The sequence below is a fragment of the Anopheles moucheti genome, chromosome X (genome assembly GCF_943734755.1).
Source record: "Anopheles moucheti chromosome X, idAnoMoucSN_F20_07, whole genome shotgun sequence".
NCBI lineage: Eukaryota > Metazoa > Arthropoda > Insecta > Diptera > Culicidae > Anopheles > Anopheles moucheti.
Genome location: NC_069142.1, coordinates 8,700,229 through 8,828,294, shown reverse-complemented (window position 1 = coordinate 8,828,294; position 128,066 = coordinate 8,700,229). Strand labels below are relative to the sequence as shown.

Here is a 128,066-nt window from a genome sequence, read left to right as displayed (position 1 = left end):
TAAAGAACGCCTAAAAATATGCAAATTTGCATAAAAGAACTTATTTAGGGTACTTGCATAACATAAGCGTTAAGTTATTTTAGTTAGTTTGGTTAAATAGTCGAATAATTTGTTTTCTTCCCATGTTTCACTCTTTTTCCAACTGTATTGATTTAAAATAGTTAAATTAAATTATATTAACATCACTTTCATAATACCAACGCAAAACAGGGCAGAGGAAAATTTAGCTCCAAAAACACTCTTTGCCAAACGATCATCCTTTCACAGGGGTGTCAAACACTCTCGCGTTAGGTTTGGGGCCCGCGTGCGCTAACTGTATGGCTCTAAAAAAAGTGTTAAATTTAAATTATAACAAAGAAAAAGAAAACACAAAACACGCACACACTAACATTAACAAGCTACCGAATCAAACACTACTAAACTCTAACCTAAAACCAGTTGATAAATCAGTTTCAATTATGTAGTTAAACTTCTAACACACGTTAGCGAATTGTTCGTGCATAAAACAAAATCAAATGCAAAATAAAGAAATAAAGCGAGAGAGAGAGAGAGAAAAAAAGGGGGGAAAAACACGACAAAAACTGGCTCACCTCCAGTCGGTAACGTATACACATACGCACCGAATGTTTCGAATGTTTGCATACTAATACTTCTTATCTTAAGGTGGACACGGTAGGGAGAGTTAGAATGGGGCGGTTAGTAACCGTGCGATAGTTAAAGGACGAAAGGCGAATGCTGAATCTTGTAAAAAAAAACATCCAGCCAATCCAGCCTATTGGAAACGTTTCACCCTGGCACTCCTGGTGCGAGTGAGCAAAAGCACACTACGGTGCCAATGGTGGTGGCTTTTCGACGTTACTACAAATCTACGGTGCGCCACTGGCAACCGGTGTGGCGACTGAGGCAAAAATCGGATCGGGTGCGCACTAAGAGCGAAACGGGAATGGGGACGAACACTTAAAAAAATGCGCACGTTTAAGCATAAAACACTATAATCCGAAAAGGTAACTTAAGGTGAAGCAAGCCAAACACATACATACACATTTTATAAAAGAAAAATTAAAACAAAAAAACAGAAAACAAGTAGCCGTTAAACTAAAAAACGAATACACCTTTCACGTGTACCGACAAAAAAAACACACGGGGGTGGCACCGCAGCTCGCCCGCAGTAGGGCGGAAATATCTTTCTAATTGCTCCCCGGTTATGAAACGAAACGCGAACGTAATATTAGAAAGAAGGGTCCGCCAGGATAAAGGGAGGACGGTAACGAATGGGAGGGGGCTGGTGGACAAACTTTTCATAGATTGCATAGTGAGAGAGCATAAATCAATCATTGCATTTTTTGAAAACGTTCAATAATGGTTGTAAGCGAGATTTGTTAGCAAAAAAATAAACAAAAAGAGAAAAAGGCACACACCCACACAAAACAAATACACAGAAACATAAATATAACACAAACACAGCAACAAAAACCTACGGCGTGAAAAGAAATGCAAAAAAGGCGAAAAAGAAAGAAAGAAAAAAGACAGAGCAAGATAAAAGGGCAAAAAAGGAAAAACAGATAAAGAAGACAAGTAAAGTAAAACGACAAAATGGAATGGCAAAGAGCCAAACAACACAAAAGCACTAAAATAAAGATAAAAACACAACGCACAAAACAAAAAAGGTTCAAAAAGAAACAAAAATAACATACTAAACAAGTACAGCAAACAAAACACAGCAAAAACACTAGACAACTTACACGTACATACAAATACTTTCACACACACACAAACTCACACGCCGGATAAAGTAAATTCAAAGTAAATGAATAAACTAATAAACCAAAACAAAAAAGGCAAAAGAAAAAAAACCGAACAACAGAACGGTTTGAATTATGTTCGAAATAAATTATTCAAATAATTTCCAAAGCACTCCCGGTACCTTTTGGCAGCGGTCAACATCCGAAACGAAGCGATATTCTTTACTGCAAAGAAAAACCCTTTGAAAATTTTTAGTGTTTACAGAAGCAAAAAAAAGGTAAACAAGGTAAAAATATAAAATAGGGTAAACTATTATGAGATGCATCTTTGGTACCAAAACTGGAAAATCTTTTCTGCTCGAAAAGGGTTTGCCAACACTGCTCCGTATGCTCCAATATATTAAGCAATAGATCCAAAACATGTTAAAGCTTATGCAACGCGGTTTATATCGCGTACACAATCCTTTAACGATGTTTTAATACAAAACGATTTTAACTTAAAGAATTGCAAACGCATTTGTGTGTGTGTTTTTTTTCTCTTTTGATTTTTAGTTACATTTTTATTGTATCATATATACTTTTCAAATGTATTTTAATATTACAATATTCCTTTGCTTACGTTGTTGTATGCTGTTACGGGTTTTTCTTTCGTTTCTTTTGTTTGTTCTTTTTTGCCTTTGTTTAATCCCCTTTTTTATATCTGTGTTTGCCTTATTTACCTGTCTCCTTTGTTTATTACTGCCATCCCCATTCGCTCTCATATCATTCTTATCTTTGCTGCAAGTGGGGTTTAATGGAAATATGCGCATTTTCTTGTTTGTTCCGCTGCGTTTTATGTGTAAATCATTCCTTTCGCTGTTTGCGTTACTATGTTGTAGAAATGCGTATTTGTTTCCCATTCCTTCCCACATACCGTTTTCATCACTTTAGTTTTGCGAAATTCCCACATTTGCATTTATTCTTTGTAGCTATTTTTATTGTTTTGCTCTTGTTTCCTTGTTTAATATTATCTGCCCAACTGCCGTTGCTATTTGCTGCTTTCTATCAAATAAGCTTCCCGGTGTGTGTGTGTTTTTGTTTTACTTCCCATCACTACTAAAAACCGAAGTGGAAAGAACAGAAATTACATAATATTGTAAATATACGCTTTACTATGGAATGAAATAAAATACTTTTGCAGAAAAAATGCGACTGAACCCTTCCGCCCTCCCTAAAATCGAATATAAAATACGCCTTGTCGTGAAAGCAACCCAATCCTACTGAACTGTGCGCAGAACAGAAAGTAAATAGTTCTGTCTACAAAGAAAAAGCAAGACGTGCTTTTGAAGTCCGTCCCTAACATGAAATCGCTTTCCTCAGTTGCTGTGGAACGTGTGTGAAATTGAAGCAATTATTCTACCGGAAAAGAAAAACAATAAACCCTCCATCTGGATGAAAATAAATATTACAACCTGTTCATTCCCGAAGCCGTTTAATAGCACGTGAACTTGGTGTACTTGTATAAAGGAAAACAAATGATCTTGAACGCATTTGTTCTATATTCCCTGTACAGTAATATTGTATAATTTCCTCTTTTTCTCTCATTTTCGCATCATATTTTTCTCCTGTCCTTAACTTTCCACCTATAGTGGGAAGGTTTCCCCTTCCCTTTTGGAGTGTCGCTTGTTGCTCTATGGAGTAATGTATATGCGAGTGGAATGATATAAAAAAATCGACGGAATATTTGTGTGCTTTTGCTTCTGGGTTTGCTTGTCCTGTGTTTGCTATTTTGTTTTTGTCTGTGTTTTTTTTTTGCAAAGTGAATGCCACCTGTCACCATGTACTTGCATTAATGCTATTCCCTTCTTAACTTTCCGTTCATATTTCAAAAACGAAAGCGCAAAGTCTTCGCATCTGAGGGCAGTTATATTTGTATATTTTCCTAAGGTTTCATCGGTCACTTAATACGTGTAATATCCTCTAAAACTTCTACTAATAATGTTCACCCTCCGCTCCCTCCCTTTTCCTCCTTTCGTTTCCTTTTTCAACCCCGTTCATTTTTCGACATAAGTTTTGCGAACTGTGCGCCAGGCTGACTGTATGTTTTGTTTTGTTTGTTTGTTTGCTTCACTTTCTGCCCGGAAGAATTATTATTGTTTGTTTACGTTTTATCGGTATTTGTTTTACATTCTAAATAGGTTTTGTTTCGCTTGTTTCTGTTTTAATTGTTTCCTTTACTTTTTCTCTTGCTCATTCGGAACATGAAAGGCTTCTTTGTTTTGCTATTACCACCTACGTTGCGGTACATTGTATTGTTGTTTGCTTTTCTTTTTCGCTTGTTTAAATATTATAGTCCATTTTTATCCCATTTTAAATCGACGAGATCCTGGAATTTGGTGTGTACACAACAGTACATATACGACACGCACAATTGTGGTGGATTGTTGCATACAGCAACGAAAAAAAAAAGAGCAACTCATACCTGACTGCCTTGACGCGATTGTTATTTCTAATCCTTTATTTTACCTACCTGTGTTGTTTATAGGAATGGTTATCGTTAACGGCAGCGCTGTCCCTGGCTTACTATCATTATTGTTATCATTTATCGACGAGCAGAAGGTGGCGAGGAAAGAGAGGATTGGATGGATGATTACAACTACAGGGTTTCTTCTTTTTGTTTGCAAAGAAGTAAACATGATAATTTAATTTTGCTTGTTCTTCTCTCACGGTTTGTTTTTGTGTTATTTTTTTTTCTCGTTAAATATTAACTTCCGGCTGCCAGCCATATTGGTTTAATCGGTAGCGCAAGGCGCGCAACGAACATAAATCTGGTCGAGTGAATAAAAGATCACAAACTGGATCGTCCCCCGGGGTGCTTACAAGGGGCTAATTGTAGAAGTTACAAATAATATTCAAGCTTCTCCTCACAACGATTCCCCTTGGCTGGCTAAAGACACCGACGCCGGTCCCTTATGGAAGAATTTTTATCCTCCATCTATCACCGCAGTGGAAAATCGTTGCATGTAAATTGTACTAAACTAATATTTAAAAGAAAACTTCTTTAAGGTGGCAAAACGGAACATCGGGTTTGGAACATTAAAAACGAATACAAATTAAACCTACACATCTGATTTAAGTTTGGGTTTGTAAAAAAAAGCGCTGTGCTTCTTCCTGTGTTTTTTTTCTCTCTCTCCCTCTATCTCGTATATACGTGTATTGATTCGGTTTGGGTCGGCGCTTCACCACCAGCTATACTTTATAGCCAGGAATAATGCTAAAGCAACATTCCTGATGGTGATGAGCGGTGGCACGACCCGGGCCGCGTTTTGCAACCAATAACCCATTGTGTGGGGATACGCGCAAGGGCATTTCCTTTTATCAAATCGAGATTAGTATGCGCCTACAAACTCTAACTGGTTTTTGATTCGCTTTTTTGTCTTCTCCATTGTTTGCCCCTCCATTTGAAGAATACAATTATGAACCGCTACTACTACAACTACTTATACATCATCCCGAGCGACCGAATACCAGGAAGAAAAATCGTATAAAATTAACGACAAAATCAAAACGGAATTATTCTCTGGCGAGTTTTCCTCCCGCAATTTTTGGGTGCTCTGCCATATCATATCACGCCGATCGTGCCGGCATCCCAGTGCGTGCAGAGATAAATAGAGAGAGAGAGAAGGGACGAAGATTAGGCAAGAACGGGATTACATCATTTGTCGTTCAACATGTCTTCCTATCGCACACAATATGTTCTAAAAAGGGTATATAAGGTATGTATGTATGTGAGGGCAAGGGCGCGCAATGAGACTAACAATTCGAGATGCCACATTTTGTTTGCTTTCCTATTTTGTTTATATGCCACCTGCGTGCGCTAAGCAACCATATATATGAACCTCACGCTGTGCCATTTTCTCTTTTTAATCTCGGGTTTTTTAAGATTTTGTTTTCGCTTGCTTTTTCGGCTGCGTCGCCCTGGATTGTACGCTACCGTAACACGTCTTTATCATAGTACGCAACGAAATCGGAGCTGATAATCAAACACATATGACCGAGCTGGGTACGAACATCAATGAACAACATTAACAGTGCTAGCCAGGGGAAAGGAAAACGTTTATATATGTAAAGTTCATCCACTTTTCTGGCTATGTGCGCACGCATCCTTAAAAACTAAAACAGTAAATAACTGAATGTTACGACGACCCGTCATCTGTCTTTGCCGATAAGTTTTCGTGCTCTTTTTTATCAGCCAGCTCTCCTTGTTTAGTCTCTCTCTCTCTTGCTTTCCTTCCTTATTTTCCTATCCACTATACCACATAAACCGCACCGCTCGTCTTTCGTCCGTAGTAGTGAAATCAAATTCATATTGCTGCCATTTTGCTATTGCTGCCTATCAATTTCATCCTTCACAGTATTATGTTCGCACGCATGCTGCTCCACTATGACTTTCGCAATAATAAAGATACATTTTCCTTCTCACGTGGGGATGGTGTGCGTGGCTCATCACTAAAAGAAAAAGAAGAAACTCGCATTTTTGGATGTTTTGGTTATCCGTAACTAATCCTCTTGCAGGCAGCTGTGTTATGTGCCTGCAAATGGAAGAAGAAATGATTATTATAACTGCACTGTTGGGAATGCTGTTTGTTTTACCGGCCAGATCGGTATCTGGCAAAATACTAGTATACTATTCATCTCGCTTGCCGTACCGGGCACATCCGTCCCTTAGTGTTGTGTCGTTGTAAAACACCCACACACACAACCATGAGGGGTGTTTGAGGAAAAAAACAATACACACAATAATAATATTTCTAAAGCCAAACACTAGCTAGCTTACATGCATTCACGATGCAATATACTCGTTCGTGTAAAACCCTGCAAATGTCTGATTGTAGTCATTAGCGCGCCTAGACACGAAGCGAACCTCAATCCTCTGTATATTGGTAGTAAATATTGGTGATGAAACTAATATTTTAAAACAATATTCAAACGTGTACACGCAGAAAACGGCGTTACACAGCAAACGACAAAGAAAGGCGAAGCGAATCTGTGTGAAAACTTCATCTACATCTGTAACTGTTTCGCGTGTACGTATGCGTCTTCTAGCACACGCAGTGTGTGTGCCCTTTTTTTCCATTCCCAAAAATTCCATTCCAATAGAAGGGACAAATAATGATGCGCTGCTGCTTCTCGCTTTTGTAAATGAAGCCAGAGATTAGCAGGGCACTAATTCCCCCAAAGAAAAAAAAAACAAAGATATCAACCCCCTATGGCCGGGGGGTGGGTCCCCCCCAGTAATATGAGCCACTTATAAACCTGCCTATCACACGTACCGGACGCTTTATCACACATACACACACACACACACACATACATCGATATAAAGAATAAAGAAAAAAGTAAAAGTGTCCTCCAGCTGGACATCCCTTCATACGCACGCTCGGCTCCCTACTCATTATCACTGATGCCGGCACACTTTTCCTCCTCCAGCATGGCGTCGAGCTCATCCGTGAGGTTCGCTAGCATGTTGCCGATATCGTTCAGCACATTGGTACCGTAGATGTCCTGCGAGGAAGTTACTGCTGCTGCTGCTGCTGCTGTGGATGCGTCTTCGTTTGCCGCGCTCGGTACAGCGGCCGGCTGTACGGCCGCAGTAGCGGTCGATGATGAGGTTGGTGCAGCCGACGGCCCAGTAGACGCCGCACAGGGCGTTGGTGTTGGATTGCTGCTACCGCAACCGGCCGTTGCTGCAACCGGTACCGGCTGGGTGGTCGATGGTGATGAGAGCTGCTGCTGTATGCAGCCCGTCGCCAGCGTGGTCGTGATCGAACCGGTCAGCGACGACGAGGACGAGGAAGAGGACGACGAAAGGTTGTGCAGTAGCAGTGGATGCTGCTGTGCCGGGACGCCCGCCTGGTAGTGATGCTCCATCCGGTTTAGCGACGAACGCTGCTTTATCGTGCCGGCATTCTCATTCGCGAACGGTATCTGATCGATCGATTCGAGGCTCGAGTTGGATTTGTTGTCGTGCTGACCGCACACCTTGTGCACCTCGACGGTCGTTTGCAGCGTTTGGCCGGCATACCCCCCGTACGCGTGGGGAAGATGCGGCCCCCCAACACCGACCACCCCGCCCGGCCTAAGCGTCGGTGGCGACGGGGTCGACTGGGTGGACGAGGAGGTGGACGCGTGATGGTGGAGTAGCTGCTGCTGGGAGTGCGATTGTAACAGCATGGATGGGTGGTTGTGGTAGATGGGTGGCGGCTGTTGCTGTGCGCCGACCGCAGAGACGGCAGGGCTGCCTGCAACGGGCGTACCGGTGTCCTTCGCCACCAGCGTCAGCGTGTGGTGATGCAGGTGATGATGCTGGACGGCATAAGGCGAGCTGGTGTAGTTGGCAAAGTGCATCGCGTCCAGGGCCGCCGTGGCCATCTCGACGTTTTCGATCTGTCCGAGCAGCGGTGGCATCGGCATCGGGACGGGATAAGCAGCCTGTTCCGCACCGTCCCCCCCATCCATCGCACCACCACCACCACCGGTCGTACCACTGTCCAGTGCCGGCGACGGAAGCTTCAGGTTGTTGGCCACAATCTTGGCGATCGGCCGGTTTACAGTGAGACCGCGCCCACCACCCACGGTCGTTGCGGTGGGTTGTGGTCCGCCGAGCAGCGCCAACCGGACGCCATAGTTGTTACGCTGGTGCTGCCGTGGCAGTGTGCCGCCACCCTGGAAGTACTGCTGCTGCTGCTGCTGCTGCTGATGCTGCACCATCTGCTGATGCTGCTGGACGAACTGCTGCTGGTGCATCCAGCTCGGCTGCTGCTGTCCACCCTGCGACCCAACGAAACGGTGATGATGATGGTCTTCCGCCAGCGCCAACAGCGCGGATGACGACTTTTCGTTCGTCGGCGTGATGTCGCTATCATCGTACGAGCTGCGCCGATAGATCGCCTGCGTACCGTCAAAGTGTACGTGCGGGTACGTTATCATCTGGTGGTGCGATGGCATCGTGGTGATGTGGCCGAAATGGTGCGCCGGATCACCGTTGGTACCGGCCGTCGCCAGCGCCGCTGACGGTGGCGGTGGAACCGACTGCTGCCGCAGAAAGGTACTGTACGAGCCCGCCACCGCTAGATGGTGCTGGTGTTGCTGCTTGGACGAATCCGACCGGAGCCCGATGCTCATATCGTCGTAATGTGCGCGTACGTGCCCAACCCCCCCTGCCGGCGAACGGGCAATCGTCGGCGACAGGCCGTAAGCGGCCAAACCAGCGGAACCACCCATCATCTTCCCGCTAATGATGTCCTTGACGCGCTTGATCGCGAGCAGTATCTTCTTCTGATGGCCCAGCTTCACGATGCCGATGTCTTCGAGATCTTCCCAGGTGAGCTGCGTCACGTCGTGGACGGTCTGGTAGCCCTGGGCTAGCAGCGGCTGAACATACTCCTCGAGACGCAGCAACCGCAACCACTCATCGATCGAACCGGGCACGTAACCCGGCAGCGCATCCGGCAGCTTCAGCGCGTCAATGTGCCGCTTCAAACGTTCGCGATGGTTCGGCTTCCGGATGCCGATCGCCGTCAAATCTTCCGGTGTCATCCGCGCGATCGTTGGCAGATCGTACCCGGCCTCGAGAAACAGGTACGTGTACTCGTGGAAGTGGATCTCCATCAGCCACTCCGAGATGACATCGTGATCGGTCCGGCTGCCGCTGGACGAATGGTTGCTCAGGCGGTGGCTACACCCACCGGCCCCGCCGGTAGGGCCACCACCGCTACCCGAGCCGATCGAGCACGAGCTGACGGAGCAGCGTGGCGACGACAGTACGCCGTAGCTTCCGACACCGCTCACGCTGCGATTGGACGAGTTGGAAGCACCGGTGAGATAGGAAGAGGCACGCCCCGAATCCAAGCTGGCCGTTGAATGGCGCGAGCCGGAACCGGCCGACCCGGACAGCGAAACCGGACTGTCTCGGCCGGGCGATTGCGTCAGGTCGATGCCCTGATCGTCCAAACCGTAATCGACGATACCGTCCGGGCCGCAGCGCAACATCAGGCTGGACGGGGCGGCTGTCGTTACACTGCCGGCACCTACACCACCAACCGTACCACCTGCCGGGCCGGCCCCGGCGGTTGAACCACCACCACCGGCGGCAGTAGTTAGCGGGCCCGTTCCATTGCCACCAGTTCCGCCCGGCTCCATCGTCAGTTGCGGCTGGTGGTGATGATGGTGATGCTCCAGTATGACCGTACCGGCCACCACCGCCGTCCCACCGTTCCGACCCGCACCGTCACCCGTGTCGTAGATCACTGCCGTCGGTGGACCGCCGCCTCCGTTACCATTGCTCAGCCCAATCTTGCCGTACATGTCGGGGACGGCCGGTGGCATCACCTTCTTCGCCTGCGGTACACTTTTCGATTGTCTTGACATACCTGCGCCCGTGCTGAGGCTTAGCTTTCGCATCGTAGCAACGACAGCGACGTACCGGCCGACGACTTCTCCGTGCAAAGCGAACGATTCTCCTGCTGCTGCTGCTGCTGCTGCTGCCGGGCCGTGTATTGCTGCTGCATGTGCACTGCCGTTTATTCGATGCTGTGTCCTTTTCGCTAGCCCCTTTCCGTGTACCGTTGAGAATGTTCACACACCGCACTAAAAACCGTTGGCAAGACCGCCTCAAACACAAATTCCAAACACCTACACTGCTCGCTGCTGGGGAGTTTTGGCAGAACCGAACGATCCCGGTGCGCGCTACGGCACCCACAGAACGACTGATGCTTGCCCGTGGAGTGGCTTTCGCGATATACTCCCGAGCGCCCGTTCACATTCGAAGTTTTACTGCTTTCGCGACCGTACGCCCTCGCTCTCTCGCTTATGCGGTCCCGTGTCCGCGCATTAACCTTTGTGCTGCACTTTAGCGTGTAGCCGCCGCTTCGGCCGCGTCGGTGTGTTTCGTTGCAATGGTGCGCCGCTGTAGTTTGCGCCGTTTTCTTTCTTCTTCCGCTTGCTGTTAGTGCGAAATACCTTCACCGGCTCTTTTGCTGTGTTTTTAATTGTTTTCCTATCGGCTCTCGCTGTGTGTTGCACCGCGGCTATTTTGCGTGGCGTGGTTCCTAAAACAAAAACACAACAAACAGTACATTATGTTATTAGAATCGTAATTGCAACATCAATGGAATTGCATCGAATGTTATAATACCGCATGATGCGAATACGAAGCAGCACCTCGATAGTAGATCGATTCGGTTGATAAAAACTTGGAAGGTTGTTGAAAGCAAACAAATTATTGTAAACAACAATATCTGCTAATTAACAGCAAATAAGTGCCGCGTTGCAATCGTAAAACAGGCGATAAACGCAAAAAGGTAGGGCAACAATTAATACGCTTTTACTATGCTATGATGTTTGTGGTTATATTGTTCTTTGAAAATGAAAAATTTAAACACTTTCATTTTGTATTGACTTACAGGGTTTTCAAATGCTATTTGCGCATTTTAAACAATCGATGAAATAGTGTTGTATTCCTTGAGTAGTAATTTTAACTAAAAAAAGAAGAATTTACCCGTTAACAACTGATGAACTCTTTTAACGGCAAGGATATGGTTTATAAAGTAATGCGGTGTCGCTGAAGAAGTAGATACGGTTATTTTTTATTTAATTTTAACATCTATTTCCCTATCTATTTTTGATATTTAATTCGAGATATGCGGAATTTTAAGTTAAACGGAACGGCACCGAACTCCATTGAAATGATAGTGTGTTATACTTATTTGTTTATTAAGCTAAGATCCCAGGGACAAAGATCGTGTAATCTCTACAAAAGACCATTTTTGGTCTGTATTTCAACTCATGTTTGAAATTTGCTTCTGCTCAGTGAAGCTAGGGAATACATCTTCATATTTCTTCTATAAATACTCCAGTTTACTAATAATATTAAATACAGATTTGCACAGCAAACGCTCAACTACTGCAATTTGTTATAGAACCGTCAACTAATGACCATTTGTTCTGAATGTTTGAGATCATTTGTCATACCCTTTGAACAGTATTTAAATAAAGTTTAATATTTCTCCTTTTTCCACTTCCAATAAGCTGATAAGGGAAATATCGTAATGATATTCACATGCAAGTCAAAAATGATGCTGCACAGTTTCAATGCATGCCAGCGCCACTATCGATGGCTCGACACCTGAAGCAGTTAATATTAAACATTAATATGATCAACCCTGTATCAACCCGGACAGTGTGCCGTGCAATAAAGGTATCATTCAATTGCATAAAAAACATCCTCATCTCGTTCACCATTCGCGCCCCATCCGTCCACCATAAAAGACGAGCACGGGGAAAAATAAAATCGCCATAAAAACTCATTCGCTCAGCCAGCGGAGACCATAAACAATCACCCTGAACTACGATCACGGCGGAATTTTTTATTTTATATTTTTGCATTTGTCTTCCTTGAGGTTCGCCGTGGAGTAGCGTCTTGTAAAAGCGTTTCGCCGGGACGTTCGTCCATGATGCATTCGCTATTACACCCCCACCGAATGGGGCCGACGCCTTCGATAACAGAAATATTATAAGCGTAATTTAGCTTGACTGGCACTGCGAAAGGGAAATAAACTTCTGCCCGCATTTGATGCGTCCGAGATGCAAATGTCGAACTGCAGCGGTTACCCGCCTTTGCTCGCATTAGTTCCACCCGGCACACGGGCGCAAAAATAGGAAGATAAAATTCAATCATCTAAAATACCCTCTGACACCGTGCCAATTCGGGATTTTTCCACCACTGCAGTGTGTCGATGCAATTTTCCATCCATATATTTTATTTTACTTTTGGCTTCCCGTTTTGTTATTGTTGTTGCCTCGCTTCGTTCCCTTGCAAGTGCAATACAACCGGGTGAATAACTCCGGCACGGGAAATGCGAAAGCATAACGAAATGGCACTCGCGAACGATTTAATGCAGTTGCGCATCTTAAAATAAATAAAAAGAAAAGAAATGCATTAACGGGTTCCAGTCGCCCAAGCCCGGCTATATCCAACGTTGCTGTTACGAAACTGAAGTGTAAAAGTGTTGTAGAATCTTTACTGGCGATGCATGCTTGCTGCACGTGGCCGCACAGATTTCACACACGTGAATGTCGTTAAAAACGGGCGCGCACGGTAACATCGTACGATGGAGATGTCCGTCAGTGAAACGATCGGAAAAAAAACAACACAACTTTAGCGCCCCGGCTGCACGGTGCTGCACTGCAACGGGCAGTAAAAATGGGAACCATAAAAATAAAACAACATGCACACACAACGTTAAACCTTCCACCACCATCACCACCCCAAAAAAAAACGATTAAAATAATCTTTCAGGAGAAGACGTTTCTTCGATTTTGTCTGCGTGTGCTGGTGATGTTCTGGATGGATGCAGCTGCTATTGCTGGCGCAGGTTGTAATTCGCTTCAGTTGCAATAAAACACCGCTCGGGGCGTCGCTCTAAATCCATCCACCTATCGACGGATCGATCGTAATCGATCGTAGAATTATTAACGGCCAAACATCGGGCGCTTCGGTTTTATCGTACCGTGGTGGAATTAAGTTCTCATTTCACGCGGAAAACATAAACAAAATGAAAAAAAAGACTTGCTTCCAAAGCAAATGCCATAAATATGATGACGGGGGTAGTTAGAACACTCTGCAGCTTAAAGCATATTTTCAATTTGATGTTTCTTAATATAAACGTTAAGAGTAGGAAGGGGAAACTATCGATTCTCTTCTCGCTATTACGGTGCTTCGATCAAACTTGGATTGATGAAGTAGTGCGAGTCAGAATGTCGCAATGATTGCTAAGAAAAAGATCTGTTACATACAAAGAGTTCTAATCTCTTCTTGATTTTTCCCACTATATCTGCTTCTCTATCTCGTATAGCCAAAAGCCCTAAGTGTCTAACTAAATATTAAGATGATCTGAAGTAATAGATGAATAGACGAAGAGTTGGTAGACCAGAAATGGTAGGTCTTGAGGTTTTTGTGCCGATAAAGAAGAAAAATTCCACAAGAGACTAGAGAGACACAAAAGAACTTGAGAAAAAGATCGTGGTTTTTTCATTCCGACCACTGGGGAGATCAAAATTCAACTGTTTTACACATTTATAACAAAAAAGAAAAAAAAAACAATTAAATACAGGAAGTCCTCAGAGAAACCCTTCGTGATTTTCGTGACTATTTTGTGTTTAGAATAACTGTTAGGGACCCCAATTTTCAAGAGCATTTGTCGCCGGTTCCGCACGACGCGAAACGATAAAAAAATCACGTCCGGGTCCATGCTATGGTGCCAGAAATGATGGACCTCTTAAGCGGGATATGCCACTAAAGCAAATGCAGTGCTAAGCAGTAAATACAGATTGTACAGCAGAACTAATGAAACTCTCCGTGATGAGCTATAGCCAGCTGAGCAACAGTTGTTAAGGTAACACGTGAGTGAAAGAGTGATAATGTTATTGAAAACCGAATGGCTAATTTGTGTTTTAGCACCTACGATTATACTCGCCATTATTGATTGGTTTTTAACAGGCTAAAGTTTTATGAGGACTATTGTCGATTATGGCACCCATTACCGTACGTAGCGTATTAAACTTATTGGTGGTGCAGTAAATTTACCACAATTATCGGTTACTCTTCTATTAGTGGAACAATCTGGTATTAGCCTTGTAGTTATTTACTGCGTCTACGGTCTATCTAATAATATATCAATGATTTTAACGACATATTGGGTCAGGGATCAAATCTCGACTAGTCGTGCCCTTCAGATGCACGTTTTATTCAACTACGACTTATTCAAGTCACATAAAGCAACAGCACATTAGACATGCACAACCATATAAATGAGGATTGTGAGAGGTTGAACGATGGTGTCTTGGACGTCTTTTACAGTGAATGTGTTTGAATGCCTTCGCCACTCAGCGGGCGCCGGTTCCACGCAACCGAAACGACAAAAGATCATGTCCGAACCCGGATCTCTCGTACACAGTGCTGACTATTCCAGCTAGAGGTAAATATCGTTAAAGAAAGCCAGAAATGGCAAAGCTCTTGAGGAGAACAGGAAGACGGACTGTTGCTAAGATTCTATCCGGATTGTTCACGGAAAAGCAAGGACTGACTATTAGGCTACGTGGTAATAATAAGTCTATTATAAGTAAGCCATCTATCGCAGACCTAGCGCACATTCATAATTTTTCTTCTTCTAGCTTTGTGGACGGTCTAAAAGAACCATCCGGAAGTATGTCTGATGTCTCATCTGAATCCTCTTAAAGTGTGCTCGTGGTACGCAGTTGGTTGTGAGTTGATAGTTGACACAGTTGCCATGGTTGAATTGGAATCAAATGAATGCACAGCAGATTCCTGTGTGATCAGAATTTCCAACCTGCTCAATGATCTTAATTGACATTGTCGGAAACAGCGGCAAAGTTCTCTACCGTCGTGCAAAATACAACATTGCCTGACGGGGCTTTATCTTACCGTGGCTTCTGCGTTACGCCGTTTTATCAGTTGCTTCTGCACAAAACAAATGGGAAACGACGCATTGCAAGCAGAACGAAGCGGTAACGAGTCATTCTCGCCCGTTTCCTACCTCAGCGAGATAGATAGTTGATAGATGTTATAATGCCATCCGTTGAATGATATTGGATACAGGTGTGCGGCACATTCGCGATCGCAAAATTCCGTCGCTTTTGTATCGCGATGGAGTGCTTCCGTCCTCTGAAGCGAAACCGACGCAGAAACCTGAGTTATCCGGTATCCGTTGTAGCGCAAAGCAAAATACACTACAGCCGCTAAATACCTTTCCGCCGTGTGCGGCCGTTAGAGCATCCGGCTGTGGTGCAGGGTTCCCACCCAATGTGCGATTTTGCTGTTTGCTATATGTTTTGGCAGCCGAATTGTACCGGGCTCTGTTATGTGACGGACACGAAACAATCGTTATCAGCGGTGAATGAAGCGGCTCAGATGGTGATGAAATGCAGTATTGTTATTCTGTTTTTCTTTAGGATTTTTTGTTTTGTTGGGCAAGTCGCTACCATCCTAATGTGTCTTGCGGCCACAGCGCACGATGATAACGCCACCGAGGCGACCTTTCTTTATCAAAATCGCTACAAAAGAGTGTAAAGGACGTTTAGTGTGCTCGCACTTACCTTCGCAAAAATGTGGACGTTCAACGTGCCAGGTGCATTACGTCTGTTGTGATGGCGGTGTTTTGTCAGGTCATCGTGTCTGCTGATGGGGATTGATGGACTGCCATTTCTTGCAGAAACTGTCCTGTTGGGATCGATTGATCTGTGGTGTCCGGTTTTTTTTTTTTTTTAGTGTACCAGTCTAGCCGCACTACAATGGGGCACCTTCTGTCCGGCCTCACGCAGGGCCCCAGTTCTTGCAGGGCAGCTTTCCACACTGCGCAACACACACATACGCACACTACGATACACCGACAAACGCGCGCGCGTGCACTTTAATACAAAAAAAAAATCTCCCCGAGAAAAATCGTCGCACTTTCTTCGGCCGCTAGTTGGAAAAATCTTCCCTATATAAGGCGCATCACCGTGCGGAATCGGGCCGCAGTTGAAATTATTATTGATAAACGTTTGATTGGTGATAATGGTGGTCGCGCTGCAACACACTCCGCCACTGCCTGTTTTTTTCCGTTTCTTTACTTTTCTGCCTTTCGCCGGAACACGGGAACTGCTTACCACACGCGCTGCGCGCACCGTACGTATTGATGGGAACAACTGGCCGTGCTCGTGTTTGCGCTCGATGCGTCCTCTCGCGTACGGCCGATACGGTGATGCGTGTATAGTCGGTTGATGGCCGTGCGAGCGAGCAAGCGACAAATGCTCTCCCTTCCAAGCAGCGCACACTCTTTCCCACTTTCTCCGAGCAACGCAGTGGGTCGCTCTCTCTTTCTCTCTCTTGCGCGCGCGTTCGTGAAAAGTGCTTCAAGCTTAACCTGCACTCTGCTGGAAAGAGACACACTGCAGCCGAACTTCTCATACAAACACACACATCAACGTGCGGGCGCCTGCTTTAAACACTGTATTGGCAGCCGGGAGTGTGCGTGTGCGCAAGTAGCACGGCAATAGGAAGTTAAGGGAGACAAAAAAAAGAGAGAAAGAGAAAAGGAGATCGAGAAGATGAAAGAGAAGAAACAAGAAACACAAAAACAGTTAGTTTAAGCTGCTAAACAACACACTACTTTTCCACACATACGCACTCATAAATATATATCCCAAGAAAACTCTTCCCTCTAATCACACACACACTACGAATGTGCATGGATTGCGTCCTGTTTTTTGTTTGTTAAAAGCTCTTCAAGAAACGAAATGTTCGTAAAGTGGGAAAAGAGAGAAAGATCGTTCTTGCTCTTTCCCACACTCTTACTGTATTTCCCTTCTCGTGAGATTTGGACGCTGCGTCAGCAATAGGTATTATTGATATGAATCTTCTTCTGTGTGAGTGTGTGTTGGTTTCGTTAAGTGTTTGAACAAAAGCAAATAGTGCACCCGTCGCATACATCTTGCAGGGTGTTCAATATTCCAGCGTAAATGAGTGAAACAAAAACCACTCGCGCACACATACACCAACCCATTATGAATGTAGTGCAACTACAACACTTTTTTATGAGTGTTTTCTTCACCTGCTATACACAACAAAAAAGCGATTAGAACAATCGCGTCTTTGTGTGTGAATAAAACGTTTTTTTTGTTCACCACCATCACACATTATACAGCAAACAATTCACAAAGAGAGAGAACAAAAAAAATCGTTGCACTAGAACAGGTCGCTCACCCGCACGGTGCGTGAGCGGTCGTTGTTTTCTTTTTCCACAAACCCTCCACCCCTTAACCCTTACACAACGGACTGGACCAGTGCAGTCTCTGATGATCAGGTACAGCACCGACCGTTCCGACCGTAACCATCTGCAGCCAAGATGAGGTTAAAAATCGGTCAAACTGAATGGGAATGGCCGCTTCTTCGGCATCTTCCGTTGTACTTACGTCGAAATAAGGAAACGGTGCACAAATCGAGAACTCCTGGCCACTGATAAGGAGATAAGACGGCCAATTTCTGCCATACGCCTAACGGGGTGCGTATTACTGCCGTGGCCCACACGGTATCTCACAATACGCTGACAAGCGGAGCTTGTTTATTGAGTGTACGCTATGTCCATCCCCGTTTGACGTTTGCTATGGGGCCGTGGACCGTGTGCGAGAGCGAGAAAGAGAGACAGAGAGCAGTTTGCTGTCATTGCCGCTAGCGTCCTCTAGTGTGTAAAATGGGTGCAGCATGTCATATTCATGATTAATGTATAACTACAAGTGACAGAGGTTGAAGGTCCTATTATCTATTATTCGTCGAGTCCCGTTGAGCACGGATAGTCGGCGTTCAACTGTACTAATTTCGGATTTTTCCAATTATTGGGAGTCATAAAATATTAAGGAATCATAATTCTTTGAGAGGTAATGAATCTTTGAAGAATCAAGAATCTTTGAGGAGTCATGAATCTTCACAATATACATTCAGAGTCATTCATTCAACCCAAAGATGCATTCAGTGGGCCTACAACGTCTCCTCTGTCCATGTGGGTAACATAAAAGGGCTATACGAGCTGGGTCGTCCGGCAACAATCTAATGAGCTACCAGACCCTTTTTTCAGCGTCTTATTCACTTATACAATAATGACTCCATCGTACACCTCTTAAAGTATGTCATTATAGCGGAACTTCCATTGTCCTTCCTCTCATATGGAACATAAACTCCTTCTGCACATATTCCTCTCGAATACAAGTAAGCGAGTTTCGTTAGTTTTGAACAAAGTCCAAGTCTCGCAAAGGTATGATATCGCAGAGGTATAAAATTTCTATACAAGGATCTATAAAGGTCTAATGAATCAGTGTATTTTTTTTTATGTGGAGTAAGGGGAATTGGGTTTCTTCAAACAAGCAAACGTAAAATTACATTAATGTTTTTGTGAAGTAAAATAAATAGGAAAAAATGCATCTTAGTCGTGCCGTGAAGACACACCTTCATTGTATGCACATCGCTGCAGCTGTCATTCGTTTGTTGTTGTTTTGAGTTGGGATTGGCATTTGACACTTGCTGCAGTAGAAATTTTCCCCGTCTGTGATGGGAGCTGTGGACCAGTGAGTAATAATACCAAAGGTGAGAAAGCAACACAGTAAATAAAATCGCTCACTGTTGCCTGAAATTCACTGCATGTGTGTATCTGATTTTCCTCCTGTGCGGTGCTCTCAATGTGCTGCATCTAATTGAATCTCTTTTGCACTATTCGCTTCACCCTCCGTAGATTCCCTTGTCACAGCTCTACCCGGAAGGCAAAATGTCCCAGAAAGAGTCGCACCCGGTGGAGATGGGACCGATCGAACCGCACCAGCGGCTACAGAAGCTGGTTGCGGACAGTCAACGCGTGTCGATCGATCCGACCATGCCGATCAATCGGTACTACCGGTCCGGGAATCAGATCGTCGAGACGGCGGACCGTTCACTGCGGGATGGTAACCTGGAGAAAGCGTTCACCTTTTATCTTCGGTTTGTGACGATCTTTGTTGAGCTGATACTGGACCATCCGGGGTATAAGTCGGTACCGCCGACGGATAAGCAGCAAACGAAAGAAAAGATCAAGAAGATAATGCCACGGGCGGAAGAGATACGGAAGAAGCTACTGGAAAAATACACGACGGAGTACAGCCTGTACCTAGCGCAGTTGAAGCTCCAGGCAGAACAAGAAGCAAAGGAGCACGAAGCACGGAACAAGGCGGCGGCTGCAGCTGCTGCAGCAGCAGCTGCAGCGGCAGCATCGAAGGCAGCTGATCAGCAACCCACCAAATCCACCGGTCCATACGCACCAAGCGCCCCGAGCCACGTAGCAGTTATCTCCGACAGTGACGCGAAGTTGATCGATCAGGTGCTTTATCCGAGCGAATTTCTCACCGATCGCAGTCAGGCAACTGGACTACCCGGGACGGGACTCCTACTGGCCGGTGACGAAAAGCAAAAGTTCGATCGCTCGCTCAAACCAGTACTGCCGGTCACACCAACACCAACGGCCGGCTTCCGTTCGATTATCGTACCGACAGATACGATGCAAAAGTTTCTCGTACTGGCCGCCGGCAACACTGGCTCTAATCTGGAAACTTGCGCAATACTCGCCGGCAGCTTGACGCAGACCGGGTTCACCATAACCCATTTGATATTTCCAAAGCAGACCGGTACCTCGGATAGCTGCAATACGATGAACGAGGAGGAGATTGCGGTCGTGCAGGATCGGCACAACCTCATCACGCTGGGGTGGATACATGTAAGAACGCTGCGTCTCATTTCGATTGTTTCCGTGTTTCTGTTTTATTAACTTTCCCTTTCGCCCACCTTCAGACACACCCCTCACAGACGGCATTTCTTTCGTCGGTAGATTTACACACACACTGCTCTTATCAGCTAATGCTGGAAGAAGCGATTGCGATCGTCTGCTCACCAAAGTATCGAGAGTAAGTCCAGTTTTCAATCAGATTTCTCTTCAATCAATAAGCGACGAACTTTTCTTCCTTAGAACTGGCTTTTTCAATCTCACACCGTACGGGATGGATTCAATATCGCAATGTCGACAGACGGGATTCCATCCACATCCTACCGGTCAACCTTTATTTACCGTACGCATCGAAAAAGGGCGGAATCACCCTTTCGCCTTGGCACCTCGTCGACTAACTGGCTCTTTTATTTACTTTTAGGAAGCGCAACATATAATACTGAGCGACGCTGTTGCGGCACGTGTCATTGATCTGCGATAAATAAGTGTACTTATGCTTTACCTCCACAAGCAAAGGAAGGACGTGAGTGCTGATTCGCCTAAAACGTAGGAATCACCTGCTGCTGTATGTGCGAGTGCATGTGTGTGTGTGTGTTACGCTTATATTTGTATAATTGTTAAAAATCGCCTGTTGCCGCCTCTATCACACGCACAAACTTCACGATGTGTGACGAACCCCGAAACGTAAAGAACATGCGCTCATCTAAATTAACATGCCGATCTTGCACGTTTCGACTACATTATTTTGTGATTAAAAGAGAAGAGACAAAAACATTTAAGAAATGCGTCACACTGAACAGTAATAATGTAAATTGCATCAGCTTTAAGTCGCTAAATTATTAACACAAACAGCAACTCAATACGAATCAATAATAAGAGCGATTACGATTGTGTAGGAGACGCTTTATTAAAGCGAAGCAAGCGTGAGAGCACGGCCAGTTGTTTAGGGTTTAGGTTCATCCTTTTTTCCGTACGCGCTGTAAAGCATAAAGGCACACCAAGCCACACTAACCATCATCGGCACGTGAGCAAATCGTGCCCAGCAAAGTATTTATTTCGCAAATATGATAAGAGTAAAAAGTAAAAAGGCGCGCGTTTAGGTAAATTTGCGTTTAAAAGAAATATATATATATATATGTGTATACATGGTATACTCACACGTCTTGCTTGTTAACAATCAGCTCCCGTACACGAGCGAAACGAACGAATGAAACGGCTTTATCAGTTATGACCCCTTCTGATAGTGCGTTTAGTCGTACGGTGAATGAGCTGTCCGTCGCAGCCTTATGAAGCAACACGTCAACATCTGAACGATTCCTGGTAAGGCATCAGTCGGGAATCCTAATCATGTGTACCAGCCATATTCTTCCGACCCTGGCCACCGCCAGGATGTCTGCTAAGGCAAACAATTCACCCAGCTTGTGGTTCATTCTCCTCTCATCTATCTGTTTTCCTCAAGACTGATATAGCCATAGACGATTTGTTGTCCGAAGATACGATCGTATTAAGGTAGCACAACTCCTCTACTACATCGAGATCATAGCCTCCTATGGGTCTTATCGCAGACAGAACCTCCGAGAAATAAGTAATTCATCTTCGTCGCGTTGATGTATGTTCGATGAGATCGAATTGGATAGCAATTCGGTGAGACAGGAAAGTTCGTTGAGATTATCAGCGAATCTCAACAACTACATGGGGTTGAAGTGAACAGATGACGGATTGGGATTTGATGTGCTGGACTTTTTTTTGGGGATCTGCTTTAGATTGAAGATTTGATCGGTGATGGATTTCCCTCCAACAATGTCCAACTTGATAGCTTCTGCTGTGCAATCTGTGGCTGCCAATGCATGACGGGCGCCAAGTATCTCTGCCACGTGCAGAACTGCTGACTTGGTATAATTTAGTTGTTTAATAGTTCCTGATGACTTCGTCCAAGAAAGGCGCGAGCACTGCGCCTTGTCCGGTATCTGCAGCATTCGCTCCGTAAATTTACCCATCACCAGCAATCGAGCAAACAATTAATCATTTACATAATTTACAAAAACCAAGAAGCAAGAAAAATCAATGATCCTTTTGCATAAAAAACGAAACAAACAAATAAAACAAGGATTTTGACAGTCGACAGTTTTCTCGCTTCTCCAGTTTGACAGTTGTCACCAAAGGGCAAACATGCCCTACGAAAAAGTGGGGGGAAAAACAATAGGAAAAGTCTATCGATGTGCAGTGTGTGTGTGTGTGCGGGGGAGGGTGTAGAAGTACGGTAGGAAGTTGCCACCCCTCACCCCCTTAGCCTTACACCAACACACAACACACCGCACACAGAATACAACAAACAAATAGTAAGCTAAAGCGAGAGGGGTTTGTTTTAATCAGTTTTGCACACCGTTGTTCGCAATTGACACAAGCGGAGTTTGCATGGCAGTTGGACTCGAGCAAGCGATTAGTGCGGCCACCGGAGAACGGTTTGCTCAAGTTTTGAATCGGTACAAAACGACAGTGGCATAAGCAGATCTATTGATACACAGACTAGGGCAAGATTAGAGGTTAGAATCAGAAAAAAAAAATAGAAGAGAAGAGACAGGCTGGTATATTTGTTTTCTTGTTTTTGCTCCAGCAGTGAGATTTTCACGGCTCCTTGGCTGTGTGTGATTATCATTATTGCCAGCGCCATCACACGTGCGTGTGTGTTGGTGCACCGTCCGTGTGCAATACGGCCCCGCACGGGGTGCCAGTTAACAACGATCAAAGAAAAACAACACAAAACAACAGAAACGTCGACAAAACGGCCCTGTTTCCCACCCTCCAGACGTACACACCCGGTGCGCGCACCCACTACCATCCATCGGACGGACGGTGCAGGTCCGGCCCGTCAGATTCGTCGTCGAGGTCGTACTGATTACGCTCTCCTGGCGGGTGTAATACAGCAAACGGAACCGTAACCGGACGGTTGTTACAAGCAATCTTTGCGCGACGCGGGGTTCGGTGTGTGCGTGTCTACGCGGAACGAGCGAGAACCACGGCGGTAATCCGACGAATATCCGAACGACCGGAACATCCATCATGAAGCTGGAATCACGACCAATCACGGAGGTAATTTTTTGGCAGGAAAAGGGACGACCAAGGGTAAGAGTGCGGGGCAGGAGAAGCCCATTTACATGTGTTCGGTTCGTGTATTGATCCTTCCCGAAAACAACAACAACAACAACAACCAAAATCCCAACAACCGCTTTGACCTTCCTATAGCTGCTGGTGAAGGAAAAGGAACATGTTGCCGCAGTCACGGCAAAGATAGCAAGGATGGAATCCCCTTTCTTGGTGCCGTTTTTACCAATGGCACCTGCCGGAGAAGCCGGACACGATGAATCACATCCATTATGTGCAAGATCCCTAATCAGCTCCCGGGCCCTAATGGGACAGCTTTGACAATCGACCCGTCGAAGCCGACTGATCGATTGGAAACGTTGAAAAGGCACAACCGAAACTCGCGCGGGTTTTGATGAGACCGATTCTGTCCCCCCGAGACCCCCCAACCCCCGGTGGGGCACATCTCGCAAAAGGTGTCTCGCAGTTTGCGGTGCAGAGAAGCATATCGCCCATATTTGCCTGCATAAAAGGGGCTCCGGTGCCTCCCTTTGCTTACTCGCGTGATGAGTGTTTTGTTGTTTTTTTTTATTTATTGTGCCTGCTGCTTGCTGCCGTTAGCCTCCCTATCTCCGCTACGGTTACTTTAAGGTCAGATATGACGTTGGTGGCGGTTGTTTTTCACTCCTTTAAGAGTGCCGGGGTTTGGTTTTCTTTTTACTTTGTTTTGTTTCATGTTTGTTCCACCGCAAGGCTGGAACTGGATCACGAAATGAGTTTTAAGTTTTCCTAATCGCTCCATCATTTGTTTTCTTCTTTTAGTGTACCATGATTAAGCTCTTACTGAGCAAAGAAATTAAAAAAAAAACAAGTGGCAGAGACAGAGTAGGAGGGTTTTGGGGGCATGGAAGTCCCTGGATCTGTCTGTTTGGTCTGTCCTAAACAGGATTAGCTGTACGGTTTGATGAACTCCGGCGAAATGAAGTGGAAGATAAAGCCGAATCCTGAGAGGAGTTACACCATTGATAGTAGCTCGTGTTTGATCTGCAGCTGATTATCTGCACTGCCCTTTGCCCTTTTTGGCAGGGTGTTTGATTGTGTGCTTGATCCAATCTTCCAAAGCATGACATCGAGAATCCTATTACCTAACGCCACCTTTTTCTTTCTTTGCTGATATCACGAAAGCGGCTTATCATCCAGCAGCCTTTGGTATCGCCTTTATCTGCTACCAACAGCACTATTGCTAGCGACGTAGAGATAGGTCAGGTCACCTTGTGCGCCCCCTATTTTCTAGTTGGGCCTAACTCACCTAACTCACCAATAATGCACGGTTTGTTTCGTTTATGTGCCATCCGTTCGGAATTCTACTGACTTGTCATCTTCATCTCCACAGGTTTCTGTGGACATCCAACCTCGCACACACGCACACACGCACACATGATGGCAACTTTGGGGAGATAAGCGGCAAATCTGAGCATCGCTTGCGCAACTGTGCCTGTGGCGAACAATTTGCACACACTATTGCCCCGATAGACCGAGACCCAAAGATAGACCAGACCTCACGCGACTAGCGATCCAGCGCACGCGGGCGGTGGTGGTTCACGCACCGCATACGTGCGATGTTGTCGCAGGGGCGCAGGCGCAAGTGGCACTAGTTGTTGCATTTGCGAACACAACGCATGTCGGTGTCGGACATTCGCAAGGTGTCTCGGTGGTGGTTGTTGGGACGATGCAAAGAACAAAACACAAAAAAAACACAACCACAGGACAGAAAAACAGGGACAGGAGAATGAAAACAAAAAACAAAAAAAAAAGCCAGGGAGGAAAATTGTACGGCCACCCGCTTGATTTGTTAGGACCGCGCGCACTGACTCATCCCCCCACTTGCCATGCTAGTGGTAAAACACTTGCGCTTCAAGCGCACGTACTGTAAACGGGGTGTTTTCCACCCAGTGCTGAGCAGCTCAGTATGCGACTGTTTCCCGCCCGGTACAAATCGCGCACGGTATCGTCCTAACGCATAATTTTTCTTTCCACCATTTCGAGCAATTTTTTGGCAAGTGAAAGTGAGCGGCAAAAGCCGATTCTGATGCGCAGATTCGTTTGCGTTCTTAACGTTGTTTGCCTAACCTGTTTGCTAACGCCAAAAGATCAAAAGAGACTTCAGACGCAGAGTGTTTCTAGCAACTTGTACCATTTCTTCCTATTCGTGTGTATGTGTGTGCTGGAATTTGTGCGAGTAGTTGTGTCCAAGTAGTTGAGTCGCATCCACAACCAATTCTGTAGCGGACGATCAGATTCCGCGAAGGGATCTTCATTTGATCCTCAAGTGTTTTAGTCCGGCATTGGTTTTACCACCACACCTGTGCGTTTGTGTGTCCTGTGTGGCTGTGTGTCCGTCCTTGTGTACAACGAAACAAATCACCCACCAACCACTATGACTAATCCGGCAGGCAAAGAAAAGGCACCCGAGGAAAAGGATGTGAAAGTGTGTAACACCTTTATGTTTGTGGGGGAGGGAGGGCGTAGATGTGACCCTCGGCAACCTTTACTTACATAACCAAAACGTACCAAATTGCGTAATGTAGTAGCATCAAAATAAAACAATAATTTATTGTTTCCCTTCTGCCCCACTCGTTTTCCCCCCCTTCCCCTTTTATCCCGTTCATGTCTAAGCCACACTCAAGATGGGGAGGGAAAACACAGTAAACTTCACACCTATCGGCTAATAGCGGCCAGCTAATGAACTGTTGCCTGCCGTACACTGGGTGCACTGGTTTCTCACCCTGTTTTCACACCTCGCTTTTTTCCGTTACAGAACCCGATGCATATAAAGCGTGCGTCCACGGAGAAGCTGCGTGAAATCTTTGGCAAATATGCAACGCAGCAAGTGAATGGCGAACCGTATATGACCAGCGAAGACTTCGTGCGGAGCTTTCTCGGACAATCGTACAATGAGGTGACTGGGTCGTACCGTCGTGTCAAACGCATCGAAAGCCTTTGCATTTTGGCGCTATCAAACGGGCTGGCAAACTGCTGCGACAACAATCAAAATGCACGCGTCGCACAGTAGTTGCCGGGCAGCATCACGCGCGTCGCGTGTGCCTTGGTGTATCACACCCGTGTACCAGCAATCGTTTCCATCTCGTTCTCATCTCTGTCCCTTTCTCTCTCTCTCTCTCACCGTCCATTTGTAGGAATCGATCAAACTAATCGCCGGTATTGCCGACACCAGCAAGGATGGGCTCATCTCGTTCGCCGAGTTTCAGGCGTTCGAGGGTCTGCTCTGCACACCGGACGCCCTGTACAAAACCGCGTTCCAGCTGTTCGACCGTAACGGTAACGGCTCGGTCACGTACAGTGAGTTTGTCGATGTTTTCAAAAAGACAGATCTGCACGCTAAAATACCGTTCAAACTGGACGGCCCTTTCATACAGCTTTACTTCGGCAAGGACCGGCAGCGTGTGATCAATTACGTCGAGTTTAGCCAGTTTTTGCACGACTTCCACGAGGAGTGTGCGATGGAGGCGTTCCGCTTGAAGGACACCTCCGGTTCCGGGTTTATCTCGGCCCTCGACTTTCAGGACATAATGGTAAACGTGAAGAAGCATCTGCTCACTAACGAGGTGCGCGATAACTTGATTGCGGTAAGTTTCCTTTTTTCTTGTTGTTGCGTGAACGACACAGAATAACGGTAGCAATATTACAGGTAACCGAAGGGCACCGGGTGAGCTTTCCCTACTTTATGGCATTTAATTCGCTGCTCAACAATATGGAGCTGATCAAGCGCATTTACCTGAACGCGACCAGTGGCAACCGGGCGGAACCGATCACCAAGGATGAGCTGTTGCATTCCGCGCAAACGATGAGCCAGATAACGCCACTGGAGATAGACATACTGTTTCAGCTGACCGGCGTCATACATCAGAGTGGGTACGTGTACTGTACGCAAACAAAGCCTCCATATATCCCATCCGGTGGTATTAATGTACCGCCTGTCCCAACAACAAAAATCTACATAACCTTTCCCATCATTATAATGTGTTCCACGTATTTAACCTTTTTACGTTATTTTGCTTTCCTTAACAACTGTTTCTGTGAACGTTATCCAATACGTTGTCGTATGATCACTGTCAACTGTGCTTTTCAATATCGGTTTCCTTCCTGTTTTTTTTTTTGTTATTTATTTCCGTCCTTGATGGTATCATTTGGTGGTGGCCTAATAACACGCTCTATTAGGGCGTTATGTGAGGCTGTTTTATTATTTAATTCGTCGATCGTTTAAACGGGTTTTGTCTGCTCAGTCTAATGGCAGTTAAACGGTGATTAAAATTAGCAATCGTAAATGTGAGCTAGTGTTGGATGTTAGGCCCTTCGTTCAGTCAGAATTAAGAGTCGTTTGTTATCGATTGAACAGGGTAGTAAAATGAAACTTTAGCAATTTCCATAATGAACACTTTTATTACAGGGTTTTCCGGTTGATATCATCACTGTTTGCTGTCTATTTCGCCATATGGTTATTTGTGTGTATGTAGCTCTCTTACATACGTATTCTTTTTCTTGAATTCTTCACTTTACTGTTTCTCTCTCTTTCTTTGGTATATAATAGTATATAAGTCTTTAAATTAGACGAATTGACGACTTTGAGTGTATCTAATGAAGACTTATGATTTATTTTAAAGATATATAACTATTTAAAGATGTATATACCTCCAGACAATCAAAACTCGTTGAAGATTCATAATTATCCAAATGTTCCTAATACTCTGAAGCTACATAAATTAACAAAAATCTAATTTTCCTTTTTAGCAACAGTTTTTTTTTAATATGCTTATGAAAAGAGGAGAGTTTGTATTTTCCAAGTGTATGTGATTGTTTCACTACAAATGTAAAAGTTTACAGCAATTCAGTTGAATTCAATCGCAAAATCCCTGTACTTCCTTGGAGGCTATTGTTAATTCAAAATTAATTTGATTTTAATTTCGCGGCTCGACTCACCAAAGAAAGTGTTACTGGGTGTATTTAATATATATTTGCCGAGTCGAACTTTGCCGACAACTTAAGCTTATAGTTCGCCATCCTTCAACCTCAACCGTTAACCATCATTTTCTTTTGTTGATTGCATTCTGTTTTCTCCCGTGTCCATCTCTCTTGCTCTCCTTTCTGTTTACTACACATCATAATATATTTATTCACCCGTTCGCATCGTCGTCGTCACCGTCGCCTTCGTCAACGTGCTCGTCGTTCGTCCTCATTCATCATCTTTCATTGATTGTACACGCACGAAATTTTGCAATGTATTATAAAAGTATTATCAACGACAAACATACAAACAAAAAAAACAGGCGACAAAAAAATAACCCTCCCCCAATAGTAATGTGTTGCCTGGCGCTGTTGTTTATGTTATGATGTTGCGGACAAGCGGATTATGTGCATTTGCAAGTGTGCAATACCGTTCTTTGTTGCCGAGGCTTAACGCTCGCGCAGAACAGCATAATGCAGACATACACACTCGTACTCACCGTTCGATCATTATGGTAACACTGTTCAGATAGCAAGGTATATAACATCATTTTTACACATCCTCTGTAATACTACTACTACTACTACTACTACTACTACTACTACTCTGCTCTGCGAATTTTTGATTGTGATTTTATGTTAAAGTTTTTTGTTTCCTTTAAAGCGTTCTCTGTGTGTTCGTTATTTCGATTTGTGTTGAAAGTTTTCAGTTTCTTTCGCAATAACTCATGTTTAAACCAAACGAAGAAAACAAACAAAAAAAAACAAACAGTTTCTTTTCCAGTTGTGTTACAACAACAGCAAACCGTACCTTTACACCATGTCGAAGAACAGAACCAAACCGCACAAAAGCAAAATCCAAAACAAAGAAGGCAAAGAAAGGCAAACTTCATGTACAAAGCAGAATGTTAAATTGGATGTAGTGGCAAGATAGTAAAAAATCTCCTCCTTATGCGTTCTTTTGCCTACGGTGAAATTACCATACTTTTCTCTTTCTTTTTTTCTTTTCTCTCTCTTTCTCTCTCTCCCTTTTCTTCTACCTTTTTCACGCACAACCTGCCTCGCGAAACGAAACTTGTTCGATTATTCCAAACTTATTAAAACGGCCCACCATTCACGAAACACACACATGTACACATACATACACACAAACACTCACACAAAAACAACCAAAAAAAAAACAATCACCAACAATGTCAACTAATCAACCGTTTTTTAAAATCAACTACTAACCCGATATACTAACCGATCACATGCAACAACTGTGTTGTGTAGTACATCCATTTGGTGGCGGCATAGCAAAACGATAGACAAAAATAGGCAAGTGCAAAATATTCCCAAATTCCCTCCAGAATTAAAAACAAAACAAAAAAATCAACATAACAAAACAAAAAATAATAATTAATTCACGCAACGAAAAATTCCTCTTGTATTTATTATAGCATTGTTAAAACACAAAAAAAAACAATCGAAAAATTTATCACGTTTTGCCAAGTGAAATTCCTTTCTGTTTTGTTTACTACACCATTGCTAATTTATAAAAAGAAAATCGAGAAAATTTAAATGTAAAAAAAATAATAATTAAGTATATATTATTTCCATTGGTTTGCTTTTGTACCGTGCCGTAATATGTGGGCTGCGTAAGGTTTGAATGGTTTTTAGTGACGCTTGTTTCCCTTGTTCTGCATTGTGTGTTTATTGTTTTGCTTACAATCATTATTAACAATTTATTCAAACTCACATCTTGCCGCTCCCTTTTTGTTTGCGTTACGATGTTTAATATAGATGTGTGTGTTTTTATGTTTGATTTTATTTAAAAAAATAGTTTTACATAAATGTTTGGTGTGTTTTATATCTCTTTGGATATATAATTCAATTTAATTTTAATTAAACTAACTTCTCCAATCATAAAATGTATTCATATTTTATTTAAAAAGATTCATTACTGCTTTTTTTAATTCGTAGCAGCTTTACTTAGTATCGTAGTATTGTTTTTTTTTCTCTGTTGTTATTGCAAATCGCAATAGGATATTTTTATCAGCCGAAACCAAAACGTGTCTCGGAACCTTTATTGCGCCCGTGGTTTATATTAATCGTATTTTTTTCTCTCTCCTTTCCTCTTACATCCCACTGACAGACGGATCGTGTACAATGATCTTAGCAACATTGCGCCGGAACATTACATTAAGAACATCACGCATCGGTTAGCAGAAATCAAAGCCGTCGAATCGCCCGCCGATCGGTCGTTCTTGATCCAGATAATGGAGAGCACGTACCGGTTTACGCTAGGTTCGGTTGCTGGCGGTAAGCTGTTTTTAACGGTACGATCGCAGAGCAACAATCGCTAAACACTATCATTTCCTTTCTGTTTATTTGTAGCTGTCGGTGCCACGGCGGTCTATCCGATCGATCTGGTGAAGACACGCATGCAAAACCAGCGTACCGGTTCGTTTATCGGTGAGGTGGCGTACCGGAATTCGTGGGATTGCTGCAAGAAGGTGAGCTCACCGGGCCGGTGGAAGATGTTTGACGAACTAAAAACAAACTGTTGCCTTTTGTTTCCGTGCGTAGGTCATCCGGCACGAGGGCTTCCTTGGGCTGTACCGTGGTTTGGTACCGCAGCTGATGGGTGTCGCACCGGAGAAAGCGATCAAGCTGACGGTGAACGACTTTATGCGGGATAAGCTGACGGACAAGCAGGGCAACATTCCGCGATGGGGCGAAGTGCTTGCTGGCGCTTGCGTAAGTAAACTCTGGCGATAGAATCTCGACGCACCGCTACAGGTTTAAATGATTTCCCGACATCTGCTCCTGTTCGGTGCCTTTAATAATCATCTCAGACCTTTTAGTCTCATCTATATCATATCATCTATCATCATTCCCAACCATTCCTTTAGCTTGACCTTAGTTTGTAAGCAATATTTGTGAAGCTAAGAATTCGACACAATTTTAATCACACAATGAAACCATTACAGGCCGGTGGTTCGCAAGTGATTTTCACCAACCCGCTGGAAATAGTGAAAATTCGGCTACAGGTGGCCGGCGAGATTGCGGGTGGTGCCAAGGTCCGGGCGCTCAGCGTGGTCCGGGAGCTCGGTCTGTTCGGGCTGTACAAGGGTGCGCGTGCCTGTCTGCTCCGGGACGTACCGTTCTCGGCGATCTATTTCCCGATGTACGCCCACACGAAGGCAGCGTTCGCGGACGACGAGGGCTACAACCATCCGCTGACACTGCTGGCGGCCGGTGCCATCGCTGGCATACCGGCGGCCTCGCTCGTCACACCGGCGGACGTGATCAAGACCCGGTTGCAGGTGGTGGCCCGTACCGGCCAAACGACCTACAGTGGGGTGATGGATGCGGCCAGAAAGATTATGGCTGAGGAGGGTCCGCGTGCCTTTTGGAAGGGAACAGTCGGTACGTACGTCTGGGGGTGTCTTTTCATGATCAGTCTTTTTTGTTATTTATTTACGGAATAATTCTCTTTTTACCGCAGCTCGCGTGTTCCGATCGTCACCACAGTTTGGTGTGACCCTCGTGACGTACGAGCTGTTGCAGCGCATGCTGTACGTAGACTTTGGCGGATCGCGCCCGGCCGGTTCTGACGTGGCGAAGGCAAAGGTTGATCTAGCCCGCGTTAATCCGGATCACATCGGTGGCTACCAGGCGGCCCTGCCCATGCTGAACGGCATCGAGACCAAGTTCGGGCTCAGCCTGCCCCGCTTCGGCAGTCCGGCACTGAAACGCCAAGCGTCCTGATAAGGTCCGTGCCATCGTGGATGGCCGGATGGACGGACTGTCGAGGATTTGTTATGCCGCTACTCTAGTTACGATATTGAACTTCCTAAGGAACAACAAAAAAATCACACACACATACAGGCGCAAACACACAGGCACTTATACATATACACAGAACAGCAGATATACATATTATATATATTGTGCGATTATTATACGCTACTACTACTACTACCACTTGCTGCTGCTACCAGAGCTACCGTTACTATGCACTGCTGCGACAACTGCAACACATTTTCGTGGTAACACGACGCAAAACGAATTTATCTCACCTCAACGCAATGCGCTCACCTTAATCTCACCATGAAAGCAACTTTTTCGGAATTGAACCTAGTAGCCTAGTACGTCCACGAACAGAGCGCCCGTTAGCGCCAGCCATCCAACCAGCAGGCAACCTGCTGTCCCCTCAACACGTCACGCGTTTCTACAGCGAATCGGATGTTGGTTGGGTTTTTGTTTTACTTTTTTATTGTTCTTCACCATCATTCGAATTCATTTTTGAGTTACTTTTTGTATTTTTTGTTTTGAAAAGTTGTTTTAAATATTATTGTTACTATACTTCCGGTCTCGGCAGTGATTTTTTATGGTACGGAACAGTAGAAAGGGAAGTAGGAAGGGTTTGTTATCAACACATATAACACATTCGCCTAGCATTTCGCCTAATTACGGGCACATTCTGGTTCTGCATTTGCACGTGCCATCACATACATACACACACATGGAACTGGCACCAGTTAGGACACAATTGAAAACAAAAGACTCCCAAAAAACAAAATGATGAACGCGTACACATACACACACACACCGTATTGCAAAGGATGCAGCGTGACTATTGAGTGGAATTGCTATCCGTCGTGTGTTTGTGTGTGCGCTCTCATAATGCAATAGTGAGCGAAAAAAACAAAAGGATTGGAAGAAAGGGAGCACAGGGATGGGGGGGGGGGGCGTGAAAGTGGGACAACAAACAAAATCAACAACAACAAAAAGAAACAAAACTACAAACGGGAAATGAAACAGAATCACCTCATCGCTAAAATAGTCCGATAAGTAGACAAATAAAATTATTATAACTAATAAGTGGAAACAGCTTTAATCATTGTTTCACATATTTGGGTGCCGATTCTGTATTCTTCTTCTTTTTTATGTAGTAGTAGTGTGTATGCTTTTATATTACCTTGCTCTTGGTGCCCCGTTTGATTGATGGTTGATAGAGTGATGGGAAACGATTGAATATTTGATTGTCTTTACGCACAATTTCGCCGGATGTCTTATCAAGCTCACGACGGTTAATGCTTTGGAGCAGTAACGCGCCTCAGATGCGGTCTTATTTATAACATACTCGGTGCGCTTTGTGGCACTGCTGGCGATGATCGACTACGGTGACCATTAGTGGTGGAAATCAACCCTAAAGCTTCTTAACCCTTACCGGAGCAATAGGGTTTAAACAAAAACAAAATGTGCAACTCGTCGAAAATGGAGAACAAGTGCTTTAACTTTCGGTCTAAGTCACACCAAATGGCTATGAAATACTTCAGTAAAGTGAATATATACATTTAGAAATTTGAAAAAAAATAAAACATATATTATTGAAAGGAAATGTTATACAGATATTGGATAAAGACTATTTTCATGAGATCCTCGTTGGAGCAACTGAATATATTATATAACCCTGTCTTTGAACAATATAAAAACTAGACTTTGAAATACCCAATAGGATTTCGTATAAATTCACCAATCACCAACAAAGAAGATTAAAATATATTGTGGAAGGTGTGTTAGATTTAAAAAAATGCAATTCTTTCGAAATTGGTGAGCGTTTTAATTTTGTAAGAAAGATGTTTTAACCCCAAAAACTTGTCATTATTTTGGTTATTAAATAAAAACGAAATCAGTTTTTTGTTAAAACTCACGTCAAGGACTGAAGAAATTGACAAGCTAATAAGTTTTGCACATCTTCAGTAATTTTGCATTCAAGAAATTCAATTACCTCAAGTTACTTTTGCAAATGAACTAAAAGGGAAATCCGCTTTTGTTGAAACTCTCCTCAATTATTGAAGAAATTGTTCAAGTTTTCTAAAATTTCAAGAAGTTCTTGAATTCTAAACGGCTTTTTCCAATATTTGAGAGTAATGTTGATTTATTTCCTTGTTGGAGCTTTAATTTCGACATTTATAGCTATATTGATTTGAAATGCTACCAGCTATTCCTGCGCCAGAGAGACTTGAGCAAATCTTGAAGACACCGAGGATCTCCCAATATATCTCCCAATCGTAAAATTATGTCCAACTAGAACCTTTTACTATTCATTCTTTATTGCAACGATAACACGTTTCAGATGTGGATGCAAGCGTCATGTGAGGGTGCTCACTAAAGGGTTAAAGATGCCACCAGTCGATGTCCACAGAATGGGGTTTTGCAACTGGTCATATGCTGTTAGTTGACCCACCAATGCATCCCGATTCACTCACCGCTCCGAAGAACGCAAGGTACCAATTATTGAGTCTGGAACGCTAATAAACCCACCGAACCGTAACTATCGCTCCGGAAACGGTGCGCTGCACATCGATCGAGTGCCAATTCTTTGGTGGAGCGTGGTTTTGTCCACCCTCATTGTTTGTTTGCCATATATAAAAAGCGATCGGTTCTTACGCCGACGGTGGCATTCACCTGACAGACTTGGCCGGTGGTGTTTGTTCGTTTGCAATTTTCCACGTTCGACGATGCCACCATCAACCAGAGGGTCGTGTGTGTGGGTGTTTCTCGCCGTTTGTCTGGTGAGCGTGTCCGGATCGTTGATGCACGAGCTGACCGTGGAGGCGGGCGAGCTGGTGAGAAGTTGTCTGCGCCGGGCCGCCGTGTCCCGGTGGGACTGTGTGAAGAACGAAAGTCTTAGCGCCGTCCATCAGCTCTCGGATGCGCCCAGAATTGTGCTGCTGGACGGTGTGCAGCTTGTGCAGGTGCCGGGCAGCAATAGCGAGTAATGTTGGCAGGGTGTCGCAAGTGGTGTTGTTGCAAATAAGGATACAAACCGAGGTGTTCAATTCGATTTTCAGGGTCTATGGGACGGTGCCGAAAGATGGCGCTGGTGAGCAAGATGGCGGCGGTGCCGAGGTGAGCACGTGGAGCAACTCCGTACTGAGTGCACTGAGACGCCTGCTGGACACGCACGTGTTGGAGGTTGATTTGGCGCACCAAGATAACGCGGAAAGGCCAGCGGAAGGTGAGAATACCCGTACGGTGCTGGCTGTACGCTTTGGAGAGCAACGGAAACAATCATCACCAGCGACAGGTGCAACCGAGAGTGAAGGTGCGTGTGACGGGATGGCAGTGTTGCCAGTTCGCTCTAACCAATTCTTTCGCATTGCGCTTTAGGACGGCATCGGCGCCACCAGCAGATGATACCGATGATGATATTCGGTGTGACGGTGTTCGGCATGTTTATCGTCCCGATCGCCTTCCAGTTCCTGACCGCGCTCAGCGGCAAAGCGTTCCTGATGGCGAAGTTGGCCCTGCTGCTCGCCTCCATGAACGGCCTCAAACGGGTAAGCTAGCGCTGTAAGTAGTATGGCGGTCGATGCGACCCCCGAAAACCCCCCGCAGAACAAATTCACTGCTCTGCCCTATTGCTTATGCTCTCCGTTTGTCTTTTGTATGCCATTAATCAACTTTCCAACTTTCGGTAACGCCTTTGCATCGCCAACCCGGGGACCGACGGGTGATGGCGCAGGTCGCATCAGCCGGTGTGCACTATGGGCTGTACCATGCGGTTGACCACTATCCCGGCCCGGCACACCACCCGCCACCCCCGTTCCACCAGCTTCCGCATGCCGGCCCGATGCTGTACGATCGTGCCGAAGGGCTGTACGCGGAAGGACCGCGCCGTAGCGGCAGTACGATGGCGCCATTTCTCAACCGACTAGCGAACAGTTTGCCCTTCTAGCAGAGCATCCGCCCCATAGGCGTGCTCCAGAGTGCTTTTATAGTTTTATTTATTGAGTTACGCTTCCGCTTTTTAATAAGCGCACGCTTGTCATTAGTGTCATTTTGTTTTTTCGGCTGAGCCGCCCATGGAGGGCGAAAAGGGTGTGGGGGTTTGGCCAAAATCGCAAATATAGAACCTGTTAGCTCTGGAGTTAGGAATGGTGTTTGTTTTATTCGACCGTTATCCGCCCTTGAGTTCCTACCCACCCTAGGAGTGGGCAATAAAAGCCGAAAATATCGCTTTCCTTCTTCTCACCACCGAACCGGAACCAGCTACGTCATCACATGTACAACCATCACCGATTTCAGGAGGAGAGGGCGGTTCGATTGTGGGAAATCACACTTTTCCATCGAGTTTGTGTGTTTATTTCGTTTCGTTTATTTTTTTTTTTGTATGGTTCGCAAAGTTTTTCCCTTTGACGTGGGCGACGTCCACTCAAGCGGATGCAGCGGAGTCTATCGGGGCGTTGCGGGATGTGGATGGTGTGGACAGTTGAGTAGTTGCAATTCGATCACGGAACAAATTGGCCCAATGTCTTGTACATCTCGTACTACCTTCCCTTCGCCTTCCATGCAAACCTTTCTGCCTTCTCGGAGCAAACATCATTTGTCCTTTAACGGGCTCAACAAGTAGCGGATCCATTAAAAGCGCTTCAATCTACTTTCATTCCCTGCAAGGATAAATCATTTTTATCTATCATTTATCCTATACTGTTTTGTTTTCCTCAAGTTCTATAAACAATTTTGCAAAAAGTAATTTTGAACTACGGATTGCATACATTCAGGCGTAATAGAGAATATTTATAATAAAAAGCGCCCAAATTTATGCAACTAATATATAAAAGTGAATGTAAAAATATTAATGTTTTTTTTGTTAAACACTTTTCCACATATTACGTGTCAGTTTTCCATTCTTTATACCCATCCGGAAAACGAGTACTACTAACAATTCCACAGGAAAGTAATTTTGTGCTGCGCATTGCATACATTACGGCGTTTAAAAATAAAATGTACAAGTAATTTCGCCTAACGCTTATGCAGCTATTATAACAAAATTAGTTTAAAAAATTCACTGCTTTTTTGTACACTTTTCCACTCATTGTGTTAAGTTATACACACGCTTTCTCTCTGCGGAATAATACATCCTTGCAGGATCGCTTTTCTCGCTGCTTGCTGCTCTTTAGCGCAAACAAGTAGCTGATCCATTAGAAACGCTTAGCAACCTAATTCATTCCCTTGCTAACCCACATACACCCTCTCCTTTCCTTCACGCCTTAGTTGTCCTTATCTCCCCCTCCCTCCCCTCTTCAGCCGCCATCTTTCGAATAGCGTTTAATTGCAAATTCCTTCTCAAACATTAATCATTAGATCGGGCAAAGTGTTGTAATATTATCGTTGTTCTGCTTCTGCTTTGTTGGCTGCTGTGCACGAAAAGACTGTGATCCTATCGCTCCCGGTGAAACCCTCACCTTTTATTCACGCCCCGTGCGAAACAAAAACGAAAACCATCGTGAAGTGGTGATGCGACCATTGCGAGTGAAAGTTTCGCAAAGTTTCGTCCCCTGGTACACTCCGCGTCGGCGGGCACACGGATATGCGTGCAAGATCCTGCCAAAGGACACCGCAAGAAAAAGTGCAACATGTCCCATGGATCCTTAGCGGGTTTTACGCTTACGGAAAAAGCCCCTGCGAATGCGAGGTGAATAGATAGATGCGCTTGTCCATCCTGTCGTTTTTTTTTTCAAATTCAATTCCAGTTCGCTTCCGGTACCGTATGGCACGGGATCACGTTTTCGCCGTTGTTTGCGACTGCGGTGTGAGTACCGTCTCCGCAAAGGAAAGGCTGAATGCTGACTGTGATGAAGCGAATGGGAGAGTTAAAAAAAATATGTATACCTTATCTGGACGAATGCGAATATTCGGTGCAATGTTCGGATTCGGCGTTCGCGTTGATCAGAAATGGAGGTTGTTGCGTTGCCATTGTCGTTTCTGAAGAGTTACTTAACACTCAGCATTGTTGGTCTATCCACTTGCCATAACATTCCCATATGGGTTTGGTTATTGCAGGGTTCGTCCTACAGAATAGCGTACTTATATAAATATATAAAAAAAAGGGAAGTGAGTAATAAAAATTATAAATAATACTATCGCCTCAAAATATCACTAACACGTTGATGCTTAACTCACCTTAAATGTAGAAAATCTCAACAACATCCCAGCTTTTTTTAAGTAACAAACCTACTTTACTTTCGCTCTACAAGGACCTCCTAAACCCCTGTAAGCAAATGTAAGAAAAACCCACCGACACAATTCGAAAAGAATCGTAAAATCAGGAGCATGCTTTTTGCTGGAGAACTCGCTCGTTGGAAGGACGGATGGTGAGAAAAAGAGAAGGCTAACGTTAAAGTTCCGGCACGCACTTCGGGCCGGGGCCCACAACAGCGCGGGAGTGAAGGAAAGCGCAGAGCGAGAAGGCAAACAAACGCGAACAAACACATTCGCAACGCGAGATGCTGCAGCCGATGGAGGCGCCTGGTGTTTCTTTGTGTGCGCAAGAGACAGGCACAGCGTGCGGGCAGGGCTTGGTGGAGGGGGGAGGGGGAAAGGGGCGCAGAAGGGTTTGGATGGAGCAAATCTCGTACGCTTTAAAACGGGACCAACCGCCGCCGTTGGGTCGCATTCGCAGAAACTGTCCGACCGGATGCTGCCGGTTGAGTTTGCCAGCGGTCCCGTGCAGTGAAGCCAGTCGCCTGTTCGTCACCCAGTGGAACGGTACCCGTCAGCAATCAACGTCGATCAAACACTGAACGTACAAGCGTACGCTTCACAAAAATTTGCCCCATCGTGACCGTGCTAATCGTGTAGTGTCGATTTCCACACCGGAAGTGGGTGTGCGGGTGTGTGTTGTGTTGTGTTCTATTTAAGATCAGATTCCTGCAGTTTCGATCGTTCCCGTGATCGAGTGAGCGATGGTTCCGAAAGGGCCACCATTTTAAAACGGACCACATTTTTGGTTAGGTTCAGCGAGGAAGAGGCAGGAAGGTGGTGAAATAACGGTGTTATTCCGGTTTGAAAAGCACATTTCAATTAACCGAGCAAATTTGATCAACAATCAGTGTGAGTTATTGTGTGATTATTGTAGTAAAATCACAAATATTTTGTTTGAAACAGTTAGAATCAATTTTAATGTTTCCATCTAACTTTTAGAATGTTTTGCAATTTTTACAATAAAGAGCAGTTCTGTTATATGTTAGTAACGTAATGTTGCAACACAGATTGCATAAATTTAGCCGTACGTATTTTAATATTTTAATTTTTTTGTTATATTTTCAAGTGAAGGCGAGTTTTGTTAGCACCTATTTAGTAAAGCAATATTTCAAAATAAGTTACAGAAATTTAGCCGTGTATTATTTATTTAGAAATAAAACATTTTGTTATCTGGTCAAATTAAGACAAGCTCTGTAAACAATATTTCAAAAAAGGTAATTTTGTTAGAGCAATTGCATAAATTTAGGCGTGTATTACTTAGTAGATTTTTCAAAATTTTTGCAATCTGTTACACCCAAGTCGAGTTCTGCTAGTAATAGTATACTATTTTTTTCTGTAAGACAAACTGCATAAATGTAGGCGTTTTTAAGCGTTTGTGAAACTAATCGAAAATTAAGTGAAAAAACTAGCAAAACACGCCTAAAGTTATGCATACAAACATAAAAAAAAGAGTTAATATTAAGTTTACCAACCGTACAGCTTTTGCAGCACGCCTTAAAGGAAATTATCAAACTAAAATGTTGCTTAGCAAGTGGAAAAACTGTATTGTTTTTTTTTATTTGACGCTATTAAACCGTTTGAAAACTGTTTCCTAACTTTGCCTTTTCACCATGACAGAAACCAGGACCGCCCCTGCGTGAGACCGAGGAAGGCCGAGACGCAAAAAGGAAGGATGGCGATGCGGGGTGTTATGATGTTGTTTTTTCAGGTGCTGATCCTCTGCTTCCAGGCGAAGGTAGGATAATGTACACTTTGTTTTATTTTTTTCCTTCCCCTTGGTTTTTTGTTTTGCCTGGTGTTATTAAGGTGTTATTTTACAGCATCAGTTGCATCTGCAACAATCCGGCCAATTGTTCGGTTCGCAGTACACCTGTTGCATACACCGCCACACCATCGGCCGCAAATCTGTCCTAGCCCTATTGTGTACGTGCATGTGTAACTTACACCATTTTTGCTACCTTTACCCGTGCTCCTCCTCCCCTCCTCCCTTCCCCCCGCCCTTTTGCACCCATTGTTCCGATCTCCAGTTCCACTCTTGTTTTTTACAAGAAGAAACCACTTAACCTTCCAAGCGTCTTACTGCATATTTCATGAGAGCATACATATGTGACGAGCGAATCAACGACCATAGGAAGTGTGTGTTGTATGTGTGCGTGCATGTACGTGGGTTTTGCCTTTGCTGCCTTTAGCCACTTGTTGGCCTTTGCGTTGGGCGTTACTTGTTTTTTCTTTGTTTGTTTAAATGATGGAAAGAGGCTTTTGCATTTGCATCCCAGTGGAGGGAAAGGTGGACGAACCGCGATGGGAAAATGGTACCTCATTTGCATTTCGTTACGGTTACCGGTTACCGGTACGGTACTCGAGCCGAGTGGCATTTGCCAAGATTGAACACCAGGTACAATGAGTGATGCTTTCTGAAAAATGGGTCTCTTAACATAATTGAATTTTTGGTGGTAACCCCGGGTAACATTATTGCCGATCCGGTCAAATCATGCGTGTGAACTTGACGGTGAACGATTTGATTTATTTATAAGCTATTTTTGGTATGGGCTTTTTATTCTATTTTCCCCGGGAGTGAAATGCTTGGTTAGCAATGAAATAATAGCGATGTAAATTAGGCTTCATGTCCTTGCATAGTTTAAGCGGAGATGAAGCTGAAATATTATTATCATTATTTTATTCATCTTGCGATGCGAAAATAATGCTTTAAATCATTAAACAGCCGTAACGAGACTGCAATTCAAAAATGTGCAAAAATGTCACTAACGCCACCTGGCGGATTCTACCAGTACAACCGTTAGTGAATTGCTAGTAACGCACAACGGTCGCCCATCGGGACATTTGTTTTGATTAATAATTTTAGCTATTTCAAGTGATAGCCAAGTGATAGTGATAGCTTTGTTAAAACTAAAACTTATACAATATTTACTATTATTTCACATATCGTACCATTGTTTCCACATTCTATAATTTTTAAATTATTTAGTCGCTTTAATAAAATTTCGTGCCATGTTTTATTTATTCCCTTATTTAAATGGACTATATCCAACATTCAATGTTGGCTCACAGTGCCTCATAACGCATTTCCCGCTAAAGCTTCACTTGAAGCGTAATTTGCAAAAGCGAGAATGATTCAAACTACGCCTGGAACGCGCCCCCAGGGAAGCTTTTAACGTAATTACTGCCCTTTTGCAGTGTGTTGGAAAATAATACCGCAATCTGAAGCACACTTACAGATGTAAAATGATAACACTCTGTTCGCTGATAGCAGCACTACTGCAGCAAAACACCATCAACTTTAACGTAGGAAAATTGCAATAAAACAACCTTCAAAGTTGGTCCTTTCCACTTGCAGGTTACACATTAAATTAGCTCAAAGTGCGGCATGGCGTTTCTTGTCCTCTTTTCTCCCGCACACACATACATAAAATGATACACCGCGGAACAGAACACCTGGACGTACCGCAATGAGCGTGAAAAGCGTCCGCACGGTTCCTCGCCTTAACTTCTAGCTCTTTTTGCGCTGCGGCGAACGGGCAACACGAATGCAAAACTGGGAGGGAAATTGAATATTTGTGCACAATTTAATTATGTGTTATATTTGCGTTTCATTTCGCGGTGGTCGCGCTTCCCCTATCCTCTAGGCGCCACTAGGTGTAAAGTTTTTCCCGCTTCACCGTTAAACACCTTTCCCATTCGTTGTTGTTCTCGAAATTCTTCGGTGGAGGAAAAAAAATGGCTGAACTGGTGCCCTTTTGCCATGATGCTTGCAATTAATTTTTACCTACGCTTTAATGCATCTGGGATCGGCAGGAATAGAGAGCGGGAAGGTTAAAGCAAAAAAAAAACGGACACAAAATTGTACGCAAATTAATTACAACATAAAAACGGGTGCTTCCGATGGTGGTTCGCGTTCGCCACATTGCTTTGTCTCCACACCGTTGATGGTCGGTTGCTCCAGCAATTGGTTTTAATGCCTTTTTTCACCTCTTCTCGTCCACGTTCCTAATAACACCGGCTGAGTGGGAACCTTTCGCAAACGTAAACGAAACAAAAGTGGCCATTCGCAAGGGAACAAAACGATGGAAAAACTAATTTAAAAGTAACATTTCTTTCCGGTTCGGGGAGGGGTTTTCTTTTTTTCTTTCGCCCCCGCCATCAATATTGTCATCTCGTTTTGTTACTTTCGGAGGTGATGAGCAGGGAAAAGGGTTCTGAGGAAGGGATGATTCATTCTTTAATGGTTCAATTCTTTCTAGCCATCGGCAGAGCAAAAGTGAACTTTAGCCTGGCGTTGCCTTTCGATAGCAATTTATTAGCCCCGCTTATTTTCGCATTGTTGTGTGTCTATGCATTATCTACGCTACTTTTACAGTTGTCAACTTTTAATTGGAACCCTTTTTAGAACCTTCGTGAAGAGCAATTTTCAGTCATTCATTCTGATTCCATTTTCTATTTCTGGAAGAAACCGCTTTGAAATTTATTGAATTGTTTAATTATGAAGCCTTTTTGTTAGCATTTTGGCGGGTTTTTGAAAGGAAGAAGTCAAACATAAAAGCTTTAGACTCACAACCTCTCAATGGTTCCAATTGGGATACTCTCAGAATTATTCGTGTGATAATGGGAGTGAGTGATCTGGGAGTTTTCAAAGACAGAAGTCTGACACGTTTACCTTTGAGGCCATTGTAAGGAATCTCAGAATTCTAGGATCTCTCGAACCGAAATGAGAATAACATTATGACAACTATGTTTTGTGGCATCATTCGCTAATAGATGTACTTAGTCTTAGACTCAGCTAGATGAAGATCCTGCATCGATAGAAATTCAATATAATGAAGACTGCTGCTGTTTAATACTACTACTCCACGACAAATTAATAGTCGTTTAGAAGAACGACAAGATGTCCTGGAAAATGACATATCTAACGGTATTCGATAACGATTCGCTTTAGATCTCAAATTGATAACATCATCAAGAAAATGACGCAGTTCTGGTTCGCAGGAATGATCTCGTTGTGAAATAATTGATCAACTTCTGTTACACACAATTATTCCTGATCTCTGGAACTCCTAGGTCACCTGAACATGATAGCAATTAGAGAGCAATTGGAAATCCTAGCATCTAAGAACAAGAAATTCGGTGTAACAAAAAATTGAAAAGAACCTCTACTTCAACAAAATTCTTCAAAAACTTTTGACAGCTACTTGGACGAGAAGGTGTTCAAGGATATTAAGGTTCATGAGGAGAGCCATTCTTGAAACTCAAATCCCCAAGATAGATCTCCATATAAATATTGCATCTTGAAGCAAAAATAGACACTTAACAAAATAGCTGATTTATTTTAATATCCCGGAGATAAATCCTCCGTTCCACGTAAGCTGTTGCCACAGTAAGAGGTGGAGCTTATCGTCATTATTTGTACTTCCAGGCTTGGCACGCAGTTAGACGATCGTTTGAGCTCGAGGAAACAGTACCGCAGGAAAAGATACATCTCATCACGGGTAAGTAGCAATCTTAGCCGTAGGGAGTGTTTGTGATGGTGGGGCGCCATGGGCATGGGAGTTGTAGGAATAATTGTTGCGAAAGCACTTGTCTCGATTGCACTTCAATTCCAAGCGAAATTCCGCTTCAAAATCGAATCGCATTGTGGGAAGCAAGCGGAACGTGACGAAGGTAGGCGGGCAGGGAGTGCGCGTCACATGCCGATCCGTTACGCCAGCTTCCCGGGCCAGATGAAGATGAAGTTTGAAGTGCTCGTAACGTGACACGTCGCCACGCGGGATTTACGAGGGGGGTGGGGAAGGAACAATTCCAAGACTTGAGCGTCTTCGCGTGCAGCTGACAGCTGACTTGGTAGCGACTTCTTGTGGGCCGTGTGGCTTCACGCTGCCAGCGACAAATATGCCGTGTTCGCTACATTTGTGTGTTTGTCCCTTTCGCCCGGTATGGTACAGACTGCATGCACGTTACGTCGGAGGAGGGCGAATTTTCGTACGTCAAGCTGCCACCGGTCCGATCGACGTCAAAGCACGGCGCCCACTGGATGGCAACGGCCGGGGAGGTGGAACTGGCGTCCGCGGAAGGTGGCGCTGCCAGTCAGCATGCCGACCAGGACATCGAACCGGGCGAACCGGCTGTCTGTGGCGTATACTTCGTTGCCGATCCGGACCAAACCATCGAGATCACGATGAAGCAAGTGAACGTGGAGTGCCGTACCGGTGGTTTGATGGCGTTCGTCGACGGCTGGGAGCTGAACGGGCAATATTTCCCCGGTGAACGCGACCATGACAAACCGCTCGAACTGCGCGTCCAGGAGTTCTGTGCCGAGCAGACCGGCGGACCGTGGCCCGTCAAGGGTGGTTCGGTCGCCTCGCGTGCGTGGGTGTTCCGTTCGAGCCAGAACGCGGCTCTGGTGCAGTATCGCATACCGGAGCGTGGCTCATTCGTACTGACGGCTCGATTCCATTACAACCCAAAACGTGAGTCGCATCGCAGCGCCATCTACCGGGAAAATTGAAGAAAAAACACACAGACGTATCCTTTCGTATCTTTCAGCCTGCAACATTATGGCGGAAGGTTTGGCACCGTACTATATGTTGCGCAACTACGGACAGCGAAGAAATTGTACACTGACTGCACTGTTTCCAGCCGTCGTTTCCGTCATCGCCCTGGAAGTAGGAGAATCCAATGAGAGTGTCCGTTACGTGAGTATCGTTTGTTCGACAATCTTGTTATAACATCAAATCAATCCGATTGTTGTCTTCTTTCTACTGCTCGCTGTGCATGTCTACATAATTGCTGAGATGTTACGAAACAGTTGTGCCTTTTGTGAGATGAGCTCTCAGTGCTCACACAGGTTATAATGATGACATAACACTGCTCTTGCTCTTTTTTGCTTACCTACTTTTGCTTTGCTTAGAGACCTACTAGGACTACAACCCCTAGTAGGTTGTTTGGTGGGTTATTAGGTGTATCATTACACATTTAACCGATTAATGCTACCGGGGTCAGTCCAGATTAGGCATGAATAATTCAGGTCTAAAGAGTTTTCTAAGTGATTCCTCGAAGATTCCTCGAACTCTGTACTGGAAACATGATCATTTTGCTAAGTACATCAATAAACTGCAGTTGAATGAGATGAAAACAGATGGGGACGAGATATGGAAGTCGTAGACCATATAGCAGTAGGAATTCCCTAGTCCCGGGTGTTTTAGTAAATGATCACAAATACTGTTGGAACCGTTCTAATCCTTCCAAGATCATAGACTAGTGTTATCAAGGTTGATAAATATTCAATAGATCTGGCAGGCATTTTTGTTGCGGTGTGATCACTACTAAGTCATAGATCTACCGCGTCTTTTAAATTTGGTTGTCTACCAAGATGTCGTACCAGCTTGACTATGATAGGACCTAATTCAATAACTCAGAAGTTGACGCCAAAGAGCTATATTGGAAGATGCATTGTTCTAGCTCCACAAATGCCTTCGATACAGAAGACTTCATCAAACTGCAGCACTTATTGCACATTGATGTATCCGATGATGCTTGATGGACACGACTCTTGGACTGCGATGAAGGAAATCTTCTATGATCTCACCGATATTTGTAGCAGGGTTGTGTGGATAATAAGAGTCAACTACAGACTAGCGAAGCTCTTTAGCGGAGCAGATATCTTGTTAGTAGGGCCGCGTGGATCTCAGCGAGCTCATTAGATCTTTAGGTAAAGTACCTGTTAGATGTCGGATGCAACACCGGGTGTTGAGAAGTGCAGCTGTGAGCTAAATTTCCTGGAAACATGTTGATGACCTGTCGGTAACCTGTTCTAGTCCTGGTAACCTAAAATCTATTCCATCGCCTATAACTGCGGTCGAAAAGAGCTACCTTTAGCCATTCGTTTGAGTCTTCAAGATTGAACGGTGGACACTTTGGAGTGCTTCACGATGTCTAGTTATTTCAAACTTTCCATTTCCCTTTGATTTAGTGTGAACGCGTCCGGGCGGAGGATAAGCTCGAGATCGGTGGTTCGGTTGGTCTCGACCCTACCCGTCAGCTGGCACGTGCGAGCACAATCTGTGGCCGTAGCCGTGGCCGGATGGACCTGGACCAGACGATCCTGTGCGGTACCACCTCGGTCCGGTTGATCTCGAGCGGACGGTACAACAACCAGGCAATGGTGACGATGCGCATGGCCGACGAATCAGACCTCCGGCTGGCGGCGGTAATCTGCGAGATGTAAAACGGGACACACTAGCGACGAACGGCATACACCACCACCACCATCAAACACACAAACGCACAACACACAGGACACAGACATAAATACATCCCCTCACACCAACACCAACAGGCCCAAATTCAATCTGCGACGGAGTTTAATGGCACACGGGTATGGAACATTGGAATATCGCCGCTACGGATCGTTGGAGCACAGATTGGCGCACAATTTTAAAATCCCTTTGTGAAATGCATATAAATACAGAGATGTTGAAAACTTCCGATACAAACTATAACCACAACAAATGCGAGCAGGAAAAATAGAAAGAAAACACTTATCACAAAAACAAGCCATCGTTCCGGCTCAAGTCTAATTAAACGATGCAATTCTTTCAGGTTCCCTTCCGTTGTATAGCTTGAACCGTTCCCAAACACCTTCGGATACGTTACAGAATGCGGTGTAGAATGCGAACTAACCAACCCTAAAAGTTATGCTTTAATCAGATTCGGTACGGTTAAATGGTGAAACTATTTTATCTAAAAGACGACGGAATAAAATACCAAAATCATTCTGTGTACTTTATTGATCCAGTGCAGATCTCGGCCGACATTTCCATCGTACTCTATTTTCCTCACTTGACAAAAAAAAAGGATAATAAAAATGGGTAAAAAAAAACTCAAAAAAGAGGAGCGGGCCGAAAACTGACAACACGAAGCAAAACATTGGTTTTGTTACACTTTAATGCTTCTCTTATAGACTTTCGCTCTTTAGTTTCACAATATTCCTATCCTGTAGTACGGGATTTAGTGATGGGAAAAACGACTCCGGCACCGGAAAATGTCGGAGCCGACTCCGTACCCAAGGCTCCGAACCCACTGCTCTCCACGAGGAGGGAGGGATTTACGAGGGCTCGGAGTCATGGATGCGGAGCCGGTCCCGGAGCCGTTGGTGCGCTCCGGAGCGCACATCACTAACGGGATTTATTTTTTTTTTTGCTAATATTTTGTATTTGTTTTCATAGACCGTTGCCTCAGGCAAGATCCTTACCTTCTATAACGCTACACTATATTGACTACACTATCATATTCATGAGCTTTAATTTTGCGTTTGTGTTCATGTGTGTTCGTGTGTGTGTGTATGTTTGTGTGTGTATAAGAAACTTAGTTGGAGGTAAATTCTGATTTGTGGGAGGGTTAGGAGAATGGTAAATACAAACTAAAGTTATTGCGTAATTCAAAAAGCAAAACCCACACACACAAGAAAACAAAACATATCTAAAAAAAAGCATTAAGAAAATGGAAGTTTTGCTGTTGTGGTTTGCAGTTGGTCCCTGTTGTCGCGCCTGTATATTGTTTTTTTCTCTCTCTCTCTCTTCTCACTGTTGCAACACAGCGTGAAGCTTGTTCTTTATGTTGTGTAAATGCGTAACGGCAAAGACACCAGGTAGGGTAAGCAAAAGAACAGAAAAGCACACTATGGTATTGGGAACGGGTGTTGCGTGTAGGTGTTTGTGTCTGAGTGTACCGCCTCTAGTCCTCGAGCGTGACGTTCTTGAACAGGTAGGACATCGATTCCTTGTTGTGTATGCGCCTGATCGCTTCCGCCAGCAGAATACTGATATCGATCGTTTTAATCTTGTGGCACTGCATCTTCTGTATCTCGTGCGGTATCGTGTTGGTTACGACCACAACATCGATCGCGGAATCCTCGATCAGCCGGGGCGCATCCTGGCTGAGCAGACCGTGCGTCGCGAGCACGTAGATCTTGTACGCTCCCCTATCCTTCAGCACCTCAGCCGCCGCCACAAACGACTGCACGTCGTCGATCATATCGTCCACCATGATTGCGATCCGGCCCCCGACATCACCGACCACATTGATCGGTGGTTTTTCCTTCGCCGGATGGATCGGCACACCGCCCGACACATCCATCGTCCGCGACTTCGGCAGCGTCGGGGGCGAATTCCTGCCGTCCACCTCGTCCGCTTCCGACTCCTTCTGCTCGCCGTGTATGACCGCGATGCCGAGACGCAACCGTTCCGCGTACGAGGTGGCCTTTTTCGCCGAGCCCGGATTCCGTGCCACAATCACCGAGTTCCGGTAGTCCGGGATGCTTTCCTGGATGTACTGCAGCAGAAACGGGGAGGCGCGCAGATTATCCACCGGACAGTCGAAGAAGCCCTGGATTTCCTTCTGGTGCAGATCCATCGTGATGATGTGCGACAGCCCGGACGTGCACATCATCTTCGCCAGCAGCTTCGACACGATGCAGCCCCTTTTGCGCATTTTGCACTGCTTCGAGTACGGCAGATACGGGATCACGCCGACGATCGACTTTGCCGACGAGGTTTTGCACGCGTACGCCATGATCAGCAGCTCCATGATGTTGTTGTTCACGTCTCTGGAGTGGGAAAAGTGTTGTTAGCCGAGGGAATTTTGTGTACGGAGAATGTTTCGTTGGTGGAAAATGGTAAGATGTTCAGATCTTCCCTACTTCTAATAAGATAAGTGCTGGAATACAGCAACAGCGATGTGTGGAGGTGTTTTTGAAGTACGACGATCGACACTGAGCATTCGTCTAATACGAGTCTTTCATTCCCAGAGCCATAATGTTTGTCGGCGTATCAGGAAACAACATCTAATGCTTCCAATACCTTTAGAATGTCTTTTGGAGATTGAGGATTCAGGTTTCTTGCGACTCCATAACTGAGTTGCAAGCCTTCCATAATAGCTTGAAGTATTCTATCTTATGATCATTAATACCATAGTAATCTAGTTAAAAAATCATGAATTCTAACACTAAAGGACTAGTTATCAGTGGATTGAGACGTGTATGAGTCTAATATTTAAGGATATTTGGTTTGCGTCTGACACAGCCGTATTAAGCTGTATGAGGACTATGTCTCTGTTGTAGAATTGACTCCTTTTCTTCTTTATCGGCATAACAACGTTAAGTGGTATAGGACTGCCATTTCTAGACCTTAGTGTATCACCCTCAGTAATACTGGGTCGCAATTGACTCTAGCAATAACATAAGATTAAAACCGAATTAATGGTGTATTCAGCAAAACGTTTGGAGATCGTTAACTCCCGACGATTGCAGAGATCCATTTCCATCTTTTACACGCGTTCCCCAGATGTAATGCTTCGAAAATGTTCCATTTCCACAAACGCAAACATTCTGCCGCTGGACGGTGACGTATCTAAAACCAATTACAGCAGAAACTCACTTTGTACCGGTCTGTATGATATAGATATCTTTACCACGCACGGAATCGCCAATCTCCACCATTGTTTCGCGGTTGGTTTTGTGATAAACCGCACAACCACCGTTTGCCACACCGAGCCGGCTACCAGAGTGCGTGCAAAGAAGGGCATGAAACGAGAGCAAAAATGAAAGAACATAAGTATTATTGCTGTTTTCTAGGCGTGTGTAAAGTAAGCGATGGCTGCGCCCGGGGAAGGTCACCGGTTACGGTGGTTCCGTTTGATCGATATTGAGCCGAATTTGCGGCGGGAGGGTTGGAAGTTAGCCGGTAATTATTGGAACCGTCGGTTGCTTACTTCGCAATCAGGTTCGCCAGATCCGGATGAGAGTTCCCATTGATGATGACGATGTCGGACGTGGCCGGTGCGTCCATGCTGTCGAGCTTTAGGTGCTTCGCCGGGCGTATGCTGCCGAGTCTGTTAACGAAGGATGCAAACTTGTAGACAGGTTGGTACGTAGCGTTCGCCGCTTTTTTTTTTTTTTGCTTTTGTGGGATTAGAGGACGGACCAGAGATTGGGCGGACACGGATGGGGGAAGGGGGTTGTTCTATAAAATTCGGGGCAGCTGTTAGGGCATAAGGTTAGTTTTCTTTATTCGTTTTTTTGTTGTTGTTGGCGAAAAGGATGTCTTGACGGTAAACAAATGAATCGACAAAGGACAAATTAAACGACAAGCTAACATGGCACATTTCTATTTATCCGTTGTTAGGGCATAAAAGGTTCTATTGGGTGGGTGGATGGGGTGGTTAGTGCTACTTGTTTGATCGTTAAAGACGAACGATTAGTTTTGTTGCCTATTTGTTAGGGGATATGGTTATGGACAAGGATGAATCGGGACCAGCATGCAGCATGTGTGTGTGTATTTATATATTTATGTTAGTATGTGTTACAAGTAGCATTACAAATAAAATGTGTTAATATCTACTGCTAGTGGCCAAGTAAACAAACAAGGATGCTTTTTGTCTTGAGTGATGCAAGAGAGAAAAAGAACGGAATGGTTGCATTTTTTTTTAAAATATATATATGTGTAAAGGAAAATGGGAACGAAGAAAACAGGGGAGGGAAGTAATTAAAAAAAAAATAACGAAAAGTAAAATCAACAATTACTTATTTCTGCTGAGAAGCATCTTGTTTAAACTTTCTTTTCTTTTTTTTTGCTTTGTTTTTTTTTTCTTGCTACTATTTCGTCTTTATGTTTACTTCAAACAACACTTGTGCAGCGTGCAACGGGGCACCGACCGGCCAAAAAAAAAAAATTACGCTTTCGACGCTGAACGTTTCTGACGCGGTTTTGCTTTGCTTTTGGCTTTAAATTTTACAAACTAGAGACGAACAAAACGAAACGAAACATCGATCAAGTGGTACGTTATACAAAACAAAAATCACACACACACACACACAAAACTGTTTCTTTTTCGTGTTTTTGTTTTGGTGTTGTTTTCAATCTGTTCTTGTTCTTCGGGTGTTGAAGCAGCTTCTCATTTGAACTCTGTAAAAGATGTAAAATGGGAAATAGTTTGTTTGTTTTTGTTTTTCTTTATGGTGAGCGTGACAAATAATGAAAATAATGACGAATTTCAAAGGTTTTTGGGGCATTGCGCAACATATGTTGCTGGCAACATCCAGAATTTGTCGTTAAATTCAGCCAAAGTCAACCAATTGGGTTGTTTTTCATCATACCGGTGCGTTTGTAAGCGAAGAAATGAAGAAGTATCTTCATAAACTTCTTCTTCTACACAAGAGAATCCTTTGGTACGACTAGACATTCCAGCCTTCCTGAGTCTTCCTCCAGTACGACCAGGGAAGTCCAGCATCCTGGACCTTCCTTACTTACACCGCAGGTTGAAACAGCAAGTGTTTAACCACAGCTGGTGGACCATATGTTCCAGCCAACATTGTTGCACGCAACAACAATAGTTTGCATTGCAGAGAAATGCTCACTGTTCGCGTCATAAACACCACGCGTCGAACGGTTTTGCGATGCGTGTGATCAAGACCGAAGGGGTGAAGGGTTGGTGGTGGTTAAAGGTGGTGGGTGATGGTAAAGGATGTATGTTTCTGCTTCGCATAACCATCGAGCATGCCTACAGTACAACATAATGTGGCAAAAATGAGGAATGAATGTAAAACGAAACTTGCTATTGTTTGTTGTTCTTCAAACTAATGCATCGATATATGTATGTGTGTGTGTGTAGATGGGAGTGCGTGTATGTGTGTGCGCGTAAAAAAAACAATTCAAATTAATGAGGACCATGTGACAAGAGGCGGTATAATTTCCCCCCCATTCGATTACAGGGTGTTCAGCAAGTTCGAATACATGTTGGAATTAAGATTAAAAAAAAACTTGGCAATTTTTTTTCTTTAAGTTTAGTTTTTGTTATTGGAAGTAGTGTTTAAAAGGAACAAATACACAATAATTTGTTTTGAACAATCCAGCTCTTTTGTACTTCTTTATGAGATTTATACATGTCTCGATCGCAATGCAAAGGGGCAATTACGAACTGCATGCGAAATACGTCCAAGGTTTTGATGAATACTGTCTTACAGTGGTGCAATGTTATGACCTTGAGAGTAAAGAATTAAAATCCGAGAAACTGGAAGTCGCCAAAGCTTTATCCAGGAAGTCGGTGAAATCGTGCCGACACCAGCTTTGGACCAAATTGCAGCTTATCGTAGTGTAATGCTCATCTCCGTAGAGGGTTTTTGGAGACTGGTAGCAACATCATTCTCCAGAATCCAACTATTCTAACTAACAAATGCTGACCCGGGTTGTTGACATGATCGTGACAAGAAAAAGACATCCAAGATCCGTCTAACCTTCTGGCCAAAAATGGACCTTCTAAGAGAACCTTTGATGTCAATACTTTGTACATTGTTTAGCCTAATTGTTTAGTTGAACCTGACATTCAACATCAGTACAGTATGATGAGAATACGTATACGAACTTACTGAACACCCTGTAAACGCTCTCTAGCGAACAAAGAAATGGATGGAACACAATTCTAATATTATGACCGGCAGTGTGCTTTGGTGGGCACACTGCACACACACATTCTAGCACAGATAATATGAACAAAAAGAATATGCAAAATGTCTGGATTTTACTATTAAACACAGGTGGTACACCGAGTACGCAATAGTCCTAAGATAAAGACAAGAGCGAAAGAGGGGTGAAACGCAATGAAACAGAACAGGGAAAAGTGTGACAAAAAGAGAGAGAGAGACAGAGAGAGAGAGAAAGAGATGAGAGAGCTTGATAGGGGGTTGTAATGGTTTGGTTCGGTTGGTTGTATTCTTGGTTGTTTGTTGAAACTGTATTGAAACGGGCTTCATTCGCACGTTCCCATCCGTTTTGGAAATTGGTTACATTGGTTTTGATTAGCGAAGACACAACACTGGAGCACAACGAACACGAACACACACACATACACAAACAAACACAGTTACACCCGGTCCACACTGCGCTACCCCCCGGGAACACTTCCGCATCCCGTGGAGTTAGGGCAAAAGACGGCTCCCCTACAAGAAGGAATTGGCCTTGTCTGATGCGCTTGGAAAGACCATCACTTGCAACACCGAAACCAAGGAACAGAGGCGTAAAGATACAGAATACAGAGGTGTAACTAAGGGTAAGTAAAGGAGAATCAAATGGAAAACTATCGACCCCGGGGTGGGTTGAGAGAGAGAGAGAAAGAGAAAAAAAGAAAAAAGGGGTGTCGAGTACTTGAACGATCGGGTTTTGATAAGGCGGGAAGGGTGCGCGTGCTAATTGTGAATGAAAAGGTGTGTGAAGACGGTTGTTCTTCTTCCCGGACGTTCTGTGTTTCTGTAAGACATCCGACCCGCGAATGTGCTTGTACGTATTATATTTAAATCCAAAATAAGAGTAACAGCAAAAAAACCACAGGTGGAGGTTGAGAGAGCGTGTGTTTGAGAGAAAATGGGGGAAACACTGAAAACCTTGCTGGAAAATCGCGTCGCACACTTGTCCACCGCACACAGGCACACCGCTGATTTCCTGTATTTCGCGTAATGTAATGTAATGGGGGATTCGCAAAGTAAGAAAAAAAATAAACGCCGAAAACGCAACACCCCGATACGGAACACCACAAGAAAGTGTGGATGGATAACACACCAGCAAGCGATGTGCCGTTCACGCAGCCGACAGATACGGTATCATACGGTCGCTTGTTGTGACAGTTTGGGCCCCCTTTGCCAGCTGTCAAAGCGTTCCGGTGGAGTTTTTGGCCCAAAAGTCATCCGCGAAGGATGTGGTCTCGGCAACTTATCCTAGTTGAGATAAATTTATCGAAAAGTTATTTTGAGTTTTTTTTATTTATTTCTATGAAAACATACTTCTAAACTTGTTATTGAAATTAATTATCAAAAAAAAGGATCCAAGAAAAATTAGTATGTTTGCTTACAACACATCACAACATAACACAACAACAGCTTAATGTTGTTTAAATTCGTTGGGCAAAATCACTATTTTTCAGAAAACATTAAGAATTTCTAGAGTATTTGAATTGCTAGTTAACAAAAATAAAAAGAAAAGTTGTAACTGTTTGTTTGAATTTCAAATAAAGTTGTTTTCCATTGATTCGTGAGACCACTACCTTTATTTTATTCTTATTATTGTTCTTCGTTTTGATACAGTAATTTATGAACAAAATTCCACTCAATAATCGATATTCTTTGTTGGCCGAAACCTATGAGAACTCGATTAAATAGGTTTGATATTTAAATGAACTTTGGCATAATTATTTTTGTAGAGAAATGTGTTTATGCTCGATGTATGATACGGTTAACGATATAAATTTATTTAATTGTTTTAAAAGTTTTATTTGTTTGTGAAAGTTTGTTTCTACGCTACTGTATTTGCTGTTCGGGATGACAGCAAGGACATCCGCTAGACGTTTGGGACAATATGGAACTCGAGCAAAATTGGGCAGGATATTTGCTCGACTTTGTTTTATTCGAGCAGTTTCCGGAGTTTCCTTGAATTGACAGTTGAACTTGAGCTGTGTGCTCCAACAGATGTTATTGATTATTTTTTCGAAGACACAAGTGCTCTACAATGGTTCGTGGTGGGAGAAACAAATTAAACAGAATGCGATTACACTTGAATACGTTTCTGTTTAATTTGTGATGAAAATAGTTTCAACGTTATTTTCAAAATTTCCTTTGTGTATAAATAATTTCTTAAAATCTATGATTTTGTAGATAAATCTCTTGTTTTTATATCTTAATTTGAAACACAAGTGTTGCAAATAAATACTTCCTATTTGAATCATAAAATGATTATCCACCACTGTAATGAGAATTTTAACCTCTTTAAACCTGAAACTAAAATTTTGTGTTTTATATACATGTGAGTGTACGTCATTACAATCTTTAGATATAAAGCACTTTTTTCCACAGCTTTACGATTTCAGATTGCCCGAAAAGAAAAACTCCTCTTTCCGTTAAAGACACATTCCTACTAACGACACATCATCTCACCAGTCGGCATCAACATCAAACGTAATATTAACGCCTGTTTATCCGCTATCCGCAGCACATTGCATTGCTAACGGCCAACGCACCGAAACCTTACCGACAGCATGCACGTGAAGGGTCTTTTTTTGGGTGTTGCAAAAGTATCTAAAACCTGTCCCGGTGAAGCCTAAAGATGGCTTTTTGTTAGCATCCTTTCGCTCGCATCCAAACATCAAAGCGCCCTTCCGCCTGAAAGTAGATCGTACGTACAGCATTATCGCACGTTTTACCGAAATTGGCGCGCAGTGTCTCGACTAGCGCTTGGTTTTACCACACATTTATCAGTTGTACCGTGTAAGTAGTGGTTTTTTTTTGTTTTTTTCCGATTTAAAAAAGGGTTTTTATATCAAAATTCAGCTCAACCGGCACAGTGGCGATTGGTAGGGTAGAATCCTCACAAAACCACGTGACCTTTTGACAAGAGCATAATTCAATATGTGCCTTTACATCCTTTCCCGTACAGTAGACACAAGGAATCAACAACAAAAAAAACAACCAGATACATCTCCAACGAAAAAAGGATATGTGTCACGCTAAGAGGAGTAACACCCACCGCACTTGCAGCCTGCAAAAGTGTCACACAGCGTCCGTTTTCTTTTCCTGTTCTCAGTAGCACAAAGAAGTTGAACAAAAAAAGAAAAGAAAAGACAAGAAGAGAGATTGTTTGATACGAGTGTACCGGCAGCTGGCAGATACTAAAACCCTTTGTTGTGACTGGGACTGGCAACAAAGGCAGGAATGGCTGATTTTGATGTGTTTTTTTCGGTTCTTTTTCCATTTTGTTGTTGTTAGGATATTGTTTGGAGCAAACGTAGGAAGAGTTAAAAACAACAACAGAGAGAAGGAGCGAGAGTACGAGATAAAGTTTTTACCTTCACTTCAATTACAGAGACATGCATCATTTCAACCCATCCGTCGCATTATCCGAACAGCAGCAGTAGTACAGCAGTACTCCATCAGCGTAAATTAAACCACTTCTGTGGCTTTCTCCGCTCAGCCTGTCTGGCACACATCAAGCGGAAATGGGCTTGCGACAAATAACAAAAAAAAAATAAAAGTTTAAAACCAACTGCTCCGACTTGCCGGAACACCTACTTTAGCCACTCGAGTGTCTCGATCTCGGCTATTAGCGAGACACGAAAGAGGCGTTTTTGGGGTGAACACGTTACCTATAGCGAAGGGAAGGATTGAGGAATTCTGAAGATCCGGGCAAGCAAACGGGTGCCTAGTGAAGTTGTGCCCGTGACACGCTAACCACCGTTGATTGATGGAACCAGCCTGAAGGATGTGGAACGCTTAAGAAAATGTCAACGGCGGAACCGTACGCGAACTCCGTGACGCCCGGGTACGTGAGTAGGCAAACGTTAAAGCATTCTCCAATTGCTTTCAATTGAGCTGGAACGCAAGAAAAATGGCAAGTTAAATGATTGTACAGAATTGGAAATCAGTTTAATAAAGGCTATTTGTTGGAACATCGATCATTGACGAAGGCGAAGCACGAGGCGGGTGAATTTTCATTGGAAAAGTTCCGTCACGGCTTTCTTATACATGCATTAATCAAGCTGGCGCCAGGCGACGTCTTGCACCGGGACGCCACGTCGCTGTGAGCAGGTGTTGTGCGAACATCTTCGACCTTGCAAACCTTCCGAAAGGGTGTTTGCGCTCTCCAAGCGCCAGTGGAGTGGGAGATTTACACATACCGGACGGAAAAGAGCAAACCTTTGCAGAATTCAAATCACTGCCTGCAATACGTAAGATCATATTTGAAAACGGTAATTCTATAGTGGTGAAGGAAGTTTGCGATTAGAACCGAAGGGTAGCGATGCTAGTGGCGAATTCGGGTGAAGGTATTCCCAACTTCCGACTGATAAAGCAACCAAATTATGCAATGTTCCAATTTATCAAGCCACCGTCTAAAGCCACTTCCAGGACGAGGGGCCACACAGCGGTACGTCATGTACAGTGGGACATCGTACCGTGTACCGGACGGATACCATTACCAGCGGGCTGGAAGTTTCGTGCGGATGATGGATTTGTCGATGTCAGCAGAAAATGGGAACTCGTCATACAAGGAGCACCACATGGGTCGGATTTAGCCGAACGTGAGCGTTGGTGAAGGTGAAGCATATTGGATCCGCCACACCTGTACCAAGCACCCCGGACATCTCGAGCGCCTGTTCCTGTCTGTTAGAAACCGGGATTGCGCTGCAATAAAAGGCGTTAACGAGGTTTCTGCCACATTGGCGGAAGGCGAAATTTTATGCCAAACGAGCAACATCATCATTAGCATTTCAACTCTGGGAAGGCGCTGCACATGCGGCAATAAGCGTTTAAATCAACCTTGGCGAGTGGATGACATATTGCGCCGGTGACGGGATCTCCACTGGAGGAGGATGCATTTTATCCTCTTGCTTACTTTTTTTTCCGGGAAGAGTAAACCCCTATCATCTTCTTAGGAATTAGCAAGAGACGCAGACAGATTGCACGTGTCGACGACACTGTTTTGGAGGGACGAAATGAAAATTGTAACCCCGGTACGACATTAACCTCAGGAATTGGTCATTTGTTTTTTCCTAGATCTCGCGTCCCAAACGAATGGATGCTTTGAATTGGAATTGATTCTGTCCCCCCCGCAAAAAAAGCCCACGTCCAGCAGTATCACAGTTTTAAATGCCATGCTGTAGTGCGGAAAGTTCCAATAGGTTCCACAACACAAACAAAAAGGACCCCCCCCCCCCCCCCAACAAACGATGGTACAAATGAAAGCGAATTGGTTGATTTGAAGGGAAAAGTTTTCCAAAGTGCCTACGGTTGTCCAATGCCGTTCCGGGACTATTAGTCCCGGACCAGTGGCGGTTCCGAGGGTGGGCCGGGTGCAAATAAATGGATGGATGGAATTTTGCGCAGGTGCTCCATATTGCTAATGCCGAGTGTAAACAGAAATTGAAAATAATCTCACGAAAAATAATCTTTCGCCGCTACGGACATTCGATGGGGACGGTCGGTGTGGGCGAGATACAGGTGCGAAGAGGGTGAAGGTGAAGATATGAAGGTGGTGGAGGTTTCGGAGAGGAGAATTAAACAGACTGGGGCCATGAACCTACCAAACCCAGCACACACAGCCGGCACACGCTAGCAAGGACGGCTGCAGGGACTTGAGAGATAGAGCGGCGGATCAGGTGGGAGCTGCGCCCCAAAGAGGAACATCATGGCGAGGAAGGACGACCTCCGGTCGACGGGACGTACCTTCTGGTATGGGAAAGCAATCGAAATTGCTTAAATCCTTCGCTACACCATTATCGGTGTACTGACAGCTGACAGAAATTCTGCCCCGGACGGAACGCCATTTGTTTCTGTTCTTCTGCCGACTGTGTGCTGACATGCGGGGAATGAACGTGGGAGAGATTTTGAGCTTTAACTTTGTCCGGATTTTTTTTTTAGTCCGAAAACGATTAATAAACTAATACTTCCAAGCGCTACAGTCTAGAATTTGAGATCACGATTGTTAAAGTAGCTCAAACCCCCATCAATTCGCGCCCAGCTGAGATTGCGTTTTGCGTTAGATGTTCATTCGTCTGGTGCACTAAACTAGCCCGTACTACGCTGTCAGTGTGTCAGGAAATCAGAATCAGAATTGTTGATGTTTCTTCCTTTGCCACATCCTACCAAACATTGAAAAGCAATGCATTTAAATAATTCCATTGCCTTCTCCGTCATCTGTCGCCAGCAGTGGCGGGAAGCGTTCAAGATTATTCCCCCCAGGAGATGGTTTTGGTAGTTGTCAGGATGCTGTTTTTTTGGGTTGTGTTTAAAAAAAAAAGTTGGACCAGAACTCGCTACCAACTTCCGCTGACCTACTGCACGGTTGGCTGCGACCGTCAGATGTCCCTTTTGTTTCGTTCTCCCGGGGGCAGGGCCGTGTAGTAAAGCGTGAAACTCGATCAAAAACGTCAAATCGATTACTGTTTTTAAGCGTCTACTTGTCACACACACACACACACGGGCAACCAAACTCAAACACTGCGCGAAGAAAGTGAAAGAATACATTAAAATGGCGGTTGTGAGGGGGAAGCTAAAGAAAGCAAGCGGCAGAGCACACGCAAACACAACGACAACACTTGTGTATCGGAAATCGATCCGGGTCTTCGATTGCCGGTCAGGCGTTAAACCGGACCACGGAGGAGTGCACGGTGCTCTCGACGCCATTTCGTTAAAGTCATTAAAGCTGTAGTCGTGCCGGCATGCTTTTGGCGGAGATGAATCGTCCGGCTCTCCCGGTCCCCATTCGGCCTTGATTGTGGTGAAAGGCAAACAGAGTGCTCAACAGGAAATTAAAAAAAACATACAGGCAATTTGCGAGATACGCGTTATAAGCGTTATAACCCGAGAAAAAGCCACGTATGTCGAATCTTGGTGCAACTTCGTTTATACTTCAAAGTCACAGAGTCGACTTACTTCTCTGCCCTTAATTTATATAGCGACTTTTAGAAAGAATACATCAAAATAAGTTAAAAACAACTGTTTTACATGAGAAAGAACAGTATTTTCGACCAATTTTTCACCTTTCTGCTTACATTATGTGCTTTAAACTAACACTATGCTGTCAAAATTTGTTAAAAAACGGCGTATCTCGGATACTGCCTGTATCTCCCCGCGATGAATCCAGTTACTCAAACGAGACGTCAAGCGTGTGACGCTAAAATGCGTATCTAGGTAGTGTTCGTTTCGGTTTTTTTACTCTCTTTTCTCTCTCTCTCTCTCTCTCTCTCTCTCTCGTACTCCCACACCTACAAAAGTCAAACGGCGCGCAAAAGGATGCCCCCGGGTTTGGTGTGTGTGTGTGCGTTGTGCGGGGCATAGTATGCCACGTCATCTGCGATAAGTAGTGGTAGCCGATAATTTATAAACACATTAGCTACCTTCGGCAAATGTGCGTTACGGCGTGTTTGCGTACGGTGCGGCGTTGTGTGCGTCGTACAGCCGTACCGTTCGGCGCCATCCTGTCGCGTCCAAAGCACTTTTTGGGGACGGCCCAAACGATGAGATGGGAAAGTGATGCCGATGCAAGGGACGAATCGATAAAGGAGGCTGCTGTGCGTGAGATGAAGGATGCGAAACGGTGCAAATAGCAAAACCTTTTGTTGTTTGAATATGAACATAAAAAAAGGAAGAGCGACAACACGGTACACGGAAGAAAATGTACGTTCGAACCTGGGTAGCTAAGCAAAACCGTCAAACTGCCCTTAAGATGGAGGGAAAACGAAGTCATGATGGTGAAGTAAGTCATCTTGCTTGGTGGGACGGATGCGTTCGGAAGCGGGTGTCAAAGAAGGGCGAGTTGGGAAGCGTTAACGTAAAGTAAAAGGCAAAAAAGCAGGCGAGCATTAAATAAAGATTCACTATTCATCGACTATTAGCGGTGGAGACCGTTGGAGGTTCGGTAGGCGTCTGGTGTGGACTTGCATGACGGGGCGAGAAAATAAATCGAAATTAATGACGGACGTAACGATCTCGATAGCGAGGACACGCGAGCGTGACAGCGGGTACTTGCACTACCTAGTCGCCGTAGTATACACACCATCTTACTGCGCAAACTGCCAAACGCGGAGCGTTCACAGGTTGTCCTGAAAAAGATACCCATCTTTATCAGTGTCATTATCGTTGCCGGGAGTTCTGGTCCCGGGGTATGCGGGAGGTCTGTTTTAACTGACGTGCTCACGACACCCGTCAGTAAGTGAGACATCTTCAGGCCACGATGCGTCACTGATGGGTATAGGAGTGCTGCACGATTGAAATTAAGCGATTGAGCATCACCTCCGACAACCTCGGCAAACACTGCCAAACTCCCGCATGCATAAAACACCGCAACGACTCTATACGGCGGCGGTGGAAGTTATTCAAAAACCTAACGCCCTATCATCATCGCGCTCGTAACGGCATTTTATGTGGTTTTTAAAAAGCCCTCACGCCCACACCACCGGCGTGGAGTACCCGACTACTGCTCCGGCGGGATATTATCAGAGCATCAGGTATCAAGTCATTGGCTCCGACAGTGTAATACGCGTGTGAAACGGTGTCTATGGCCCCTTTTTAAGGGTTTTCGCGGGCAACGGGAATGCGTGCTGGTGGTGGAAGGTAATCGCCCACAAACACATACACCCACATACACAATAACACATATAGCAGTGAACCGCAAATGTAAAGTGGCGTTCCATACCGCAAACGTTCCAGCGGAACGGGAGAGACACCGTTTTTCCCACCACGGATTCACGGTCGAGCGGCGCACAGAATCTAATTAAAATTTTAACCTGCTTTGTGTCACTGTGCCGAAGCCATGTGCCGGAGTTCCAGGAGTACCTTACGGACGAAAACTACCTGCCTACGGCCGTCGCCGTACGTGCCGCCATTAATTAATGCCACCGTTGCGGGTTTGGCAACGAGTGCGAGTACTCGCTGGCTGGTGGATTAATTCAATTAAGGTAAAACACCGCAGGCAAACCTGACGTACACAACCATCGTCGGTTAATCACACTTAACCGAATTAACGAATTAGTTTACTTTCGGTCCCGGACGCCGGCCGTACGCCGGTGGAATGTGATTATGCTAAATTACGGATGCTGGGGCGTGAGATACTTTCACCAAAAAAAGAGGTCGAGCTCTGCGTTTTGTGGGTAGATAAAACAGATGCTGGAGTTTTGTTTTTGTGTTTTGCTCCTTGCAATAGACGAGATGTTAGAATTGTTGGAAAGTGTTGGTTGGTAAATCTTTAAGGGAGTAGTATACTGTACATGGTTTAAATTAAATATTTTGTTAGGCCAAAATGTCTTGGAAAAGTCCGAGTTGTTTACCAAAAGTTCAAGAGTTGTAAAGCTGTTGTGTTGCAGTTCAAATGTTGAATAAATCTGATTAAGATTCATGAATCTGAATGAATTTTTCAACTGATTGAATGAATCTGAATCTCTATTCTACAGTTCCTTAAATCCTCGAAGATCTCAGATCAAGGAGATCGTCAATTCGCTCAGGACCTCAAAAAGGCTTGACATCCACCAGTGCTCTGAGGATACATTATTATTTTGAGAGTCAATTCCTGATTTGAATGACTCCTAGCTGAATATTCATATGGATAACTTGTCTAAAGATAAACATTACAGTTCTTCAGGTATTGTAGGTGCTCGCGGTCTTCCGAAGTCGCTTAGTTTGCCTAATGGATGATCATATCTCCGCTTGAGGTTGTTGTTTCAGAAGAAGTCACCGGTCGATTGACTTCAGCATCTCCAGCGAATCGACTTTCTACCTACTACTCCAATAAATTGATTATCTCCACTCCAAAATGCATACTTACGGCAAGTCAATTAAAGTATTCTTCCCATAGATGAGAGTTCTAAACAACTACGGTAAGATGCCGATTTCGATAGTTGTTGCATCCCTGGAGTTTGTTACGGGTCTTGATCTATTGTATCTTTAAAGTTAGCTGACATAATAACTAAAAGACAGTTAGTATGATTAAGAGATTTGAGATAAATGCATCTGAATATCTGAGTTTGTTTGCAATACGTTGGACAGTATGGGCAGTAACTTTTAAAATGTCCGTCGATCAGGAAGTTGTCTAGTTGCAATTGATGTAACGCTTGAAGGAGTAGTGGACCCAAGAACATAATGTTTGTCAACAGAATACATCTATTAATCGGGCTATTTCAGGTCTTCAAAGTGCACCACCCCCTTAAGAATTGAATATGAAAAACCTCCTAATAGCGAGACACTGTTTGAGCCGTCTGTAAGGACGTACGCATCACGTGTCTATGGCGCGGAAGTGATCAAATTATTTCATCCTACTGGCACACACGTTTACAGCCCTTGTCGAACGAGCATAATAAAGCCGGAATGGGTAGAAAGACAACGATTTCTTGAGGATATACTACCGTCTGAATAGGAGCATGGCAGGCAAGATGCAAAGGGCGCCCGGAAAGTGAAAAAGTTCGCTCGCTAAACTTTAAATAAGCCGGAAATTATTCTTCCCTACGCTGTGTGCATGTGTCCTGCACACGGACAGGAATGTAAGAAAAAAAAATACCCCACCCAGGACGTCATCACTGCCACTGACACATACCGCCGCACACTCACGCATACAGACAGCACCGCCCGGAGCCTGGAGTACCTTTTACCGAGATCCTTGAGAAATGATGGCCCGTTGATGGTGACAAGTGAAGTGACTTCGGCAAAGCGCGCATGATAGAGTGAGAGGCGAAAATGGCGAGAAATAATATTCGGTTAATTTTGTACGATGTCTTGTAATTACTTACGCAACGTTGTCAGCCTCAGGACGTGCCGACGGGCGTCTTTGCTGCCATTGTTCCGTGACGGTCTCTCACACCGGCATGCTCGGGATAGGTTTTTTCTCTCTGGCCGTCGTTGCAGTTTTTTTTTCAAATGTTTTTCTCATGTCTTTATGCTGGTTTTCGTATTATTTTTGCATTTTAATTCGGTCGTCGGTGTAGGCGGCGTTTTGACATTTTTGTGAAGCGCACCGCACCAAAAAAAAAAACACTGTTTGTCACCTCGAGCAATTTACGCACCTCTGCCGTGGTCTGCTTTGTTTACTTCCCGGTGTGCCGACATTTGATCAATTACATACACAGACATCAACCCGCAAGGAATGCGAAACAGCCGAGTACACACAGGGAAGGAACGGAACCGGGATGGTACGTCGATCCGAGACAGCTGTCAGCAACCATCGGTAAACGGGGCGGTGGTTGAGATTGTTGCTTCGTGCCGCGTACGCGAGACACGGTGGGGTACTTTTAATCAATCAAACGTGTAATTTACTCCCGCCCGATGAGAGGTTCTGATCCTGCCATTGTTTTCGGGCGTCTCGGTGTGTGTGTACGGATTTACCTTAATTTGACTTCATTCATCCTGACTTCCGTTACCGCAAGGAAACGTTCAGGATGGCTAGGCAACGGAAGATAAAACTCGGCAGATAAAAAAAACAACCAAACCATACAAATGGTTAAGGTACGTTTGGCTGTTTTGTTGTTGACAGGTCCTGTAAGAATGACATAACCGAGGTAAATAAAGTAGAGAAAAGGAGCAATATTACCGGATTTAGTTAGCGGGGCATCAGATTTTTAAAATAAATTTTTACTCAAATCAAAGTTTAGCCATAAATATTACGGAAATATACAACGAGCAGTAAAAAATACTCAAAAATTGTAAATATGTCACGCATGTTGCATATCTTTAGGCGTACGGTTTTACAAACGCCTTGGAGCTATGCAATCCGCTTGGCAGCTCTCTTAAATGTTTATTTATAAAATTATTACACTATTTTCATAAATATGGGGAGTCTTATATCCCAAACAAAACAAAAAAATACTTTAATCGAACTAATTGATCAAACGCCTAAAGTTATGCTATTCAAATTATTGTTATAGCCTTTTTGAGACTAATTTTTTCCAAGCTTCATATGGAAATAAATAAAACATTTTGCAGTCATCAAACAAATAGTAGAACGAAATGTTGATGAAACAGCAACGGTGTACGTTAAAAGTATTTTTTTCCCGGATCGTAATACGTGCCCGCTTAGCAGAGCTTAACGAGACAGTGAGCCACGGACCCCCCACACACTCCTCCACCCTTCACAGCGTAATGATGCAGATGAACGTTTCGGGTGGGTGCAGTTGTGTGGATTATCGGTGGATGACACCTAAGTGACATCTAATTTCCACCTTGCGCCGGCTGGTGGACGGGCCGCGGTACCGGTCCGGCTCGGAATGTTTCCCGGTGCGTGCGGGTGAAATAATCGCCGGCGGGCAATAATTCCATCGCCAAAGAGATGAGATGGATTGTGACAAACGGGGATGGGGGGCGACAAAACACGGACACCCCTAACGGGAGGTGTTTCGCCACGCGGGGATGAAGTGCGAGTGGGTGGTGGAAATAAAATTCGTGATAAATTATTTCTACCCCTTGCGGGCAGGCTTTGGGAGGGTGCGCCAGGGGTGGGGGTTGAAATTATTACGCTCGGCGTCGTTCGGGGTTTTGTACGGACCGTTCGGTCAGGAAGCATTTGTCGAATTCCAAGCGGCGTGGGGTTCGCTTGACGCGGGAAGGTGAGAAATCAATCTTCTTTTTTATGTGCCACCAGCACAAAGGTGTTAAGATCACATTTTTAATGCGTTAACAGTCGGATGGTTGACATTGCAATAGTGGTTTGAACAAATTGGATGAGGAATTTGTTAGCGCCAGAATGTATGCAATGTAGTAGCACGCGCAGCGTGCAATTGTAAAGGTTGTACGTAAGAGAGTAACATTATTGAGTCAACATTCTTTAGTTTGATTGGAGACAATACGAAAGGAAAACTAAACAATATTTAAATGTATTGAAGGAAATTTCGAAGGATTTTTTATGAAATATCTCTTACTCAAATTTTATAGAATTACCTAACTGAACAGTCAAATTACAAATTTCTAATATCTGTGAGAGCTCCTTTACATTATTAAACCTTATATTTCGAAATACAGGCTGTAGCCTCGATACACAGTTCCTTTTACACGGATATTGGACATCTAAAGTTAATTTATAGCACAAAATCGACATTTGCTTTAAATTCATTTTTATGTATTCCTTCAGAAAATCCCCTGAATAAATGCTTGTATAAATAAATATGGAAAGGTATAATACAATATAGTATAAATATAATAAATAAATGTTGCTGAATAAATTCAGGGTAAAGAAGGTAGTCAACTATGTAACTTTGCATTATAAGCGATAGCATCTCGGGGACTACCTGTACACCGAGCTTTCTTTGAGGGAAAATCGCATACTTTCAGGCGTTTTGTGCACACACGAGTAATCCGGTTTCGAAAAATTTGCCGTTGCGTGTATGCAATTCGCACTACAGCAACCCTGAAGGTCATACCAAAAGGCAGGTCGTGTTCGCTGTTTGCTGTGGCATCGAAGTTTCATCTCACGGTGGCAAGTGTTGCCAGCGGTACTTAAAGCAGTGATGCCGGTAATAGCTTCAATCCGGCACCGAATTAACAGCAGTGTGTTGTACCTAGAACGGGGGGGTTGCCGGGTTGATGTAATTGATGCTACCTCTCACTGTTCCGATTGGGACCGGATCGGAAGGCAAAACGGGCAAACCGATTGTCGATAGGAATGATACTTAAAATTCAATTTCGAATCATCGAGTTATTCATTGGTCCTTAAATTGCTTTCCTATCATCCCAGCCTGGCCCCACCGTTCGGCATTGTGAAACTGAACAGGCTCCAGCACAGAGCGTGCGACCACGCTGTGAGCGAAGCAGTGGCAGGCAAGTGTGAAGTGATTTTGGTTCGCCGTCCGTTACGTCTGTTCGAACTGCGCCGAGAAAATGGGTTTCCAGCGCTGCGACGGCAGCGCAGGAGGACAATGAATTTTATGACCCTTTTGTCCACCCTTACCCCGGTGCCGTTTTCGTTTGTGCTTTCGGTTCGGCATCGGTGTTTACCTTCGAATATGGCGGTATTATCCTGCACCATCGACTAACCTCACGCGAAGGATACGGTGCTTGTGGAGCAAAGCTACACACGACACAAACGCCACGGCACACACGCACAGCAACAAATCTTTTGCAATAGAATATGTAAAACTTTAAATTGGTTTTACCGATGAGCACCTGCGCTCATTTCGGTTCTGATTAAATCGAAACCGTCGGCTGGGTCTGGTGCGTGGTGTGTTGGCGGCGTCCGGTCGCGTTGTTGACGGTACGGTGCGCCTGCAAGTAGGCAAGGCGGCACACAAGCGGATGGTGGTTGGAATGAATGTGGTCGCACGAATGTCGAGGCTCAGCTGGCCGTGTCAATCTTCGAACCACCACCTGGTGCACAATTTCCCGTACCATACCACGACCTGCCGTCGTTCATGCTCGGTCTCTACCACCGCCATTGTTGCACAGCACTCACACAGGAGGTAGACCAGCGTGAGTCATATTCTTGAACTAACCGCAATAGTCGAAAAATTCCAACTCTAAAATCCATCCCTCTCCCCTACCCTTCCCCTGGTGTCGATTTTCCCGCTGTCGTTACGTGTACGAGTGTGTGTATATTAATGTCACATTATCTTCACATCCACCCAATACTCATCCTACGTGTTCGTTATGGGGTTTTGCGATAGGGTGCAATTGTACGTTCCGTTTCGTCCCATTTTCAACCACTTGTTCCGATGCTTTACTACCCACCACCCGGGCAAAAAGGGGTGGAAATTCTACCGAGGATTTACCACCTACCGTCTAGCGATCCCTCCAGCACAGCGAATGCAAGCAAAAATGGCTCGCTTATGAAATGTACTGCCGTTTCTTCCTTCCATCGGTAGGTGGGAAATCATCTACTCACCCTTGCTTTGCGACACCGGGGCAAAGTTTTGTGCCCCGAGGGGATGGGCACCACCGTGGCACGTGAGGCAAAGTTTTTGTGAAACGTTCGAACTGAATCACGGCGTTGATTGAGCACCGGCGCAAGGCACACTTCTTTAGACGGGAGGGTTTTTCTTTTTTATTACCTGCTAGAAGACATGCAAATGATCCTATTTTATTTGTGGTAATTTAATTAACTTCCACTTGGTCTGACATAACCGGCCATCATTGTCGTCACTGCACAAAACCATTTCATTTAGAGCTGCTGATAAAGGGTCACATACATTCGTTTGTGTGTAAGAGTTTAAACGAAAAGTGATACACAATTTTTACAAACTAATGTGTTTCCTTATGGAAGGGATTGTGAAGAAACAAGAATTTATTATATTTTATAAATAGTTTTCAGTTTTAAAGCGTAATAGTTGAAGTTTACTCATTCTCATCAATCAAGGCTATATTGCCAGAAACGCCTTAATGTGTGGAATGAGTTAACACAATCATCGCTAGCCTTTAAAAGTTTAAAAACCCCGACCTACATACTCAAAAACTACACTCCCAGCGGTGAATATATATTTCCATTGAAAATGTATAATACCGATTGCATACTTATAGGAGTTCTGAAACCAAGCCACGAGTCTGTAAGGCTCGGCTTGGGGTATTATTATTTAATATTTGAAAAAAAAAAATTATTTGCATTGTTTCATTCTTGCATTTGTTTATTTGTTATAGGTAAACAATATTAATCAAACACTCGACAAATAATGGTACAGGGATATATTGATTGCATACTTACAGGCGCAATAAATCTACGCCACGAAGTAGTCATTTTTCGCTGTGGTGATTTTTATATTCATCCACAAAATAGCATGCAATCATAAGTGTTTCGTTATTGTATTTTTCCTAAAAAGTGTAAACACATATTGAATGCTTTTATGACACTTATTGCATACCTCCAGGAGCTATCAATCTAAGAAACGACTCAAGTAGATTTTTGTTGATTATTATATTCAGTCAAAAAATGATATCAAATCTTTATTGGGTTTTATTGGACAAAACGTGAATGAAAATGGTGCCTAAGTGTGAAATTTTAACCGCCTAAAGTTATGCAATTACCGTTTTTAAGGTTAGTTAGGAGGCCTTTTAAAGCCTCAATTTGTTATACCGCATGAGGCAGCGCAAAAAAAGGTCCAATGTAAGGTGATCCCGTAGTTAATGGGTACTCATCAGCTGCAGCCCAACAATCGCTGCTTTCATTTTCAACCCCTTTTGATTGACCTGAGACACACACACATACACGTAGCTTTCAAATGATTTTAATTGGAGTAAACTGTTCGTCTTTTCGGTCTGTGTTTTTTTTCTTTGCACCGTCAGCACAGCATTCAGGCGCCCGTGCCCGCCGTGATTAGCTGCACCGTGGTACGTGACGGGGAGGGTGGTCGGTAGTTGGTGGTGCCGACGACACACGGAGAAAAGGCGGTCGACACAATATATCACATCAAATCCGTCGGGGATTAATTTCAATAAACGCGCGCACAAATTGTGCTCCTCTAGTGCCATTTCCCAAACCCTCATGGCTCTTATCGAATGTCCTGCGCATCCTTCCGGCTCTGCCCGTGTGACTCCACGTTGTCTAGTTTGTTTTTTGTTCTTTCACTCTTCTTTTCACTCTATCCCCCTCCTCGCTCTGATTGTGTAACTTGCACCCCTTTTTTTTTAGGCAACCCCCAGACAAGGCTTTTCGTGAGGGAAGAAAGCCGTTTTACTGATTTGATTTTAGCCCCAAACGGCACACCGTTTGCAGCATAACCTACTGATCTCGGGGGCCACTAAAACCGAAGCGCGTGTGCGCCTGCTTTCCCGCTTCGCCAACCTCCATTTCACGTGTCACCCCCGGATGGGTTTCGAGCTAAATTTGTCCAAGGCCTGTCTGCCTATTCGCGAGCGGTGGAAACGAACAAACAGAGAAAAGTTGAAGACAACCACCCAACAATAAAAAAAACCCAAATCCACATCTTCGCGAACCACGCCAAGGAGCGAGGGGAAAGGACAGAATGCGCTGGTGGGATGTATCACACATTTGCTATCCGTTTTTTTCTTCTTTTCTTTGCCTTCGTTTCGACAGTTTCATCGCTGTCTTCGTCGTCGTCGTTGTCATCGGATAACGGTTCGGGATTGAAGCTGGTCACCCAACATCCACAATCTATTTTATACCGAGTGCGTGGCGGAGGGGAAGGAGGGAGGGGAGTTAAAGTGGCGGGCGAAGGAAGGATAATGGTGCTGGCCTTGCCTAAAAGGATGACTGAAAATCGTTCGCTGGATGCAGGTCGTTAGACTTGATTTGATGCGAGTTTTATTACCGCAAGTGAAATTGGCAACCCCTTCTCTGGGTGCGTTAGTTTCGCAAAAAGAGGGTTGGGGGTGGCTAGGTTAGGGGAGAGAGGGGGTGGAGGGTGATGTAAGGGTGGTAGGTTTCACTTTCACCCTGCCAGCTTAACCCAGGAGGCCGCCTTGTTAGATGCAGCAAACAAGCTGCTTCAAAAATCACTTTATGTGATGCAGATTGCATACCTTTAGGCGCAAAATTTTAAAACATATTTTTTTCAAGCAAAACGAACGTATAAAGTGTGCTGTAGCTCTCACAAAGCATATAAAACCGTAGAAATTGTATAAAAAATATCATCTTTGTCTGTTCAGGTGGTTTCAAACATGGTGTATCGTATAGAAAAGTTTCCTTCACCTTTGCTAATATTATTTTTCCTACCCAAACTTGTTCCGTTTCGGACCCGATGGTCTATTTTTACCGCTTTCGCTCGTTTGGGGGTAACGATTTTTTTTTTGGTTGTTGATTGGGAAGATTGGTAAAAACGCAACTGTGTCCTCGGATGGAGACGCCCAGTAGCTTGATGCGGGAAAGTGTTATTTTTTTTACAAATTGAAATTGTTTTCAATTCACCAACCATCGGTGTCCGATCGAACCGTTCGGCACTCGGCACGGCGACACACTATACGGTGTAGAAACGAATAGGAAAAAAAACGAAAAGGTAGCCCACCATAAGGTTCCCGCCCGGTTACAGCGAACCGAGCGCAAGGGGTGCCATTTTTTAACGGTTATGTTGTCGACAGTTACACTTATAGCCTTTGACAGCGCCGGGTGCTGCTGTTTTTCGTACCCGTTTTGCGATACGCGGTGCAAAGTAATATTTTCCCTTCCTGCCATACCATTTTCCCCCCTTTTCTACAGGTCATGTTTCCGTGCACTAATTTTTGGCTCTCGAACTTCTGCCACTGTACGCGCAGCAAAAGTTTGACGATGGGAGGTTTTTTTGTGTGTTGTTGGTTGTTATTGTTATTATTTTGGTTCGTTCACTTCCCTTTCCAGCGCCATTTTCCTGAGGTTCTAATTATGCGGCTTGGGGTGGCTGTGGGGGTGGGACTTTTTTTTGTGTGTTGTCAATCGACTTTACAGTTACCAGTTTGCACCGGCTAAAAGGCGATGCGACAAATTTTGTCACTGCACACACACACACATACACACCACCGTTTAAACTTCGGTTAAAAATCTGTTTCATTTCACCGAAGGAAGATGGAAATGCCGATGGGGTTGATGAAGGAAATGGTTTCAGCAGATAGGAAAGTGCAAAACAGTGGATGGTACCGAGAGGGGGGGAAAGGGCCAACGACAACAACCAAAAAAAAAAAGGATACCGACAGTCGCAAAGAAAATCCGTTGCGTTTTTCGGTGATTTCCGAGAGCGAATGTATGTTTTTATTTAACTTTTTAATTAAATAGCTACGGCGAAAGCGCCGAATGAGTTGAGCTGGCGCAAGGGAACACGAGGGGAGGTGAGGGGGTAGCAGGGGGGGGGGGGGAGGTATCCGTGACTAATGCCTTTTTTCCTGTCGATGAGACCGAACAGTCCCAGCACAACCAGTGGCGGTGGATGGATGAGCGGGAAATGCGGGCTGGGGTGGGGAAGTGTGGTGGGAAAAGGTAATTAAAAATTCCTTCCCATCTTTTTGATTTCTGCTGCGAAGCATCCACCGGACCGATACCGTGGTACTATCATGCCAGTATGAACAGTGCGCGGCAGGGCGGATCAGTGCTTCTGGGACGGTTTGCGGAAGAATGGGAACGAAATTGTGCCCTCCCCCCCCGTCTCGGGCCCGAAGTGGCCACGATGGAGGCAATCGAGCAATCGGCAACGTCACGCAGGCTGGCAAACTTTCGAACCGTAGGTTTGCCCTTAAATTGTACCACCACTTTGATGCCGTCCCCTTTACGCGATCCTCCCACAACCCCGCGTGCCCACGCTGTTGGCTGGGTTGGGTGATACTTTTTAATTTCCAATGCAAATTGATTAAGACGTTGAGTACACCGTTGCGTAATTTTTCGTGGCAAACGGTCGGTGCGGCACCACCGTTGTGCCCTTCGTGGGCGAAAAGCCATTACCGGAAAGCCATCGGTACGACGGTAATTCTCCGGCAAGGCGATGGGATGGGGTGGGGTGTGGTGGGTGGGAAAAAGGAATTGGATGCGGTGGGGTCCACTTTCAACTTCTAATGCCACCCCGCAGCCCCGCATAATGATGGAAATTGTCTTTGATTGCAGCAAAAAACCCTCCCCCGCGCAACCAAAAACCGGTCGGTGGTATTGAGTCGCGCATCATTGCCTCACGCGGTGGCGGTGGTGGTGACGCGGGAGGGGGTTTGGGGGGGTTGTGGAGAAAACAACGTTTTTCCGCTGCGCTCGGGTGCCTTTGGTGCGCGCGGCACGATCGTGGGGAATAATAATTGGGAATTTGTCTCAACCGGAACCGGTGTCTCCGGGTGTGCTTCCTTCCTCGATTGGCTGCCGGCCGCAAATGTAAGCCAATCCCGGGGTGTATTAAGGTGTATACGATGGGTGAAAGGGGGGCGGGGGTTGGAGCGGAGTTTTGGTAGGTCGAGCGGCGGAAGACGCTAGATGAAGGATAATTGTTGTTATTTCAATTTCGTCTCGGAAGACGAACGCAAGACACTAATCCTTTCGCCAACGCCACGGCACGGCGTTGGCGCTGGGTTTTGCCCCCCACTTTGCCTACCGACAGCACGGGAGCGGTTACTTTGAAAGGTCAATTAAAACTACTGAAGGAAACGGTGTATTCGGCACCAGCTGCTTGCGAAACTCGTAGCAAAACTGATTGTTTGTATACATTAAAGTAAAAACGTGTAAACAATTAACAGACACGAGTACGGTTAAACAAATTCATCTATCTCTCTGTAAGGAAGTTATCTCCTGATTACAAATTGTGTTGCTGTTACAATTTCTATTGAGGAAAGTCTCATTCATTTTGCATCTATGTGGGCAATTAAAATAAAATGTAAATTGCATAAAAATAGGCTTTAAAATAAATCTTCTTTTGAATTAAAAAAAAAGTAATTAGATCATATAGGTTCATACATATTAATAATAAGAAGAAATACGAATGAGAAGAAGCATGAGAAGAATAACGAAAACAATAGTCCGTTGACTAGAAACAGGGAAAAACTAAATACGTCACTAATTCAAGCTTATTCATTTATGTAGTGACAATTGCATAACTTTAGGCGCGTTCATGTATTTGTGAGTAGCAATCGTTGTACCATTTTTAACATGCAAACAAAATTAATATTAATGTGTTATTTCAATAGATACTGTGTTATACGTTTTTTGCTACCCTTCTAGGCATGCATGTCATAATATTGAAATGTACCCTAATATAATACGAAAACCCTGTAAAATGAATGCTCGAAAATGTGATGCTTTTGAACGGGAAACTTACCCAAATATTTGATTTTTGTTTTTTTTTTTTCATAGAACATAAGCGTTAATAGTATGATTTTTGTTATGATTGTAATGATTATAAATAAAAACCAAATAAAAGAAAAAAAATGACAAAAATAATCACCATTACGGTTTAAAAATCTTTAATTACTAGAAGCGCGAGCTTAGGGAAACCATTTTCCTTTTATACTTTTGAAAAGTTACGAGGTTATTTTCAATGATTAAAAACCAGTTGAAAGGATCCGGTCGTAATCATAGCTGGTGATTAAAAAATATTAATTTTTTTCAATGCATACATCCAGGCGCTAGAACAACAAGACCAACAACCCTTATGCCATTATGCGCATACCACTATATGTATGGATATTGCTTTGCAAAAATGTTCAATCAGTGGAATATAAAGCAGTGAAGTCAGATTTATCTTTTGACAGTTCTACCACTAGACAAAAAAAAACCCCAGCAGATGATCTGTCAAACGCATATGGGAACGGAACGTATGTGTAGTATTTCTCGGAAACCGTACGATCATCGTCCTGGTGCTATTCATTCCCCCTTTTTTGCGTTTTCGCATAGAAATGTGATAGATGAATAAACAAATCAGCATAATTAACCTCCTGCCGCTACGGTAAGGTACACCCCAGCCGTCACGGCTCAGTGCGGTGGGACGGCGGGCAACAGAGCAAGCGAAACACGGGAAATTTCTGCTATCGATCAAATCAATCCTCCCTCTCGGTTTCGGTAGAGTTACTTTCGCCTGTTATTAGCTCATGTCTTCATTGCTCATTTGGCTTACATTTTTTTGTGCCTTGCGTGGCGTAACTTCTTCGGTGGGTTTTGTGTCGCCCCGGCACGATATGCACTCCGGCGGTGGAATGTGATTTAGCGGCATCAGCGCTGGATGCTGATGACATTCCGTCCGGCTGGCACGGTTTGTGGCCGGTTAGTGTCCATCAGCACCGGAACATGGCCACTTCCGGCGTGTTGCGGGCAAAACCCCGTACAGCACGGAAACGGGTGTTGCCATTTCCTTTCCTGGCAGCGGTCGCAACAATGGCGACACGGCGAACGTGTGTGCCGACGGCCAACAGCTCACCGAAGTGAATATGACAACCGAAAACAAATCGTTCGACTCACTGTCCGGCTCACAAGGGGCTTACGCATTTCATTACATGCAGGGAAACGCATCATCACCGCGTAGAAAACGCGGCGGGACGAAAACTTTCAATCTGAATGCGTGTGATAGATACAGGGCAGAGACGAGCGCAAAAATCGGCACCGCGCTCGCTACGGCACAAGGTGGCAGCGACGTATCCTTGACGCCAGAGCGCACCATTTCCCGTGAGCTTCCCATTTCTTTGCGCCGTCTTAACCATCCCTTTTGACCGGGGCGTCTTTGCTGTAGCCGTCGTCGTCGTCGTCGTCGTCATCATCTTCCTGCCCCAAAGCGAGAGCAAATGCGAAAAGCGAAAGGCGCTACAGCATTAGGCCATTCCATCCATTCACATTCTGCTTACCACACACACACACACACACACACACACACACACACACACACACACACACACACACACACACACACACACACACACACACACACACACACACACACACACACGTACAGCAACCTTTTCCTTCCCTTTTCCCCTCTCCCGCTCACCCTCACCAATCTTCAGCTCGCCAAAAACTAAAGTAATCTAATGCGTACCAAGTGCCCGCCAGCCTGGAGCCAAACGTCTCATCGGCAGTTTCGACGTTATTCTGTGTCTATGTGTGTGGGTGTGTGTGTATTTTTTCTTTTTCATCTCCTGCTTCTTTCGAAAAACCTTCCACTAGCCGAGTCACTACCCCCATCACCAACCCCCGTGCACCCTCCGAAAAAATCCCCCAAGCGCCTGCTCCTGCTCCGACCAAACACATTCCGCCTTTGTGTCGTGTGGATGCTGCGCTCGGTTTCGTCTTCCAAGACCAATCTTTCCCCCTCGGCCGTATACCGATGGTTTCCCCCTTTTTCTACCTTCCAGTTTTTTTTGTTTTCCCAGCGACCATCGCCTGCTCTCCCCCTCCCTTCAGGCGACCATCAGGATACACCGAAGATGAATGAAGGTGAAGTGGTCGCATATCGGTATGGCTTTAGTTTTGCAGTAGTTTGGTGGTGCTTTCTTGTTCGTTTTGTTTTCTCTCTCTCTCTCTCTCACTCTCTCTGCCAGCTTTTCTCTTCCTTCGGTACGTTGGTGTGCTGGAGGCGTGCAAAAGGGGCAGAAGTAAATTCATTCCGCTGCCACACGCCATCGAACATCCATGTTGAAGGGAAAGGGAGGAAAAGGAGGACGAAGGGAAGAGATTGACTTACTTTCTTGCTGCTACGGAATGGAAATGATGTACCGGCTCAAGAGGCAATCAACGAAAGGAAAAATATGGTTACTACAATGTAATGTAGCGTTTGTTACTTGTTTCTTAGCCTAGAGTGAAACCGCGTACGTGCTGCGGAAGGCGCCCGGTGTCATGCATCGACCAAACGACAATGGGTATGATGATGTTCGTTGCTGCAGGTGTTGATGACTTCATCAAGATAAAACTCATGCTTCTGTCTTTGATCACTGTTAAAATGAAAAACCTAAATAAATAAACGTACAAAATACACCAAATTGTACATTTAATTACTTATTGCATAGATCTAGGGGCTAAGGTGCGTGATATTGCATACTTTTAGGAGCAGTTGGAACTTTCGCGCAAAAGTATGCAACACAATGTTTCGTTTTACATAACCTATTTATTACATACTGTTCAGGCGCAGTCGATAATTACGCCTAAAAGTATGCAATTCTCTGTACACAATTTAAGTACTAACTCTTATACTTACTTACTTGCTTATCAGGCACTGTAACCGTTTCGTGGTTTTTGGCATGCAGGAGTCTTCTCAGCCGCTCATGGTCAAGGGCTTTAGTCTGCCAATTCATAATCCCGGCCTTTCTGGCGGTCATATTCACGCCATCACTTCATCTCATTTTAAACCTACCACGTCTCCTCTGTTCATATGGGCGATTTAAAGAGAATTTACGGGCTGGGTCGTAAGGTGTCATTCTCATGACGTGACCAGCCTACCGGAGCCAACTGATTGTATAAGCGTCCACATTAATCGTTCGTACTGTTACCCCCTAAAAGTATGCAACCTTTAATACAAACGTCACATAACTAATTAATGATGGGAGATTCGGAGTGGGTTTTTAAATCCACTCTGACTCTGAAGTCTAAACATGGGATTCAACTTCCAAAAACATCGAGAAACAACTCTGGATTACTCCGGAGTCGATTCTTGATTTAACTAAACTCTGTAATTGAGACATTTGCACAGCTTTTCAATGAGTTTTCCACAAGTTTTTGAGTACTTTTCTTTGCAATGTGTTTTGAATACAGTATTGGGATTTTGCCCAGTATTCGTACACTGTTTTCTACAAGTTTTTTCTGATGATTCTAGTGAAATTCCTAGGTTTGATTGAAGATTATTTTAGTATCTACAAAATAAAGTTACTATACGAAGTTAGCATAGTTATTCTCAGTATTCTTGAGCATTTTTATAGCCTAGATTTTTCAATAAATGATAGTCCTAAATATCTTGATGCAGTATTGGCAGTAAAGCAAAAGCAACAGAGTCGAGTTCGAAGCGCTTGTTCTAAGGTAAATTGTTGGTTGAATTCGTCGCACTATGAACGTTGTTCTTGTGAAACGTTACACATTTTACCCAACACTGCTGGGCAACCGCACACACTTGAGGTTGAACTCATTGCTGGAACCTGATCTCCTGCTGTGGGGCTGACCTCACATTAAAGGGCAACATCCACATGAGGTCAGCTCCACTGCTTGGCCTCTGCAGGCAGCACACAACACAATGCTCTTCCCCTTCGCTTTAGCAGAAAGTGCTCCGTCCAGCCAGAAACCCATCACACTCATCCTGTCACCCATCAATAAAGACGTCAGAGTTGTGTTTGTGTGTGTGTGTGTGTGATAGGGCGCCGTCAAAGTAAACTCTTCCCCCGCCCAGGGAAAAAAGGTGCGAATGATTATCGTCATAATTGTGACCATTAACCGGCCGGAGTTTTATCGCGACGCTGTGCATTTTCCTGCTCTCGCACGGGAAGCGTGAACACCATCGTACAGCCACGTACAGCCGGTGGATAATGTGGTGAAGATTTATTTGCACCCCCGGCCACCCTCTCGTAACCATCGTAGGGGTGGGACGCACAGTGCGAATATTTATTGGTCCTCATCGAACCGAGAGTTTGCACACGGTGTGTGTGTGTGCGAGATTTTATGGGTCACGTCAACCCCTCACAAGCTGATCCAGGTGATGGATACGGTGGACATTGTCCACAGGCCGTGTGCGTGTTGCGTATTATGGAAGATGGTTTTTATGAGGTGGCAAATAACGAAAAAAAAACAGGGAACCCAATAAACATTCAGGCAGAACGTTACCCTTGTCATCGGGTGTCACGTGTGTCTTTTTTGTTTCTCTCTCTTGTGGGTGAGTGTGTGTGTGTGTACATTTAAATAATTCCTCTCAAGACGTGACGCACTCGGGGGGTGGCTTTTTTTTCTTCTTGTCCTTCCGCACTGTTCGTGACCGCATCATCTTCTGAGGCTATTCGCTCAATTATGCTCATTATTTTGCCACCTTTTTTGCTGTCTACTCTCTTAACCTGCTCCACTTTGTCTTCCACCGTGCTGCTTCTTCAACGCAACGTTCACGTGAGGATGATGCTTAATTCGATTCCATCTCGACGTTCTCGGGAGTCGTCCGGGTTCATACCTTTCCATTTGGTACGTGCGAGCGAAAGCGAAAAGAAGGGGGAAAAACCCGCAACGATGTCCAGAAGTGAGACGAAGCAAAAGAAAAAAAAGCAGCAAGCGCAAGAACCCAAAGTGGTACAGCTGCATATTACTACCGCACACTACTGCATCACACCACTAGCCGCCGGCCACTGGGAATCCACGGGCTCTCGAAATAATGTTTATTGCATTATCTTGTATTTTATGACAAAAAGCTTTTACTTTTGCTACGGCCACTAGGTAGAGGGTGGGTGAGGGGGGGCGGTCAGTCTTTAATTTGGCTCCGTCGTCTTGGAGCGTACACTTCAGGGTGAGCACCGTCTTGACCGCGTGGCCTCACGAGTCTGACCCCGGCAAGGAGTTGGTCACCCTCTGTCCAGCGCTGCCACTATGTGTATGCGTTGTGAGAAAGAGAAAGAGAGAGAGATAGGGAGAGAGAGTGGCAGCAGGAAAAAAAAACCCTCCCTCCCTGGGGGTCGAAAACCCAGCACGTCGCAAACGTATCGCTATCGCACGAGACGATGAGGATGAGATGTTTGTGCTTCTTAAGGTGCTAAAAGCTGGTAAGTGGTCAAAAGGTGCCAACGAACCTTTGGATCAGTGCGGGCGAGGCGAGTTTGCACTGCACCTACCCAACCCAAGCACGGACGAGCCACCGTTCAAAACGAGCTAAACAAGATATTTGCCGAAAGAAGATAACAACAACCAAAAAAAAACCTCCCCAAAAAATAGCTTTTGTTGTGCGGATTGCCTAACTTTAGGAGGTTTTGTATTTGTGAATTGCATACTGTAAGGCGCACGGCGAACACAAATCGAACTGTACGGAGTTGCAGAACAAAACGCCTGTAAGTTATGCAACTCGCTAAACACCACGTTTATGTGTGCGTGTGTTTGAAGAGGGCTGTGGAGTGGGTGGGGTGTTTTCTCATAATCTAGCGATAGTTCGCCTGTGCAGGGTTTGTTGGGTAGCAAAGTGTATAAAAATATGCTTGGTAAGATTTTCTTCCCTCTTTATGCGGTGCCTTTTACTGGGTAAACCCCGGGCATTATCCTTTCCCACCCAAAACCCCCCAAACACACACAAACGCGCGCGCCCGATGACGAAAGGGCTCTTCATTGCTTCGGAACGATGCATCGATTTCGAAAAACTTGACCCATGATAGTGTTTTCTTGTTGGTGTTTTTTTTATACTCCTCTTATGCTTTCGCTTTCTCGCTTCCCGGCCCTGGCTTGCCACCGCAAGCTTGAGGGCTCGAAATGGCAAAACTTTTTCTTAATTAAATAAATAATTCACTATTTTCGCTGAAACCTCTTCCCCATTAAAGTGAATTTCATTAATGGGACTGTATAACAGTGCTTTGGAGCGTACCGGGAAGGGTGTGGGCGAGAAGGGGTGGCGATAGTAGTAAAACCGAGTGGACGGGGTGGCACGAGGTGTCGGTGCTCGATAATGCGAGTGATGGAGGTTAAGTGGAGTGGATACATTTTTGGGACCATTGCTGGGTGAAAGTCATCCACCTTTTTCCGACACTGCTGCAGGAGGTTTTTACCTTAAAGGGCAACCTGGTAGCAGCAGTAAAGAAGGCAACACCGCAAACAAAACAAAAAAAAAGTAGTAGAAAGGATGGCTGTACCGTCGTATCTTCCCTTCGACAAAAGGTTAACACCGGACGTAAATATCGCTCCATAAGTGTCGTGTGCATATTTTAGGTTGGGCCGGTGTTGTGTACCCGGTAGCACGAAGCAAACCCTTGGCTGCCTGCGAAAGGTGTTGATAGTTTTTACGACCCACTTTCACACTACCATCCCCTTAAAATCACCCCCCTTCCTTCGCACACACACACACACAGACAGTAGAGAGAGCACCTCGAAAAATTATTCACTCTTGACCGAAAAACCCTGACATCCGGTGAGGTGGAAGTCCTGTGGTGAAGTAGTTTTCACACGAGTTCCCATTGCCGTACAGGCGTTACCGAGGGCACCAGGGATTAAATGGTCTTTGGCATTAAAAGGGAATTTTCGAAGCAAAACCGAGACGGGTTGGCGATACTGCAGTGAGCTTGGTGGTGCCGTGACCGGGATCCGGGGTCTGCTAAAACGTCCCACCGTAACCCAATTATCTTGCTCAGTTTGGCAGCACGGTTGTGTACCCCTCGATTATTTTTTTTTTTGCTCGATATCTTCACTCCTCACCCCTTACCCCTCACCCCCTGCAGGGATTGTACCATTTTAGTAGTAAAAAGAGAAAATACCCTGCATGGGAAGCAAGGTCCGTTTTTCGTGCGGCTGCTACCGGTGTGAAGATGAAGGTGTCAGCGGGAAATGAGTGAAAAGTTTCGAAACCGTCAAAAGTGAACAGTCCCGGAAGGGGATGCCGTAGAATTTTAATACCACCCGCAACAAAAAATAAGGGATGATGAACGTCGTTGAGTACACCTTCGATTAACATCAGCAGCACACGAGTGTGGCAACATTCGCTCGGTGTGAGACGGTGTTTGATGAATTTGATTTTATTGGACAGTATATGAAGGGCTGAGTGCCCTGGTGCAGTGTCTCCCTTTTGTTGGCAGCAGCTCCACCCCACCTTTTGCAGGGATCAGGGATAAGTCGTTGTATGATGTAGTGTACACTGTTGTTGTTTATGTACGGATTAACCTAATTAAGTGAGGCTACTACAATATGCCTTCCCCGTGTTCAACACCTTCCACCGGAAGGGTACGAGCTGGGACACCGTTGTTAAACCCGACGCTAAACATTGCCGTATCTGGTGGGTAGGATCTAGGAGTTGACCCTTTTTTTTGCTGATGGGTTGCCGTCCTGTCAAGCGCACCAATAGACCGATGGCTAGAATAATTCACTCTTAACGTACCGATAATCCGGCAGGAGAAGTTGTCACCTTGCTCGTGTGGCAGTGCATTTATGGCTGCTACCTCGGGTGGATAGGGGCCCAATTGTCTTTTTGTTTTGTTTATCAATCTCCACTCACCCTGCTGTCAATGGTTTTTTTCCCCGGGGGGGAGGAATAAACGTAGTAAAGCGAGACACGATGTGGATGAAACTACCCATTGCCATTGAACGTTTATGAGTTTTGATATGTAGAAGCGCTAGCTGTGATGTATGCTGTGCAAACCTAATAAATACTATTCATTCGCCTACAATCGGGGGGCGAGCTGCCCATCTTTTTGAAGGGTGGCATAAGCGCACCGTCACGGCACCGGGAAATGGCTGATAAAGGGGTCGTGGGGAGGGAGGGAGAGGAGGGAAAAGTTTTACCGTGCAAAATTGTTGTACGGGGAGCTGTTTTTTGCGAACCAAAGTCAGAACAGATTTGCACCCCATTCTACCATGACCGGACATATGCTTCGCGCTGTACGGTACGGGTGTTTGTATAATGTGATTTCCGTTCTACTTTTTTGTCGTTCTCCAGCGACGGTAAAAGGATGAACGAAACACACACACAGACACGCTCGTGTGTACTTACCATCACACAAGCTGCCCCCGGTTGGGAGGTGGGAGTATGTTGCAAAATTTAAGCGTGAAAGTAAATACCTATAAATATGAGATGAAGCAAACGCCACCGGGGCCAAACCGGACCAGACACATTGGGCACCAGTGCCGCCGCTAACCGGATCCGGTGTTAGCGCGGGAACCCCGACGCAACGCCATTGCTGTGCTAAATCTTTTCCCACCCTTACGGGCAGTGGACGTTAGCGGGGTATTATCGGGCTACCGAGGGCCACCGGGCACACCGGGACTGTTTATCTTCGCTCGGTACCGGGTTTTCAAAACACTCAACCTGTGACGTGTGTTTGTGTATGTGTTTGAAGTGTCAGTGTGAGTGAGATGCAAAATGAACCTTTCAGTAGTGTAGTAGCATCACGACCTACAAGCATCGCAACATTTTAAGCGTTGAAAAATGAGCGAAAGCTAGAAAACGGTGCGATATTTTGGTTGGTGCCGTGACCAGGATTTTGACACTAGATGTCCACTTTCCACCCCTTTTTTGCGCAGTTTGACAGTAAAACTGACCACGAACTTCGTTCACAATGTGCCACAGTGCCACACCGGGTGACCAGGTAGCAGGTGCTCAATAACAAAAAAAAGAAGAGGGCGAAGCAGGTAATCGTATTGATGTAAGTATGCTGTCGAGTCGCGTGGTATGCAGCTTCAAATGAAAGGGCGAAAAAATAATAACAAAAACACACGTCTAGGTGAATGTGTGTGTGTCTGTGGCTGTGTTGGGAGATTTTATTGCTCCAGCTGCTGCTCACTTGTCGCCGGCTTTCCCACGCCCCTATACCCTGCACCCCGCTATACCTCCTCCACATTGCACATTACGGTGTACAGTGTTACACGAAAAAAAGTATAGCAGCACACGAACCCAAAAAGCAGAAGCAAAAAAAAAAATACTTTCGAAAATAAATAAAACCAATCACATACCCCCTACGAGCGGTCCAGGCATACCTCCACATAAAAAAATGCTTGCAAACCACCCCCACACCCCCCGAAGCACGCGAAATTCATTTGTTTTCCGAACAATAATAAAACAAAAAACAGCAAAACAAAAGCAGCGGCCACGTTAAAGTTGTTCTCCCCCCCTCCCAAAAACACCATGGGGGATGCGGAGTGAATGGGGCACGAGGGTGACAGTAAGGGTAGAGGGAGGCTGGAATCGATCAACCGCACCGAAACGGTAGCCCTTCGGACACTGGCCGTGCTGCCAAACCGGGACCGGTGGTGATTTAGAGAAATCGGTAGATAAAAACCCCCAACCGCGGCTCCAAAATTTGCCCAATTGTCGTGTAGCGTTATCGGTAACTTATGGGATGAGGGGAGGGAGGGGTGGAATAAAGCACCCCACCACGTGGTGTTTGTGTGTCTACGCGGCCAAAAAGTTATGGAGGGGTGGGTGTGGGGTTAAACCGGTGGACGAAAAACAATTTTAAGCATTCTTCTCGGTTGCGCCTGAATGTATGCAATATCGGGGCTTTTGACGATCCGAGTTCCGATTTTATTGCTACACGGGGCAAAAGGGGGGGGTTTGATGGGTTGGCTGGAGTTTCGAGAGTCTGTGGAAGGTGGAAGGTGCACACGTACCGACCGGATGCTGAATGTAGTTTTTTTCTCGCCTTCTTCTTCTTCTTCAACTTCCACCCCTCCCCAACTCACTTTTCGCTTCCTTTCACGCTGGTTCCGGCCCGCCCAAACAACAGTCACAGTGTGTGAAACGGTTTGTAATGCGGTAAAAAGTACATCTATATTTATGGGAATAAAAATCCCAGATGTTACCTTTCCATCGGTGGAATGCCGCCACCAATAGGGGTGAGCAGGTATCAGGGAAGTTGGGAAGCGAAGTTTTTGCACTGCTTATTTTTTGTTTTTTGTTATTTAAAAGTAGACAACTCCAGCAACCTCCAGTACACCTGGGCCGGCCAGCGGAATGGAAAATGCGGGCAACACGCCAACACCTCCGATACGCTTGACGGCTTCTTTATTATGTTTTCCACCCCTTACGGGAGGGAAATGTTCCCGGTGTGCCGACGGTACGATCTCCAATCTCGGCCCGTGGGGTGATAAAATTTACACACCCCACCTGTCACAGAAGGGGATGGGGTAGGCAGCGACCCGATCCGGCACCTGTGTATCGCACACATTTAAGCGTTAAACTTTTCACGGCTTGGTGAAGTTGGTGGAGCCCGTCCGATAGGGGTGGAAATGGAGTAAGGGGTAGTAATAACATTAGTATACTGGGGAGTAATAATTGCAACTCCTTAAACGGTGTGAGAAGTAACAAAACCACGGTAAATAATCATCTTTATGTTGATTATTAAAGGGCACTCGGTAGGAAGCATTCAGCATTCAAGCGGAGAGATTAGCGACAAGAGAGATGCAGCTTTTCCCCCGGGGTTTTTTTTGTTCTCCGAAGGAAAAAGAAGAAGAAGAAGAAGAAGAAGAAGAAGAAGAAGGTGTTGGTGGAAGAGGTGGCTAAACTTTGTATGCGTTGAACACCCGTTTCACCAAGCGGATGGCGGTAGCAGCTTAAGTGGTCGTCAAGATTCAGGGGCAGGCCGAGTACGCCGTCCAAGTGCACTTAAAGTAGGTGTCAGCCGTAGCCCGGAAAGATTTACGGCCAAACCGGGCCATAAACGGATCGTCGGTGTAAAGGTATGTGTGTAAGTGAAGAAAAAAAAAAAGGGAAGAAAATCCTTGCGCTCAGGATCTCGTAACTCACACCCGGTTCATGGGGAAGGCATCGAATAGCCTGGTGACAGAATAGAGCTAGAACTTCCCATTCCGTTCCCGAGTTCGGTTTGATACAATGACAACCAGTTGAAGTTGATACCAGACACTGCATACGCCACTCCCGGGAATTGCCGGGAAAGGATGGACACGACCGTACTGGTACATGTCGACTTGTCGCATCCGATGCGAACACCTGCTACTGCCAAGCATATCTTTAACAGTCGATTTACCCAACCCCCTTTGGTTAGGTTGCAAAACTGCAAAACTCCTTCACTCGAAGGTGCGAGAAAGAGCGTAACGGTTGGAAGGTTGGAACAAAGAACAATGTCTCCGCATCCGTACTGGGCCTGGGGATGATGCTGTAAATACTTGTTTGCATCGCAGCAGACCAATACATCTTTTGCCATTCCACCCGGTGATGATGAGCAATCACCGTTTTGCCCAGAATGTTACCGGACGTACAGTTCGCCCGAAACTGGACGACAGCAACTGTGTGTGTTTGGTTGAGCTGCTGCTGCTGCTGCTGCTGTGAGGGTGAAGGATTATCGCAAGGACGCTTACGGGAACGTGTTCCAGGCTGTCTGATACTGCCGAAGCGATGTCCGAAGGTGGAGATAGTGAAAATGAACTATAAACACAACCTTTCCCCAAGTAGTCCCCAACAACAACAACAACAAAACCCGGTAGCATTCAAGTCCTCCCACCCCACAGAAGATCAATTTCGTGTGCAAAACAAGCGAAAGATTAAAAGATGACTGAAGCCGGAAGTGGAGAAGAATCACCCTGCCCAACACTATGAAAGACACCATTTTCTTAACGTAAAACACACGCGCAGTTAATGGTGGTCCTATCCTATCCTGAACTGTAAACTATCTCGGTGTGACTCGCAACTCTGCCGTTAGGTGGCAGGGAAAAATGGGGGGGGGGGGGAACATATCCGTTAAAGAAATCAAGAGTATTAAGGTAATAATGCGTGCTCCCCGGGTAATCTGTTTATGTTGCGCACCCGGGAATCCCGGGGGCAGTGGCACCGGACGCTAAAGGTATCTTTGTTGTCCAAAGAAGTCAAATTGCTTTTTCGCCTGTCATCGAGCGGGTGGGAGGGCCCCCGACTCTAAGCAGCTTGCCAAAACCAAGATGACACAGCATCCTCCGTAAATGGTGTGGCACTCGGTTTCGGTAAACTCAAACAGAACAGAAGTCATCCACCTAACCTGAAACCATGAAGACTGAAGAGGGCCCATAGGATACACCTTTTCCCTACCCCCGCCTTCCCTCTATACCGGACACACCGGTCGTATCAGTTGGTGAAGATTTCGTTACAGCACTTTCTTGATGGGCAAAGCAGAAAAAGGGCAAAAACCCGAGGATATTCGGGGCGTGACCTCAAATCGAGAGGGTTTCCACCGCTACGGGAGACACTTGATTAAAACTCAAATTTAAGGCGACCTTCATCAGGTTCTCCAAGGTTCTCCACCTCACCCCGCCCCTTCGATGGACATCTTCAACTCCCCGTGTGAAGGGGTTTGGGGAACTCCCCGTTTCTTGAGGTTTACGTACCAGGTTTGGAGGTGTAATCTTCCGGTGCACAAAAGGGGGGGGGGGAGGGGAGGGGAAAGTCCATGGAGAAAATAAGATTACCTTCATTTCATCCTTCATATACCGTCCCGGGTGTCTCATTCTTCTTTCGGTCCTTACCTTTCCACCGAAGGGTACGCTCTATCCCGCATGTCAGCTCCAGCCGGTTCACACGGCTATCGGGAACGGTTGTGTTCGTTCGCCGACTCGGTGCTTACTTGGCTTAACCACCAGCTCACCCACACGCGTGGCAGGGTTAGGACGTTTGATAAATGGTAACAATTCCCGCAGCATACGTGGCGTCGTCTTTTTCGCCCACTAACCACCCATATCGCACCGCACCGGCACTCCGGCACGGCAGGTCCCGGGCGACTGACTCCGACCTTTACACAAATGCCGGAACCGAGCCTGCCTGCTCTGGAGTGGCGTGGCGGGCTCGGTTCTGCCTGCCCGTGTGCCAGACCTTCCCGGGTGATGACTCCTTTTTATCATCGGCAAAGCAAACACCGAACCGACCGGGTCACGGTTGAACTGTTCTGTGAGCCTTCCGGTTTGCGGTGGTGGCTCGAGGGCGATTGTCCAACTTGTGGTTGGGTGTGTGCGTGTGTGTGTGTGTTTGTGACCCAGTGGCGTTTATTCTGTGTCGGACAATCAATTTCCTAAAATCCCTACCTCGGAAAAATTCGTTCCACTTCTATCGGCCGATCTGTCTTGTCCAATATCTTGACGGGATTTCAGCCCTGTGTCATCTGGTGATGGTGGTGGCAGACTACAGCAGGCAGAAGTCGATCGAACCTGGTGGAAGGATGGAGGAAAAAACAATCAAGCGTCACCTTTTTGGGCCCCAAAACCAATATATATGGAGACAATTCACCACCAACAACGATGATGCTTACGGAGCTTTTGTCTCCCAAGCTCGTATTTTTTGAACCGGTGATATCGCTTCGTCCGGAAACATTCCTCCAAGTAAAGTGGCTCTCGTTTTTCCACCCACAAATGAAATCCTTCAAACCCCTTCCACCGCACACATCTTGGGAAGTTTCCCCCCCCCCCCCCCATCCCCCCAACCCCCGAAAAGGAAAAACCGGTAGTAAAGGTTGATTGTTGTTATTGTTTCTCATTCCGCCGAACGCAGGAACGGAAATGAAGGGTAGAAAACCACGAGAAAGTGCGTCGGTCGCCGCAAAAGTACGAGCGAATGTTGGTTCCTGTCTCTCAGCCGTAACACATTACTGTTACACAGTCGAGCGAACACACCGCCTGGGTGTCGTGGGTCGGAAAACACCCGCCAGTTTAGACCGTGGTTGCGCTGGGGAACCGGCGAAGAAGGGAAGCTACTGTTGCAATTAGCTCAAACCACCGTATTTGTAAACTTGTGCGAGGTAACTACGCTTCCCGTGCTCATATGTCCCAGCGTTTGCGAATGAATCGTCGCCGTTACTCGGGGCTCGTTAGAGGAGCACAGGTAATTAGTGAGGTTAAGGCGTAAGAAGCGGGACGAACCGGCTACAAAAACAGGTTTCGACAGAAGACAACAACACATACTATGTACACGTTTTGCTAGCAGGGAAAGAAACGACGAGTGATGCTGGAGGTAGTAGCCAGAGGTCGAAAGGTCTGACAGCAATTGATAGGAGCTTTGTAGTATAATGAAGCGGAATAAGTGTGATATACGCATCCGTTGAGAAGAAACCTGATATGATAATTAAAGAGATACTAGTAATGTTGGATGAGTCTGATTCAGAGTTATGAAACTGAATGAATCTTTGAGCTGAAAGAATGGAACTGAATCTCTATTTTTTATTTGAAGCTTAATCTATATTTCTCAATCATAAATTGTTAGAGAATAAGGAATCTTCAAACTCTAATTCATCTCTAAAATTCAAGAGTCTCAAGAGCCTTCAGAGATTATCTAATCCTCTAAAATTCTTCAATCATCAGAGATTCATAATTTCACAAGTATTCATGAGTCTTCAAAGCTGAATAAATCCTCTTAGATTCGGGAGTCACAAGTCTTGTTTTCGGAGAGAATTTAAGAGGATGAATCTTTGAGGATTTCAGAATCTCTGACGATTCGTGGCTCTCTGAGGATTCGTGAGTCTCTGGGAATTCATGAATCTTTAAGTATGTCTGTTTATTATGTCTTTTAAAACTCAAGAGCCTTCAGAGATTAATTAATCCTTTAAAAATCTTGAACCATCAGAGATTCATAATTCCACAAATACTCACGAGTCTTCAAAGCTGCATAAATTCTCAAAGATTCAGGAGTCATAAACCTTGTTTTCGGAAAGAGTTTACGAGGATTCATGAATCTTTTAGGCTTTATGAATCTCTGAGGATTCATGAGTCTCTCAGAATTCATGAATCTTTAAGGATGTTTCTGAGGATTAATGAACTCTGAGGAGTCTAGAATCTTTCGAGAGTCGATTGCTGATTTTGAATCACTTTACACTGAAGATTCATATGAATGACTGTTCTTAAAACATTCATGAAAGCACGATAACTGGAGTGATTTATTTCCCCACTCAATAGGTGCCAACGTCTTTCGGAAATACTCCAGAAAACAGTTAAACTATTAAATTTCTGAAGCGAGGCTCGGACCTATAATAAAGCCTCATCTCAACTCAGAGAGTGCCACACGCTCGCTAACCACTCGACCACGAAGCGCGCTGTGTTGGGTGCACGCTATTAGTAGTCCATGCTCTACAGTTACCATCACCGCACCACCAACACCGGCACATTCCGCGACGACTTTATTAGCAGATCATCATATTTTCATCTTTCCCGGGCTAAAATTGCCTACCTGTGCAGAAACCGTAAATGATGTCGAAGTGGAAAAATGTTCATCATCACCGAACCATACGAAACCCGATTGCCAACCGATGGGGTAAATTAGAACAATGCATAAAGAGCCACTTACCGCACCGTAGAATATCCTCACCGTGCTAGCGTGCGGTAAGTGATACCCCCCCCTTTCCTGTTACTGTCTATCGCATCGCATTCCCCGGCCTGCTTGTGCCTCGAGGTGAAACTTCACCACCGTCAACCGCCGCAGGTGAAGGATCGTATGAAAATGGAAATTACCCGAGCAGAAGAACGCGAGGAGCCGCCGAAAGGAAAGTGTGCCACATGTCTTAATTGCACGGGAATTTTAATGACATCACCGCAGGATGTCGTGTGCGTGTGTGTGTGCGCCAGCGCGATATGATGGTGATGATAATGTCGCAAAGGGTATCGTGAACGACGTGAACGTACTCACCGACCGGGCGATGTGGAGACAGTTTTGAAAGCTATCGAAAACCATCCACTTGTCGGTTTAAATATAATTACCCTATTAAATGCGGACGACCCGGCGGAGTTGCCGCTACCAAAATAGGGGGAAAATGTGAGACGACCGCGTACCGCTGGATGTGTGCTGCTTTGCCGCACGGGACCCGGTGTAACTCCCCCTTGGGCGGGATTCAGCAAGGAACGTGCCGTAGGGCGAACGTACGAACTTCAGGTCTCGGAAGTACGCTCTCGGTTTTTTGTGCCCACAAAGAGGCACTTCATTTGCCTCATCACAACCTGTGCCAGGCTTGACAACCTGAACCCCTGAACGCGGGAAGGTTATAGGACGGCACAGCGCCATCCTGGTGTTGTGAGAGGTGTGGGACTTGGTAGAAGACCCGATTAATGTAGCTATTTTTACGATTACTTCAATTGCTTCCGCACACACCTCAAGAAGTTAGAAGGGATCCTGGAACAGCGTCTTTGTGTGAAGGACGTCTACTCCGGTCCCGCTGCGAAATCGGCACGTTGAAGTAGCTCTCACAGGGTGGAAATACGTCCCCTTCAGGACTTCAGGACATCGGGACCACTGCACGGGATTAGTTGCTTTGCACACTATTAGCAGCGTCGAGTAATTTTAAAACGGCTTTAAAGGCCCCACTCTCTCTCTCTCTCTCACTGCAAAACCCCATGCGGGGCATCGATTTTAGTGCATCGTTTTCACTTTAAAACTCCCTCACGGGAGACACTTGTGTCCTGTTCGTGACGACGACAATGATCTATGGCGGTCGACTATAATGCCATGGCTGGCTGGTGGTCAAGCTGGTTACCTCGCACCGCAACCCACCGAACCAGGGCAAAACTTCCGACAAATAGGTTTCATTCCGAACATTCTCTTTCTACTATATGTTGACATTTATGAGGTCAGCAAACGGGCACCGGCAGGCGAATGGAAATACCTACACGACCTATGCAATATATAAAAATGTTTTTTACTCTCCCACCGTTCTGGTGCTTTTCCTCCGATGAGCCAGCAGCATCAGGGATCGAAACCGCTTCGAGTTGTTGAACTCCTCCCCTCCCTCACCCCCACCCCGTCCGCCCGCCCGAAAAAACCGTCCCGCCCCGTGTTCAGCACGCGCAATAAATTATTTTTCATTTCATTCATTGCAAAAGGGCAATCAATTACTCCCTTTCGGATTGACTGACTGACTGACTGACTGAACTCGGCAAAAAGGGATGTGCGCCTCGTTTGCTCGTACTTGCGCGACCCAGGCGCCGGTGGTCCTGGCCGGGCGAACGGCGGGCTGACAACGCAACGCATCGGTGGAGTATTTGCCTTGGTTTGATTTTCACCCTGCTTTGCGCGGGATGGTCGCGTATGTGGCGGGGTTTTTATTTATATTTTGTTTGTTTCATGCCCCGTGGCCGGTATTTGGCATTACACACATTTACCGTCCGTTCCGATCGGTGGTGTTTGAGGCGGTTTTTTGACACACTTTATTGGTCGGTCTGCGTACGGGGAGACACGTGTTTGTGGAGCGCATGCATATATATAGGACGCGTTTCGGGTATGTTGTTTTCCGGTGCGCTGGGGGTTCAGTTCCACCGCTAATGTTTATATTGTTGAGGAATGAACAGTTGCAAACGTTGTTTGATACGAGTTTTAAGATATAAGAGAGTCAATGAATACATTGAGGAGTTAAACTCTTGTGGGTAAGAGGCTCTGTCAGTTAGACGAAAGATCTCCTGGACTACTGTGTTTATATTATATTCTACACCATTGGTTTTTACGGAGTCTCAGTCAGTTGGATAAAAAGAACTCCAATCTACAGCTACCTAGATTGAATCTGCTATTTCTAAGTATCTGGCTGTATCGTATATTACGCGTCATTGAAGTTTACCCCAGCGACTAAAGAGTCTCAGCCAGTTATAGGAACTGAACTCCTACCCATATGAATCCTAATCGGTTTTTCAATATCTGAGTATCTGACTTATAGCATGTAGTATACTCTGCACTATTGGAGTTTATTCCAGTTTCTAAAGAGTCTCCGCCAAGAGGGCAAAAACTGCTATCCTCAAGGATTTTGATAAGATATCTGATCCCTGAGTATCTGGCTGTATAGTATATTCTTCCCAATTCTAGATTACTCCAGCGTCTAAAGAGCCTCAATCAATTATAGAAAAAGAGCTCCTATCTACAGAGATGATGAAGTACGTCACAGTGTAGTTTACTCCATCTTTTAAAGAGTCGCACATAATTCGAAGAAAACTGCTCCTATTCACAGGGATCTGGATATGATCTACTATACTTGAGAGTTTCGCTCAATACGTATATTCTACGCATTTAGAGTTTACTCCACCTCCTAAAGTGTCTCAGAGAGTTAGACGAAATTAACCTCCATAAAGTTTTCCAATCTCTGAGCATCTGGCTATAGAATATAGTATGTGCTGAACTATTGGAGTTTACTTCTGCTTCTGAAGAGCTTTTTGTCATCTCCAAAGCCCTGAGTATCTGCCGGGATAGTCTATTCTCGGTGATCAGGAGTTTACTCATACATACTCAGACACTTCAGCCTCTTCAAGGGGAGTACTTCTACTAATTTAAATCTTAGTAGTTTAGGTCAGTATATTAATATCTGCCTTGTCCTTTATCCTATATTGAATTTTCTATTGCATACATTTGGGCGTTCTTTTAGTAAAGTCACTCATTCAATCTCGTACAGCTTCAAACAAACATTTAAAAATGTAACAGAGGCATAATGATTGAAACATTGTTTCAAACACCTTTGTCCAAAATGGTCCATATTAATTTGTCAATGTACGCACTATAAAACCCTCACCTCGAGAGGGTCTTCGAGAGGCTGTCTGGTTGTTGCAGTAGTTGCAACAATAAAACAAAAAATACACCCCCAACATACAAACAATGCGCATTAAAGCTGTACCGTTTCCCGCTTGGGGGGTCGTTAGGAGAAAGAAAGTCTCGAGCGCACTTGCTGTGCTGCTGATCGATCGCCCACCGAATGCATCACTTGTCGGCCAAATGTCGGTCGAACAGTACGCGGCGGGAACAAACAGCCCCAAATACGCACTTAAAGCTTCTTCCGGCGGTGAAGGTTGTTGGTGTTTTCCCACGCCCTTTTAAGGGAGGGGGGAGCAGAGGGTCGGATCGGTCCTACAGACTTTAGATGCAGCCGGGGTGGTTATTATTTTCCTTCTTGCTCGGGGATTTCTTGCTTGCGCTGGAGGTCGTTGGTGCACAAGTGAAGCAGACATCAACACGGTCTCTCGTGTGTGTTTGTGCGATGGGGATGGGAGATAGGACCTTGAGTAGTAGCAGAGGGATGAGAACGTTTTCGTTTTCATCGACAGGGGTCTATCGCGTATGCATTCCGTGTGTGTTTCGGTGTGTGTCTGGTGCAGAGCAATTCGATCGGTTCGAGCGGATACTAACAGCACCAACGGGCGCTAGTCCACAGTATCAGCAATAGACGGCCCGCGTCTGAGGTGGTAAGGCTTCCGCACGCTGCAACATCGCCGAGGATGTGTCCTTCAGCCGTTCGCAAAAACCACGTGGGCTGGGGCTGGGGCATTGGTCGAATGGGCGCGCAGGCGTACCATCTTCCGAGCAGACACGTGACGCCGATACCCGAGGACCGGGCTTCGTCGAACATGCCGTGTGTTGAGGTGAGTGATACCCGACCGCTTCGGCTCGGGTGTTCATTCGGGGTGGCACTCACCACTAACCCCCACGCATGACGATCGCGAATGAACGCTCCCCAATCTGCGGCCAAGTCCTGCCGTCCCGGAAAATAACGGATCGAGGTGGTTTCTTGCAGCCCGACCACAACCCGATGACGCCCACCTATCCGACCGCCAACGACAGGCTGCGTTCGTGCGGTCGAAAACCCTGTACCAGCACATTACGCTCGCTCTCATTTATGGGTTTTTTGGTCGTGGGCACTGTTTTTTTTTTGTTGCTGCCCCACGTACAAAAGACATCGTTGCGTGTGCCGTTCTGGTTTTTTTGTTATTTGGGTGTTGCGGCACTGGAGTAAGACACTGGTTCGAAACTACTGCCTGGAATGTTGGTGCACATTCAAGCACGACCATCACTCATCACACTGACCCCACGGCACTGTATGGCAAAAGAAAAAAAACCCACAAGACAACAAAAGCAAAAACAGTAGCAAAAGGAAGCTTACGCGCCACCATTAAATGCTTAAAGGCAAATCAACCCGTCAACGGCAATGATCGGCAAATCGGCACGACACCGGGTCGTAACAGCAAATGGCAAACTTAAAGATGGTACCACAGCTGGTGACCGTGCTTTAAGTTTGTTGTACCACAAGCGGAAGGATACTTCTCATCTGGATCGTACACAATGTATTCGGTTTGTGTACGAATCGATACGGCACAGCATCGTAACAAGTTTGCAATACGATGTTTTTGCAATTATCTTTTGCCTGGCAACTTCGCTTCGGCGAGGTTTTGAACTATACCGAACGTCACATATTTGAGAAACTTCGACAGATTGCATGCTTTAGGTCAATTTCATTCTTTTATTGTTGAATACAAAAGCATTTTTGTGTGCTTTAAAGTTGTGAAAGAATAAACATTGGGATAGTTTAAACAGTCAAGCAATCCCCAAACAGTTTGGGGACGAGAACCAACTATTGATTTGTTTTCCTTTTCGAATCCGCTTAATTCATATCAGTTTTAAAGTATAGCGTATTCCAAACATAATGCACAGTTACTATACAAGGTATGCAATTCGCATTACATTTCTTAACTAGAAAGAGCATACGACTAGATCAAGTATTCGATGAGTAGATCAAAATTAGGTAACATTCCAGTGAGTGATACCTACTTGTTTAATAATGTTAACAAGAAATGCTAACATTGAAGGAAGCGTTTCTAATTTATTTAATATTTTCAACAAATATTCAAAGCGCCCGCATGTATGCAATACATTTTGTAAATAGCCTATCAGTTTGGGTTACCGCATGCATTAGTGTTTTATAGCCTCTAAAAAGCCTCCAAAAGCCTCTAAAAATATGTTCAAACGGTTCAGATATTATTAAGACAGGAAAATGCAAAAATTGCATACTTTTAGGCGTTAATAAAACCAATATTCGATCGATCATTTATTTTTTGTGAGGGTACTTGTAGAGCTGTGCAATGAAAAATGAGGGCAAAATTCATAAATCTTTTAAACAATACTTTTACATAGGTGTTTTGTATATATTCAGACATTCACAACCGTACGAGGTTGTCGCCTGTATGTATGCAATCTGCTATACAAAATCAATTTAAATAGCCTGTTTTGTCTTTCGTTACTAGTATAAAGATGGATTTTCTCAATATCTACTGCCAAAGGTAGGCTACAACTGAAACATATCAACAAAATGTATCATCACTACCGATTCTACAGATTTCACGACGTTTCGTTTCGAACACCTCACCTTCACAAACTTGAAAGTTGTTTTCTTAAGGGTTAATTACATCATTGGCAGCTAGTTTTAATGCAAAATTATTTACAAAACCCCCCTGCTGAAGAAACCTAAAGTAAGCAAGAAGATCTACCACCGAAAGTGTTTGCCATTTTACACAATGTAAGCATGAAGCGGCAGGACGGTATATAGTTCGGTTTTTATGATGTAAAGTTTAAGATAGTCACCTTTACTGCGCACGGTGTACATAGGTATATCCGAAAAAGGATCCACCCATCCACAGTATTAGGGGATGCAAAAGGGGGGCTTGGTTTCTCCTGGCGGGGTGCGGTAATGGATTCTTTATGCCCTCCTGTTTCGACCTCCTGAGCATCGCCTCTCGTTTCAATCACACGAAACACAGTAAGAAAGCATGGTCGAAAAGGTAAGGCAACTCTCCCTCCGGCTGCCCAGCACTACTCGGCTCCGTGATGACGTAGCATTAAAGCCTTACGAGCGAGAAAGAAAGAGATAGAGTGTGAGTGTGAGGAAGAGCGAGAGCAGGTAGAAGTAGATAAATGGAAGAAAGAGATGTATAAGTAGCGAGATATGAACATTACTGCGAGACTATCTAAAGGAGAGAAAGAGTGAATAAAAAAAAAGATTGAGAAAAAAATGATAAAGCGAGCGCGCGCGAGAGAGAGAGAGTGAGAGAGAGAGAGAGAGAGAGAGAGAGAGAGAGAGAGAGTTGGTGATTCGAGAGTTACCGTAGAAAGAAGGTGCAAGATAAGACAGGATTCGAAGGACATTAAGGTGCGATAGGTGGTGGGGGTATGGGGCAGAGGGGCATATGGTACAGAGAGGTGGTTGTAAGGATATAGCGTAGCGTAATCAACGGTGCGCTCGACGTCCTGCGCGCTCCCCACGAAAAGGTGGAGTCGAGATCGCGAACCAACGAACCAACGACGGCGAATCGGGCAGGTGCACTCGTTCTCTCTCGCTCGGGTTTTACCCTTCGGTTCGGTTGGCGCCATCACCCACCAACCCGACACGGGATGGTGGGATCCTTTGGACACACACACACACACACACGCTCTCTCTCACACCGGGCGAAGGTGTGTTTCGCGGCAGGTTCTTTTTTTGTTGCGTGTGCCTTCTTTTTTGTTGTTGTTTGTTGTTTGGTTTTGCTTCTCCCGGGCTTTCCTTTTCCCGCTGTTGAGTGCTTTTGCCTATCACACGGTACGGTCCAATCGCCGTTCGTCCTGGTATCAGCCAAGGATCGGGCTTTCGGTGGCATTCGGTGGCGCTCGGTGTGCAACTACCGTTTGGGCTTTCGTTTTTCATTCCCGCGGTACGACCGTACCGTGTCGTCGTTTCATTGTCCTTACGGTGTTCATCAATGTTTGTCTGTGTGCCTGTGCGTGTATGTTCAAGAGGGAGGTGGGGGGGAGAGCACCTGGAGCGAGCGAGAGCCTTCCTAGGAGTTGCGCTTCGGTTCGGCCGTGCGCTGGGTGTGTTCACCTTTCGCAAATCGGGGTAGCACCTTCTGCCGGCGAAGAAGTAGGCAAGGCGATCCAAAGCACAAGAAGCACAAAAAAGGGGTCCCGACGGTTACCGGTCTTTGTGGAAGGTGTGCCAAAGGGTCCTTGCACCTTGACATAGCAAATCGGATTCGAGGGTCCGCCATTGCTCTCACTCACGCGCGCCCTTGCTTCGATGATCTCTCTCTCTCTCTTTCTTTCTATCTCTCACACACACACATACACACGCATATACTGTTTCTTCTCTTCGTACAGATCCTCGGGGGTCCGTTTTCTCGCTCTCCCGTAATGCTTGGAGCTGCGTGAAGATCGAAAGGACACGATTATCCCTTTGCTGTGGTGCCGGTGGGGGGGTGTTGCTGGCGGTTGTAGCCACGATGGTTGAGATGGATTTACGTGCCACTCGGGCCCAACCCGAGGTGCCTTGCGACAAACTCCCCGATGCGGGACCGACGAATCGTGCGAGAAAGGCAATAAGGTGCGTCAAAGATGTGCTGGGATGATTTGGTACGGCATTTTTGTTTTTCCTTCCTTCTCGTTTGCTCGCCACCCCGAACACGATAGTCGAGATAAACCTGTTTTTTTTTATTGAGTGTCCACCGTTGATGGGGCGCACACAAGAAGAAAAAAAAATGAACGACCGTCACCAAAAAACGAAAAAAAAACCAGTCGAATAAATCACAGAGTAATCTCACCGTTTGCTGTGGGAATATGATCTGCTCTGGAGTATCGCTCTCCCCCGAAGGGGTCACATTATGCGGTAAAAGGTTATTTGAAGATTTGCAACATAAAACCTTTAGGCAAACAGAGAAAAAAAAAGATATGCGAGGTTTATCTAACGAGAAAAGTGAGTGTTGGGGTGTGGTTTTTTTTTGGGTACTGGTTTATTAAAAATATATCGAACAGAAAGAAGCCCCACCGCAAACCTTATTGAAGTATGAATATGTAGGGTGAATGCATTAAATAATACATTAGATTGCCTACATGCAGGCGGAATATTTTTTGTATTGCGATTTATTAGTATTCTTGTAAAGTAAATGTATTGCAAATAATTTCAAAATGTTATTTAAATTATCATTTATTTCTCTTTCCCCTTCTGTCCTTTTCTAGCTCGTACATTGTTCGTTAATTAAAATGTGAATTAAAACTCGAATCAATTAAATGAGGTTAGAAATTTAACTTTTCTTTTCACGTAGTGGAAAACTTTTCTTATGCTCATACTGGTAGCTCCTACTGATACAAATAAAAAGTCCTGACCGCTAACCGCATTGAAGTATGAATATTTATACGGAATGTATAAAATAATACATTTGATTGCCTACATGCAGGCGTAATATGTTGGGATTATGGTTTGTTGATATTTCGGTCAGTAAATGTTTTGAATTATTTTTTTTATTAAATCACAATTTTAAGACTTTATTTTTGCTTATTTTTCCCCCGTTTTGTCCTGCTTAAGCTCATCGAAATTTATCAATACTGAAGAGGGTTAAAACTCGATTCCAATAAGTGAGGTTAGAAATTTACCTTGCCATCACACGTTGTGGAAAACTATTCAAGTGCCTATACTGATACGTTACGCTGATGTATCCCTCCTCCCTCCCTCTCCAGCTGCCCTTCGTAATCCCCTCACCGAGCAACACAGGGGAGGAAAAAAACTCACCCTCTTCTCCGACCCGAAATAAGTGACGGAACACAGGATTGAAAGATTGTTATGTTTGTTTGCTTTTACTTTCCTACCGACAGTCGAGCAAACATCGCTTACTCATCCTTTCGCGCTTACGGGCGAGGAGGGAGGGCCCTTTTTGGGCAATGAGGCCGCCGGCCCAAACAAACAGCCCCCTTCCCGAACCCTCATTCCGCCGCCTCATTCGCGCTACCATAGCTGGCTTCCGGTTGGGGTGGGAGATGGGGATGGGAGAGAGTTTTATTTTACGTGGCGGCAGGGCATTGCAGCAATGCAGGGGGGGCAAAGCGCTGCACGCGATATCCGAAAGTGTGCCCATTTATGCCCGGCTGTTACCGGGCCGTTACCGAATATCATAATCGCTTGCGAGCGGGAAACTCACATCGTCGCTTTGCGTGAAGTGCAAACGGTTTATGGTGGATTGAGACAGCGCACTACCGTTCTAATCCCAATCGATGCTAACAGCCCGATCGGGTGTCCCGGTGGCGAAGGGCACGTTCTTACCTTACCGACTCGAATGGAGGGGGGGGGGGGGGGGGGGGGGGGGGGGTAAGCAATTCAGGGTGAGTCTCGCCGAGATTTATTGAGTTCGGATTTTACCATTATAAGCAAACAGCATTTTCTGATAAAATATCTTATTCCTCTCATCTCGTGCATTATCCTCATTGCTCCGTTAATAGTTCGCGTGCGACCGGGAAGAGGAGTAGGACAGTAAAAGTAGTTGAAGTGAGTGATTCCATATTCCCCGATGCCGGTACTTCCTCATCTCGAAAGCAAACATACCTTTCTGCACAAACGCTTCCGTTCGGTTTTGGCAGGGATGGCCACCCCACCGTTTGGGCTGCTTCCAGCATTATGCCGCCCGGTGCGGGTATCCTTTTCGGTTCGATCTCAGCAACTTCCCTCCGGGGCCACCGCGTGCCATCGCAAAAGCGAATGTAAACACATTTGTACTCATTTTCGCCCCTTTCTACCGGTGCCCCGTACCGGCGGGGCCGATAGGCGAAAGAAAACTCGCACCGAACGGAAATGTTCTACCCTTGTTTCATTCAACCCCCACCCCTTCCCCTCCCCACCCCCTTCTTCATTCAAACCAATAGCACTATGGACCTAAACAACGAAATGGACGAAAAACAATGGATACCCTGTGTGTGTATATGTATGTGTTTGTGTGTGTGTGTGCGACTTGCCTGCGGTCTGTACGGCGAGTGGTGAAATTTCTTGTCTAAAACTATGGCAAACGGAATCTATTATTATGGCTGGCCCGCGGCACACTGGTCGTGGAACGGTCGTAGGGCCGTGTGTGCCTCGAAGTTACCCGATGGCAAATTAATTTATGAGAGGTTATGTTACATCACTGATACCCACATACACAGACACACACACCCATACTCACAAATAGGGAGAGTAGCACGGAATGAATGCAGGAGATAAATGAAAATATTGACTCCGACACCGGCTGCCAACGGAGCCTGTTAGAGGGTTGTTGCCCTTTCTTCTCTTCTTCTCTTCCTCTATCTCTCCCTCTTCTTCCTCCCTCCTCCTGCGTTACGGTATGTTACAACGCATTTTTTGCCCTCTCCCTTCCGTTCAATCACGAGATGCAAAGGTATGCGGAAATTTGCCAACCATAAAACCGTAGCACCGAAAATTCCAATCACCGGATCAGAGCGGAAGCGATTTTCGAGTGAGCTGTGCGTTTTTTTTTTATCGCTTCTTGCTTTCTGGGGCTCTTTTTTTAAATATTCGATTACGTACGAGAGATGTTGGGACGCGAACCGATATGGGTGGCGATGTGAACGATTCGCACGCTTAAGACGATCATAAGTTTGACCAAAAGATTTTGCTCACGAGCAAGAAGCAACCACAAAAAAAAATCCACATATCCGGCGTGTGTGCCGGGTGGGTGAATAAAAAGTTGGCAAACTAATAATGAGTTGGTTAGATTATGCTTTTAAGGGGAATTTATACTTTTCGGGTGTACATACGATGGAATGTTCAAGCGAATGTCAATACGCCTTTTGTTATGGAATTAGCCAAACGAAACGGCCTAATGGAGACGCCTAGTACTTCGAGTGGGTCTAATGGAGACGCCTGGTACTTTGAATGGATCGAATGGAGACGCCTGGTACTTCAAGTAGGTCTAATGGAGACGCCTGGTACTTTGAAGAATGGAATCGATTATAAAATAATCTTCATTAATTTACAACAGCACCTTACACTGGGTCGTCATTATGAATGCATAAATACAGGCAAACAGAAAATAGCTCTTCTCTTATTGATGGAACGACCTACGAGGTCTAGGACTTACGTCTGCCATAACTCGCTCACTACAATTAATTTTAAGGTTTAAGAATTTATTTGTCCACAAAGCCAGTGCGAGCTATAATTTGACCGTATCGTAATATTACGCCGTGATAGACGATTTATAATATTTCCACAAAATAAATCCGATCTAATGTCGCTTTATCATTTCCACGCGTTAACATCATAATGTTTATATGAAAAAAAAATCCTTGGAAGAGAACGTTTTTGTCCGCTTAACCGTAAAACGAAATATTAAATTCATCACCAAGGTAATCTAAAACATCGACATTTGATTAACATATCCCACACACCGTGCCGGATATTGACGTCACAAATAATGCTCTTCATTGTGTCAACTGACAGCCTGATACTACCTTAACTCGCATTTACACAAGTATTGTAAGATTCCTCCACCACAGCCTTTATTCACAGTGAGCTGCATTCGCCATTCATCCTGCCGACCACCTCATCGATGCTTGTTCCGTGATTTTCTTTCATTCCCCCCCGCACCTATCAAAAGGGATTTGTGACCGGAACGGGAGTAAACGGACGGACGAAACGCCAACCACGGTTGATGCTTTGTTGTTGACCAGCAGCATGGCTTTTGTTATTCAACCGGGCGACTGGTGCCGCTGTCGCATTCGGCCAGTCCAAAATCGATTCGATCACCCTCGGGTATCGGGCATGACGAGGTGAATGAATGTCCCGAAGGCGCACCAAAGGTGGCAATGGAACTAATACCCGATTATTAAGAGCGGAGGAAGGAAATGGAAGGAAGCGAAAGAAAAAAGACAAACAGAAGAGCTGCCTCAGATCAGCGAGCTGCTTCTTATTCAGCCTTTTCATTCCTTATACGTCCAGTGGTCCGAGTGGTCCATAACAATAGCATCCGATCGTCACCTTCTACCAACCGCTATCTGGTCTGGCTTAAAGGGCCAATATCTTATTTCGGAATGCTTTCTTTTCTAACACACACACACAGGGGCGGCGCAGTGATGGAGGGGGAGGGGGATGCTTAACATTGGTGAAAATCGCGTTGGTGCGTTGCTTCGCCCCAGGGTATCCGGTACTGTAATGAACCGAAATCAAAAAAGGATTTTCATATTCCGATCCAGGCTGAATGATATCGGAATGCTATAGGAAAGAAATCTTATTTTTTGCGAATGCTTTATATCGTTAAGTTTCCAATCCCATCTCCGGTATATAGACTAGGAGCGTGAAAGGATCGTGCGAAAAAGCGTTTGTTTTTATTTTTGAAATGATGTTAAAAGATAATTTTTAATAATATAAATAAAGTTTTTTTAATTCGTAACCATAAGTTTCACTAGCTTCACATTTTTTCGACGTATGTAATAAATGTACGAATAAGTGCAATAAAAAAATGTTTAAAAATAAAAACGTAACAAAGGTTGCATATTTTTAGGCGCTAAACAAAATTCTTGCTCCACACCTGTATGTATGCAAATTTTACACAAAAGATTCGTAATCATAAACCGTTTGCAATCAATGAAATTTGGTGGATGGTAAAGCGATGGAAAATTAATTTACCAAAAGTCTTTTAATCAAAAGAATCACTCAGCTCATCGTACCTTTTCGTTATCAATTAGTTGCTGTTATTATCGTGTGATACGATCGCTTTACGTTGCTGTGGAAGTCAAATTTTTCGATGGCAAATTTTCCCATTTCCTTCTTGCATCCCAGCATCTGAAACAAAATGCCCGCATAAGCATAAAGGTTCCACCCACCCCGTTCCCCTTCTTAATAACCGAAACAAATGAGTTTGGGTTGGTGGGTGGTGGCCCGTTTTCACGTGACCGTACATACCCCACGCACCCGGTCCGATGGTCCGCCCGGTCCGAAGGTAAATCCTGACTGACCGCTGGAAATCCATTTCCGGATGTAAATTAAATTATCTCCTTTTTCGCACCCTTAATGCGGGATCTTCAACCATTACTGCTTACCGGCTACATCCTTTCCCTCCCTTCCCCCCCCCCACACCCCCTCACCCCTTCCCTTCTTTCCACTCGTGTACACATTGGCAGCCCGGTGCTAGTTGACAGCATTCCTAGCAGACGGGGATGAAGGAACCTTTTTTTTAGCCAAACACAGTCGGAATGGGCCAGCAGCCAGTCCAGTGAGGCCACCGGTCACCAGGAGCGTCGGGAGTAAGAAAAAGTTATTACCGGAAATGAAATTTTTCACTTTTCTCATTTCCTTAATTATCGGCTTCCCGTTTTCCGGGGCGGTTGGTGCCCGGGATCTCAGGAACGCCCGGTGTACAGTTGTGCCGGGTCGGGTCCTTTTATTTATGAGTAGGTGAGAACGATGCCCCTGGGCGTATGTGTGACCAGAATTAACTCTCTATCTCTCTCTCCCTCTCTGGGCACACGCAGACACACAATTATCTTAACCGGGCGGGACGGTGGCCAAAAAAAGACGCAAGTGAATGATTACTTGTGGACGGATAGTATTCTTCATCCTTAAAAAAGGTACTTCTCACACATACCGCCATGTGTATGTGTGACTGTGAGAGAGGGAGAGGAAGAAAGAGTGGGAGAGATACAAGAAAGAGTGTAGCTAAATGTTTCCTAACCTCAACAATTTTGAGAACGGGCGAGTCGTGAAGAAAAAAAGTGCTCATCTATGTGTGTGGTGCAAATTCCACAACAAGGTAGCAGAAAAGAACTAAATAAAAACGTTTGAAAATGGCCAAACAAGCGTGACGAGGAGCAGAAGCAAAAAAAAAAAACACACATACACACTCTCACATTCGGGGGCAGGAAATGGGAAGCGTCACATTTGACAAGGGAAAGCACAGGAAGGATAATGAAGTTCTTGCGAGGTGTCAGAGTTGCTCGTTGCACGGAGCTATTCCACCCCACCCGGACGGAAGGGATGAACGTGGATGGTAAAGGAGTTAGTCGGTCTGCCACCATTTACGAACCATTATGATAATTATTTCAACATGAGATAAATTAAATTCCTTCACAGCGCCTTTAAGGGATGGTGTCGATTTTTTTTGTTGTTGTTATTTGCTTTTCTTCTATCGTCAAACGTGTTTGGTTTGTTGAGTGTGTGGGTTTTTTTTTGCGTGAAAACCCAGCTGATAGCCTTGTTTAAAACGGCTAAACAAGCTAGCAATATTAAAACCCTACAATAAGCGGTGTTGTAATGCGGACTACATATCGAAAGGCGCATTTGCGTGCGCCTAAATGTATGCAATGCGTAGTGTGCAGGACCATTTAATACGCTTCCTGAGCAAAAACGTTTGCGTGTTTTGTGATGTTTTAATTAGAAGTGATGCAGGATTGAAAGAGTTGCGTACAAAATCCAGCTTTCGATGTTACTACCGCGAAGTATTTTTAGCTATGTTTTTTTTTATTTTAATCATCATAACGAAGGAGGGAAGAAATTCAGCGTTTCATCTATTGTTTATTCCATCCCTTGCACTGCATGAGGAGCGATCAACCATCCCTTATTTTCTTCACCTAAGCTAATTTTTCACATTTTCTCGCCGCGTCGGTGTGCATGTGGTGTAAAAACTTATGTTATTCTGGTTACGGTACTGTACAGCGCCTTCGCATTGGAATGAACCCTTTTTCTCAGCGTATGTTTATTTATTTTGTTCCCTTCCGAAGGCAAAGAACACGGTTAGAACACGAAGTGAAGAAATTAAGTTAAGAGTGCTGTCACTTGCGTATTATACAGAGACGAAAGCTGGAAGACGGCTGTCTACCACAAAGCGCCGGGATTCGTATCTTTCCTCCGCACATCCAGTTTTGTTGCCAAAATGAAGCAGTAGCAGAATGGTGTTGTTTTTTTTTGTATTTCTTACCTTATTACCTAACGAGTGTTGGTCGTATGGAGGATGCTGTGGTGCTCTTTCGCCAGCAAAAGCGAAGCTCGTTGTGGAAATCATTTCAATTAGTGCTACACGCAAAACCGGGCAGCAGCAGATAAGGGTATAAATGTTGGCATACGTACTTTGGCGCAGCGTAAGCCCGAGGTGAGTGTTCTGTGCGCTGAACTTGGGCAGAAAAACAAAACCACCTTTTGTAATGGTACAGAATGGGTCAAAAAAAAAAGATGAAAGTGAACTCTTTGCGTGCGATGAAGATTGCATAATAAAAGGCGCTCCCGTTATAGACCGGCGAGACCGAAGGCAGGCTCGTCATTTTACTTCACTGCGCCAATCGGACGGACGGAGCAAATCATACTAGGTAGAAACGATTTACGAGCACTACTTTCTTTCGCTTTCGACTCTACGTGCGAACATTACTCACCGTGAAAAACCTGTCTGCAAGACGGGCCAACATCCGCTTTTAGAGACACACGCTAGGAAGGCACGTTCGATCAAAGGAGAAGGGGGTGATGGAGGAAAAGGAGAGAGTTGAGAGAGAGAGTGGGGGACGGGAAACCACCATTCGTGTGTGGTGCAGCCAGTGCGTTTTCCCAGACTGAGGTTTATCACCATTCGGGAAAAGATGTTTTAGTATTCGCCACAAACCTTCTTTCATCCCCCTCCCATGTCGCGACCATCCCTCAGAGAACATGGCCGTTCCGCGGCACGGTTCATCGGTTTTGCCGTGGTACCGTATCGGGAACCGGCAAAGGAAAATGACCTGCAATCGTTGAAAGACCGTGAGGCGTACGGAAGCAGAATAAAAAAAAACGAAACGGCCAGCAGTCTGTGTGTGCGTCAGCACGGTCCTTGTGTGGTTTTATTTTATTTCGGTACACTTTTATTTTGCCCCAAGCTGGCACAACTGCATCACTCGGTAAGTGTACTAACCGCGCTACTGCAGGTACAACGACCTCGCTCCTCGCAGGGCAGCAAAGGGCAGCAAACCCCGCTTTGCTGGTCAAACCGGAACCATCGGCATGGAAGCGGGTGCAATATTTATTCACAGCACGAAATTTATTACATATGTGCCGGTGATGTGTGGAAAAATGTAAATCCCGAAGTAACCTGCTGGGTTTTAGGGCGAAAAAAATGCTGTAAAACATTATTTTCCCTGTCCTGACGGGCGAGGTGTGTGCTGATGGTATAGCATGATGTGTGATTTTCTTTTATATAACTGCAGTTTTACAATTAAAAAGGATCAAATAATACAATTTTACTGTTTTGTTTAACAAGCAGCATTTCATTCTCATTAAATTCAACTATAATGGGAATTGCATAATTTTAGGCGTAATATTGATAAAATGTTTTCGTGCCTATATTTAGGTGTATTTCACTTTATGTAGAATCATTATTTGTAAATATATTGGAAATGTCAACCTTATCAACATTATTTTATAGTGTATTGGTATTAAGGCACAGCTATAATTTTTATAGCACGCATTTCGAGCGAACTTCACATGATCAACATAATAAAAAAATAAACGCAAAATTGCTTTCTTAAAACCCTTTTCAACCATTCGGCGCATCGTTGACATGAAGCATGGGTAATTTCCCACGAGCCAGTTAGAAAACAATCGATAAGGATAAATCGCTTCCTGAAATTGCATACATTTAGGCGCTTTCCAAAGAAGTATCCAAAATGGTTTATTCAAAGCGCATTTATTCAAATTAAAATGCCACACTATCGCCAATTGATGATGAGCGCAATAAAGTGTTTGGAGGCAGCATTCAATTACGGCATTCAAACGTTCGCAAATGTACACCGTTTAACATCACACCGAAGGTGTAATTTAGCACACCCAAATCGCGTACACATGTCCACGTACCCGAGAAGACCTGGATGACTTTCCAGTGGGTTTGGCAGCAGATGGATTGCAATCGTTTCGGCAAAACGGCAATAGGAGTTTGCCATTCGTCCATGAGTGGCCATGAATAAATTTATTTGATTGAGCAAATCTCCGGCGCTGTCCCGGGAGTGGGCAGGTGTGGTGAAAAAATAAATAAAAACCCCGAAACGAAATAAACCTGCAACCCGAAACACACATGCACGGCTGGACAATCGTAAATTGTTACCGCACTGAAGGGACGGAAACAGCTATAAAATGACCGCAGCAAGATGGGATGGATCGGGTGACAAAACATCGTACCGTTGCCCATCTTGCAAGGAACGGACTTCAGTCGCAAACGCCAGGATGAAAAGGTGCATCAATTTTCACTCCCGCTCCCTGGCGACTCGTACCCCCCCGACTGTGTTACCGAAAGAAGCTGAAAATTTACCGAAAACAAACACCGAAGAACGTATCTAAAAAAACAAATAGTGCTTCATAAATCAAGCGACAAGAAAGCGACAGAATACCCTCCATAAGGTATGATGCAAGGTGACGGTACCGTTTTATAAACATTTCTATACATGCACTACACAAGAATAAAGGGGGTGCAACATCAGTGTCGACCAGTGGGGCGAAACCCGACCATGGGGGCAAGGCGTTACAGGTGCACGAGTGAAAGGGCAAAACGGCGATGGTAGAAGTCGGCAGCAGCAGTAGCAATCTCCTCCCCATCCTTCACGGTGCGAAGCATCAAACTGTGTTCCGAAACGGAATCTGGCACGAAGGGACAGAACAGGAAATGGGAAAAATCGACTTGGTCAAACGAAAACTGCAACCGAACCTTTTGCGAGAGTCACACACCAACAACAAAAAATAATACATATAAAAATGAAGAAAAATGATAACAAAACACCCAAAAAACCCAGGCAATTGGGTACGGCACCGGCATCGCACAGCGCCGAAAAATGGCAAGCTGGACAGCGGGAGATAGAGATGGCAGCAGAGTAGCAGAATAAAAATAATATCCCAAATGTATTTGCATAAAAATGTGTGTACAATATGTTTCACCCGGAGCCTTCCGGTGACCAGAGAGGGGGCCGTCCCGACTGGACGAATGAAAGGTGGTCCGGGATGCGGTTTGGTGCGGGAGATCATAGGCGTGCAAGAGTTTTGTCGAGGACATCAATAAAAAGGTATAGTAAATTTATGAACACTTCTTCTCGCTTGCCGTTATGCCCTTCCACAATGGTCGGCCACGACAATGTCACCCTTTGCCCAGTTTCGTACACCGTCTTATCCGCCCCAGGTGACGCAACTGTGTGCAAACGTGAAAACAAACATACGGTTAACAAGGCACTATAAAGGATGTTTTGTACTTTGTGTTGCATAACGTTAGGCGCATCAATAATATTTTAGGGATTTTGTAGACGACGTATATGTAGGCGGCGTGTCTTTCGATAAAGATTGTGTTTGTTTTGACTACATCTTTCCACACCTGTGGTGGTTTTTCATAACCCAGAATTAATTATCGAAGTAGTAATTTATTTTATTTTTAAATAATTTCACTGTCAATCTTCACACTCATTGGCCTAAGCAATAACATAAAAAGATGTAGCAATATAAACATTTTAGCTTCTTTCGTGCATTTTGATAATGGCTGTGTGTTAATGACATGTTAGGCCCGTACAAAACTTTACTGATAAGCGCAAAGAGCTGCAAAGGCTTTTTTGCGAAAAGGATTGCATACATGCAGGCGCACCAATTTTTCTAGGGCCATATCGTTATTTCAGCCACTACCACTACATGAGCTTGATTAATATAATTGAGTTTGCATATTGCGAACGTCATAAAAATAGCAACGTTTCAATAGATTTTATTTAAACTTGTTAAAGTAATTACACGAATAAAATTTATTTCTCGATTATAAGGTAACCGTAAGCGATTGTGTATTGTTGATATGGGTAATTATTATTTGATATCATAAATGAAGCATGTTTCCTGCGCATAAGAGCAAATATTGAGCTCTTTTTAATGTTTTATCTAATATTTTTCTATCGAAACGCCTAAAGTTATGCAACCTGCATGATAGAATTATTTTTATGCGTCTTTTAGTAGAACTTTAGCTGGAAGTGACCGATGGCCGAACAGTAAAAGTGTATGACAAGGAAGGTGGACAAAAAAAACTCCTTACATGCCTTCGGTTCTGCAAAAAAAATCTTTCCCATTTGTCTCGTTTCCATTGCCCGCGCAAGGCAAAGCGCACCAAAAGAAGGTTAAAAATGTCCCGCAGGACACCCCAGAATGGACCACATCCTTGGGCGGTCTACTGCGACGAGTTTCCCTCGGCACAGGGGTTCCGGTTCCCCTTGTTTTCACCTGCCCACCACCCAGTACAAGGATTTTCCTTCTTCTTGTCACTATCAAAAATAAGGAAGAGAAAATGAAATAGACAGAGAGAGAGAGAGAGAATATACAATGGACAATGCATATTTTTTTAAACAATTTTTGCTATGCTAACTCCATTTCTGTCCACCTCTAGTTTTCGGTGCCCAGCTGAAGGACACCACAGGGATACGTTAAAACGGATGGCAAAGGAAAGGGGGAACATTATCATATCGTAGCCGGAGGAAACCGTTCGGATGGAAAACTTTTTTTTCTCGGAGTCACAAACTCCTTTCGTCCATCCGGCAGCGGCCAGAAATGGATACGGCATTGGATGGCAAAGCGATAAAAGCGAAGGGTATGGGTCGGTCAGGATCAACATCGCAACACTCATGTATGTTGCTCACTACACATCGAACACACACACGCACGGACAAACGGATCTACATATGGGGAGTTACAATACGCCCCAAAAAAAAGGGAGCAAAAAAACCCCCGGGGCACGTGCGTGCATATGAATTGTGTTGCACGGGGTGGTAGTAAAAAACAGAAGGGTCAGTGAATTGAATATAATTTTTAAAAGATGTTGAAACCATACCCTTTCTCCCATTCCCATGTGGGCATAAGTGTCTGTGTGTGTGTGTGAGAGAAGTCGGTTACAGTAGTGTGTGGAGATGATGGGCAGATTGACCATAGGGGCGTTATTGTGCCTGTCCTGCCGTTTTACGCCGTACTGGAGGGAAATCAAATCCGGATCAAACGAAAAACCACACCCTGGACGCTGGGATGAGCAGGCCCGGATGAACCAAAAAAAAAAAAACGCCTCCCCCAGCAGGGCCGGTTTGAGGAAAATTTTAGTACACACAACTGTCAGAAATCGCACACCGGAACACTCGGTTGCTGGGAATCGAAAATCAGACCAAACTCAACCCTTTTTTTCCTCGTTTTGCTGGGCCGAATCTCCTCAATCAAACGCCAGATTGTTGATTGCTGGAACGGGTTAGCATTTGAGAAAGCCGACAAAGGGGTTGAAATCGGGGAAGGGGGTGGTCGGTATCGATGGGATGTTTTTGAGTTGGTGAAAAAGAGGAGGGGAAGGGGGGGGGGAGTAGAGGGGTCTTAAAGAAACACGTTGAAGGTTTTGATGATACGGTAGGTCGAACACGCACTGACACAGACACACACACGCACTATTCATTTGTGTGGGACACGGGCAAGGGCAATGGAAAATGGAATGATTTTATCTTATGATTTGATTACCTTCTCCACTGCCGTGTGGGTGTGCGTGTATTTTTGTTTTGCTTTTCCTTTTTTTCCCCCTACTTTTTTTGCACTATCGCTCACAGCCCAGCGATTCCAGTATTGGAATCGGTTTCCGCCTGAAGTTATGCATTAGTTTGATTTTTGTTGTCGTTGTTGGCGGTGGTGTAGCGTCAGGGGTGACTGAAATGCTTCCCAAACCAACGGGGTGGAGGGAGAGGGGGGGGGTGTTTTGGTGAGCGAGGGAAGGGGAGAAAGGGGTGGCCGTGTCCTTGCCGTAAAAAAGAAGGGTTTTTTTCCGATGTGGTCGTGTGGGTGGAGTGTTTGTGGTGAAATTATGATGACCACAGCATCCAGCCATCGAAGAAAAAAAAAGGGATCGTGTGTGAGTGTGGGGAGGGGAGGAGGAAGGGGGTGGTGACGAACAAAACAAAAAAGAAGTGAACAGAAAGGAAAAAAGGACGAACGGTGACGACGCTGTCGACGACAGGATGGGGCCCCGTTTTTGGGATGGGTGGTGTATAAAAGAGGGATGGAGGGAGGGTGATGAAAGGGGGAGGGGAGGAGAGGGGAGGGAAACAGCTATAACAGGAAGAAGAAGCAGAAAAAAAACCTAATCAATATGGATGTTGGTGGTCAAGATCAAATTACCTTTTTGGTCAATGCGGGAAAACTTCTGTCTTCTTCGTTTTTTTTTTCATGGTTACCGCACGAAGGGAATAGGGTTGAATGGGCGATAAAAAATGATACAGAAAAATCCGATTCCCACCCAAAAAAAAAAAATCGGTCGATAAACGTTGATCGTGTATTAGTTCTTACTTGCTTTTTATAGCCACCCTCACCCTCCCCTCCCCATTCCCTACCTCCTTCCCACCCCAACCAAACCAACCCGGTAAAGGTGTCGGTTCCGTGTTGCTGCCGAGGGCTTTGTTTTACAATTCAATTGCGAAACATTTAGGCGCCTGTGGCCCGCGCGCAACGGGCACGGCTCGGATTTACGCGGGCGTTGCGCACGTCACGGCGGCAGTAGGCAAATTTACGACCGCATGAAATCCGATCCGTGGCCAGGATTTTGATACTTGTTAGCCGTAGTGGCTGGCTCCTGTTCTGCTGGCCGGTTCCACCGTCACGGAGTTCATTATAAAACGACCCGCTTAAAGTACCGCCGCACGAGCCAGGATTTCGGGTAAATTGTGGCCAACTCCCAGTTGGCAAACGGAAGGATGATCCGCATTTCGGATGCTGAAGTTTGAAGCCGAAAAGAAGGAGAGCAAAAAAAAAAACAGGCGAAACAGCGAAGAAAACAAAGTAATCCCCTAGTACAGATGAGGTTTCCTTACTTTTCCGCATCGTCTCGCAAAGTGTATTGATTGATTCAATAAATTTCCCAATCGTTCCGTTCACGAAGGAAGCTGACAAACTCCTAATCAACTCGAGAACGGCAACACGAGACGAAGTTGTTAGAGCAGACCATTTCTTTTCGCGCGGGGCCGTTGAAAGTGGCCGGTGTACGCGGTTGCCTACTTTAAGGCGCTCGGCGCTCGCTTTTTTTTTCTCGTTTCTCCCCTTGCTGCGTTTTATTATTTCGTCTCATAAAATTAGCTACGTTATTCGTAAATGATTTTTTTTTGTACTCGAGTGCTCCGCTTTTCGACTACCAAAAAAAAAATCCACCCAGTGAAAAAGAAAATTAAAGCAAAGTTTCGGCTGTAATTGAGCCTAGTGGAAAAAGGTATGGTTGGCATATTATAATTGAATAATCGTGTTTCTTAACGCTATTACTTGTGTCTTAATCCAGTGCGAAGTGGTGTCTAATATATTTTTTTTGCTGCTTTCGGTTCTACTTTTTCGTCGATTAATTTCTTCCCCTTTGTTCGCTTTGTGCTGCTGCTGTTGTTTATTAAGTCTCGCTTAGCGTCGCTTCCGTGTACGGGCGCTGGCACGATATAATATTCTCGCTCGCTGTTGATACCTTTACAGTTGGTTCGATGCTGGAGGTTTTCATCTCGCATTTTTTTTTTTCTACAAAACTAAGAGTTTTTTCCCCCTTATTATAATCCCATTAGGGCATCGGAAAGAAAAAAAAAGGTCTGGAACATTCTGGATTCCTTCAGCCCTCCAGGTTCACTCTCGAGCAGTGGCTAGTGAGTGGAACTTCCGGTGTCCTTTCTTTGGCCCCCAGAGTGAAAGTTCTCATCCATTGCCATTATTATCATCACCACCTCGGTGGCATTCCGGTTCCAGTGTTTGTCCAGCGCGGAAGGCCGGCCGACAGGGTGTGCTTGTGTGTGTGAGGTGGAAGTTAAAAGTAGTATTTAGAAGGAATTTATTCGACAGGACTGGACCACCGATAAGGAATCCTTCGGGATAATATACAAGCGAACGCAACACACACAAAAAAAAAGAATGATACCGTCTACACGGAAAAGAAATTAAAAAGTTTTCACCAATCCCCACAGCGTCCCACCTATTTATAATCACTTTTTTAACAGTTGATTTTCAGTGCGCTGTAAGGGAAGGTCAGATCCGTTCCCTACCAACCCTCTCTCGCTCTCCCTTTATCTGCAACGAAAGGTGAACATCCCCAAGCCAATCGAAAGTTTCGGTGTCTAGAATCTTTGGTGTAAAAGTAAAAGTGCAACGTAGAATAAAGAATCCAAAAAAACAGCGTCTCCATCTTTTTTTCCACACAAAAAACCGTTTGCCTACCTATGTCAAACTTTCTTCGACAGGATTTCAAACAGCAACTAAAAGAAGGGCAAGAAAATGTTATAAAAATGTTGAAAAAAAAGCAAGCTTCACACGGAGCTGGCAAAAAATGGTCGTCCACTTAATGGCCCGCATGTACCGTGGTGATCGACATGGGTGGACGACTGTGACATCCGGGTTTACTGTCTTGCCCTGAAGGACGAGCCTATTAAGTACGATTTCGAAGCCTCCGTTACCGTTTGACCCAGTTTGTTTGTTGTCTGTGTTTGCTGGTAGAATGATGCGCGTCTAGCATCTCTTCTGGGTGTGTGGAAATGTAGTGGCTCCGTGCAAGTTTTGGGTAGAAAGTAGAACGAAAATTCCATTTCAGCATTACCCAGGTGATAATATTAAACGTGAAATGATGAGGATGCTTTGAAAACGATAGTTTTGTTATGAATATAGTATACTTTCAGGCGTTTAGCAAATAGAACGCATCACGCTAGCCAAGAACGCCTAAAGGTATGCAATGAGTGTTGCAGTGATGCGAGAATCGCTTCTGGGATTGTGACATGAAATAATTGGAATGGTTTTAAAGCAATAATGTTACTACAAAGATTGCATACTTTTAGGCGTCTAGTAAACAGAACGCTTTACGCTTTCGAAGCACGCCTAAAGGTATGCAATTTGTGTTGCAAATTTTTCACTTTTATTGGCGCCGAACAGCGTATTGCTTAATCCATTCCGCGGGAAAGGAAAGCAAAAAAAAACAAACTTCATCCACACAAATACGCTTGGTACGCTTGGTATCAAAATACGATGCCAGCAAATGGTAAAAAACGGCCGGTGCCGAAAGTTGAAACTCGCCGTAACGAGGGGTGGGTGGTGTAGGGTTTTTTTGCCTCCAAAAATTTCGCTTTTCCACCAGCCAACCAACAAACTCGATAAATCTTCAACCTTCAGTGGAGAAGCCAGGGGGACGCGAGGGAACCCGCCTGGGAAAAATGTCGGAACAGGCCGGCGGTTAGGATTTTTCGGTGAAAGGTACTTAATTCTGCTCATTTTCAACCGTTTCTCAATTTTATAAAATCCCACAAACCGAGCGCTCGCGACTACTCCTCGCGCACTGGTGCTCGGGGGGAGGGTCTGGTGGAATACTTAAGGGTGAGAAAATCCACCCAGTTTCCCGGAGCTTCACATCCCGCGAGGTCCGCGGCCACTGGTAAGCAAGTGTTTCAATTTACTTTACCGAGTTAATCATTTGCACACGTATTTGTTTGCTTCGCTTCACATTTTTGTCTCCGTTTAACTGCTCCTGTTTCTTAGTGTTGTTTTCCATCTTCTCCCATCGCTTTGTTTTGCGTGGTTCTTTTTTTTATTCGCTTATATCTTTCCTTTTCGATCTTTTACCTTCTTTCGGTGGTTTTTTTTTCTGTTTGTTGCGAGTAGGTTTCTGTGCTCGGAAATTACATTTACCTTTTTTGTGCGCTTTGTGATTATCACTCGCCTCGTTCTTATTCAAGGCTTTAGCTTTAACTGCCTAAAACTCTCCCGCTCACCAAAAAAAAAACGCCACGTTCGGCTCGCCAATTGCCAGTCGTCCGGGAAAAAAGTAGAAATTGTTGGCTCTGTTTCATTTGCCTTCGGTTGCACTCGGTAGCAAAAACAGGGTGGGCATAATGGGAAAACCCGGCACGGCACGGCAAACGACACTTCAATTCCTTCACCAGCACCGCCCAACCAGCCCCCCCCCCCCCCCGCTGCCCCATGCTGCCAGGCAAGTGCAGTGGAATGTTTGGATCAAGACAGACACACGGGTACACGGTCGATTTTAAAGCGAAGCAAAAAAAAATTCATGGCGAAAAAGAAAGAAACGACTCCCGAAAACTAAGCGCAAAAAGAAAACAAATGGGCACAGTACCAGCAGCAGTAAAGCAGGCGAGTGCTGGGAACGATCGCTTTAAGTACCTCTGCTGATGATAAGAAAACAAATTGAAGCAATTTCGTTTAATTTAATTCAATTATCCGCGTATCGAATGCGGATCGCGTGGCAAATGAAGAAATACTCCAAAACCATTCTCCACCCCATACTCCTTCCCCCTCGCCCACCCACCCTTCATAACAGTCACATTTCCCCCAACCATTGCTGCTTCTTATGGCACGGTTGCTTCGTACGCTTATTGCTCATTTAAACCTTGCCGCCCGCGTGTGCAGTGGGCGTAAGGGCCAAAGCACCCCACCCAGTGTCTGGCACTGCTCAAGGGTGGGCGGGAATTAAGGGGAGGGAGGGGGAAGGGAGGGAGTGTGAAACGTGCCGCTCGTTCACGTTGCTCCGTCAAGGACTTTTCACCATATTTTACCAGCGTGCAGCGTGCAGACAGGAAAAATCAGTCTGCTAGCAGCGAACCATCAGTAGGTCGATTGGTGCGGATCAATTTACGTCACCTTCGATGGGTTGGACTTTTACTTCTTCGTGTTGCTGTCTTTTTTTTCTATGTCCACACAACAGCACCATCCAGCTGGATGTATCCTTCCGGAAGGATGTGGCTTTACATAAAAAATGGATAGAACATTTTCCGCTCGGGAAGGCGAATGATTCGATGCGGATGAGGATAAAACTGGTCATAAGTCAAATTTTAACGCTTCATTGAGCGAGCGTGCAGTCCTGTGGTGTTATTTTGCTCGCTCGCGCTTGTGTTCGATATAAGAACGTTTTAGCTCGAACGAACATTGTTTATTTATTATTTACTTCATTGCTTGCCATACAGTCGATAGAAAGTCGACTAATTTATTTAACACTGTAGTGTGATTTTTATTAAATAAATGAAATAGTTATAATAGTACTATTTGTTGTTCTAACTTTATTATGAACTCGATTATTGGCGAGAAAAAATTCTTATACTTCGGAATGTTACAAAACAAAATATCTTAAATAATAACTTTTGCATACTTTCAGGGGTTGGGAAGGAAAGTATTTTAGTTTTGCTATTTGTTCTTGTCTTATTACTGTTAAATAATCTCCCTCGCGAAATAAAATTTACACACTGATGACAATATTTAAAAAATCACCAAATTTATAGATCGGTGCTACAAGTTTTTGCAATTCAATTGCATAAATCAAGGGGTATAAGATTTCTGAGATCACACGATCAATTGTAGACACTAACTACACTAGCAGCTTCAAATGTAATAATAACTCCTAATTTTTAATAAATTATTGCTTTATTATTTGAATAAGTTCTTTTAAAACTACATAATTTAACTCTAAACTTGCCCATCATTATTATTACCCCTATTATTCTACGCAATGTTTAAAAATAATTCTTAAATAATTGAAAAGTTTTAGTTAACAATGTTTTTTGCTTCGAATGATAATTTTTGATTTTGATAAAAATGATAATTTAGTTTATATCAACTGAAATCTTGTAATATCTCCTCTAAATATATTTGTACGCCTAAATGTATGCAATCACTTGCACGATCACTAGTGGGTAGGTCTTTTTATATCATTTTAGCAAGTATGCTGCAAGTATGTTCGTTTGGTATTCTCAAACTATTTTTCAAATATTAAACTCTCTTATAACATAAATGTTTCACTGTAAATCAAGCTTTCACACTATGCCGTGTGGAACGAAATAAAAAAATCTTTCAGTAAATCCATTATCTCATGACTTTTAGAAGGATTTATGTGATGACCTGAGTTCCCGTGTACGTGCAACACACTTCTATACTAGTATTCCTTTTCCACCGTCGAAAAAAAGCTTTCTTAAAGTGTACCATGTTTTTGTGGTGACGATTTTTGTTATTCTAGAGCGTTAGTGGTTAAGGAAAAGGTAATATGAGGTGAATTTATAGCAGCACGTGAGTTAAGGCAACCGGCAGTTAAAAATCACGGAATTATCATGTTTCAATTCCAACCACTTAAGTGTGGTATTGCATGCACATTTTACCCAACCACCCAGTCGCTTTCCCCTAACAGTCATCCTCTTTCCCATTTTTTATTTCGACATCCGCCAACCATCGCTCAGACAGGTCAGGTTAACCTTGAGCGAAATATATCCACCGTGTCGGGCGACGGTGATTTAACGTTCGTGCGTGGGATTGAATGAAAATTATACGATGCAACCATAAGTTTGGGCTTGTTCTTTAGCTTGAAGTGTGGAAAGGTAATTGAAGGCAGAGCGCGCGATGAAACCACGACCTGCCGTGATTGCATCTTTCGCAGTGCTCGCGCCCAAAGCCAATAAAAACCCAGAATATCCCTAGACGTCGCGTAACAGGGATACCGTCCCTTACTGCGGACGGAGGTGTAATCCGATATGACACCTTTTTTTCTATTGCTGTGTTGCTACCAGGCACGTTGTTGCGTCCACTTATGTTTCCAGCGTGTCCCTTGCTTTAATGCCAAAACTTAAAAGAGAAACCATCCCCTGGTGTGTCCAGATGGTGAAGCGACGACTAGGAGAGATGATATATGTCGGCAAGCGCTATGGTTAAAAATTAGATGGAAAAATGGAGTGCCACTGAATTTTTTCCCAAAGGTGGATAACGAGAGCGAGAGAAAAACGAAACAAAAACACAGCGAACAAAGCAGATTAACGGCGAGCCAAACGAGCATCCATCTCGATGGTGAAGTAGCAAACAAAACTGGAAAAGAAGTACAGCGAACAACCAAAAAAAAAACACTTCTCCACCAACCAAAATCCCATTCGTTCCCCTTTTTTGCCACCGTTCGGGCAATGGCGGTTCGCGTGCCATCTGGTTTGCATAACCATCGGGCGCAATATCGGTGCAGACAAGACGCTTGGCAGGGGTGGACAAGCAACATAAAGATAAAACGAAAGAAAACATTGGGATTACATGAAAATTTCGTACAATTTACCACAATCTTCACTGGCGGACGGTTGGCACGGTTGGCTCCGGTCGTCTGACGGTGGAAAGGAATGAAATGCCGGGCGTCGATAGGATGCCGTTCGTGTTCGTGTCTGCGTGGGTTGGGTAGCCGTAACTGTCTGTTGCCGAAAAACTTATCCCACCGACGTTACATTCGCTGCAGGTTAACTCACTTTCACCCACTTACCGACCTTATGTGTGGGTGTGTGTGTCTGTTCGTTTGCCCATGGGACCCGGGGGTGACATCTTCGTTTGCTTCTGCCTACTGTTATTAGAGGCTTTCCGTGGTTCCCCCGTCTGGGGTACTTCAATTCTTCTTGGGGATGCGCTCCGAATTTTCCGACCTGAAAAACCCCCTTGCATGCATACACACGTACAGCGGACGGGAGAGTATTATCGGTTAATCTTTCACCGCGCACTGTCGTTCGTCGTCGCTTGCCTTGCCCGATGTTCTCGCTCGCTTGTCTCAATCTCGTTATCGTTATCAGTGCGCGCGAGATCTTTTGTGTTGCGCCCGGGGTTTTTGCGGTTTCGTCCAGGCAACGGCAACGAAAGCCATGGGTTTTCCATGCTCATTTCGAAAGGTATTAACGCTTAAGGGGATCTTTTAATTTATTTTATCTCGAAAATATTATTATGCTCCGGTTGCGGTGCGAAGAAAAGTTTTGCATCTTGGGCGAAGAATCTTACCATCGCTGGAAGACGACACTGCTGGCGGGGGTTGTGGGAGTGAAATAGCGATGAAAGGGGGGGGGGGGGGAGAGGGAGATTGAGTGCTTGGGACGAGAAGTAAATGTGATCACACAATCCGTCGGGTTGTTGGGAGAAAAACCCTCCATCCCGCGGTGGGACACTTTAGATCCACGCAGGATCATTATTATAAACCACTTTATACTCCATCAGTGGAGATTTATACTTCAAGATGAACTCATCGAGCTGGAAGTTATCTGTCTCATACTTGCTGCCTTAACCTGGCTGAGCTTTATTTATTTATTTGCTTTTTTATTTCCTCTTCCCTCCCCTCATCCTCCAACCCGGACAGATACGAGTGCTTCACGGATCCTGCTGTGACCGTGCCAGCACACCGACAGGGCCGCGTGAAGCGCAGCTAATTATTGCTTTTATTTGCAGCCTTTTGCCACCCGAAAGCCCTGCCCCTCGGGGGGGCGGGAAACCCTGCAGTCCAGAGACCACCGGACACTCGCGCAGCACGGTATGGAGCTCACAACAGACAAGCTAACGACCCGTTAAGAACTCCGGCACACTGTACGACATCCAGGACGCTGACGAGCGATGAGAAAGAAGGTGCGAGAGCGAACGAGCAAAAACCGGCCAAACAGAACCAAACGCGTCCGGCGAGACGGTACAACAAAAGAAAAAGTTGACTAATTATCCTGCCGCGTATGGGACGCGACGGGGAAGGGGGAAGGGTCGGGTGGGTACGCCTCCGCTTGGACCTGCGAGCTGAACCAACCGCTTCCGGAAGGTACGAAACTTTGGTGTCGTTGCGCTTAGTGATGGGAACTCCGGTGAGGATTTCCTCCGACTCCGACGATAAAGACACCGGACGCTCCTCCAAATTATTCCACAGTTAACTCCAGGTTTGACACTAGAATATTCCTGAGTTGACTCCTGATTATTCCCGAGTTTACTCTGGATTACTTCGGATTACTTCAGAGTTCACTCTGGATTACTTCGGATTACTTAAGAGTTAACTCTGGATTTGACTTCAGACTATTCCGGAGTCGACTCCGGATTGTTCCGTATTACTGCAGAGTCGACTCCAGAATAGTCTGGAGTTACTCACGAGTCCACTCCGGAGTCGGTTCCGGAATTTTTTCAGTTTTTTCGTCGACAGTGGAGTTTTATATCCACTCCGATTCTATATCCAGAGTATTGGGAAAATTAAATTTGGAGTCGACACTGCAATCATTGTTGAAGTCAACGGTGGAACACCGGAAAAGCTCAGCAGTGTTCCACGGGATTACACACAGAATTTAAATGAGTTTTCTGCAATTTTTCACAACGTACTTTCCTTAGGATTGTTCAGTATTTTAAATTGATTTTTCGATAGCTTTTCGACGAACTTATCACAAGATTTTAAATAACTTTTAGAAAGCCAAAAATGGCAGACCTAGACCTCTTGGTGTTGTTCAAATATTGCAGAACCCGGAATGGTCCCGGAGTTGATCCGGTGCCGACTACGGAACGGGCCGGAGTAGCTCTGAAGTGACTCCGGAAAACATTGATTTTACCCAACACTAGTTTTTCCCCCACGGGAAGCAACGATCCTCGAAGATTCCGGTCCGGTTTTCGGGGGATGTCGCGGCCCCAGACGCATCGGATGTACAACGACACGCTTCTGAGCTATCGATCTTTCCCTCCTTCGGGTGCCGCACTCTCCTTAACCCACTTCACCTCACTGTCGCTCTGCGTTTTCGAGCGCGCACATAAACAATCTTAAAGCGCATTAATTGTGCACGGGACATCCGCCGCCCGGTTTGGGTGTCATAATTTATGGCAGGGTCGCTAGCGTGCATTGCATAACTGTAGGCGAAAAGCTGACCGCAAGCGCCTTTGGCGAGCGTCCGTACACCGTCGGCGGTGCCAAACAACACCGGACCGGGTGTTTGCTAAAGAAAAGGTGTAAAATGCAAGGTTTATGCGAGGGTTTCCACTTTCAAAACCCCTCCGAAAGCAACAACACAACCATCTAATGAGAAAAAATGCCTCAAACACTTTGAGACACCGTCCAGCGTGGGTGTAACTCTTCTACCGTAATGTTGTCCCCATCAATTCGTGTTCTTTTTTTTTTTGGTGTGTATGCTGTTGGCCAACTTACCATTCCCGAGACAAGCTTTAGCGACAGCCCAACATCCTTGGACGCGTTATTGCGAAAGTTCGTGCCCGGAGGCCATGCTGCCGGATTTAATACACTCGTTTTGCGGGATTTGATGGTCATCATAACGCTGCCCATAAATAAAGGGACGGATGATGATAGGTTATAATCGTTTCGGCAGTAAGCCGCCGGTAAAGCAACATTCCTGCCGTCAAACCCGGTCGCCGGCAGGTTGCCCATGAAGGAGCCGCGGTTAAGACAAACACGTTTATGTGGGAATGGGCGATAATTATTCGGTCTTTATTAATTTTCCTTCCCCGCAACCCGGCAAGCTAGTATCAATTCTCGGTAGGCAATTTTCGTCCGAAGAAGTGTTTTTTTTTGTTGTTGTTGGGTGTGTGTGTGTCTTTCCATTTATTTTTATTTCAGTATCTGCAAATGCGTCACGCGAACGTGTTATTTTCATGAGCACGGTAATGGTCTATTATTGGTGGGATTGTTTTGTGCCGGAGTGGATACTGTTTCGGGGTAAAAATTAATAACCCCCATAGGGTTTGTAAGTTGCTGTCCAAATTACGCTCGATCGGCTAAGTACAGAAAGAGCTGGTTGAGAGCTGTTTCTCGATGGGAGTTGAGTGTGTTGCGCTTAGCAAACCGTGTACAACCGCTTAATGATTTCTTTTAACGATGTGTTTTGGATCTCAAAATTGTTTCATACCCTCGCATCTTACTCTCAAGAATGCCTAAGGCCTAGAAGGCGGTGTCAAAGGTTTATCTTAAGTGTGGTTTTTGTTACGGCAAACAATACTGAGTTTTGAGAAGAGTCTTAAGACTTATAGGCTTTTTACTATTCGTAATAAGATGAGCTTCACCAAATTCCCGGTGGACACCAGGTGGTACTACCCGAAAAAATCATTACAGTAGATCGACTTTACTCTCTGAAGGCAACAGAAATATTTTACTAATCATTAAATGTCAGTTTCGCATCTTTGTTGATGGCTTTACAAGCCTTTATGAAGAAAACGCCTAGAAAGTATGCAATCCCCATAACACTTAAATTATGGAGCGGAAAACCAACAAAATTCATACGAATTGCATAATACTAGGCGTGCATGCAATGCGGATTGCATACTTGGGGCTTTAATCTTATAAACTGTCCATTAAGTATGCACACCGCCTAACAAGAAGGTAGTAATAAATATTGTACAACCCATTTAAAAAGTGCTGTCCAAAAAGAAAGTTTTGCTTTGCCATCCACTTACATTGCCTAACTACCAGGGGGCAACGATAACAACAAAAAAAATCCTTTCACTATTGAGGTTTTTCCTGTTTTCCTTCGGCTAACGCTATATTTCACTTTTGCCATCGTTGAAACGGTCCGATTCGTCGATTTCTTGATGTTTTGTTCGCACATTCGGTCAAAAAAAAAAGAAAGGAAACGAAACTTGAAAGAACGCCATAATTGGCTCGCCCCGGGGGAGGTCGCAACGGTCACGTCCTGCACAAAGTCGCGCCAGTCTCCGTTTTCTTGCATGCGTTTTTTTTAAAACATTTTCTTTCAATTTTTCACCCACTTCAGCATCGGTTTTCTCGCTTTCTTTAGCGCACACGCTTCAGTGATCGTAATTTTAATAATCTATTATTGAAATTTTCCTTCCAATAATAGTAAAAATAATAATGAGTATACACGCGCGCACAGCAATATACACACGCAGTGAGATATTAAGACGTTACGGTATGTCTAACGAGCCAGCCAAAAGCTTCCCGCCGGCTACGGATTCCTTTGTCCGGTGTGTTTTTCCGGCGTGTGTATATATATATTCCTATTTTTTGCTGCTGCTGCTGCTCCTGTTGTTGTTGCCCTATTTTTCCCCCTTTTTCCTGCTTGTGGTTCCGTTCCTGGCGTGAGGGGGGACGCGTATCCGTATCCTGCCCGAAGAAGCTAAATATTTGATCTCCGATTTTCCACCGACCGGTCAATCGGAAACGAGATTCTGGCCGGCGTTATGGAGGTGGCAGCACACCGAAACAATGAGAAAGAAAGCAAAGCAACAACAACCAAAAAAAAAACGCACACCGAAAGGATGCAGATTTGGTAGTTTAGGATTTGTGTTTAAATAATTTCCCTCCGGTGGCGGGCTCATCTTGCCGGCGTCTTGCGAAAGGTTTTCATTGTTTCTTTGCGAGAGGTGATGCTGTTGTTATTATTTTTTAGCCACTCCCCCGTACATCCCACCGTGCAACGGTCTCGTTGTTGACCAATCATAAATGTTATTAAAATTCTTCAATCTTCCTTTCCAGCTCGGCAGCTTTTCCCGTAGCGGCGTTGGAAAATCTTTCAGACTTTTTCCCCACCCCCTCCTACATACACACACACAAGCGGAAGTGTGAGGTCACAAGAAGTGGAAAATTTAAATTTACGTCCAGCCCGTTCCGAGTGCGGCCCGGGTTCATCACATTGTAAAATTATTCTCGGTCGATTATTCGGTCGAGCGTAAGGAGAAGAGTTTTTCCTCATCATAATAACAAAAAAAAAACAGGGGAAAATGGAAAATTTTCGGGTTCGATTTGCACACCGCTTTAGCGCGTGTAACGCCACCAAAATTCGACATTCACTCAACTGGTGCCATAAATAATCGTGCCTCCACACTGGCCCAAGTGCGGTGCTCGTGGGGCAAAGAGCTGAGCCGAAACAAATGACACAGCTAATCGAATTTAAATCCTTTTTGCAACTTTTCCACCAGCACGCCAGCAAAAACCTTTGGACAAATCTTTCCCCATCATTACTGTTCTGCAACCGCCGCTGCATTTTATGGACCGTTCCGGTCTCGTCGGCACACTTAAGGGGCAGCACTTTCGGTGCTGAGTTATGGCGTTTGCCTGTTCCTTCGGTTTTCCCCCTTTGGCCAGCTGGATCCGTGCCACCTTTTGCGTGCGGTACCGTAACCGCTGTTTTATTTCTTCACGAATGTCACTTTGCGATGGTAAGCGGGTTCGACATTCGCATCGGATCAGTGACTTTTTGTTTTCTTCCAGGATGTTCGGAACCACCTTCGCACATCGGCAACAAGTAGAAAAGTTTACTGCACGCAAGTGCCTTTTCTTTGGCAGCACCAGCAATCCTTGCACCGGCACACACAAACTATCGATTTCGCTGCACGCTGCCGGGACGCTAACTATTGTCCGCCTGGGGATTGTAACGGACGAATGGGTTTTTTTTGGTTTACTTGTTTAAAGTCAATTCCTAATATCTTTCGCTTACCGTTCGCCACAAACATCTGTTGTGCCGTGCCGGGATGTTCCTGTCCTGTTCCGTCTGGGGCTTTTGAGCGTTTGTTTTATCGCTCGCTTTTCGATGTTAGTAAATCCATCATTGGTTTTAAATGAACTTTTATGACCGTTTGTCATTTTAAACATTCTGTTTTAAACATGTCGAATGACAATGTAAAATATTGTAAATCACTCTTTTATTCGCACTGAAGAATATTTCGCAATCATAGCAATTGCATACCTTCAGGAGGAAACGACAAAAACTTCTTACTCATCAATAACACATTATTTGCATACATTTAGGGGCTTCGATAAAGGTACATAACAATTATAACGCTTTTATCCTTCAAGCACTAAAGAACAATTTAGTATTTTTTTATAATTCGATATAACACAAGAATGTGTGCACCTAGTAACGATGACTTTGGTTGCATAAATTCAGGGGTACAATTTTTGCAACCACATTTCCAAGCTTACACTGGAAGCATATTATTGCTACATATAATAATTAACATAATTGAATCAAATTTAATGTTCTTTATGCATAAGTTTATACTAAATTTCCTTCCTAGATTTTTGTATATTTGTAGATGTATATTTGTAGATTATCCAACAATTATAAACAAATCCGTGGCGTGGCGGGATCAGGAGGACTCGAACCTGTCGGAGAATGAGTAGAGCCGTGAAGGGAGGAATGCAGCCTTGGTGCGAGTTCCCTGGAAGCGGATTGGCGATCTGGCCATGCCACCATGAGCAGGCCAAGAAGTACAGGTATGCAATCTTCTGCTTGAACAAATCATCATTGGTTTCTAGTGTTTTACAAAAGTGTTATTAAATTTAATTTACATTAAGAAGTAAGTAAATTAAGAAGCCAGAAGTAAATTCTGGCACGCAAATGTGAACTAAACATGTTTCAAAACAAAGCGCCTACAGCTAAGCAATCTGCACTACAAAATGGTATAGTTCATCCATAGATCGTGGTGTTTTATCTTTCTTTATTGTGGAAACGATATGTATACTCCAAATAAACAAATACAACGAATTCTTTATTTGTCTAACAGTTTATGCGTGGAAAAAAATACTACTACCACCATTGAGGGGGGAACAAAAAAAAACACATCCCAACCAAAGGTGGACGGATTTGCATCACTTTCAATAAACCTTACCTCAGCCGGACAGCGCTGTATCGAACAGTGCCGCCCCGTTGTACCGGTTCCACAGCGACGATTGCTTCCGTATGGACGTACAGCGCGAGTTAATTGCTTCCGTGGCCATTCATGTGCAGGACCAGTGCCCACTTTTCTTTTATTTGTTTCGGTCGATCCCGGCTGATGCTGTCGAGGTAGGCAGTATTGAGCGGTTGTGCTGCGCGGAACCAAAAATGCCAAACGTGACCATATGCAGGGGGAGAAGGCCTAAACGTTGACCCGTGCTCTAGCAAAACAAAAAAAAATCCCCAAACAACAAACCAACCCTAAAACAAAAAAAAAACAGAAAGGGTTCGAGCGTATCGAGCTCTTTTCGCGAAATGACAAATGAAGTATGAAGTGCCTCGGTTCGGAGGATAATGGGGAGCCCGGAGAGTGACTAGTATATTGCTTTCGTTATTGTGACGCATTGTTTGCTGCACGGGAAAAACCCCTCGTTGGAAAAACTTCCGGGACATTCGCATCATTCGGTGGGGGTTACCGTACCGTCACGGGAAAGTTAAATACTTCAAATTCCAAACACCTTCTCGTGCTGTTGCTTTTTTTTCCCCCTGTATCCCCACAACATAAACTCCTTTCACGGCTCCTCCTTCGCCCATACGACCGTGAGTGACCGGTGCCTGCGGATAAAGGATGGTGGTTCAGCACAATAAATCTTCTTCAAAACTCACCTGTCAGTTCCGTTTAATGTGTTGCTCAATTTACTTTACGTCACCCGGCGCGCACGCAGCCTTCCTTGTTTGCTGTCCATATGTTCGCAGTTTCGGCAGTTTCGGTAGCAAAAGAAGAGTGTTTTTTTGTTTGTTAGTGGAACCGTTTGGACGCTTCAGGAGGATCACTTTCGGCGATACACCGTATGCAAACTGTATCGCCATCAAGTGGACACAGTTTTTCGGTAGGCGCATGGGACAGCGTTCCGTGTGTAGTAGTGCGAGCATAAACAAAACAAAACAAAAGCGGTAGAGTTGACGCACAATTACAGGTTGATTCAGTGTGGGAAGGATCGATAGGTTTGATAGCACTAAAAACTTACGTGTGTGTGATAAAGCGCTTGGTAACAGCATCGTTCAGATCCTTCCATCAAACAACACACCTCACAAAACACTCCGCTGCATTAAGGTAAACGAAACGGCAGTGTTGTTTTCGGATGCTGCTGGTGGTTGTTACGCTCACTGTTGCAGTTTAATTTGACTACAATCCACGGCACCCGGGTCAGTGGGAGACTAATGCCGCCCAGGAGTGTGAGTGAGCGGCACCGTATGACAGTGAGATGCCACACCGAATGACAGTTGTTGCGTGAGCACCGGTAAGATAAGCCTCCGGTTTAGTGGAGCACCGGCAACGGCCAGCAGTAGTGCGCTCCCATGGGCATGGCGTTGTTGTGCGGAATGACGCTTTGTGTGCGGGTGTGGCTTTACGGGACAGATACCGCGTGGTGAATGCGCCCTACGAAAACGAGCCACACTCTAAAATACCCAGTGTGTGAATGTGTACAACGTTGTGTGTGTGTGTGTGATTGTTTGTGCTTAAGAAGATGAAGAGTGCTGGTGCGCAAAAGGTAAGTGATTTGGATTTTAATTGCTCAGGAAGTCCCAGCGTAATTATTTTCGTTCAGTCCAAACCAAAAAGCCCGTTCGGATGGGCGGCGGGCTGACCTGGAGGCCCCGGGGCTTATCGATGCTCCGTTGCATTGGGATTTGCGGGCCTGGGACCGGGTAGGGCAATGCGCCTTGAGTTTATTGCGTGCCATGCGGGTGTGTGAAAGAGAGAGAGACGCGGGAGTTGTTTTTTTTGCTCTCGAGTCCTCTTTGTTGCGAGCAGAAGATACAGTGCTGTGCTTAATTCCCTCACCGTAAGGTTGAAATCATTCAACCGAAATCTTGCACGGTGGAAGTTATACAGAAATACACAAAGCACAGCAGTACCCTGTACCCAGGAGAAAGTATCGTTTGAGTGCCGTGTTGTACCATTTGCCAAACACTTCATTTGCAGGGGCTTTTACTCTGCACCGTGCATCGTTCTGGATTTCTTTCCACACGAATTGGATTATTGTGCCGTGGTACGCTTTACGCTACCTCGACGATGACTTCAACGGAAGAACAACGCAGGAAAAAAAGGCTGCGACCATACCTTACCTCAGGAATGAAGTTATCACCTCTTCTGCCACAGATGGCAGCACCTCCCATTTGTGTCTCACTCCGTTTTGCTTTTTCTCAATGTTTCCCCCAACCACTATCCACAATCATTCTTTGGTTAGTAGGTAAATCACATTTCCTTCCTTTTTATACCGTATCCTCATCCTACCAGAACTCGCCTCCCGGGGGAGGAGGATCTAACAACTCCTCCAGCGAACGCAGCTGGTCACCTTTACCCAACAAACCAAATCGTACCACCGGAATCCATTTCCAACCTTATAGGGGAGGTTACGCTTTTCCTGGTCTGGCGATGGACCAACCTTCAACACCGCCCTCTCAGGTCTTCTTCACCCATCACCACTGGTCTGGAGGTTGGACCACCGTTGGACCATTTTTGGGGCCATTAAAATTCAAAACACAAATATCTCGAAACATACTGCTGCTGCTGCTTGTGTTTCGTTGCGAAATAAATAAAGTCACGGATTCACTCGCTTACAAGCCGCACAGGATTTACGGTGTAGTGCGAAAGAATGGGATTGGTTTTCGGACCGATTCCAGGCTAGGGTTTTTTTTGTTCCCCACCCCCCGGTACGCTTGGTGGAGTCCGTTTTCGGGGTTTTCCTGGAGATGTTTAATAATTCTAGCTTTCTTCTCTGGGCTTCGTTTACTGTGCCGCAAAAGGCAAAACTCACCTAAAAACCGGAAACGGGTTAAAAGCAATACCTCAAAGGGGACGAGTTTATTTCTTAGCAAATCGTACACACATTTCATCATTAATTAATTGCGGGAATAAAACACTTGCTCTACCTGTCACTTTACTGGCAAACCACGACAGATTGTTCCCGTTCTGTTAACAAGGTTGGTGTGTTCTGTTAAGCTTACGATGTCCCAACTGCAAAAGGGCTACCATTATCCTTACCTGCCGCAGAAACAACACCAAACAAAAAGTACAGCCAAACATGGGAGGAATCACACACACAGCCCCCCGGTATCAAAAGCCACGAAAGCGCACCAAAATCACAGATGGTGATGGTGAAAATAATTTTTGAATTCATTATTTATTAACACCCAAGGACCAAAGAATATACAACCAAAAGAAGAAAAAAAATCTCTCCATTCCTGGATTCTACATTCGGGTTTTATCACACGCTCGACTTCAATCTGCGTCAAATACGTGCCCGGAATGCGTTCCCAGTTTGCCCACACACTCACCGTTGTGCCGAACTCTTTGGGTTGGGAAGGAAGTCAGGAATCCGTTTTGTTTGGTTCCACTTCCTTTACATTTTATTCCTGGCGTCCCCCAAAACAAAACATGCATCATATTTTGTGTTGC

At 44.9% G+C, this 128,066-nt stretch overlaps 6 protein-coding genes across 12 annotated transcripts; 4 read left to right on the top strand and 2 right to left on the bottom strand.

Moving 5' to 3' along the window:
- Positions 1 to 6,991: 6,991 nt before the first annotated feature.
- LOC128306467 (uncharacterized) lies at positions 6,992 to 17,826 on the bottom strand. The gene is made up of 3 exons (XM_053043991.1): positions 17,754 to 17,826; positions 15,897 to 16,789; positions 6,992 to 10,831 (listed from the first exon to the last, which is right to left on the bottom strand). Exon 3 carries the CDS (start codon positions 10,182 to 10,184, stop codon positions 7,170 to 7,172), a length of 3,015 nt encoding a protein of 1,004 aa, XP_052899951.1. The 5' UTR covers positions 10,185 to 10,831; positions 15,897 to 16,789; positions 17,754 to 17,826; the 3' UTR covers positions 6,992 to 7,169.
- Positions 17,827 to 18,880: 1,054 nt separating this feature from the next.
- LOC128306857 (STAM-binding protein-like A) lies at positions 18,881 to 20,857 on the top strand. Of its 2 annotated transcripts, none has more exons than XM_053044486.1 (5): positions 18,881 to 18,918; positions 19,064 to 20,074; positions 20,149 to 20,261; positions 20,324 to 20,423; positions 20,502 to 20,857. In XM_053044486.1, exons 2-5 carry the CDS (start codon positions 19,097 to 19,099, stop codon positions 20,559 to 20,561), a joined length of 1,251 nt encoding a protein of 416 aa, XP_052900446.1. In that variant the 5' UTR covers positions 18,881 to 18,918; positions 19,064 to 19,096; the 3' UTR covers positions 20,562 to 20,857. The 2 variants fall into 2 exon arrangements, with proteins under 2 accessions (XP_052900446.1, XP_052900445.1); XM_053044485.1 differs by having other exon boundaries at positions 18,885 to 18,974.
- Positions 20,858 to 22,368: 1,511 nt separating this feature from the next.
- LOC128307455 (calcium-binding mitochondrial carrier protein Aralar1) lies at positions 22,369 to 33,820 on the top strand. Of its 2 annotated transcripts, XM_053045307.1 has the most exons (10): positions 22,369 to 22,623; positions 22,695 to 23,170; positions 25,980 to 26,120; positions 26,359 to 26,808; positions 26,871 to 27,094; positions 30,321 to 30,487; positions 30,563 to 30,681; positions 30,755 to 30,925; positions 31,159 to 31,597; positions 31,677 to 33,820. In XM_053045307.1, exons 2-10 carry the CDS (start codon positions 23,141 to 23,143, stop codon positions 31,937 to 31,939), a joined length of 2,004 nt encoding a protein of 667 aa, XP_052901267.1. In that variant the 5' UTR covers positions 22,369 to 22,623; positions 22,695 to 23,140; the 3' UTR covers positions 31,940 to 33,820. The 2 variants fall into 2 exon arrangements, with proteins under 2 accessions (XP_052901267.1, XP_052901268.1); XM_053045308.1 differs by lacking the exons at positions 22,369 to 22,623; positions 22,695 to 23,170 and having other exon boundaries at positions 25,982 to 26,120; positions 26,359 to 26,521; positions 26,599 to 26,808.
- An 878-nt stretch (positions 33,821 to 34,698) lies between these two features.
- LOC128307318 (uncharacterized) lies at positions 34,699 to 35,918 on the top strand. Its single transcript, XM_053045086.1, is given in 4 exon segments — positions 34,699 to 35,011; positions 35,055 to 35,285; positions 35,351 to 35,520; positions 35,706 to 35,918. Coding segments are annotated over 4 exon segments (927 nt in total).
- A 3,981-nt stretch (positions 35,919 to 39,899) lies between these two features.
- On the top strand, positions 39,900 to 46,717 carry LOC128307123 (corticotropin-releasing factor-binding protein). The gene is made up of 5 exons (XM_053044853.1): positions 39,900 to 39,962; positions 43,656 to 43,728; positions 44,182 to 44,706; positions 44,783 to 44,931; positions 46,209 to 46,717. The coding sequence occupies exons 1-5, from the start codon at positions 39,900 to 39,902 to the stop codon at positions 46,461 to 46,463; spliced, it is 1,065 nt and encodes a 354-aa protein (XP_052900813.1). The 3' UTR covers positions 46,464 to 46,717.
- Positions 46,718 to 46,994: 277 nt separating this feature from the next.
- Positions 46,995 to 53,891, bottom strand: LOC128307467 (phosphoribosyl pyrophosphate synthase-associated protein 2). Of its 5 annotated transcripts, none has more exons than XM_053045328.1 (5): positions 53,845 to 53,891; positions 50,817 to 51,198; positions 50,006 to 50,125; positions 49,672 to 49,791; positions 46,995 to 48,842 (listed from the first exon to the last, which is right to left on the bottom strand). In XM_053045328.1, the coding sequence occupies exons 2-5, from the start codon at positions 50,834 to 50,836 to the stop codon at positions 47,972 to 47,974; spliced, it is 1,131 nt and encodes a 376-aa protein (XP_052901288.1). In that variant the 5' UTR covers positions 50,837 to 51,198; positions 53,845 to 53,891; the 3' UTR covers positions 46,995 to 47,971. The 5 variants fall into 5 exon arrangements, with proteins under 5 accessions (XP_052901288.1, XP_052901289.1, XP_052901286.1 ...); XM_053045329.1 differs by having other exon boundaries at positions 50,817 to 51,031; positions 53,845 to 53,864; XM_053045326.1 differs by lacking the exon at positions 53,845 to 53,891 and adding an exon at positions 53,670 to 53,797.
- Between the last annotated feature and the right edge of the window lie 74,175 nt (positions 53,892 to 128,066).

Excerpts from the sequence above, each read along its gene's own strand:
- LOC128306467 (XM_053043991.1), bottom strand. The coding sequence starts at position 10,184 with ATGCGAAAGCTAAGCCTCAGCACGGGCGCAGGTATGTCAAGACAATCG.
- LOC128306857 (XM_053044486.1), top strand. The coding sequence starts at position 19,097 with ATGTCCCAGAAAGAGTCGCACCCGGTGGAGATGGGACCGATCGAACCG. Across the intron at positions 20,075-20,148 it reads TCACGCTGGGGTGGATACAT|ACACACCCCTCACAGACGGC; the intron begins GTAAGAACGCTG and ends GCCCACCTTCAG. Across the intron at positions 20,262-20,323 it reads TGCTCACCAAAGTATCGAGA|AACTGGCTTTTTCAATCTCA; the intron begins GTAAGTCCAGTT and ends TTTCTTCCTTAG.
- LOC128307455 (XM_053045307.1), top strand. The coding sequence starts at position 23,141 with ATGAAGCTGGAATCACGACCAATCACGGAG. Across the intron at positions 30,926-31,158 it reads AAGTGCTTGCTGGCGCTTGC|GCCGGTGGTTCGCAAGTGAT; the intron begins GTAAGTAAACTC and ends AAACCATTACAG. Across the intron at positions 31,598-31,676 it reads CTTTTGGAAGGGAACAGTCG|CTCGCGTGTTCCGATCGTCA; the intron begins GTACGTACGTCT and ends TTTTTACCGCAG.
- LOC128307123 (XM_053044853.1), top strand. The coding sequence starts at position 39,900 with ATGGCGATGCGGGGTGTTATGATGTTGTTTTTTCAGGTGCTGATCCTC. Across the intron at positions 39,963-43,655 it reads TCCTCTGCTTCCAGGCGAAG|GCTTGGCACGCAGTTAGACG; the intron begins GTAGGATAATGT and ends TTGTACTTCCAG. Across the intron at positions 43,729-44,181 it reads AAAGATACATCTCATCACGG|ACTGCATGCACGTTACGTCG; the intron begins GTAAGTAGCAAT and ends GGTATGGTACAG.
- LOC128307467 (XM_053045328.1), bottom strand. The coding sequence starts at position 50,836 with ATGCTTCTCAGCAGAAATAA. Across the intron at positions 50,126-50,816 it reads ATGCTTCTCAGCAGAAATAA|ACTCGGCAGCATACGCCCGG; the intron begins GTAATTGTTGAT and ends CTTCGTTAACAG. Across the intron at positions 48,843-49,671 it reads ATCATACAGACCGGTACAAA|AGACGTGAACAACAACATCA; the intron begins GTGAGTTTCTGC and ends TTCCCACTCCAG.